The sequence below is a fragment of the Prinia subflava genome, chromosome 2 (assembly GCF_021018805.1).
Source record: "Prinia subflava isolate CZ2003 ecotype Zambia chromosome 2, Cam_Psub_1.2, whole genome shotgun sequence".
In the NCBI taxonomy this organism is placed as follows: Eukaryota; Metazoa; Chordata; class Aves; order Passeriformes; family Cisticolidae; genus Prinia; species Prinia subflava.
The window spans coordinates 20,550,213-20,680,907 of record NC_086248.1 but is presented as its reverse complement, the minus strand read 5'-3'; the positions used below and the strand labels follow the sequence as shown (position 1 = coordinate 20,680,907).

Sequence of the window (130,695 nt, the reverse complement as noted above, 5' to 3'; positions counted from 1 at the left end):
CCTTCCATGGGTAATTTGTTTTAGCTTGGCTTGCACTGTCAAGTCCAATAATGTGTGTGTGCTGCAATTTAAGGTTGTGTATACATGGATGATTACACGGCACGATAATTTGTTAAGCCACACTAATTTAATGATATGCTAATACATTCACTATTAGATTTCCTCTTTTCTTAAGAGCATGTGATTTAGCATGTGTTGATTTAACATCAGGTTGACTTTCCTTTAGCTTCAGATCACATTTTCTTTACTCTGCTTTTTCTCAAAAGAATACTCTGTCACATCTGAGTACAACATTTAGTATAGCATTCACTATAGCAGTTTTTGTTTTTTTCTTCATGGAATTACATCACACTGAATTTAGAAAGCATACCTGTTTTCTTGGGATCACTGTGAATTTTGATCATATCCTCTGCAGAACCTGTAACTATTTCCAGGTCAATGGATAAAATAGTCCCACGTCAACGATGAATTTTTTTAGTAAATCATCAAAGTTTTCAATATAACTGCTGAATAGTACTGAGATCAGGTTAGATTTTTCTCCTTCTCACACTTCAAAAGGCCTACAGATTTCACAAAAGGTCAGACATATATGCATATTTAAAATAATATTTTTAGATGCATCAGTTTTAATTTTAGAAAAATTTCATTTAGAGAATAGTTTCCTAGATTTATATGAAAATGGTACACTGGAACTTAATCAAAAGCCTCAATGAAATGAAGATCTGTCACAGCCTACCCTTTTTACCTAATTCCTTAGGCTATTCATCTTGTTAGAGAGGAAAATTAAATTGGCTGACGTGATATGATGTTGGCAAACAAGCATTGCCTAGTTTTTATCACTATTTTATCCTCCAGGTACTAATAAATCGCTTGTTTAAAAAGTCATGGCAAAATTTGTGCAGGGTTTGTGTTAGGGCTGCAATAGGTTATGTAAGGTACTTGTCTACATTTCAAAATTTTCACACCTCAGCTCTGCTGCTACAGTTAAAACAATAGCAGCCTTCCACAAGCCTACTGTCAGTGTCAGTGCAGTTCAGCTTGAATAAATATGTTAATTCCAGAGCATGTACTCTGTACTCTGATTATGTGGTTCAGCAATTGAAATAAAATATGTCACATCTATGCCCCAGCTTTACTTGACCTTACTAGTTCATCAGCGATGCCTGTCCTCATTTATACGGGTACGCCTATAGCACTGGGGCTGACATTCAACCATCTGTGTAGCTGTTGTGCAAGAAACAGCTTGCTTGCTAGTCCTGAGATCCTTTCCAGACTGCAGGAAGGATCAGCCTATTTTGGGAACTCATGGAGGCTAAGAGAAGCTAAGAGGTTACTGGAATTTCAGCTAGAAGTGATCAAGGCCTTAGTTCTGACATAATAGTACAGAACTGCTGTAAGTGATGCTCCATGTCATAAAATCCAGTTATGAATGAAAATTTTGAGCCTTCCACAACAGATATTAAAAGTGAAAATTCCTTCATGGAAGCAATGAGCCATCAGAGTATTGAATGTTGAATTTTATTGGTCTTACTCTCAAGACCTTTCACAGCATCTTTGTACACCATTTTGTACACCAGCCATTAAATCAGAAGATGGCATCTTCCACCTCCAGGTGGCTCAGGATGCCAAAATTCATCATCTCTGTGTTAAATTTTCAAACAAATGTCTTTCTTGAACTCAATGCCTTCTTGGGAAGACATCCCTGAGGCTATCTTCCACTTCATTATCCTCTTTTTTTCTGATGGCTGCACAACAAATGACAACTGATGTGATGCTGGGATGCTGCTCTTCATTTTAATTAATAGCAGCTCACTTTTTCCCATCCGTTTCTCCCCTGTGTCTGCCTATCTGTTGCTTCTTATCTATTGGTTGGGCTGTAAACTTTTCTTGGTATGTTTACAAATTTTCAGTTTGTAAATGTACAATGTTTGGATATACAAGTGGTCCACAGATAGAGCTCCTAAGCATTACAGTAGTGTATATAATACATGAGCAATAAAAATCTAATGATTCAAGCAACTAGGCACTTTTCTATGCCAAATAATTTTATATTTTTCATATTATTTCTGATAACTCCTTTGTTTAGACTAATCTTTGTTTCATGTCTTCCATGGCTTTTGTCTAATCAAGAAATGTGGCAAAGTATTGATCAGTTTTTCTGCTGAGTTGCTAAAGCCATTCCTAGGAGACTTGTCTGCCCTGAAAGGAGGTGAAAACCATGAAGTAGGCTAAAAGCTCTTTTTGTTATTCTATTGCAAAGAGCAAAAATACACAGAGATGCCTCAAGATTCACTTTGTCAAAACAAATCCATTCACTTACTTCTGCCCACTAACGACTGCTTATAAGTAATTCAGTTTTGGTTATTTTACAAGCAAAAGAGACTAGTGTTCTTTCTGTTAATGATACACAATGTTCTCAATCAAAATCAGTGGATGACATTCTGTACCTATAATATTAATGACTATAAATTAAACCACATCAATGGAATGGCATAGCTTGTTCCCTTACTTGCTATTTTCCATCAGATTTTATACGTGTCTTTGTTTGATTTCAGCTAAAATCCTATCAAAATTATTTTTATGATTTATTTCCTAACACTCCAAAGGCTACACTTCTAAAGTAATAGTTTTATTGTCTACTAATTGCCTAGTTAGGAATTTCAGATTTTAAGTAATGCAAAATTTAAAATAAAATAAAGAGTTTACTCTATTTTTTCTCAAAAAATTTAATTGCAGAATTATTTACAGGAGATGAACATAAACAGTACATAAACCAATTGAAAGAGGCAGCTTCATAAAAGAGCCATGGGGCAAAATAGTGAAGCACATTTTCTTACAATCAGCTGGAGGTGAGTAGAGAACCATGAAAAAAAGAATAACTCAATAATAAAACAATTTTCAAATATGTCTTTAAAGTAACAAATAACATTCTGGTAAAGAAGATATTACTGAGAAGCAATAAATTATTGTAGCAATGAAACAACATACTGTACATTCAATTTAGGTATCCTGCATGCTACTAAATAGAATTTATCAAAAGAACCATAAAAGCATGAGAAAGAATTACATAAAATAGTTTAATTCTAGTGAAGTGTAGCTTTATACAGATGGTGAATATTTGGCACTCAGTTCATCCTCATTGTTGATATGATTTCTTATGTATATATATATTTATATATATTTATATATACTTTTAATGATAACTAAACAGCTAGTTTCCTGGTTCTAACATTCCTTGAAGTTCTATAGGAGGCATTTAATTTAGTCCTTAGGCCACACTTGATTATTTTGGCATGTCCATGGTAAATGAAAGTATGAGTTTTGTCTCTGTACAGAAAATCCTGCACAGTCATAGTGGCTTTTCTTCAGCAAAGAACCATTTTAGAGCAAATAAGCCAGGCTACTTGAAAAGGAATTTTATTTCAGTCAGGAAATTAATGTATAAATTGAACTAAATAACACATACATGCTGAGCCCTTTTAAAATGAGATGGACATTCTATTAAACCTCCAAAGGGTAAATCAAAGCATGGATATGAGCATGTGTATTCCATGGTAATTATAAACAAAGCTGTTTTTCTTTGTGAGGACTCTCTTCAGAGACTCAAACCTACTACTGAGCCCTCTGCATGACTGAGCTGCCTGAAAGTAAAAATAAGCTCCTACAAAGTAATGGTATATTTGCTACCTTGAACACAGAGTCCTTCCTACCTTGGCCTTGCCTACCTCAGACCAGATCAGATATTTCTTTCTGGTTTCAGTTTCTGAGCGTTGATTCTAATACAACTGGGATCAGAACCTAGCCTGGTGCTCTGCAATAATCCATCTCACAAATAAAAAACTTGTATGACAGTGAAGCTTTAAGAATGGGAAATAGTGTGCTGAATGAAAGAGTAGCAAGGTAAGAAGAAAATTTCTCACTAATGGGCTGTGTTTGTGAATAATGACTATATATTCAAATAAGCCTCCCCCTCATTTATGCTTAGGTGAAAATATCCATGGTTTTGTACCTAGAGAAGTAAAAAATCCTGTCCAACAAAACCAATTTAGAAAAATAACAATTTGGCCATAATAAAATATAGAATTAAATTGCCAGCTGATGAAAACTGTTCTGTGTTTGCTCAATTAAAGAGCAAGCCATGTAGACAGACTAATTTACCTTAACTACTATCTGACTTCAAAAGCCCAGTTCTCTTCTGGCAATGAAGTGTAATGGGACAAAAGCTGGGTGTGGAAAGGTGGATCAGTGAACGTGCAGTCTTCTTCTGCCATCATCTTTTATGAAATGTGATATGCTTTTAATGAGAAAAGATCTGGAATTCTGTTTTTAGATACAGAATCATAGAATTCTTTATGTTGGAAAAGACATTCACCAATGAATGCCATGGCCTCTTTCAGCTCTTGGAATTTTATTTCATTAAGAGGAGCTGAATCAGCCCACTTATGTTGGCCAAATCTTCTTTTGGGCAATGTTCCATTTCAATTTTGGTTTTATACTTGCTGTCCTGAACAGCCTATTATGTAGTTAAGCAGCTACAACATTATGCCATAGAGGTTGCTGCATTTCTGAGATAAATTAAGCAATTTCTGTGGATACAGAGGGCTTAATTCCTGACAGGACTCTGTATATGCATATGAGTATGCCATAAAACATCTGTTCCTGGAAGATGGTCCCTGGAGGTGAACATGGTGAATAGCTGCTGATGAGCCATGGGGCTGCAGCAGGCAGTGAACCTGCCACAGCCATCAGTGCTGAGGATGAGCTGAAAGAAGGTGACACAATCTACAGGAATGTGAGTGTTGACTGGGGTTCCTGGGTCTGGTTCTCTGGAACCTTGACAGTGAAAAATCATTATGTGTATATAGATATATGTTTATATCCTCTTTCTGTTCTGTGCAGTATGAAATGGTGGCCTCTCATCTGCTGATCCTGTCCATGCAGAGAGAGGTGTCCCCATTGCTCTGCCATAAAAGAACCCTTAGGGTTAGGGCTGAGTCCCACGAAAGAGCAGCTGCCCAAACCAAAGCACAGTCATCACACCTAAGTCCTGTGCCCCATGTTATCCCTCATGTTAGCTGGGCTGGAGGGCAGACTTGGGGAGAGGACACGGCGCTTGGGGAAGGCTGCTTGTGCAGCAAGTACCCCAGATGGATCTCTCCCGCTAAGAAAGCAGGGGAAAATGCACTTGTGAAGGGGAGACTTGCCAAGATTCCTGACCAAGAGGGCTCAGCTGCCGGTGCCATCAGCTCCTGTGCCCAGCACCAGCCAGGAGTCTCCTCCGGCACCCTCCCACGGAGCTCCCCTACTGCCAGGACATCACTGCTGTTGCCAGGAACAGAAAAGGCAGAGTTTGCTCTGGAAGGTTAATTTGATGCTCATCACTCCCTGCCTACTTCCTGGGGGTTGGTAGGAGCACTGATTGCCTTCATCTCTGCTTTGCTCAGGTCTTCCTCTTGGTTCAGTGAGCCTTTTCTTCTTCAGCACAGGCTCAGAATGTGAAGTCCCAGATGCTGGAAGGGTGCTGTGGAAGGAAACTCCCCAGCAGCATGGGGACAGGTGGGAGAGCCCCCAGCATCCCGCTGTGCTGGGTTACCTGTCCCAGCTGCAGCCCAGCCTGGAGTTTGTGTGCTGGCTAATAAAGTGCTTGGAGATCCTTCTGGATGAAAGGCACTGTGTAAGTGTGGGTGCCAACCTGTCATACATCAGGAAGCACCTCTCTAGACATTAAGGGGTTTGTTGATATTCCTTACCTCGAGCGCAGTTGGCGGCTGGTATCCCTGCATCATAAGTGCTCTAGGAACAGCAATGGGAGTAATGTTTCATGATTCATTTAAGCTCTCTTACACTGAGGCTCTAGTTCCACAGGTTTTCTGTGCACCCAGCGTGACGCCTGGAGCCGCCAAGCCATCCTCAGGCCTGAAATGGGCATGCAGAAACCAGCCCTTGGTGGGTCAGCCTGCAGTGCCCGTGCCACTGGCGCCAACACCGCAGGGCTGGGGAGGACACCCACCTGGGCTGGGCAGGCTCAAGGCTTAGAGTGTAAAAGGCTGAGCTGGGCTGATGTGGAGGCCCACGGCTCTAGGCGAGGAGGGCCTGCATGGAGAGGGCCTGGGACAGAAGGGTGACACTGCCTGAGGTGCCACGGGGCCAGGGAGCTCCCGAGGGCCCTGCCTCCAGAGGCCACGGGGAGGCTGCAGCCCCACTGGGACACGTGTGACGCTCCATCACGTAGCAGTTACTTGCAAAACCACCCAATGACCAAACCTTCCTTGACTATATACTAGATGCAGTGCTGAGGAACTAGAGTACTAATTTACTGATACAGCAGGACGTGGGCTTATTTTAAAACAAATAATTTCTATTATATGAAATATATATCTATCTATATGAAATTCACACATTTTCCTATGCACGCTTTAATTACTTCCTGACTGATCTCAAATCTAGTATAGGGTCAAGGTTTAAGCATGAATTAAAACATCATTTTTTGGTATTAAACTGTACAATGTTGTTCATCTTTGCATCCTGCCAAAGGCCATTCTAATCAAGTGGACATGAAATAATAAAACACTTCATAATGTACTTCACCAAATTACAAAGAATTTCAAATCTAAAAAAATATACAAAGCAAAAATAAGTATGGCAAATATAAACAATTTTACCATTCAAGCCTTTTTCCTTATTTAAGTTTTCTGAGTTTTGTTTAGTATACTTGTGTTTTACAGGTAATGACTAAATGAACAGAGACTTTCTATACTTTTAATGTGTTAAGATACATATTAGCCCAATTAATATTTAATTAGACTATTTTGCTATATTCAGCTGTTCTGAGTGGGTCTATACCATGAACTCTCAAAGGAGAAAGCATTCTAGTTCCTATCTTTCTGTTTATTTATGTCCCTCCTACCTTGGTTTTGTAACAGACTTTTATTTTTGTGATGTGGAGTCAGATTACAATTGATCTGGTTATATGTTTAAGATAGAGTGTTTCTCGTGTTAGAGAACGAAGCAATCTGACTTTGATTTATTCACAACACAAATATCATGAGCATGTTATCTTTCTGAACTAACCAGGTGTACAATATGTAAATTGAAATAGCTTATTTGCCTTGAAAGATATAATATTACCTGTACAACAATTTAATATATTGCACTTCAAAATGTAATGTGCACAGATAACATTATCAGATTTGTTGCTAGGCATCTAGTTTACTTTGATTTTCTCCAAGTTTTTTTTTGTTTGTTTGTTTGTCTGTTTTTTTGTTTGCTTATTTTGTTTTTTTGTTTGTTTGTTTGAACATGGTAGAACAAACAGAAATCACAGATTTATAAATCTTAAACTCAGAATTTTCTTATAACAGCAGGAAATGTAGAACATAGACTTCTCCAAGTCAGCATTATTAGGCCACCTGGGATCTCAGTTTGTCTGTAATCTGTTTGGTTTACAATTTCTCTTCATAAAGTCTGATTACTGGCAGGATCAGGTACAGCTTGTCTTAATCGCATGACCTGTTGCTGCAGGTAGGAAGGTTTAAGGAAATAAAGCAAGTGTGATTCCTCCTGGAAATTTACAGAAAATTAGATCAAATGTATCAGCTGTCATTTGTGTACGTATGTGTGTGTCTCTATTTAAAATTTCTTTAATCTAGGAAAAATAGTGGCTTTGGTTTTGTGTGGATCTTCTAATTAGCAGCTCCATTTTAAGATACCAGTTTTCAGGACTAAAGATGTCAGTCTCTGCATGTACTTCTGTATTTAAAATGGTACAACAAATATAGGAAGTAGCATCAATATTGTACGCTGCCTAGGATTCAGCTCTTTCCTTTATAGAAAATGCCTTGAAAACACAAGAGATGAGAAATATAATGTTTTCATCTATAGAAGAATATTTCAGGGATTTATTATTTTTTATTCCTTTTTTTTCTTTTTTTTTCCTTTTTTTTTTTTTGCATTCTTGAAGGATATACATTCGTCTTGGTTTTTGCTTCAAATATACTTTAAGGCTATTTGGTAAAGTATATACCAGATACCAGGCTCAATTTACAGGGGTGTCTTCTCACAGAAACTCCTCAAAACTTCATCTCTAAAAATTCATACTTTGAAGCCAAGCATGCTTTATCAGCTGTCCAAAGACAGAACTCATGCTTAATACCACACACTGTAGGAAAAAGAGAAGGAAAAAAATCAACCAACCAATCAAAAGAAAACAGATTTGAAGCAATGTCAGATCTGCATAACCTACGGTACTTCATGTTTTCAGTCATCCATCAGGCTGCAGGGTGTGTGGGATTTGGATTTAAAGTGCTCAACAGGTGAAGAACCAAAGTGCTTGAGTACAATTAAAGAGTTGTTCTGCCTATGGCTAAATACATTGCATTTGCTAAAGCAGGTAAACGGGGAATGCGGTGGCTGGGGCTGTCTCTCTCACCGGGTTCTCATTCTTTTCACCTAAACCTGTGTTCAAAAGGATTCAATTCTTGGTATTTGGGGGCTGCATGTTACTCATTTTATTGCGTCTTCACCTGAAGACTTCTAAGTGCTGGATTGCTTGGTTGGCTCTGGAAGGTAGGTGAAGTGGAATAATTCTGTCCTAATTTGTTTTAAATGAAAGCCTCTTGACTGTGGTAGCTACCACTTCTCTCTTCTGACAATATGAGGCTTGAAAATATATTATTTTGCTTATATTCCATGGCTGGAAATCACTTATCTCTTGAGTCAGTTTTTTTTTTATTTTTTTTTTCTATGTCTGAAGCAAGCAAGAACCTTATTCTTGCCATAAATGATACTGCATAGAAAAATAGTTCTAAAAAAAAATACAATTGTAAACCACAGTTCACCTTTACCTTAACATAACCATTTAAACTTATATATACTTACCACTCACATTCATATTTCTTAAACTGTTTACAACATCACAACTGGCATTTTAAACAAGCAAGATTTTTTGTTCTCAAGGATACCCTGGAAACTCAATTGTTATAACAATTTGAGAGTTTGAAATAGTACATGTAGCACAGCTCTTGAAATGAAAGAGAGAAGGTTTTTAAAATAAATATTAACATGTAAAAGAACTGTTAAAAATGCAATGAGTGTTCCAAAGGAGCGAGTTTAACTTTTCTTTACTCATCTTACTACAGAAGATCTAACTTTTTAAGGCTTCCGTTTTCCTTTCACCCATCACTCAAGTCCTCTTGCATTACACTTCTGCTTTTGTTTCAGAGTGTCGTTATACTGCTAACAGCAAACGCTTCTCAGTGGACATTCCCACTATCACCAGACTTGTATGCTTCTTGGTTTCTGATGAACTTTGGAGTTTTAGTGGCTCGATATCCCTGTTCATCTCCAGAAACACGAATGAGATGAGAGGCCTAATGTAATTTTGCAGTAACAAAGATGAGAAGAGTGGCAGAGCACATGGGTAAATATGTTAGCTGGATTCTAGGAAAAGAAACTGGAGGTCAAGGAGATAAATGGGTTCTTTCTTTACTGCTCTTTACATTTGTAGCACCTTCTACTTGGATTAGCTAATGCCTCTAGTGAATGGTGAGATGCACCCATTTATAGTTTGTTATTCTTATCCCTAATTATCACACATTTTATAAAAATATAAATAACAAAAAGTAAGCTGGGTTCCATCTCAAGAGGTGTTTCTTGTTGTCCTCTGAGAATATATTGGATAAGTCAGGTCTTGACAAGCCCTATCCATTGTAGCTGATTGTAAGTCAGACAATAAATACAAAAAGAAGTCGTTCTTGCGGTGAGCTCAGCAAATTCTGAGGAAATCGAAAGCATTCCACTGTGCTTATGGCACAAAGAACACAACATCAAGGGCATATTTAGTGGAGAGAATGAGACAAAAATTACCAGGTAAGTGACAAACTGTACAAGCATTTTGTTTAAAAAAAAGGAACTCTGCAGCATTCTGTCTTTAAAGCCGGGTCTGAGCCTCTGGGATATAGATCTCAATGCTGTCTGCACGCTCTGTGGCTGAATTCTGCCGGAAAGAGGCTGCTCGCTTGGCAGCCATCAGCCGTCTCCTGGCTTCTTGCCGTTGTCTGTCAGGTAGGTCCAGAGATTTTTCTCTTGTGATAGGGAATTTTCCTTTTGGGGGCTTCTTTGGTACAGGAGGAGGAATCTTTCTTTCTTCCTGCAATAGGGCATTAAAACTAAGGGTCAGCTGTGTGCAAAAGGTACTTTTCAGCAGAGCATGCACATCAAAGACATGAAATGCAAAATACTGATTACATACATCAAGCATGCTCGATTTTGCTTGCCCATCAGCTGACTAAGGGATTACATGAACAGCTATCCACACTAGGGACACTGACAAAGCCCTCTTATTTGATAACCATTACGCATTCTGCGGTCCTGTGCCTGAAAAAAGGCTGCGCTTCCTTCCACCATCCTTGCAGGTATTGGCACATGCAATCTGCACACCTCACTTTTGTATGGATTTGTTTAATTTAAGCTGACACATTATTACACTCATTATAAACAGAAACACATACTGTCTCTCCAATAAGAATTCAGCGCATCTGTGTGGTCAGATCAAGAGAAAAGACTCTCGAAGATTAACAGGACAGGATTTTTGATTAAATTAATCATACTGAGTTTAGCCTCAGCTGGATATGAGATAGCAGCTGTGTATACATGTCTATTAGTTTAGTCTCCTCCAGGAATTGCTCTATGGAAACATTCAAGCACCAACCAGAGAGATAACATAGGGCTAATTGTTCTGCTTGCAAGCCTGGGCCATTTTAAAGAAAATTATTCTGAAGAATTATCAAATTATAAAGTGAAAGTCAGTAGATTTTGTTACCAAAGTAGCTGTAAATTTCTCTGCAGGTGTTAAATCAAGAACTGTTTTGACCATTTAGAGACTGTGAAATGTCATATGAGGGCCTATAATCAAGGCATTGTACAGTAATTTAGGTTAGAAAAGGTGGACCTCTGGAGTGATTTCATACAATCCCCATTCAAAGTGCACTTGAAATAAGATGCAACTTTGAAGCTAAATCAGGTGGGTTTTTTTTTCATTTTTAATACTGGACTGCATAGCCCTGAAGATGAAGACTCCATAACTTAATTTGTATAGCTACGGTTATTATGATAGATCTTTTTGCTATATAATTTCTTAAAGTAATGGTAATAGTGCAGAGTATGGGCTGTTCCTTATGGAGAACACAGTTAATTTGATGCACAGCAGGATTCAAATAATACAAAAATTGAACTGATGCACTTATGGTTTACAGACTCCTCATTGGTTTTTTCTGTTTGTGTTTTTTCTGGTTTGTTTGTTTTTTTAAAACTATTTCTGACTCTACAATCTAAATGCAATAGCCAAGACTAAATAACTAAGGTTATTTAAAAACATAGTTCTGCATTAAGCAAGGACAGTACAACAGCCTAAGATGCTATTCTCCGTGATAGCCAGTTCTGCCTGTCTTTTTCTCTATCTCCTGTTTTCATAAAGGCTCTATTCCTGTCATCCCATCTTAATTTTTTTCCACTTTTAGTTATTTCCCTCTCAGGAATATCACTGTTTCTGTCACTATCATAATTTCTTACTTCCAGTTGTCACTAGTAAGCAAGAGTTGCAAACTCACCATCCACCAACCCGTTGGCTGAAAATTAAAATCCAAGAGGAGCATGAAGAAATGAAAAAGTTGTCAAAATGCCTCCTAATTCCTCCCAAACCAAACAAGTATTCACCTGAGGCCGACAGTACTAACTCAAACCAAATTCTGTTTTTATCTGACTGATAAAATAATCAGCAAGGACAGTAGGATAATCAAGGTAAGGGATGAAGTTCTAGAGAAGGGAAAGGCAGTTTCAGAATTACACTGGTTTTATGGGCAATTTGTCACCTTTGGTTTGTAAGCATTATGTGGGGCATCTCCCAAATGGTGGAGTTGCAGGGCAGAGGTGCAGGGAGTTTGCCAGCAGCACTTTGCCCCCAAAAGCATGTTAGCTGAGCTTTAGTATGACCTGTGCTATGTTCACATGCTTTTCTCTCATTCCTGTTCTACTACCATTCAGGCAGTGTTAAACACTGCAGTGTTTGAGCTTCCCCAGATGCAGCAGAATGCTGAATTTACCTTGTTTGAATTCTTGGGCTATTGTCTTCAGAATGAATTAATAAGAACATATTTCTGTTCTAGCCTTTAGAATGTGAATCAAATAATTTGAACAGAAGTTTCATGGAGTAAACTAGCTTAGCAAAATCCGTTTTATTTATCATATAATTCAGCTCAACACTGTTAAAAAAGAAAAGACATTTCACATCTGATGAAAGTTTCCACGTAAAAATTGGGCCATGCCAATTAAATACTTCCCAGGTTTAGAAACCTATTGAGTTTCACTATTATATTTAACACAAGGAGCCTGCAGAACTACAAATGGGGAGTAAATGGTATTATCCATGGTCTGCTTACCTTCCTTTCAGGTGATTCTATTATTTTCCATTCATTGAGTTTCAACTGGTGCAGTTCATCAAACTTCATGCTGACATCTTCAATTGAGAGCTGCAGTAAGTCCCAGAAACCTGCAAGGTCCTGGGAAGTTGGTCTTGGCATGGCACTCGGGTCCTGTAACACCCAAAGGAGAGAATGTGACTACTCCAGGAGGCTTTCAGCAGCGTGCAGAGAGGCAGGAAGGGCATGGTGCCAGATTCCATTGCTGCAGCACTGCTCAGTGCTAAGGCTCTGGGCACTCTGCAGCTGGGAGCTGTGACTGGAAAGCTGTGCCTCCTACACAACCCAAACATGAATGAGCTGGATGTCACATGCCAGCCTTCCTGAATTTGCAGCATGGGAAGCTCCTTAGCACCATATGCTGTGCTGACCTGCATTTCTAAAAAGGAACAAGCTGACAGCCTCTGTCTGCTGATTATTAAAGGCAATGGGAATGTGCTTTGTATTCCAGCCAGCCTGAACTCTTCCTCGTTAAAAATTACATTCATGACTGCTGATTAAGAAAAAAAAAAGCCACAAATTCACCTGATGCTGAATTTGATGTTTACATTGCCTTGCATTTTCAAATGTATACATGAAGTATGAAATCTTGATGGGATGCTTGGATTTTGTTCTCCAGGGAGTTGAATCACACTCAGGAACTGGGAAGACATTATCCCCAGGTACTGCAATTAAGAGGCTCTATGTGCATAAGACTTAATGGAGCAAACATTGGTGGTAACAATTAGCAAGATGACCCTGTATTTGATGATTAACCTGATGCCAGTGCTGGATAAAAATTGTATTATAAGGTAGTATGCAGACTCTTAACTCTACATTCTCTGAGGACTGGTACTAGTTCAAGGAGAGAGTCTTGCACTTTATTGAAATAGGGATTGATGGGTAAACATGTCTGTGAAATTAATGAAGAAATTCCTTTTTCATTCCAGGACAGGTGGAAGCCATTATGATGGTTGAAAGAAAGCTAGGAGAGAGGATGTCAAAACCATGCCAAACAGACTCTGGATCTTTCCCTCCCTGGGCAAAACCTGTAAAGACTAGTTTGCTGTGTTAGCATCACTGCCGTTATGGCAACCTCTGTTCCCCACTTTTTTCAAACCTAGTGGTCAAAGGCATTTTATGTTTAAACACAATCAGCATTGCTATTGAATTCCTCCCTTGAATCACACATTTCTAAGGGTTTTAAACTAAGAATTGCTGCTCAAACTTGGGTTTACAGATGCCACTGTGGGAGATGAGTGCCTGGAACTGAGCATGACAACATGTAGTGTCACCCATATCTAGACCCCTACTGGAATCTGGGCCAAGAACAACTTGCAAGTCTTCGTCACTAGAAGAAAGTTTCCTTTTAATAGGGAGCTTCAGAGGTTTAAGGCAACTGGCCATTTAGATTATAACAGACTTCTGGGAAACATTACAACTCCAGATTAGTATTAACTGAAAACTACTTCATTGGGTGGATCCCAGTTTGTTACAAAACAATTTAAAATATATGTCAGTGGTGTTACTTACTCTACAGAGGTCAATATTTCAGGCTTAGGAACTGATTCCCTGTGTGAAATTCATGAGGACAGTCCCCCAGCAGTCTGTTTTATCTTGCAATCTGTTTTCTCCTGTCTGGTCTCCTCAGATGCTCTCCCCAGTTTCCTCTAAACAGCCAGACAATGATGCCACTCATTGCAAGGGCATTGCCTTCTAAATCAAGGCTAATTGCTGTTCTGTACCTTTGTGCATCCCACTCTGCCCACAGTGTTTGTGGAGACCATGGCCTCCAGCACGACTGCAGCAGAGGGCTGTGCATGTGTGGTCTGGACACAAGAGGGCTGCCTCCTGCTTCTTACACATCCACAGTTCATGAATAAATGCTGGCACAAATGAGTACTATCACAGCCAACTAAGTCTGGAAAAGATTGGCTTAAACCTGCTTCTTCTCAGAAACTGCTTATTTATTTCTATCTTGCTTAGGATTCAGCTTTGCAGCCTTCCTTTTGAAAGAGGTCTAAAGCAAGCAACCAGTACCTAGATGGTGCTCAAGCTGCTCTGTTTTAGCCTGCACTCATGACACACAAGCTGATCTGTGCTGACTAGAGAGCATGGAGGAGAACACTTCAAAGAAAAAAAGGGTGTTACAAAAAGTAATATGAATCATGCAGAAGAGACTAATTATTAATCAGTAATGCCATTTTATCTAAGTAGTTAGTGGGAACAGTATACACGTAGGAGATAGCCAGCCAGATCCATAAAAAAGAAAACTTCATTGAAGCTTATATTTCTGTGAATTTACCCTAACTGAGAATTTTAGATAAGAGCTCCTAACGCAGAGCATAATCAAATGTGCCGTTTGAAGTTCCCACGATCGTTTAGAAAAGTGACCATAAGTGACCTTCGTGGTTAAATTTCAGTTTGAGTAAGTACATTCCTCTGAAACCCTTGTTGCATTTTGAATTGGCAGAAGTAAATGCTGCTGTTCTGTGTCCTACATTTAAGCTTACAAACGCTGAACACTGTCAGAGAAACTGCCGTGTGGCAGTCCTGTAGGTGCTGGACCTTTTAGAGAGAGGGAATGCACAAGCTGCCAGCATTCCCCTGGGGCACTGAGATGCTGCCTTAGGAGCCTATGGAAAGCCTGCTGGAGGTAGGCACCAAGGGACTATTTGGCAACAAGCTTTACCATTAGGTATAGGAAGAAAAGCCTCCAGACACGGATGACCTACAGTCAGTTTTGCAGTTGCTACTTTCTGCAGAGCTCATTTCTGATTTAGTGAAAGTGAAGGATATTCAGAGCCTAAATCTTGAGAACGGGGTAAAGCCCATTGTTATGGAGTTCAGAGGCTTATTATCCAAAAGAGAAAAAGAGAAGCAAAATCAGGCCAGCTTTTTAGCTGTGTTGTCTACAAAGTTGTAGATTCCTCCTTGTGCTCCCATTGCCTTTGCAGTAATGAATTGTTCTCACTCCCCAGAGCTGATGGCTGTGCTGAGCAGGAGCTGCACTTGCTATTACAGTAACGCTCTTGAGCACGACTGCTGGGCCCACTTGAAGATAAATGAAGTGGAGGTTAGGCTCTCCAAATCTTAGTTTGCATAGCTTAATCAATCAGCTAGAGAGCATTTTTAAATTTGTAGAGAGAAACTTTCAGACGATGAAGATTCCCTTCTTTTGGTATGAAACATATTACTAGGTAGGGAACACACATGATGCAATTGATCATACAGATGGGGTCAATTCAGACTTTGTATATATCCTCTGTTATTCTGTAACAGCTTTTAAAAATTCTTGTTTTGACAGAGTTTTTGAAGTGGATAATTGGATTCTTTCCTAATGAGGTTCATGTACCTTAATATTTTCTATCAGAAGGTATGACATTTTTGGCATTATTTTCTCAGTATTATTTCATTTCAGGCATTCTGAATGTTTAACTTTATGGATGGAAAGTAGCAAGTAGGTCTTTGCAGAAGGGATATTCTGCCTTGGAAGTTATGTGACAAATCCCAGTGAGCAAAGAAAAGTATAAGCAGATGTATAGGTCACGTCTGCTGTTATGCACACAACAAAATTCAGTACTTTCAAGATATGAGGTTTAGCGACAGTCAGAAGGAAAAGGTACACTTGATATTTGAGAGAGACAAAGGAAGGTGTTCTACCACCAGCTGTAGCTAGAAGAATTACATTCTTCTATTGATTAGTATCATCTTCCCACAACGTTTGAATCGCTGATGGCTGCTGTCATATTAATGAAGATAACATTTAGAATTGAATTAGTCTCTAATGAACTTCCAGAACAATAGCAGTAACCCTCATAAGTAATATAATGCATCTGTTCCTTTAGCCCCAGGACATCTCATATATAATTGGCAGCACAAATTATCCAACTCAATTTTATGAACACTATAGATATCTCATTTCCATGATCAGTCCTATTTTCAGGTAGGTAGAAAGCTGGATCATGTATTCTACACAATTCTATTTTACTATTTTCCACTCATTGTAATGTGAAAATTTCCCCCCTTCTTAGGTGAAATAGTTACTATATTAGGATATTGCAAAAATAAGCCATAATATTATGTCTCAGAAAACTTGCTTTTTTTCCCTTCTCATTTTCTTTTGTTTAATAAAGACAGCAAAAAGAGAAAAGCAAAACATAATCAGACTGAAATGACTGAAATCACATATTTGCTAAAAAAATCTACTAACATCATACTTAAGGATTAAGTTTTTAAAAAGGGGGAAGTAAATGTGAGACATGAAAATAACATTTCAGAATGCTGCTGCTTGGGTGCACTGTGGACTATTATGGATGAATAAACTTAAACTCTTCAAGAATAGCCAGGCAGAGTGACTTACCAGATTTTGCTGACAAAGCCAATAAAATTGCTGGAATTTCTGAGACATGAGGAGCTGAGCACTTCCAACAGCACTTCGGATCTTACCTAGGACTAAGCATACAGATGGATTATTACCAATAAATGTTTTTGAGAGTAAGTACAATATGCAGCTCAAAAATCTGCAGGTGAAATTCCTGGTTATTTTAAAATGGAAGTAAATATTTGATTTTGTTGCTTGTCATTATAAAAATAAAATACTTTTAAAAAAGACTAAGGTATAGGAAAGCTCAGTGGCACCTTATATTTTGGCAATAATGAATGAACAATAAACGATACAGTAATAAGTCAAAACACCTTAAAGAAGTAGGAAAAAAAAGGGACTATATTCAGCTTCCTGAAGTGGGCATCCATCAATCCATATGATTTTGAAAACACTCTTAAATTTCAAAGTAAATGACACCTCTCCCATTTACATTTGCTCATGTAAATTGAGAGCTGTTGAAATTGTCTTGCCTGAAGAACAGCTGGATGTCTGTTCCTTCTGATGTCGAAGGCACATGTACCGTGGACTATATCTTGTGGCTCTGTGATTGCAAATTACTTCACTCACTATACTTGTGTGGATGATCCCTGGGTGAAATCTGTTTATCTGTTCTGAGGATAAAGTTATTACATTCAACTGTAATATGACGTATTCCTACCATAAGGATTAAATCCTCACAGGAATTACATCTCTGAGACATGTTTTGGTGCACTCACTAGGAATTACAGTTTGTCTGCCCAGGAAAATATACAAAGTCCTCAGCCCGGGAGCTCCAGGTGCTCCAGGAGGCTGCTGAAGCAGGATCAGCCCTTGTGGATGTGTTGGTATTTCCTCACTGTCCATGTACATGCCCTTACAATATGCACTGGGGAAAACAACTAAACTCATTTTACTTGACTTTGTTTCCAAGAGTCACCTGTCTAAATTGAAATTTCTGAATGCATTATAATCATTGATCTGAGTTCAGCAGCTCAGCCATGTTAGGCACTTATTTTTAGATGAGATGAATTTTCTCCTGGAGATGCCTCTGTCTTCCTATCAACAGTACTACCTAAGGGGATTGGCTTATCCCTAAGAAACAAACTCATCCTGACTCCCACGTTTGCTGCGATAAATACCACACTTTGGCAGGTAGAACAATACTTTCCTATGCCTTCCCATGCCTTCCTGCATATCCTTTCCTACACTTCCTTTCCTCTACATCCATCTCTATGATGAAAAAAAAATTAAAAAGCATTATAAACTGCGGTCTCAATGAAAAAATATTTTAGCAAGAGAATTTCCAGATTTTTAAATAATATTAAAGGTATAGAGAGGTGGGGTAAGGGTAGACAAGAATTACTCTGATATATTTTATTTCAGTTTGGAGAAACCAAATTTGATTATTTAAACAGGATGGTGAGTGTGGAATAAAGTTGGTACAGCACAGCTGATCTGCAGCCCCTGATATAGGAAACATTAAACCATGGCAGGGCTTAACATTTTGTTCTTATTTAGAATAAGTATAGAAGGGCATGTGAAAACTGTATTTTGGTAGTAGATTCTACATTTTAATTCTGCTTTCTTTAGACCAGTGAAAGATCTGCTCACCTACAAGCAGTAGCAAGAGATAATTTGAAGGTTTTGGGCTCCAGCTACAATCTCAGTAACTTTCAAGGCATGTATTAATATGTAGAGCTGTGGTTCTCAAACTCTATTCCATTTTCTGTTAGACAGTACAACAGTGCCCCAACACTAAATTAAAAAGAAATATACATAATTCATCAGTCCTGTGTGACATCCATTGTAAAGGGGTTAAGTGGTTCAGGGCTGCATGAGTAATTCACTGAGGTTTGTTTTTGTTCTGTTGGCCAAATGAAATAAAGCATTTTTATCAGTTTGGGGTTTTTGATCACCAAAACCCTCACTTTCCTCTACAGTGTTATTGGCATACAGAAAGGAATATTTGGAGTGCTAAGACCTGAACAAACATGCAAAAACACAAATTAAAAGAGAAATGTTTCATTTGATTGGACACAAATTGCTTTAATTTGGTTTTCAACATTTTTAACAAAGGCAATGACTTTAGTGACAAACAGCCTTGTAGCCTCCTTTTTTTTTCTCTTGGTGATCTGTAGCTTAGGACATTAGACAAACTCCCAGTATGGGGCCAGAGGTCCTCCTTTTCCAGGATGAAGAATTGTGCTGTAGCAGGCCTCTGGCATCACCTATTCCATGCTATGTTCAATGACTCACTGGGCAAAAAAAGACTGAGGATGGTTCCACAGGCTGATGGTTGTATTGGTTGTCTCTAGTGAGTAAAGTTCAGTTTTAGTTTCCTTTGCTGAATTTTACAGTTCATAGTTCAAATACATAGTCTGAGTAAGGGGCATTGATTTTAGCTCTTCTACAGAAATATAGATCCTGACAGAATCTATATATGTCTGATATTTTCTAGTGAATCTCAGTTACCTGAACACTCATATTAAATAAACATAAATTTTATCTTCATTATCATGAAGAATCATGTCAACAAGCATTAGTGATTTCAAGCCAAATCAGACTGGTCAAGGCTTAGGCACTGGCAATGTAGCATTTTGGTGGGATACACATTTGTCAGGGATGTAAGACTGCAATGATTGCATGTGCCACTGAGTCACAGTGCTGAATACACATGTATCATTACAGCATTTACTAAAGATCTAACTCTATTTCCATTTTAATAAGTAAATCAGATGTAATAAAACATAGAGGTTGGAATCTCTCATATTCATGCTACTCTGCCTTGCTGTAATTAAATTAAAGTATTAAAACACTTCAACTCATAATCTTTAGCACAATATTAATAGACATCCAAACCCTTGTTATTAATTTCATGCATTGGGGAATTATTCTGATGAGTGCAGATTGATTATCTCCATGAAAGAATGATGAATGTTAGAGACTGAAGAGATTGAGATGTTTGGTGATGACTAGAAGATTTTTCTTGTAAATAAATGATGACAAAAATCTACCAATACACATAAATAGACATAACCTTCATATAATCCATACACCTCCTTGAATTAAGGTAATTTTGTATTTGCCCAAATGTCAGGAAAGAGTCACACAACCTTAATTCTGCCCCCTGAAGCAAATGAAGCACTCCACTTTTGTTGTATGGTCCTGTATGACTTCAGCTCTGAAGATATATAACCCCCTGACCATGACTTCAGTAAAAGTTGGCTCAGGATTTACACCCTGATTAGGGATTGTGTAAATTGCACAATTAACACAACGGTGTCTTTTCCACTGTATGTGGGGAATTGTTTAAGAAATTCTACAAAACCTTGTAATCAAAAATGATTTGATACCACAAAGGCAGAGAGGGAAAAGTTAGTCCTGTATGGATGAAATCGATTATAATCTGATGCTGTAACTCTGATCTTGACAGGGTAAAAGTTTTGTTCAGTTGTGCCACTGCTGCACAAACAGTGAGAAACTGCTAACACTCAATCTGCTTTTGGCATTCATTACTGTCTATTTAAATGACATGTTTTAATTTAATTTTTCACTCCATTTGATCATTCCATTCTCCCTCCCTCTACTTGTAAATAAATTACTCCACAATCTGAGAAAATATGCTGGGAAAAATATTGAAACTGGCATTTAATTCACCCTCCTAACTCAAAATAGGGCACTATATTTGTCTAATCTCTAAACCTAAATTAGCAATTTTAGAAATATCTTTTTCACTATGAACAGAGCATGTAGACATAAAAATAAATATAAAATGTTCAGATGGCATTTTAGGACAACACAACCCCCAGCTGGCAGTGCTCCAGAGGGTAACGAGACCCCAGTTCACCAACTGGGACTTGCTGCAAATTTGCTTTTTACCTCAACAAAGCCATGCTCAAGAAGAAGAAAATTTCAGCAGGACAATAAAAATGCTGGGAGAATTCTTGAATGCCACACTGTAGGACTTTACAACAGTTTTATTACAGTTAAGACATTCTTTAGTCATTCACAAGACTCCAACTGGAAATTTCAATTGTTCCTGAAGGATAAGTTTGCGAAAAGCATTAGGAAATTATGTCAGTAATTTCTCTTTGGTTAAAGGATAACCTATATTTGGTCAAACACCTAAGAAAGCTTTTATGGATAATTAATTCATGAATATACCAAAATCAATTGGCTGTGAAGGTTTTTTGTTGATTTTTATTCCCCTAAAATTATGGGAGATTTTACTCTGTGTTTTCTATTACTATTCAGCCCTATTAGTAAAGCCTTTGCAGTACTGTGGAAATATCAGCTAGAGGATAAGGAAGGAATGGTCAAGTATCCATGGAATTAAAGGGAATGGGAGGAGAGGTTGGTACTTTGACCTCCTACTCTAATATCTTTATTTTTCCCCATTAGAGATCACTTTACTGCTATGACAGCAGAGCTCCTAACCACGATACAGAAGATACCAGCAAAACAACATTTCTGCTGGCATAGTTTATCCTATAGTTCATTTTTGCAGCTATCTAATTTTTATGTGAGAGTAAACTCTGTGGAGCTGGTCTCCATAACAAAGTACTCTAGTGGCCAAGCATGTGGCACTAAGAAGCCCAGGGTGTTGTCTTCCTTCCCCTGCCACACCCTTCTGCAAGCTGAGGGCAGGGACTGCAGTTCCCTGTCCCTGCTCTGCTCTCTCTGCTCCCATCACTGTGCTCATGGATGCAGGGTCCTGACCCGCTTGGTCTTCAATAGCTTTGAGACCCTTGAAATTGTTTTTCTTGTCATCACCTACACACTAACAGCCAAACACAATTTTCAGGGTGTGAAACTGAAACTCCAGCCAGCACCCATGAGAAACACATATCTTTGCCTGGAGGCACCCTGTGAGCGCAAATGACCAGATGTCTAACCCTGGGAACTGTTACAGACACATATCTATATTTTTTAATATATAAATGAACATGCACACACACATACATATAAATACTAAACAAATAGCTGCATTCACAAACAATATAAGAACTTTTCAGAGACTTAAAATAAAACACACAGCAACTGGCCAAATAAAAAAATGTTTTGAAAAGAAGGCTTATTTGTATTGCAATGATACCTTTTTCTAAGAACTGATGAGTGAAGTTTTTAAGACAACATTTATGGAAGAAAAGCTACAGTGAAAGAAAAAATCAATATTGCAATCAGACAGCTTTGGTGATCTCAGGGCTGCTGTGTTTACACCAAAAGTGAAATTGTTTTCTAAAATGCAGTTCTATTTTAACTATTCCCATGTTTAAAACAAAATAGAAGTGGTATCATAAGGACAGTCTTCTCCTATGAGATGCAAAGCTATATTTGGTCTTCAGGTACAATTAATATATCCAGGCCAAAAAGAAATGGTTCAGCATTAAGAATGACAGTTTGAATGTGCAAACTTTGCTGTGAAGTGTTTTGGGAATAGTAGTCTTGCTGGAAGATGGAAAAACGTATTTATTTGTTTTTGGCTCAGCCACTTCTGTTTATTTTCTTCAAGGAACAAGCAAATTTTTAAATATGTCAAGATACATTTTATGCTGGGATATCATTAAACTTAAGTTCTTGAGGATACACACCTTAAAACCTCTGTATCTCAGACTGGGGATACAAAATGTTCTAAAGATTCAACAGGAAAAAATTATTCACACAGAGTTTTTAGAATTCTGTGAAGTTCATTCCCCTGGTGAATTAATTTTTTGAAAACTTCCCTTTACTTGGTGTGTTATAAGATGAAGGGACACAATTTAAAAATAATGTAATTTAGAAATTATTTCAGGAATATTTCTTGAAATGAGTTACATACAATGAAAAATCAGAACTTTGAGGCTTACTTTTGACAGTCAGCCGAACACAAATTCTGACTTTACAAACATTATATAGACCTATTCTATATCTTCTTTAACCTATTAGGGAGGTGAAAATGTTCCCCCAAGCACAAATAATTAACCCATTTTTGTTAGTCTAAAAAAAGAGATTTCAAGGGTGTTAGTTGTATTTTATCAACTCTGTTATTAGGGAATTGCTCTTTCTTTTTCTTTTCCAAATTTGAGTCCCTCTGCAAACAGGGAAACAAAATCCTAGTACTATGTTTTGTTTTTGACTGAAATATTTGAAGTTTAAAAGGGTGTCACTAACTTCAAATATTAATAAAAATTTCTGAAATCCATATTGCCTTCATGTCCTATGTACAAATTACAGAAAACTACCTTCTTGATTGCCACTTCACCATGCAGCAAGGTGTTCCAAAGTATTTCTGGAGTGCACAAGTGTAGGTTCACATGAGGGGAAGGAGAATGGTTCTGCACCTGATACCAGGTTGTCAGCTAAAGACAGGTCATCCAAGTTTCCTCATGTCCCCGGTTTCCAAAGCAGAGCAGCTCTAGCTGCCTCTCCACATCTCGAGTGAGGGAGGAGCACTGATGTGAGTGTGTTTCCATTGCTCGTTTCACATGGCTGCACATTTGCTGTGCAAAAGGAGGAGCTCACAGAGAGGAGAGGGAGAAGCCCAGCTCTTGCCTGCAGACTCCTTGCTAGGAAAGAGAGGGGCTAACAGCATGTGTGTTTCTCCCCTTTGCTCCCTAATAATCTTACTCTTTCAAAGGAGATCAAAGTCTTGTTCTTTGAGCTTCTGCTTCAGACTGAAAACACTGATGTTCCCACATCAGTACCAGGTGATCTGGGAAGCAGGTGCTTTGGGGTTCTTAATGATGACACTGAAATGTCAGAACTCGGCCCTGCAAAGACTTGAGGAATTGAAAAATAGGACATATGTGAAAAAAAGTACTGAGGAATAACCATTATGAGAGGCTTGGGAAAGCTTCCACAGGCTAATCAAAGCAAAATATGTTATTGTTTAACAGTTCCTGGGAGGGTATTAAAGTCTTCATAGTATCAAAAGAAGGGGAAAATTCTGAGCTCTGCTCTGCCATTATGAAAATAAGGACAAAACCCACAATCCAGAAAGCACCAGAGGCTGAAGGAAGGAAAGCCAGCCTTACTCACTGCCCCACCCTAAATGCTCTGTTGTTTCTTGGCAGACTTGTGCACAATACAGCAGAGAAATATGACTGTAAAATAAAAAAAATGATGATGTAAAAACATAGACATTCTTTGCTTTGAAAAGGTCAGCACAAGAAAGAGAAATTGGCCTTTTAGTCACCACGCTGGCCTGGCTCAAGACCTGAGGGGACATCGTAGCAAGAACTCATTGAGGGAGAAAAAGACGATCAGGAAACAGTACTCAGAGGTCATGGTGAAAATTGTAAGAGTGCAGGGAAAGATGCTAGTAAGGAAACTCAATATGAATTAATTTGTGAACTGAGAAAATCTCAGCTGAGACAATAATTCAGATTGTCAGGGACTGAAATATTTATAAAACTGAGCCTGAAGAACAAGGATAATTGACCTCAAAGGGAATCACAGGGAGCTGGCTACTGAGTCCTAGGACCACTCTGATATATTGCTATCATTAAAGCTGTCTTGGATCTTGTTCCAAAATAGTCTACATTATTTTTCACTTTGTCCCATCACTCCTTTCAAGGTGTCCACATGACATGAGAGAATAATAATGATTCTTGACAAAACTATAATAAGAAAATACAGCAGAATCTTCTAATAATGCATATGGCCTGTCTAATTGCAGAAGTACTTTAACTACTGTTCTTGCCTGCTACTGCTTTCTGTTCTTCCAACAGGCTGAAATGCCTGTAAAGGAATGGAAATCTTTTTAAAATGGCTGCTCACTAAGAGACAAAATCACAGGTTTCAGGAAAAGGGCAAAACAACATTTATGTAAGACCGCCCTGTGTGCTCTGGCAAAGGGTTGAGCAGTGAGGCCATAGAAATGAGTGTGAAGGATGTGTCAGAATATGGAGCTGTGGATGGAGCTATTGCACCATCTGAGCACTATGTAATACCAGACTTTGATCCTGCATTGGACTCCAGAGCTGGCTCTTTAACACTTCTCACAACCTTACTCTGGGAAACACCATCTTGCACAGCCATTTGCAGAACAGTGTTCTTATGCACTGTGGTTCTTTGCCCCTACAGAATGCTGAGGACAAACCACAGCTCACAGCTTTATCCTAACAGATTTCAGATTTTAGTAATCATCTGTAAGAAAATACACTGAAATGTACTTACTTTCTTCAGAAAGATCATTTTCTTCTGCTTCTCTTTCCATTTCTTTGCACCATCCTTCCATTCTCTTAGTTTCAGTGTGCAGTAACTTCATGAACCAAGATCCGTCCCGTCGACAAGGAGACATTCGACCAGTCTCTACTGTCTCGATGGCTGGCTCCAGCCAGGGCTCTGGAGGTGGGAGGTTTGAGGTGTCCACTGGGGTCCTGTAATCTTCTCTGTAACTGAACAGTCCCTGTGTCCGGACAGTTCTCACTGCACTGTACTGGGTGGGTGTGCTGGGCTCCGAGTGCTGCTGGAATGACGAGCCAAATTGAAGTCCCTTATCCTCCATGGTGATGTGTCCTGGAAAACCCTCCAGCTCCAGGTCAGCCTGGACAGCTGCTGTCACACTGTTTGAGCGCTTGAATCGTCCGTGCCTTGGTGAAGAGGGAAGAAAGAAAAGATATTAAGGCATATAAATAACGTATGTGATGGTACAGAGGCACAGAAAAATATTTCAGTGAGAAAGAATGGATTCTGTTCTTCTCATTGGACTTTATGTTAAACTTTTTTTTTGTGTATATCTCACTAAAATTAGATGGTGAGTAGAAACAGAGAGAAAACCCAAAAAGTAGAATGGAATTATTGATCTAAGCAAGGGTAGAAAAGAAAATTATTTCAATTATCTCTGGAAACAATTATTGATTTAGTCTCATAATACAAAATAATGTGTGTCTTTACTAAATAAACTATAAATAAGTAGCAGAACTAGAACTCCCTGATAGAATTCTGTAAAGTAAATATATAAAAAATTTTCAAATGTTCAGAATTTTAAGTAGAATTTAAAAATCTGAAAATCTTCTCAGTTAGGACTTTTGAGACTCCTGTAATAGAAGAAAGAAAAAATCAGCAAGTTTAAGACTGTGGGTTATGTGGTTTTTTTGGTGTAGGGTGCCCATTAAAAGTTGGTTTTCCACTGTTGTATGACACTAAATAATGACATTTTAGAAAATCTCTGTGTTTAAAAGTTACATAGAGAAACAAAGACTATTTGTGAAATCTTTTCACATTGGAGTCTGTTGTCTCAAATTATTTGTAGTCAATGATGACAAACAGCAATTAGCAGCCAGATACTCTCAGGCAGCTGCTGTGAAATGAGATAATGGTCCTGGTCCAGTACTTGACAAACAGTACCTGCCAGGGATAACCCGTGGGTCAGTACACGGGCCAGCAGCTTGACAAAACTAGGGAAGGACTGAAAAAATCAAAAAGATGATTCGAGTTTAGAATAAAGGCACCATCCTAAAAATTGTGTCTCCTTTTGTAGACTAGGAAGGCCTGGATCAGCATGAGGAGCCCTATTGAAGGAAGACTGTTCCAATATGTAGATCTTAGTATTTGTTCTGTCAATAATGAAATTATATTAAGTCACTATTTCAATTTAATTAACTTCCTTCTCTCCAATTAAAAACTGGAAAGTTAGATAAATGTGAAGCAACTGCTAAGTAATCTCCACAAATTTTACCAAATGACAAGCATGCATATAAGAAATTTGGCTTTGGGGGTTATTTAGTGGCAGCACCTGTCAGGTGTTATTATTAAATCTGTTTACAAATGCATGTTGTGTTATGAAAGACTTAAGATTTTTGAATATGCTTGTTACCGTTTTTCATCTTCCACTTGGATTCCAACAGAGTGGTATTCCCGCAGGCCTCTGCTTTCAGTATCTGAATCAGTTGCTGTTTCCACCTAATTCAACACAAAAGATACATCTGCAGAGTGAGCACTGACAACTCAGCACAATTTTACATGCACTCATTCAAAATTAATAATATATTTCATCTCTTACTGCTAAGAAACACCTAGCACAGTAAAATAAACGTAAGAGGTATTCAGCCTGGTATTATTGTTTTGGTGCTGTATCTTATTAAAGTTTGGCACAAGTACTTCTGCTATGTAATTCCCTATTTCAAACCCAAGCAGAAGCAATTACCCTGTTTGGTGGAATCAGGGAGTAAGCTTGGTCTGGAAGGGCTGTTCTAAGAATGAGGAATCCACAGGGCAACCCCTTTTTATATTATTATAAACCAGTCTCATTATAGTCCTTGATTTACAAAATAAAATAAAATCTCAAGTAGCCCCATAAGCTTGCAAGTGATAAAAAGAAATGGAACTATGAAATTTTATCGACAACTGTGTTGACAAATATAAAACCATTAAATGATGTGAGGGATATAGCAGAATGCCCTATCTCACCTTTTTTTTAATAACACAGTTCTGAAAATGCTGTATGAAGCAGGCAATTTATACACTTTTTATAGCATTCCCATCTGAAATACACTTACCAAAATATATTCATAGTAGCTTCTTTCAAGCCTGGGACTTGTGTTTGCAAGTTTCTGTGGGATTTTACATAGAAGTCCCCACCACCACACCGCCCCCAAGTCTTTGACGCAGCCAGAGCAAGTGCTGCAGTATGCAAATTATACTGAATCAAGGGAGAGGGGGGAAAAAAAGAAAAAGAGTAGAACTGATTTTTCATTCTGAATGATATTTTCACTGTTAAAAAAAAAAATCAACCAGTTTTTCAATATGCACATTCCATGTGTGAATTCAAAGAATATATCTGATGAAAAAGAGAAGTTTTACCCCTGGATCAGTCACAGACATCTCTGGAAAGAGCCTGATGGTCTTTGCAGCTGTGTCTCAGCTGCACAATCCCAACCTCCCCTGGTTTCTGAAGGGATGCAGAGACAAGGTGGGTGGAGAGTGGGAAACGAGTGCATATGGGGACTACACTTCTTGAGGAAAGCAGCTGCTGGTAACTTCTCCTTCCATCTTGAAATCATAGCTCAGTGTACATTCACATGGAAGGGAACTCCTGCCAGCAATGAGTACACACTCATATTTACCTGTGTGTGAGTCTTAGAGATATTAATGAGAACAGCTAGGGCAGGAACCCTTTAGAAAATGTTAATGGCACGCTTGAACTGCACAGTATAGCACCAGGCACAGGTGTGCCAAAATCAGTGTGACAACAGTCCAGGAAAGACACATTTCCCAGCAATTCCCTTTATTCTGCATAAGGTCTAGGGGACAGAGCATGCTCTCATCTGTTTCCATCCTGGCAACTGCATGGAAGCTCACTGTATTCATTTTGATGGGCAGTGTATCGAGAGAACTAAATTGTCAGACTTGATAATAGTCTCCAGAACATGGTGTTGTCAGTATAAAAAGAAAGATCCCTCTTGACATTGCCAGTAAAAAAACCCCTCAACCACAGAGGCTGCATCTCAAAGGAAAAAAGCCAGAACAACCAACTGAAATGATGGATAAACTGGTTTCCTAGTTAAGGTGGATCTTGGCTGCAACATGAGTGAGAAGCTTCAGCTGCTTGTGGGGGGTCACAGTCTCTGAAAGAACATTGCCCCATGCAAAGCAGCCATGAGGTCCAGCTGTTAGCACCAACAGATGTCTAGGAAATGCAGACTTAAATATAGCAAAGAAGAGTCCAAAAGAGTCTTAAATAACAAATTCTAGTCTAAGTAAGAGACTAGGCACTCACCTAGTCCTTTCAGTGATTTCAGGAAAGCTGCATATAAAATACATTAATTTCCTGAATTAACTGAGCTGTTGGGGGGAGCAGAGAGCCAAGTTACATGTGCAGCTTTGACTTCTGCAATGAGACCTCAGTCAAACACTCATGGAGAGGTCTTGAAGAGTGAACTCACTCTCAGAGGTAGAGGAGATGATTGAGAGGGGTCCTTATAAATGTCTACAGGTATCTGAAGGGAGGGTATCAAGAGGATATTTCCAGGCTCTTCTCAGTGGTGCCAAGCAATAAGGCAAGAGGCAATGGACAGAAAGTGAATACAAGGAAGAACTTCTTTACAGTATGAATAACCAAGCACTGGAAAAGATTGCCTAGAGAGGCTGGGGAGTCACCCTCCCTGGAGCTATTCAAGATACTCAAGACATCTGGATGCACTCCTGTGCGATGTGCTCTGGGATGACCCTGATTTAGCAGAGAGGTTGGACCAGATGACCCACTGTGATCTCTTCCAACCTCACCCATTCTGTGATTCTGTTGTGAATAAGAGCAGATAACACAAAATGCTTAGACTGTGGCTCCTGGTTGCACCTGTAAAAATGCTAGCAAGAAGATGATGTCCAAGGTGGAAAAACATTTTCTGGAGGATATTGTTTGATGTTCAAATCCGTAACAACAATGGGGAATGATCAGGAAGTCTAAATTGTTGTTAAGAGCTATGATACTGGGGTTCATCCCAAAGCAGCCAGTCAGTATGAATTAAATCACATAATTTAGGAACAGATTGCCCAAAGAAGTTGTAGATACATTATCCTTGGAAGTGTATTTGAGGCCAAATTGGATGGGACCCTGAGCTCCCTGGTCTAGTGAAAGGTGTCCTTGCTCATGGATAGGGGTTGTAACCAGATAATCTCTAAAGTCCATGCCAACTCAAACTATTCCATAATTCAATTCTATTTTATTATTCTATTGGGCTGGGTCCAAAGGAAAAGACCATCATAATTTCATATTACTTCCACTTGTTGATCAAGTTCCTTGAACTTGTTCAACTGAACTGCAACTCCAGACGAAGGTGTCAGTGATGTAGGCACAGGCTCCACAGGGTTACAAGCCTTAAGGTTTGACAAGGGAAAAGAGGGTTGTGGGTGGCCAGACTGAAGAAGCTGAGCAGATGGGAACAAAGGACTTATCAGGGCCTTCTGCTCACTCACATGGCTTGCCATGGAAGGACAGGACATTGTGTGCCAGTTCAGAGCTGAGACAAAGCCAGAGAGATAAAGCCAAGCTGACATCTCTGCACATGGCAGTCTTTGCCTCCAGGCCCTTCTAAAGCACTGCACTTCCTTCAAAGAGTGATATCCTGAGGATGACCATTTTTATTTAATGTGCTCCTTGGTATCTAGGGAGTGAGTACCCAGGGATGAGGCAAAAGACAGAAGAAATAGGGTAAAGAGGGTCAATAGTATCCTAGTTGTGGGGGTAACATACAGCTAGTAACACTCTGGAGGTGAGCAATGGCAAATGGACAGAGAATAGACTTTTGCTTTCCACAGAGATGGCTCAGCAGCTCAGACACAGCGTTGTTGGAAACGTGATGGTCCAAAGACATAAACAAGGAAAGGCCCCTATGGAGAACATCCACCAGTTCATCAATTTTTTCTGGAACAAAGCATACAGACTTGCAACCCGTACCCCTCTTCCTTATTGCATATCAAAAACATACCTGTTTTTATCAGCTACATTGTTCAGTGTAGTAAGAAATAGCAGGTCTTCTTTTAAACTCTGCTTCTGATGTGTGGAGGCAGATTTACCTTTTATATTTGGAAAGAGTTGGTACCTTTCTATTGATGCAACACATTCAGAAAAAAATCTTTTTCATCTATCTGTTTTCAAGTGTTTTCTTACTGGCATTTCAACTGGAGATATAATCCTGAGTAATTTACCCAATATGCAACTGATACCTAGAATTCATAGGCACAAATAAAGTAATATGCTTTATAATTTTATTCAAAAAATCAGAAAAATTATGATCCAGGTATCAAAATAAAAATGATATTATTTATCTCTAAATATAAACTCTTGCCAAATTATCCTTCTTTCCAGCTTGCCAAGACTGACACTAAATAAATGACCTGATGATTGCCTTGATATTTTAATGCTTTCATCTTCTCACTATGCCTTGTAGCAGCAGGAGAATGCCAATTTTGTGTGTGTGTGCAGGCAAAATCTAGCATTGCAAATATTGTAACAACCGACAAAATGTAAAATGGAGGTAAATACCAACACAAGTAAAAGTGGAAAAATAAGACAATAATTTGCAATCATAGAAAAAAACTGAACAAATAAATTACATTGCTATATGACAGATATCAACACTCCTGCTAGAAAACAGCAGGAAACTTTTTATCTGATTGGCCAGGCAAAAAAATCAAATGAGCAGAGGATAAAAAGTAAGACATTTGGTTTGTCTGTGTGACTCTTGAAACTCAAATAAGTTTTACTAAATCTGTTGTTATATTCCTTGATTCATTATTGTTTTAATATTTACATGGGTTCCAAAAGCCTTAATATTTCCAAATTGGCCTACAGTCTCAGTAAAGCAAAAAAAAAGATTTTTTAATATGTTTATGATGGAATCTCACACAAAAGATAAAAGAAAACATAGGTAGTCACACCAAAAGAAGAAGAAAGGAGTAAATCTAATATATTAAGTCATCTTACTCTGTCATTGCAACAAAAAAGCTAAAAGTTCCTGAAAAATTGGCATTTTAGGCCATGAAAAATGCCATATGTGCTTATGTCCACTAGGCTTACAATATTAGTAGCAAATGTAATGGAGCACCTTGAGATTATTCCTATTTTATCAATAATCCTTGTGAACCCCTTCCAATTCAGGATATTCTATGACTCTGTGTCTTACCTCTCACAAAGACATAACCATCCCTTTCACATTCCTTGCTGTCTATACAAGGAGCAGACAATACCGTTAATCCTCAGACTGCCTTGGCAGTAAAGGATCCACAAGTAAATTACACGGACACAAAATTATTTGAATATATGCGAATCACTATTACAAGTGACTTGCTTGCAACAATCATCCCTTAGTATGTTTAGAGGCACTCATTCTAGCAAAGAATGCATGAACTAAATTAATCTTTCAAAGCCTTTTACTATGTGTTTTTAGATAATATTTTAACTGCTCTAAAAACAATCCTTATTTCTGTGTTAAAGTCTTACTCTGCTCTTTAACATGAGCACTGAGACTGCAATAACATTGCAGCATCCTCAAAATTCCACTCTGAGCTTCTGTGCACACTGTCTCAAAGGTAGACTTGAAGTTAATGTATTCAATGCATAAGAAAACAGGTTTTAACCTGTTGACTTTCGCTTCTCTCACATAAATATTAACAGTAAGAGTCCTTCAGGCCACATTATCTCTTCCCATGTGACTTCACTGCCCTCAGTGGACTTTACTGCTGTAACCAATTTATTCTATAATTAGAGTTTAATAAACAATCTCTCTGATGATGTACAGGAAGGGAAATAATTCACCCTTCCTCTCTCACATTCTCAGTGATAACAAGACTAAAATAGAATAGAAAACACTGCTTTTGACACTAGATCAAGTACAAGTAATTGTGAATTCAGATTACCATTCTTAGATATGGGGAGACCTTATTTGTATGCAGTGACTTCAAACTAGGAAACCACTACAAATAAAGCTACAGTACTAACAGCTATTGCTTTCCTTAACTGATGGAATATTTTAACTAGCCAAAAACATACATTCTTTCAAAATATTTTTTAGAAACCTGGCTAAATAAGCCAATACCTCCACGCTTGTGAGATTTTTTGTGTCTCACCATGGAGCTCCATTTTGCCGCTCTGTTACTTCCCAGCTGAACATCTGAACTACTCAAATATGTGGCATGGCACAGTAACTGCTGATTACCAAAAGGAGCAGCTTGAAAACTTCCTCAGATCTTTTAAGAAAGGACTTTTTACTAAAAATACAAGCCAGAGTTTAGAAATGGGATTTATGTCAAGCTTATATGAGATCTTAGCAAGAAAATAATGTACACAGTAGAGGTTATTGATAACTTTTTGGGTGCATTTAATGCTAAGTGGCAAATTCCTCTAAACCAACAAATATTCACTGACTTCTCCAGGCAAAGGACTTCATAAACTCCTCCCACAAAAGCCCAGTCTAACAGTCATTTTAGGAGGAGAATAAACAATACTTACTTCTATAGTTTTGGACCATTTATGATCCTACGACCAGTGTAATCAATGCAAATATTTATTTTGATTACTGCATATACACCGAAGTAGAACACTGACAAAGATAGTATAACCTAAACTGTACAAAGAAAATGTAGGTGCCTATCTAAATACACTTAACATATGGGTACAAAAGGCTTTGTCTCATCTGAGAGGGAAGAATACCATAAACAATGTTTTTGCCATGTGACATGAAAAATTTCATTACATATATATATATATATATATAAATATGTATATATAAAATTAAATGATGCAGAAGATCCCCTTTTGTCACAAAAAAGCTCAGGCAAGCAAGCTATTGCATTAATCTCCCTGGATACCACCTTTAATTTATAAGAAGGATTTTTTCAATGTAGATTCTGGAGATTATTAAAAACGCACTAGGTATTTTGAAGCGTGATCTTCTGATGATAAATGAAGATGACTGAGGCCATTCTCTATGCTACAATTAGTGCTTGTCTCCAAAAATACGACTGTGAATCAGCCTTCACACTTAGAACATTTGTTTCCATCTCATTCGTTTCCTGGGTTTCTGTTCATTTTGAGAAGCCTTGATGTCTTTTAAATAGAGGAGAAACCAAACCTGCATGTTTTGAAGTACTTGAAATAAATAGGAGGAATTTCTTGACATGTTTTCTCATATATTTCACATTCCCAGTGCTTTTAATATGAAATGGTTTATAACTAGAGCAGATTTGAAATGTTAATCATTAGCATATATACCAGGGTGTGCAAAAGAGCAAGGAAAATCCTGGGAAATATCTTAGCAACAACCTTGTTCTGATTTAGTGCTTATTTTACTCTTGACAATCCCTGCTCTCCATTTTAATTCACATACTTTGATTGGTCTTTTGCTGTCATGATAGAAGACAGATATGAAATTTATAGCTACTAAGATTACAAGAGTCTTGTTCTTTTTATATACATATATTCTTTCAATTGCTGACTAAATTTTTAATCTCAAAATCAGTATTTTGAAATTAATTTGAATTTTTAAGTCAGCATTTTTTTCCCAGTGCCTATTGACATGCTTGACAATATTTTTCTCGATTTAAATATGTCAGTGGAAAAAATAAAACAACAACAACAACAACAAAAACAACTCAAAAGCCTCCAGCTATCTTCTGGAAAACTTTTATTTCCAAAGCTTTTAATTTTTGTTCAAAAGGAGCTTTTATTTTTTCTTCCCTAGGAGCTTGGGTTCTCTGTGCATGTGAATACCAACCCTATTGGCACACACCTACCATGCCAGGGCTTTTTAAAAGGACTTCCATTCACCACATGCACACTACACAAGTCATATATCTCAAAGACATGGAAGGTCTAGGGTGGGTCTGATTTATTTCCTTTTGCAGTGGCACTGATGGTCACTGTACCTTTGTTCTCTGCTTCTCTATGAAGCAAATGAATGTTGTCCCGAATGTTTCTCTTGGCAAACATTCTCCCATCAATGTGTTAAAAGAGTGGAACAGTAAAAAATGCACAAATTAACCATCCTGATGGCAAATTAACTAATGCAAATAAATGCAAATTCAATGCATTACCCTGGCATGGCATGCTAATGAGAAAACAAGTCATTTAGTCAATCAAGAAAATATGCAAATAAAAAACATCCTTTTCCAAGGTACTTTGACATAGAAGCCTAAAAGAAATTAAATCCTGCTACTGAACTTTGAATGCTTAAATTACCATTTGTGTAGTTTGCAATAAGAATATTCTGCCTTGTGCTTTTACTCTGTACAAAATTGGCAATAGCACAATCATAAAACACATTTCTTATTAAAAAAAATATTGCAGAAATGTTTTTTTCTCATTAATGTGATGTTTGAAACTTAATGCTGAAAAAAATCCCAGACAACTAAAATGTGCTCAGGATACTGTTGAAAATTCAACCTTACTGAATGTCAAATGGTACAACCAAGAAGTTTGTATTTCTTGAAAGATAATAAACAGCTCACCCTCCTAAGACCTGATGTTGAAAATAACATTTGCCTTTCCCCATGTGTGCATCGGAGGACCTCTGTTACAGTCCAAGTGTCAGATGACAAGTTGCTATGGAAGATCCGCTGCATCCATGGAAATCATGGCACAGGTGTTTTTGTGGATTATAAGCAAGTATTATTAAATACAACATACATAAAGAAGGGTCAGGGCCCAGTGAAAAGTACTGGTCATCACCTGTAGTAATAAACAGGATCAAGCGATGTAATCGAAGTTCCAGAATTAATTGCTGGAATATCAGGACTGACCAAATCAAGACACCAACATTGATAAATACCACTGTGCACAGTTGCTGTAAAGGAGAGATAAGAACAACACTAGATACTATTCCTTTCAGAATAGTAAGGTTCAGGTACCAAAGGTTTCCTTGCTGCTCCTTTGAACTCTTCGGTGTTATCTCCCAAGCTCCTTCTCTGAACAATTTAAGATACACTAATTACTTTGTAAAACACTTGAAAAGCAGCCATTTGAATAATTTGCCATGGTTGTTAAAATGAATTCTACTCTTCTGCATCTGAAGAATCAGAAGCAAATACTTTTATGTCAAGGAAATGGACAAACAGCTTTCTGGCAAAGCTGATTCCTTCCCATTAGTCTAATGCATTATGGAACAGCAAAATTACAGCATGCTAAAATGTTAACCTGTAAAGTTCAATCAGCAGCTGTGACACGCCTAACCCAAACACTTTTCTATGATTATATTATGAAATAAATGGAAATGCAATTACAACTTTTAAAAGAAAATAATATATTTTCTTTTATATTCTTGTATATATCTAAAATACAGTCACTCACTGGGCTTTTTTACACAGATGATTACTGTTGCTGTCTCCACAACACCTGTGTCAAAATAAATTTCAGTTTCTCTATAGCTAACCTAGCAAAAATAAGAACAAAAGTGAACTCGGTGATATAAAATGGAATATTCAGCAGAACAGAAGCCTAATTTTTCCTCTACTCCTGTCTCAAAGGATTTCATATTCTTTGTGAGTTCAACTTTCCAATTTTTATTATTACTTGGTGTTTCCTAAAGATTTGAAAAAAATGACCATTTCTAGCTATCTAGTACTTACCATTTAGCAGAAGGAATAGCAATCAAAATTTGCATTTGGAATTGTCTTATTTCATTTGCCTGAAACAACACAACTTGACTGAGCTTTCCACAATCTAACACACATATTGTCAGGTGAAATAAATATTGTGGGTTTTGATGGACAAATGGGAGAATGCTCAAAGACTGTGTTCATTAATGCTATTTTATTACTTGCCATCTCTAATTATGCTCTATATAGAGCGGAACATTTCTTCCTCTTTTTGGTACCTTCTTCCAAGCACAACTAAAAGGGGAAGGGTCTCTTTTTATGTCGAATACTTGAAAATTGAGTGGCTTTACACAATTTCCAAGGTCAAAAGAGAAATATACTGGAAAAAGTGCAGTAAAGCATTTTAAAGCTGGTGAAATTCTATTAAAAGGACTGTGAATTCATGTAGGGAAGGAGATGAACATGCTGTTCACCTGTAGCTCTGCAGTATAATTTTCATATCAAGTGTTAATGACAGGTAACCTCCCTAGAGATTTATTCATTCATTTTCTCCTAGGTACAGAGTATTAGCCGAAGACTTTTCTGCACAGCCATGATGTGAATTGCAATTAACGCTAAGCAGCCAGGGGTTGTTTGTTAGATTGTTGGAGCAAGTGAAGCTGAATGACTCATTCTGTGCTATTTACAGGGAGAAGACAAGCAATTCATCACGGCCAGATGTTGATGATAGCCTACCTGTATGCCTATAGAGGAGCGCCGGCTCTTGAGGAACTCCTCTGCCTTGCTCACCAGGATGGCCTTGTCGCTGGTGCGGATGGCGGCGCTCTGGCTCTCGGCGGCGTGGCGCTGCGCCGCCGCCGTCTCCAGGGCCAGGTTCATGGCCTTGTTGCTGTCCAGGCTGTCGGTGGAGTTGTACATCCCTCGCCCGTCCTGCGGCCACGGGGATATCCTCTGAGCCCGGCTGTCGTGGTACGCGTCCTGCGTGGACTCCGTGCTGCTCTGCGCCGTGACCGAGATCAGCGGCTTGGAGGTGGTACGAGGCGGGACTGGTGGCGGCGTTTTCTTGTAACTTGTATAAGTTACAGCTACGGAAAGAATTAAAAGGAAAAAAAAATGTACAGAAAGAAAAAAGAAAAGAAAAAAGCAAGAGAGAAACCAAGATTAATCTGATGGAAACTTGACAAAAGAAATCACCTTAAAATTGTGCTACTTAAAAATAATGATGGTGTAACGTAGTGCTCTTCATGAACCTCACTATTATTTGAAAGTGTCACTCAGAGTCAGGTGGCTAGCCACAGAAACATTTTACTTCAACAACAAAGAAGGAAGGGGTAGAAATGGGAGTCCCAAGTTACCATGAAGATGAAAGACATTTAGCGAGCATACATGTGTTAAGACTTGTGCTGTACACACTGAGGCTGCTGAGGTTATGAGATACAGCTCACAAGAGAGAGAAAGGAAGATTTTTTTTTCCCCTTATCATCTGAACTGTGAGCTTTGTACAGATACAGTGTGTTAAGAGAATAGCATCAATATACTGGAAGAAAATATTATTCAACAACTCCTACTTCATGGTATGCCACACTTCAACCTTTTAAAATCCTCCCAGGTACACTGGTTGGAATTAGGCAAGGCTGGCTACTTACTTGTGCAAGAAGCAAATGTTTTAAAAATATCCAAAATACAGTTAATAAAAGGAAATTCAAGGCATGTTAAAAATATTGTAATATATGCAAAGCTATTAAGACTTTGATGAGCAGAGACGTTCTGAGGCTGGTTTAACATAGATTCTGTCTTCCAGCATAAGGCTCAATAAAACATCCAAGAAAACTCTACAGATGCAGAACTGTGCCAATACTGCTTCATTACAAAATTTTAAAAATTTCATAGAGATTAATATTTAATCATTAGTAGCACACAGATGAATTTTCTAGGTGTCTAAGCCCACTATATGCTTTTTCACTTTTTTTGGTACTAATAAGAGTATTTCTGTTGTGGAAGAGTATTTTTCCCAAAACACATATAATCATAATACATAAAATTAGCAACTGATAGAAAAATGCAGTGTGATATATCTTTCTTTATTCCTGTATGAAGAAACCAAGTCCAACTCACTTCTTGTGTAGTTACAGGAGTAAGTTTGCCATTTTTTGTTGTTACTAAATGGATTGACATTGCAACAGTGACTCAGGCAACCTTGGAATTGGGGTTACTTAAGTCCAAAAAGGATTCTGTAAGAGTTCCTCTTCCCATTACACTGGTATGGGCTGATGAGCAACAAAGTCAGCCTCTCCAGTAGTGTTTTTTTTAATATAAGGCTATGCTGCAGCTATCTGGAATGAAGAGATCAGCTTAGGAATTAATGCCTTGGACAGCTAATTCTGTATCACCACGCTAGCCTATGTGAACAGTGAGTCTAGAGAAAGTGACTCTTAAATGTTGACTCTTGATAATCATAAATAAAAGTGTTATCATACACAAAAGAGAAAAAGGCTGAGCTAGGAAAGAAAACCTTCATTTAAAGAATGTTTTGAATTACTATTGATGCTTCTAAATTCTGGTAGAGATTTAGAGCCTTGCTCTGAGCTAAATTGCTCTAACAGAGTGAAACACGTCAAACACGAGACATGCTCTCCAGAATATGAGACTGCTTTTTTTGAAGTACCATTTTGTTGTCCTATCACCAGTCTTATCTCCTGTCAGTTTTGTAACCAGCAATTAAGAAGAAAGAAAAAACTCAATATTTTTCAGATGCTTTAGAGAGTACAGAAAGTTCACAGAGGAAGGGGAAGGCTGTAAAGCTTGGAAATTAAGGCAGTGTCTAATGTACTCAAGGAGTGGGTCTGAGGAATATTTCCACTAAAAGAGTTCCCATAATGCTGCTTCCCTACCTTCTCCCTGCAAATGTAGATGCAAGTGATCAATGTGCTGGGAAACATTAGAAATAGAGAAAATGGGGTGAAATAGGGCGAACAACATCTAGCACAGGAAGCCAATTTTACCTTTAATATAATACAGGTTATCACTGTGATAATAAATTTATTGTTTTTCACATTTGTCTTCATGTAAAAAATAGCAGTGAATAATGAAACACATGGTTAATGTGATAATGAAACATCACAAGCAGGTATATCCCTACTACTTGAGCAGCAGATCACTTCTCTGTCTAATGAATATAAATGTTAAACTGCTGCTGCAAGCCTTCATAGCTGACTTAATCTTCATTTACATTTCTGAAAAAGAAAAATTCTCCCTGTGGCAAAACCATTTTTTTCCTCTTCATTTTTTGTCCTCCTAGGACTGAATATTTTATTCTAAAAATTCTGATTATTTCAGACTTTTAAATCATGTTTTTGATTTAAAACCACCAAGTATTAGAGTAATTGTAGTGTTCTGGCAAGCATTTGATCATGATCACTAAACAGAAATTAAAAATCCCACAGACGTTCAACAAGTAGAAGAAACTTCCAGTAGACTGGAACTTTGTGAGAAACTAGCTACATGTTTACAGTGAAATATGGCAGGAAGAAATTCAATTAATTCTTATACAGTCACAGAGATCAAATATTGAGCAGGGAATAAAAAAAAATCCATCTCTACACTGTTAATGACTTCATATCTGGAATAACAGTTTCAGAGACAGAAATCTGGGACTAATTGAAGACTAACAAAATCAAGTAAGAAGATAGAGACATTCATTTGAGAGTCAAACCTTGCTACCAAATTCTATTTGCTTTAATCACTCAAGTGGTTCTAGTGAGGTAAATGGGATAACTTGGCATGTGTTACTGACTTAAGAGACAACTACACAACAGATTAGGGTCTTGTTAAAGGAGAAAGCACCACAGTAATCCACAGTTCATGCTTGGGTTTAGATCTCTAACAAGTAAGTATTATCTTAAGGTGTGAAGTATGAAATTTTATGTCAGTTGCAAACTGTTTCCATTAATAATGGCATCTGGGAATAGTCCTGTTACCAACAATAAAGCTTTCCTGTCATAACAGTCTAGTTCTTGGTCCTGGCAATCGTAAATACAACACATGATATACGGGAAGAAACATTCTTTCTCCTAATGGAAAATGAACTTTTTATTTATCATCCACTTATGCTGATGGACAGAGGTTCCTGTCACCTTTGTATCATTCTCTACCTAGTAAATTTTATTTGCCTTAGTAGTTATTATTCCAAAGCAAGCATATATAACCTCCTCAGCACTGCTCCATGTCTGCCCCATTTTTAGTCACCATTCTGCAAACTCCAGAGCTGTGGGGGGTTTTGCTGGCCCCACAGAGAGGGTTGGTGTTGGCAACGCAGTCCTGGGGTGCTGAGCACTGACTGAGGACAGTGCCCCATTGCTCCACAGGGCACTGGTGATGAAAATTGAACTGGGAACGAGGATTCTTGTCTTCAGTGCAGACAAGACGCAGCACAAAAGCAGGAGATGAGACCCAGCATGAGGCAGGGTGTGAGAGGCACAGCACCAGGAGAGCAGAGCTGGTGCAGGATGGCTTCAGACACATTTAAGTTGTGGACTTGATGGCAGATGCCAGACACCCACTCCATGTTTAGACACATAAAACATCAACCCAGGATAACCTCCTGTTGTTTCCGGTGCTGACCAAACATTTCTGATTTCTTTAGTTTTCTGATTACTTTAATTTTTTAGCGGTTTTAGTGTGCATATCCTGAACATGCCTGATATTTCTGTCACCAGTCCTGCTGCTGAGCAATGAGAATCAAACTAAGTAAAAGCAACAGGCCCCTATAATGCTGTTAATCAGTTTGCAAAATCTCTAGCTGCTCTGAAATGCAAAGAAAAAGAAAGTAGATGGCAGACGATACAAATGTCTTTTTATGAATAAACTAGAAAAAGAAACTAAAATTTTCTTTCTAGTTGTATTCAAAAGCTATCTTGATATAAAAAGCAGAATTTTTTCCCTAATTTAATAAAGTGGGAAAAATATTTTTTAAGTTCCTAACATACATTTTGTCTCCCTCTATTAGCTTATAATAGTCAATCAAAAATTACAAAAATGGAAAAAACTGTTCTAATTCTCAACCATTCTATACCATATGGGTATTTTAGACTCCTATTTGAATCAAAGTATTAACTGCTCAGGTAATTTCCCCACTTCAACATAAATATGTGCAATTGGCCCCACTGGATTTTCCTTTAAGGAAGGACATTGTTAGAGAAATGGAGAGAAAATAAAATGGTTCTGTGCTGCTTCATAGTGGGTCAGATGAAACAATGATGCAAATCAGGTATCAACTGTTCAGAAGAAATGAGAAGGTAGCAATGCAGAATAACATGTACTAATTCCTCACACAGTCAGGAAAAAGTATAAAATGTCAAATTAGTTTTGCAAGGATTGATATCTTAGGTGCCAGATCCTTCACATAAACAAGATTGCCTATCAGTGCCATATTTTGCCCAGATGTGGCTATGAATGACCTGTTCTGTAAACCACATTAATTTTTTTATGTGCTGTGTGACAGCCAGGCATCATTGGTCACAAACAGAATATCAGGCACTATGGCAAGACTGCAGAGTAGCCAGGAAGACAATTCCAGCACTGGAGAACTGGCAATTTGGTGTTTGGATACAAATACAAGGAAGATTTCCTGATAATTCATAAGCAACAGTTTAACTGATATAGCTGGAAGAAGAATATCCTTCTTAATCTACACTGCATTTGTCTAAACTTTAAAGCTAAACTTTGTCTAAGCTAAAAGTTACTGTTGATACAGCCATAGAAGTCAGTTATTGGGCTCATATTTCAGTGCCAACAAAGTTTATACTAGAAATAAAATTACTAAAATAGGTCAATTTAGATATAACTTCAGGTTAGCCATAGACCTTCACAGACACAAGGCAGTAAGAGAAATGTGATCTATTTGATGAAATAGCAGTGGCTGTGGGTGACATTCAGAACACCTTTCTGATTTATTAAAAGGCAGCCTTTTAATAAATCACCACTTTTGGCCCATTTGCAAGATAGAGTCACCTGAGGGGTTTTTACAAATCAATATAACCATTAAGCACTTAGTCAAAATAACATTATTTAGGCTGAGATCACAAAGTTAGCTAGATGATGAATTTACATGAAAGCACCATCAATTAAAGGAAATGGTTGTGGCAGGAGTAAACTGGATTTTCTGTTTTGTAAGGACGTTTATTCAGAAGGAGGATAATTACTCTGCAGGGAGTTGAGAGCTGCCCTGGAGAGAGAGGTCCCAGGGGCATGTTGCTGAAGGCACACTGGGCTCCTCTGAGGAACCACAGAACCAGGAGAAACACAGCGCAGATGCCCTGGCTGGTGCTAGATCTTCTGCTTTGCATGGGGAAAGTCAAAACCAACCCTGAAATTATTTTAGAAGAAGAAAAAGAGACCTTCTTATAATGAAAGGTGACACTCAAATCTAATCCTGTATCAAGAGTACTCAGTTTTTGGAGTAGTCTTTTGGTGTATGCTCTTCTAGCCAAAGGCTTTGGAAGGCCCAGCTAACATGACTGTCCCTGAAACTCCCTGAAACTTCTTCACTGTTCTCCATCATGGTCTTTAGAAATTCTGAGTTACTCCTAAAATAAAAATGGACATGTATGATTAACAGTTACTTCTCAAAACACAGAATGATAATCATTAAAAGAACATAAAGAAATGAAAGGAGGCTTTTGAGAAAAGAGGAATCTCAGACACTAAAAGTGTTTATTTCTCACTAAAATAATTAATTTGATGATTTTTCTAACAAGGCATGGATGTCAAAAATAAGAATACAACTCCCTATTTAAAAGAGAGGGTGTTGGGAAACATATTTTTATATATGCCTCTTTTCAACTTCCATCTACACCGGTCTCTGATTTCAAATATCATTAAAAGGAGACTGTAGTGTCAAACAGGCCAGTTTAATAGTACAGAATAATCTGCTTTTCGTAGTCAAATTTTGAAATCCTAAGGGGTTTCCTTCTTGGATCAGTTATACCTTTAAAGTTCAGTCATAACAAAAAGACTTAAAATTGCTTAGTTTTAACATGTGTAGCCTCTGCTACTTAATTAAGAAAAATGGATCTGTTAGAATGAAGAGGAAAAAATTGAATCAGACTGTTTGGATCCAAGCTTGCCATTTTCAAAGTGTGCCCTCAGTGACTACCTCAAAACCTACACTGATGATTGGGGTCTCTACTTTCTCCTTTCAGTGCTAGAGCAGTAAGTGATCAGGCTGCACAGAAAAAAAGAGGGACTTGCTCCATTACCTGACCCTGGACAGGGACCTGAATGTAAATCAAGTCCTTCAGAGTGCTCCTCTAACACACCCACTTGTACTTAAATTGAAATACTGTCTGTGTGTGAGTGTAGGGCAGGGGAGGGAAGCACGTCACATACAGTCAGGGTTCCCCAGCCCTTTCCTTGCTGCTCCCTGGAAAGGTCCACACCTTTGCTTGCTGCTCTCGTGGTGAAAGATCCTGTAATTTCTGAGGGCTTTCCATGTTCAAGAGTTTCTCCATTTTCAAGGTGTTGAGAGTCTGTTTTTTTAATTGTAAGGATATTCAAACCTTGCAAAAATAGTCATTAAAACTTATGTCATACTGTGATTGAAATTGAAGATATAATTTAGGTTTTAATTAAGTTAATTTTTAAAATTAAATTCTGAATAAATTTCTCTCTAACATAATCAGAGAGACACTTTAGTTATTAACCTATATTTCTACTTCTTCCCTTTTCTCATTGAGGCCTCCATGATGAATCCTAGCCAGTAAAGAGACCAGAGAGTTTCTCAGTAGAGAAAGAGTCTCAAATTTGGGTATCCGTGAAAAGACCCTGTTTCCTCCTTTTGAGATTAAACACTAAGAAACAGTGAGATATATACATCACTGTGACATATATATATTTGACATAAAAATATCACAGTGATATTTTTATGAGGTTTTTTTTTTTGAAGACTGCTTACCCCTAGATGATTTATATCAGCACAGTTTATATGATGGGCTGCACTTTATTTAAACTATGTATCTGAAAGCGTTGTCTGGGTAGTATGCATCTATAACTTTGTAACCCTTTTTCCTGTTGGATCATTTTGCATGTCTTGTGATTAAGTAAACCCGGATATTTGATACATCCTAATGTCAGATGTTAAATGGTAATCTCATGTTGGCATAGTCTAGGGGCAAAATGTTGCATTTATCCTGTGCCAGCATTTTAAGTAGGGTCTTTTAGTAACAGTGAACTACATCAGACCTTCAAGACAGATTTTGGGAACCATACATGGGAATCGATCTCACCTTACATCAGTCACTTAAAAAAAAGCCAGTAATCCAGCCCTAATCACTTTTAGAATTACTGTGAGAAAAAAAAGTAATTCCAGGGGCAATTCTCGCCCATTTTAGATGCTTATTTTACCAGGAAATGAATCATCCCATGCGTTTCTCTGTCAACCATAAAGATAATCAAGGACAACCAGCTCAAATTAGGACATTATTACTTTTGACAGTTACCATCACTGGAAGCGTTCAAGAAACAAGTGGGTTTGGCACTTGATCTAGTTGACATGGTGGTGTTCAGTCAAAGGTTGGACTCTGTGACCTTGGATGTCTTATCCAACATTAACGGATAAGACTGGAGTTTATCTCATGCCTTTAGGATTTTTATAGCACCAATATCGTGCTATGAAATGCCTAAAGGGATAAGCTCCAGCCTAAAGCTCTGTTCCTGTGACACCCTCTGGTTTGCATTGGGACACAACCCCTCCTGTCTTTTGTTACCACTGTTCATTGGAAAGGTGGGAGCTCCATATCCCCTGCCCCACATCCCCTGTGAGCTGGATGGCAGTGCAAATCTGAATGGAATTTGCCTGCAGTGATGACTGAAACCTAATTTCCTGCACCTTGATCCCTTCTGCTGAAGCTGCTACATAGCAGCCAGCACCAGCTTTGCCCAAGGTATCTTTGTAACTCCAGACAGGAATGAAAAGCAAACCTGCTGCATTCCTGTAATTTTTTAAATGAAATGACCAGTTTGAGGCACTAGATTAGACCATGCTGTTAATCCTCTTGAAAATGTTGATATTGAAGTCAGTGAAATCTGTCCAATTCATACCAGCTCAGGATCTGGACCATTATATTAATATAGTACTGACACAGACAAGAATTGTGCTTCCTATATACAACTTTTTAAAAAGTTTTTCAAAATGAAAACATCATTGAGACACTGCTGCCAAACAAATTACATATAAGAAACCTATTTTTTGAGCAGAATCTGTCACTGACATCTCTCTGATAAACAGAATCTGTTCAGCACTTTTAAAAACTACTGAAATCATTAGTATGACACACAACTGCAATTAAAATTTACTGGGGTAAGGCAAAATTACTGGATGAGGTTTTTTTTTTAAAAAAAGAAGAGAAAATGAATCTGTATGTGCAATAGGTTAGTCTCAATATTCAGGGTAGATCCTTTTAGGTTTCAGTGCTGTATATCTATCTGATTTTGTACAGGAAACTAACAATTAAGTGGAAATGTGACCACTAAATTTGGAAAAAGCTGGAGCCACTACAGTCTCCCTGGAGAAGAAATGTATAAAAGGAATTACTATAATCAAGTAATTCAGTGTGCAAGATGTTACCTCCACACTGGGAAAACTTAGGTCTGTAGGCAGCTCCACATTACATAAATGATAAATCTGTTTTGACAGTGTAATTAATGTTAGTCTCAAAACAGAAGTGCAAACCCCAAAATACATCAAGATCAGAAACTGTAGGACTTTGCTAAAATTAAAAGAGATGTGGGTAACATAAACTTCATGGATTGCTGATGGACTGGTTACAAAGGGTTCTATTTTAGATCAGTTAATTAGCAAGAAATTATAACCTAACCAGTATCCTGTAGATGGCACAGCAAAGTGCTGACAGCTGTAACGCTCTTCTAAACAGTTCCTACGTGCCTCTAAAATACTGAAGTTGCATTAAAAAACACCATCTCAGTTTTAAGTTACAGGAAGGAAAAATGTTCCTATAACTATATTTCATTTTCAAAATGTATGTGCGGCTTTCCAGGAATACAGATTGCATTTGTCACATCATCAACACAGAGAGAGACAGAGAAAAAAGTTCCAAACACTAAGATTCACTCTTCTTGTGCTACTCTTTTCATATTGAAATAAAGCAAAATTGAAAATGTTTTTCAGTTGAATTTCTTCTTGAACTCCCATGCACCCTTCTCACTCGGTTAAATTTATTTCCATCAGCTGTCTAAACCCCTTCATGAATATATTTGTAGGCTTATAATTGTTTTTGTTTTTTCTATTTTCTATTCTCTTTCTTACAGTAACTATGTGTGGCTTGTAATTTTATTTAACTTATAATAAGGAATTTTAAGATAAATAAGATGAGAAAAAATTTGCTTATTTACCCTTAAGGAAATGTTGCATAATTTTATCACTATATTATGACAATTATCTGACATTAATGAACTTAAATGATTACTAAATATTTTAAATAAGTGCATTTTAATACCTTTAAACAATTTAATCCAAAGAGATTACAAGTCTGGACACAAACTCAGAGTTTTGTCAAATCCAATAACCATTTTACCCAAGAAGCAAATGGAGTCAGTATGAGTGTCAAAACCTGTGCTAAGAAAGCTACTTGCAAGCTCCCAGCCCTTTACTTAGGTGTAGAAAATGATGCTGCTGTGTTTTGAACTCTCAGATTTGTAAGTCAGAGCATGGTTCTCTCAGTTATCCTTGTTTTCAGCAGGACCCAAATTTAACCTTTGTTTTCATCCCATAATGCAAATTGAAAAGGTTTAATTTTTGCCTTAGATTAATGAATGTTAGCTAGCTATACAATGCTATCATTGTATAATATTTTAATAGACAACAGACAGAAATAGGTATGCCCAGAGGACCACTTCTTTCATAATGGGTTCAAGTTATAAAGGATATGTATATCCATTGGCTATGATTGAATATTAAGGTGATTGCCTTTGATATCTACATTTTGGATATATGTATCAAGTGAGATGAACTTCTCTAACTGAAATTTGTATAATTTCTTTGACTGGGGAAAGGAGACAAAGTGGAAATATATGTATTTTTCTGGACACGGGAATGCCCCAAAGGTAAAGAAATGCATATAAGGTTCATGACTCATTGATGTGTCCTTGATATGCTGTTGTCATTCTCAGAAAGCCAAGTGACAGGTTACTGACTTCAAACTAAGTATCTTCCATAACCCTGGATGTCCTCTAGTTGCCCTTGAGGAATAGTAGCATGTTGTTGGGATTGCTCTGGTACTTGTGGTTTCCAATGTGTATTTTTAATGGACTATATACTGAAACTTGGCCTTACAGCCAGACTTTGTCAGGAACTATCAAAGGGCTATCCATTGACAATAAAACACCTCAGTGTAGGTTGAGGTTTTTTGATTCTCTGTTGGTGCACTGTAGGATCCATACACTGTATTCAGTCTGAGTCAAACTCACCAAACATATGCACCAAAGCCTTCCTCCCTAAGCAACAGCTTCTGGTCTAGAATGATGCAATTCTCTTCTGGGTCCTGTGTAGATGTCCCAAATGGTACCAGTCAATTGTCTTTGAACAAATCAGAGTTTGTTGTCATGGGAACTTCGACAACTAGATTGCACAGAAGGTGACTTGACCTGGAAGCCAATCCAACACAATTCAACTAACCTGTCTGGTCAAAAGTTAATTCTGTCAGGTTACGCCCTAGGAATGTCACCAATTTTAGTTTCTTTATTTTCTCTGATGCTCTGGGAACAAAAAAATCTTTCTAGTACATTTTAAGTATCAGGTTTATCAATTGTCTTTCTAGGGTACAGCTGAGTCTGAATAGGTTTCCTGATGCAGAAATGGATCAAATGATGTTTGTATAGCTAGCATGGCAAGGAATGTAGTTCTAGGGCATATATCATCATTATGGCTCCTGACATATATACCTTCAACAAAAATCCAGGGCTGAATACATGCAGAGCTTCTGAGAAGACTCCTGAGAGGTTGTTTTCTTTCACAAAGGAATGCAAAAGAAAAAGCATGGGCAGGGTCCTTCTTTTTCACCACAAGGAAACACAATGAACTGGTGCTTCCAGGGTGACCCACCCTCTGTGCTTCCCTCAGATGCACAGACAAAGCCTTCTGGCAACCTCAGGGCAAATAGCCGGGCTGAGATTTACATCTGCTGCTGTCAGCTTCTACCACGTCAGGAAGGGTTCAAATTCAGCAGTGAATCACCCTCCTTGCATGTTATACTTTTCTGATAAAGCCTTCTCTTTTTTTTTTTACCATATAATACCATAAAGAAAACATAGCTAAGAAAACTCTGGGAACAGAACAGCTTTGAAGCCAAATTCTGCCAGGGGAGGCAGCATAGGTGTCCTTTTTAATAAAAAAAGGAATCAGCTGTCTGGCAAATCCAGTGGGTTATGGAGGAATTTGTCAAGCACAGAACAGCAGGAGCAAGAGAGAAACACTCATTACACATTTTTAAACTAACCATAGATGGAAGGCAGTGACTTCATTTTTTATCTTTGACTCTGAAGATAATCTGCACCAAGGAGAATGAAAATTATGAAAAGCTCCTGGCTACTGCTCCAACTGCTTTCATGCCTCATCAGCTTGAAGAGGCCAGGCAGCCCTGATTAGCACAGCCTTACTCCATTTCCAGGAATCCCAGAGTTGTGAACAGCTGTGACAGCCCCTTGGCCATCCTGTCGAACTCCTTGAACCAAAGAGTTTGTGTCACCTTCATCCTAGTGACTTCCTGAGCCATTTTTAGTGTGTAGAACTGCTCTTGAGAAGCAGTGTCAGCATAGCAGCAGAACTTCAATGTGTTCAAAAACATTAAAGACTAATTATGCTCACCAGATATACCCAGAGCAATGAAAATTATATGTGCATATCCAAGTGTAGAATTGAGCTCATCAGTTGTTAGGATAAGATTTATTCTCAGAGTATAAGAGCACAAGTTGGTGCAGCATCAAAGGATTAACTCAGGATGCCCAAATGCTCCCAGAGATAGATGGTGTTTCCTGAAGAGGCTGAAGTGTCAGATAACTCCATAGAGCCCCTACAGTAATTAAGGAAAGTCAACATGATAAATTATGATTGAGAACAGAGCCTTCTATATCTTATTTGAATGCAATGCTTGGTGTTCTTAAACATTGTGGATTCCACTGCTAGCTACTACTTAGCAATGGATACTGTTGCAGCAGCTCTCTCATGAGAGGGTAGAAATGAGCCCAGACACAGACCTCCTGTTTATCATAGCATGAAAAGAGTCCTGGTTTATTCCTCTTTACAGCTCAGCCATCCTGACCCCCAACTATTCACTGGCTCTGGCTGCAGCAAGCTCCTGCTGTAGGTTTCCCTTGCAGCCTCTGACTGCTGGTTATTGCCTGCTAAACTCTGACTGCAGCTTTTACCCAGCTAGACTGGGACTGCAGGTTCTAACAACAGGCTCTAACTGCAGACCCAGACTGACCTCACAGCAGTGATTCTCTCCCCCCAGGATCCTTCTCTTCATGGTTCTCTCTTCCTCAAGATTCCTGTTCATCCTTCCTGATCCCTCTCACCAGCTCACCCACCCCCTTTTATCACACACATCTTTATTGGCTGTAGCTGTGCCTCCTCAGGGGCGAGGCTGTGCTGGGTAATTAACACAGATGGTACTTTATCAGGGGTGAGGTCACCTGTGCTCCCTTCTCCTACAGGATACCAGTAAAATCCTCCCGACCTGAGCATTTATTTCTATAGAGAGAACTGAGAGTGTGGAGATGTTACTTCATGCGTAAGTTTTCCCCCATTTAGCTGTGTTTTCCTAGCCATAGTGCATCAGATTAAGAAGATCCAAACAGCCACCTGGATGAAGTATCTCATACTTGAGGAAATAAAAGAAAATCACATACCTGCTGCTCATAAATATTTTTTTAAGAACTGAAGAGTATTTTTCCTTCAATTTTTATATTCATCCACATTTATAAAATTCCCTCTGAGCTTTCTCTTCCCCAAGCTAAGCAGTCCTGACACTCTCATGTTTTTCTCATGAGAGGGGTGTTGTGTAGTAGCACCATGGCTTTTTCCCACCTTTGCTATCCTTATACATGGCAAAAAAACCCAACAAACCCTCACAAAGCAGCAAAAGCTAAAAACAATAACTAATGTTATTAGTGTCCAGACAAAAACCAGTGAATCAGTCCTTTTAGGGTTTGAAGAGGTAGCCATGCTATGGAACAGTAAAATTTCTCTGTGAAATATCATATTCTCATCCATTTATTTTTATAAGTATATGATTATGCAATCAGTTCATTGACCATGAGAGTTTTGTGGCTAAATATCAAACATGGCCTGTAAAAATTCACCTCACATAGCCTTTTATTTGAAAACAGAAAGCTGAAAACAGCTTGAAGTCAGGAGAAGGGAAACCTGTAATTCTTCAGGCATCCTGAGTAATTGAAGGAGCTCTAATTGAAAACTCCCTTATCCAATGTGACCTTGTTTGAATTAATTGGTTTTGAAATTAGTGCTGAATAGTTCAGTAAATGTGGAATTCTCTGATGTTTACTCATTGCCAAGCAAAGTCCAGCTGACTAAAAAAAGTGAAATGCCCCAAAGACAGTTCCCTACTTTCCATCTTCCTCAGTGAATTCTTTACCAAGCATGAGCTTAGATGAGCTACCTACTACGAATCAGAAAAAAGGAGGTGCATGCACAACTGAGAGAATCATTAGGGTTGGAAAAATATGACAGATTGGATTATGCTACATGTTCTAGAAGAATTAAAAAAAATTATGCAGTATATTGGCAACTTAAGGCTAGTAACTATTTTCCCTAAATCTAGCAATGCTTTGTGCTAAATTTCTATCAAGAGTAGCAGGAAATCCCTGAAGTGGGAGAAATGACTTTGGACTGACATTTAACATAGGACAGAGATTCAGGATGCCTTTATGTACCTTGGCCAAGTCCTCATTGTGCTGAAATCCATAGCTAGGTGAATTTTTAAATCATTAATCCATTCATTTATCATTAATCCAGTTAAAAAATACTGGTCTAACCAAAAGCCCTGGGTTAGAGGAACATGTGGAGTAGTTTTAAGAAACTGAATATGAAACTCTCTTATTCATGAGACTGAAAAACAAAGAACTTAACAGAGGCCGCTTGGTCCGTGCTTGTTGCTGGAGAAGGATTTCATACTTCTGACTGAGTTGCATATTTAGTATTTCTGCCTAGCTTTTTCAATTTGAATATAAAAACAATATATACTGAGAAGATATTCCACCTGATGGGTAAACATCCTGAGCAGTGGTCCAGAGAGGAAGTATTCCTCTCAATAAAGATGAAAGTGTTTCATACAATTTACATAATGCTATCAGGAGATAATATGTGTCCCTCATGTCTGAACAGATGATAAGTTGGTGTCCAAGTTAGCCAGAAGTGCAAATACCAAGTTACTCTCTCTGTCTCAGGGAAGGGATTTTAGCGTGTTCTTCTGCTTCACAAGAGACTGTCCTAACTGCTTCCTCCATTACCATGGCAATTCAGTGTTCCTGCATTCACAGTAAAACCAAACTAAAAATCCTGTGAGAAAACATCCTGAAATAGTCTATAACATATGGAGTGATTAATATAAAGGACTCTCCCTACATACAGATCTTGTAACAAAAATAAGTTGACCTTCTCAGACAAAGGGGAAACAAGGCAGGGAGTGATTAATATCTTCCAGATGTCCTTGTTGGTTATGTTTTCATAGTACTGTCTACTGTTTGACCACAGTATCTGAACTACTTTTCAGTGAGAGAAGCCAGGTGTGGCAGGTGGGATGAGGTGTTACTCCAGCACTGCTCCCGACCTCCAGCAGGACTCTGCAGCCAGGGCTCGCTGCAGGCTCAGCCGGTGGTGACACAGCCCCAGCACCTCCAGCAGCCTGTGCCTCCCACAGCCCTGTGCCACACTCCCTGTGTGTCACCGGGAAGGAGTCTGCTGAGCTGACAGCGGGGTGATGTGCTTAGACAACAGGGAAGTGGGCTGGTACTACCTGGGAAAGTGACCCAGTTTTTAGGAACTCTTTCTGAAAAGTGAAGCATTGCTTGCAGGAGTGCCAGAGCTGTAAGTCAGTAGCACTTAGGATGACTACTGCACTCAGTGACTTCCCATTCAGGAAATTACATGTTGTCTGTGATGGAGGAACGAGGTGGGAGGCAGCAGCAGCTGGAGCTGTATTTTCTCAGCTGTGCATCTGACAGCTGTGACTGGATACGGTTCAGAGATGGAAAGCATATGCTGTCATTCAGGGCTTTTAACATCAAGTATCTTTTACTGGGTTCATTATCTCCTCACAAAATGAACCGTGATGGCTAGAAATGCCCTAACCTCAATGAAACAAGAGTCTCAGCAGAGGTCACACAGAGGCCAGGTCTAGCTTACCAGGGGCCAGCAATGCTGGGTGCCTCCTTTGCACTGTCACTTGCCTCATTCAATTACACCTGGGGCAACAGGGAGTGCCCTAGGCCTAGTCACAATCTCTTTCAGAGGAGGAGAAGACTGTTCCATGGCTAATTAAATGACATGGGTCCCTAGAGGAGTTCTGTGTTGTTCTTTAGCACCAATGTTTCATTGGGCTTTCTCTGTAACGTTAAGAAGAGCCTGATACTCTTAGTATCTTTTTCCATCTATTAGAAAACCCTGTTATCAGAGTCCATTAATGATGTCCCCCAAAACATCCATTATAGCTGCAACCTCCTGAGAGTTGTTAATACATCTAGGAATACTTTAGGATAATGCATGCTGTAAATATATAGTCTATACTTTTGTAATTGAATTCATAGATCAAATACTGCTATTTTATTTTAGGTTTACATTTTTAGTTACAAGAATCAATTTTTAGCTAAGCCTGTGTATTATGAATCAATTGCTTTATGACAATGATAAGGGGCAGTCATGACCCATAAAAATAAAATTGAATGGAATAATTAAATTGAAACGACTGTTAATTTTCTAAAAAATTCCTTTAGTTTCTTTGCCAAGAAGAATTTGTCACATCAGAAGCGAAAAAGAGGTTAATGTAATTTTCCTAAGAATTCATAAGACCAAATTGGAACTAAAAGCTGATGGGAAAGTCTGTCCTTTCTGACATTTGTTTGAATGTCAAATATCTGCCAACACTATTTTCAAATTTCAGGCTACTGCTTTTTTTATAATTTTCAGAAATAGATGAAAAAGTAAGATTTTTGTAAAAATTATAGTAAGGATAGGAAATGCAGCATCTCCCTCCAAAGTGACAAGGGCTGAAGAGAGAAAAATGGAAGCATTACACCTAGGATTTTAAAAACAAGAACTTATTCGGCCACTGGAATTTCCCTTAAAATTGAATCACATAATCCTTACTGTTCTTGTATATCAGATAATTATTTCTCATTTGCATATTTACCTTATATCAAAGATTATATTGAGAACAAACTTACCCAGTGGCACAGAGATGACACTTTAATGACAGAATCACACTCAGAACTGTATACAGTCCATAGGATTGGAAATAATTTTGGATCAGGAAAATAATCTCATTTCTCCAGATTGTGGCAAAAATATCATTTTGCCACAACAAAGAAGAAGAGGAATAACATTGTGGGCAAGAAAATCTATCTGATAAATCATTTCTGAGATGAGGGAGAAATTATGTGTGAAATGAAGGTTAAAATTTTCAAAGCCACAGTATTCAACCAGCACCATACTAATAATTGCAAAACACTTCTCATAAATCCGAAAACACTATGATGAAACATACATATTACCTAATGTTGTATTTTCCCAAAAATAATCTATTGTTCAGCTTTGTCACTCTGTGGAAAATAAAATAAGTTCTTTTCACTGAGAATTTTTGGCTTGTGTACCATATAAACCCAAGACAGCTTAGGTATAAATCAGTCCTCTTGGTAAGGTCCTCAAGGAATTCCAAAAATATTCCAATTCATTACTTGGGAGTCAGACTCCAAAATAAGCATCTATTGGTGTCTTTTGCCATGGAAGGTGTCTTCATAATGATCACACAGTAATATATGATAAAGATGAAAATTAGTCTCTAGGGTAGCAATAAGATCTCCTTTTATATCATGATACCATCTCTATTAATCAAAGAACAGAAACATCCCTAGAGGGGGCACTGTAAGCAGCAATTTCTAGTTTTACACGAAGTTTTATGTAACAATTAAAATACTACGCTTAAGATAAAATAACATTTTATGCCACTTCTGGAATGCAAATGTATGTTATTCAACCACAGCTTCCTTTCCAAGCTCCGATTGTTCTGTTATAAAACAGATGTGTCAAGCAAATAATTTTAAAAGTACTTTTATATGATACATTTTGAACTAATTTTTACCTTTTGTAGATGGGTAGCCTGCACTACAACTTAATAATATGTGGCAAGGGCAATATCATGGTTAGGAACTGGCATTAACATATTTGGAAACACAGAAGTGGATTTGGATCAGTTTACAGAGGATACGCATTTCTTATAGATTTCATTTTAATTATTTAATGTCTCTCTGTGCAATCTTTTCTCTACCAATACATGTTAAAATTCTAAAGTGGATAAAGATACTGGCTTTGCTAAACGACTAATAAGAAAAAAGGAAGTTGCCAGAAGAATGTTAAAAGATCTTAACAGTGAGTGTTATAATGATGAATGCTAATGGCTACTGATGAGTAATAGCAGACGTGTGAAGCTTGCCAAGCATTTACAATTCAGTGCACTGATACAATTGGTTACACCTTCCCTAGAAGTAATTAATTACCTTTTACATTAACTGACATCGAGTATTTAGACCAAATATTTTTAATCTTACTTCTCTTCCTTTTTGTACTTTAACAACCTAAATTAAAATCGGCAGAACTAATCTCATTTAGAAGATCAATTATTTGATAGGTAAACCACGTAAATGTCTAACAATATTGAAATGGTACCATTTGCACTTGCATTTTTATATTTTCACCTAGATAACTGTATATATGTGAAAAAATATATCAAAAGGTCAAAAATCCAGGTCCATTACATTATGCATGCCGGATTCTTCCCAGAAGAGGCTTATTCCAAGATGTAGCCACAGTGATACAGTATTACAAACATAAGAATGCTGGTATCAAACATTCTCTCTACACAGGGAAATGTTTCTAGTGTCCAACATCCTTGTAGAAAACAAGCTGATACGTTTTTACATGCAGAGCAGCGGAAGGGTCAGCGGAGACTTGCTTACCTGTGGTTGACCTGATGGTTGAGGTGATGTTGGAAGATGTCAGCGCAGGTATACATTCATCATCCTGGGAATAGCCTGCCTGAATGGCACGCAAGTAACTGTGGCTTCTTGTTCGGAAACATCCGGGGAGGTCAAGGGCATCCATTGCCTGAGCTTCAACTTCACTAAACACTGATTCACACACCGATTCAAATTGTCCATTAACCTCTGCTTCACTCATCTGAATAAACAACAACAATGCATTTGATTTTTGACTTGCTTTTTTGTGATCATCACGGCCTCAACATCTCAAATGGACACCTGTACATTGATGAAGAACTGTTTTAGCAAATAGTTAAAATGTAGTAATCCCTTCTGATCACATTCACATTGATTAACTTACATCAGCTGTTTACATGTCTGTACTAAATGCACCACACATGCCGTACATTAATGTTACGTTTAATATCTTTTGGCATAGCTGAGAAGGGACCCAAGCCAAACTCACTCCCTGGTTAACTGGATTAGCCATTCATTGCCATGGAAGAACCTTTTCCTCAGCAGCATTCTATAAATATATATGATACTTCTACCAGCAGGTGTGCTGTGGAACCCTGCCTGCCAGGGCAGCCCAGCTGTGCCTCCTGACCCTCTACCAAGCCGTCCCCTCGGGGTGTTTCACAGCCACCTCCAGCTCCCTGCAGCGCCTGGGGAGGACCTGCCAGCCCTGCCCTGCAGCTTGGGCATCATGCAACTGTGCTTTTTTTAGAGGCAATTTTCATGATTAACAGGGCCTAGGCACAGTGGACAGGCTTGGGGAAACTCAGCAGGTAACCATATGTTGCTTTTTTGAAGATTAGTGCCTTAATTCTACCTACAGCGTTTTTCAAAGGTTCACTGAAGGCAGCCCTACCTACCTGTAAATGTACCTAAATAACTCAATATTATGTTTATCCAAAATCAGATAGGAAGTTAACACTGGACAGATAATTGCATGACTTTCTGAAAATATTTTTTTTCTAAAAAGTGAGTGCTAGAAATCAGAATCAATATTAATGATTTTCCAAGTTATATTTGTGGCATCACTAAGTGGCACATCCAGTTGATATTAATTTTCCTATACAGCTGCTAAGTGCTCCTAGTACTTTATTCATTATGGAAATAGAGTTCCATCAAATATTTCAAATGTTTTAGGGTTTTCGTTAAGTAAATGGAAATTTTATAGAGAAGTTCTGAGGATTATGAATAACTGATATTTTAATTTTGTGTAAGGCATTTTGGCTACTAAAAATCTTCAGAAAAGAATTAAAGTACTCTTCATAAAATTTGCTTTTAGTAACATTAAGTAGACTAATGCAATCTCAAAGAGATTAAAAAAGAATCTTACTCTGAACTATTTCACAATATTATTGATCAGGAAATACATGGTAATTTAGTCTATAAACTCTGTGAGTCTTAGCCACTTCTTTCAAACTAAGGTTATTGGCAATAGAAAATTAAAAATTTTCAAACTTAAATTAAAAATATAAACCGTGGAATTCATCATTCCTCTTGATCCTACCTTTTGTCAGATGTGAAAAAGGAAAGAGCTCACAACAAAAAGGCGTAAAAAATACCACAACTTATACAAGCTGCTTTATGTAGATGGAACAAGAGAAGGATGGTGTCATGGAAAAAGAACAGGAAACAGCAAATGTTCAGAACTTGGTATTTTAATACATTTGCTTTGGGTAATATTTATTAAATGTATTTATTAATGATCTGGAAACAGCTGGACTGTGAGGTAGGAAATGTGTGGCTAACACAAAGTTGCATAGGTTAGCAAACACTGAAAAAGCAAGGAGCTATATCCAGCAGGTTTAGTTAATCTGGCCAATTGAGCAATCTACCTGCAAATGAAATCTATTGTGGACCCTTCCAGGTAATGCACACTGAAATGAAGAATTTGAACTGCTACTGAAACCAATTAATCATCATGGACAGCTCAGTGAACATCTCTGTGCACAGACATGGTCAAAGAGGCAGATGTTAGAGTAGTTCTGTGTGAGAACATTGTCAGGTGGCAGCTGACAGCCTTTGATTTGAATGCAGCATTTAATACACATGAAACTTTCTCAAAAGCAGAGTATATAATAAAAAGACAAAATAACCAAATCAGCATAATAAAAACAAAGGCATCAGAATGATGGGAACGGTTTTCACAAGGGAGCTGTGAAAAAAAATAGTGAAAGGTTTAGAAAATGACTGACTGTTTCTAATTCTAATGTGTGAATTGCCTCACATAAATTAAGGAATTTTTCTGAAGGGCATTAGTCAGGTGACAAGCCCCTCCCAGCTCCCAGCAGTCAGTGGAGACTGACGAGCATTTTCAGAGGGTTCTCAGCCCACTCGGGGTGTGCACTGTCCTGGAAGAAAACATTTTGCTCCATTAACTACAGAGGAAGCTTTAGTTGTTGCCTCAGTTAAAAGCATCAAGTTAGATGAGTTGAATCCAGGCTTGAATTGCCAGGCAATACAAATTGAATATGAATGAAGTTGCTTTAAAAAGATTTCTCTTTTAACATAAGCATCATGTATGTATACCCTTAGGTGTCTCACTAAATGGTCAAGGAAATATTAAGTACCACGTCTGAGAAGAGGGCAGGGCCCATCTGTCATGAAACAACACAGGGAAGGAAAGTCAGGACCAATAAACATTAAAAATTTGGGAGTTTTATGTAAAGTCCTCTGCTAAATAGAACATGCATGTAATTCTTATGGCTTATTACACTTCAGATGTGATTCAGACCTCACTTTACCATGAGTTAGTACTAACTAACAGACACAAAACCTAGGGTAGGGAGGAAAACTCTACCTTTTCAAGAGTCCCATATGTAGAATAGTTGATAGGATTTACTCTTTCACCCAAGAAGAGTGAGAGATTTGATTTAGGATGAATCACTGCTCCTTGGGAGCATAATTTTTTTCAGCCAATATCTTAATCTGGCAACCCACATTTACTGAAATCAGAGCAGGTATTTTCAGGTGACAAGTACTGCAGGAGAGTTATAGGAGCTCCTCATACTCAGTCTGAATCTTCTTAATATTTAAATATTTAATATGGACTGAAAATAAAAACACCAGTATTTATATTTTTAATGAAAAAGAAATAGAAAACATAATGTTTGATATTGTCTCTTTGCCTCTAGCATTCAGTATTTTTCTTGAAATTTTGAGTTACATTCCTTAGAACTGAATTACCTCCACAATTCAGATCCTCAGTTTGATATTAATTTAAAAAATGCAAAAAACCCTAAAGCCATCCACTGAATTACATCTCTCACATCTGCAGTTAACCTATAAGAAAAATTATAACAAGAATTTCCCACCTGACTAACACAGCTGGCCTGACTGAGCGTGCTCACTGCTCTCATATAGCTCTGATTCCTTGAGCGAAACTTTGGGGAATTGTAGTTTGCAGAGGGATCCAGGTTGTGACCCCCAGGCACGTCACTTGCAGTTTGAAGGTAGCTCTGACTACAAAGGAAAAAGGAAGAAAAAAAGGAAAGGGTGTAAAACTACAGATGGAATCAATTAGGACACGAAAGACAGTAATTGGCATGAGACACACAAACCCACTCCCCTGGGTCCAAATCTTACTCTTTATAAAGAATCATAGATCTGTTGTAGCCAAACGTCTTAGCACAAGCAGAGAATCTGTCTGTGGGTCTGCCACCTAGATGGTATGAAATTTTAAGTCTTTGCTCTATTTAAACATCATCAATCCTCCTGGCTATTAATGTTGAACTTTACTAAAAGACAATGTCTAGGTCAACAGTAACAAAAAACAGAGCTAAAACACAAAGCAAAGTAACTAAAAATCTTTCCTCATAGATAAAATCTGCTACTTGTAATCTGGTTTTCATCAGGGTTTTAGGGATCAAGAGCCCTTTTATCTTCAAAGAATTGATACAGTTTTACAAAAGACTGAAATATCTCATGTTCAGCTAAAAATATAAATTATTAAGATGCTCAGAGAAACTGCATGAAGCTGTAGAAATTGTTTTATTACAACACATTTCCCATTTTGCAGGACTGGGACCGTAACACCACACTGAGCCCTCTTCAGTATGCTTTCACACCAAGAGTATGCTAGTCTTCACGTTTTGTTTTAAATGTATTAACATTACAGGAAAATAAAGAAACCTCAGAAAAGTGCAATACTTTGCCTTGAATACAAAAAATTAAACTCTGGTACACCAGAGTTCTCAGAACTTCTGTAAATCAGATTTTAGGACTTTCCCCTGCACATCAGTGCAGAAAAGAATTAATGTCCCAGACAATAATTGGTTTCATGCGGTAAAAAGGCAGCTTTTATATTTATTCCTTAAAGGTAGCTTGAACAAAAACAATTTCTGGGAAAGTAGATTCGTGCCAGTTGAATGCCTAATATTGGCCACACGGTTACTTCATGCTGAGCTGGCAGAGTTGGTCAGTCCAGCAGTGCCCAGCAGTGTCTGTGCCATGTGCCTGGGCTGTTGGAAATCCCCCTGGATGAAGGATGAAGTTTCCTCTCTGGAAGAACCAGATCACTCAGTGAGTGAGAAAGCCATAGATTCAACTCCTGCCACAAGATGAAACACAAACCAGGGTTTTGTTTCTCAGACCATATTTATCAAACATTGAGCATGACCAAAGGCTTGTGCATGAGCACAGCTTGAGGAAGAGCTCAGCCTTCCTCATGGGGCAGACACAACCTGAGTTTGGATGTAATTCCTGAGGACCACTCTGGGAGGAACTTTAAACATTTTATCATGGCTTTGCCTAGAAAAGCAGAGGACTGAGATCCATCTCCCTGTGTAGCCATGACCTTTGATGTCTCATGTGTGATGATCCAGTATTCCCTCACACCACCAGCTGCAAGAGCAGATGGGATATAGAGACCCTTATACTTGGGAGGTCTGTTCTCAGGCATTTCCATGTGTCCTCCCATCTCAGGATCTACACAGACATAGCTTTGCTTCCCCAGTGCATCTACCTTCAATTCATAGAATTATTTACTTTGGAAAAGGCCTCTGAGATCATTGAATCCAATTGTTAACTGAACGCTGCCAAGTCCATTGCTAAACCATGTCCCTAAGTACCACATCTACATGTCCTTTAAATACCCCCAGGGATGGTGACTCAGCCATTTCCCTGGGCAGCCAGTTCCAATGCCTTATAGTCGTTTCAATGAAGAAATTTTTCCTAATAAATTTGCTGGAGCATATCCAAAGAAGAGCAATGGAGCTGGCGAAGCAAAAAAAAGGATGAGTTTTGTTTTCTTCTTTGTTCAAGGCAGGTGTTCATTCAAAATCCTAAGAAATTTCTCTGGAGAAAAAACCAATTCATTTCTTCCTGTCTATTGAGTTCCCTCAATGTAATGTCTCTTTAACCTCATGCCAGAGATAAACTATGTAGAAACTATGCTATAACTGCTAAATCCAAAATGAAAATGTATGAGATTATCGCAGGTATGGGCTCAGAGGTTAATTAAGTCATTACAGTCAAAGTGATTCTATGATTAAGATAACAGTCTGATAGTGGGTTTAATTTGGTTTTAGATGAAAAAAACAAGAACATTTTATTTTGGTTCCCATAGGTATGAAGACAAATATAATAGATTAGGTGAAGTGGTGTAAAGCCTCATTATCCACATTTAGTTACTGGATGTAACTAATCTTCCTTTCCTCTACAGATAGGCTGGTGACTGACTGCTCTGTCTCATTCTGACTTTTGCATATGCTTTACTTATGGAACCACAGATGGGCTTGTGTTGGAAGGGACCTTAAAGATCATGTAGTTCCAACCTCCTGCCAAGGGCAAGGACATCTCCCAACAGACCACATTGCTCAAAGCCCTGTCAAACCTGGCCCTGAACTTGTCCAGGGATGGGGCATCCACAGCTTCTCTGGGCAACCTGTGTCAGTGCCTCACCACCCTCACAGTAAAAAATTTCTTCCTAAGATTTAACCTAAATCTCTAAGTTCAAAACAATCACCCCTCGTCCTATCCTACCTGCCCAGGTAAAAAGTCACTCTTCCTCTTCTTTCAAAGCCCTGTTTAGGTACTGGAAGGTTGCAAGGGTGACTTCTCTTCTTCAGGGTGAACATCCCCAGATCTCTCAGCCTGTCTCCACAGGAGACAGCCCTCTGATCATTTTGGCCTCCTGAGGACCTGATCTAAGGGGTCCACATAAATCTTGTGCTGAGGACTCCTGACGTGGACATACTGCTCCAGGTGGGTTCTCATGAGGGCAGAGGCTTTTAATCTGTCTGGTATTGTCAATAATCTCTTTGATGTTGTCACATTAATATTTTTCAAAACAAATAAGTCCCTCCTGGATGTTCTGCTTGTCGTAATCAGGTGGCAAAATTGAGATTCTGAGTTCATATACAATTTATTAAATAGATGTTCGAGATTTCATTAAAACATGGGCCACATAAAGAAAAGATAGAAGGAATAGAATTAATAGAATTAATAGAAACTACTGTATGAAATACTTAAAATTAATTAATTTAAACCTGGATCTAATGAGTGTCTTCTTTGCTAAATAATGCTTAACGACCTAGTATTTAATTAATCACACTCTGATTCCTTCCTAGGTATTGCTGTCATTAAATACCATCAACAATTTTTACAGCAATAATTTCTTATGGAAAGAAGCCCAGCATTCCATAGTACTTCTAGGCAGCTGAGCTTTGATGAATGAGTTTGGATATTACCTGATAGTTAAATAATTTTTCATTTATCAGAGGAGATTAATTGATCCATGGAACTGTAGTAAAGTAAAAATGTTACATATAAAAGCTATAAAAGGCTATAAAAGCAATTTTACACTCATCTGATTAACACTTTGAAATTATCCTGATAAATAGAAGTTACTAGTTTTTATTTCTAAGATATAATCTCAACGTTATCCTCTAGGATAAATGTGTCGGTGCATGGTGAATATTATGACCTTGCTATAAACATGATACAGAAGAGAAATACCAGAGTTACATGGGGAAGCTGCTCTCAAATGTCATGATCTGTTGCTCAAGGAAGTCTCATGCTTGTCAACAATGCTAGAAAACACAATCAGCATCTGGCCATTTAAATGCTGACATTTTAATGACATCCACTCTATCTGTAAGCTTAGGAACAAAATTCTTGACCTTCATTTCCAAAACATCAAAGTTCTTTTGTTTTGGAAACAGAAAATAATTTTCTTTTATGTTCTGTAGCAGCATGGATGATCTTATATCTCAGCTGATCACTGAAGAAGGGCAAGACAAGCATATGCAAATGAGATGTTTTAACAGATCATCTCCAGGACCACTAAACAAATACACACAGTAACACCAAAGAGGTGGCTCTAAAAATCAGTACTAAGGAAAAGGAGGAATAGGGTGAGACTAATAGGAAAAATTAAATTACTATGTCTACTCTCTTCCCACTTGCTTTTCTGAATAGACTAGATTTTAGGAAGAGATGTCTTTTAAAATCTTTTCTGCCCCCAAGGGCTACTTTCCATTTTCCACTGGCTTTGGAAGAAGTTCATTGCAGCCGAGGTCTTAAATTTAATGAGAAATATCTTAGCTGAAAGAAAGGCTCAAAGCCTATAGAAATTTTTTGGGGAGAAGCACTTCCATGTAATGACCTTGCAGCAGCTGAGAACGTCCACTTTAAAAGTAAAGGACTCGCAGTGAAGACAGATAAATTTGCAATAGTGCATTCAGCACTCAGCAGATTGCCTGAGTTCAGGGAGGAAAAATGATGTATTATAACCAAAGTGAGCTCTAGAATGACATGCTTCTGTGGGACAGTATAACTGATAGCTTGCCTGACAGCATAGCTGGGATAGCCTGTCATCCTGGCACAGAGTGAATGGCAGTGATAGGCTGCATATTCCAAGAAAAAATACATTCAAGAATAAGGAAAGAGACAGAAGTCCAAAAGCAGTTCCTAAGAGTCTTGCATTACAGTCTCCATTTTCTTGCATTTCTCTAAACTGCAAAAGCTCAGGCTTCTGTATCCAAACCTCATGTGCCTGATGCTCCTGCTTGAAAGCTGAGCCTTCCTCTGGGCTCAGGACACACCTTTGCGAAAACCCTCACGGACAGCTCTTTTTCATTCTTGACCCACCCAGATCCTAATCCTTACTGCTCCCTCTTGAAGTCCCACCTCACAGTTTCCTGTTCAAGATCTTCTAAAACATCCCCCAGAAGTCAGTATTGGGCCACTTGTCCTTTTGTCCTCTGCAGATTTCAAAAGTACCCCTAACACCTCAGTTTGTCATCAAAGTCCTGCTCAACCTGCTATCTATCCCATCCCCCCACTTAGGAGGCTACCACTAACCTGAAACCTCTTCGACTTCATGTGCAAACTAACTGTTCTTTCCCACACTTCGCCCAGAGTAAAATTTAAGAGCAGAATGGGGGGAAATAACTGCAGGAAAACACCTGTTACTTTAACCATACAACAAGCGACAAGATGTGCTAAAAAAACCCCAAACCCAAAGAAACAAAAAAGATGACTTTTTAAAAATTTTTTGACTCCAAACCCCCAATTTTAAATTTGTGCTTTTCCTTGTCTTGTAGTCATCTTTAACAGGACATATGTAAAAAACGTAGAAAGAAATTTAAGTTTTCATGTATTGCAATCAAAAAGCACTACATAATGTTTGTGAATAGATTTCAGGAGATGGAAAGGATGTCTACATCTCCTTATCTTTTCTTAACTGAGGCATTTCTAACAGAAGACTTGGAAAAACAGAGAGCTGTTTAGAACATGTTTTAATGAAAGGAATAATAATGCAAGCTAATCCAATAGCTGCAATAACACATTAACTAATGATAAGGGAAGGGCACTAAATAATGATAACAGAAAGACTCTCCTCATCTTCAGCAATCTAATATTTAGCCTTCTATTTCCTTTTATATTAATGGTGCATTTATTAAAGGAGTAAGATACTTTATAAATAAGAGAGAGCTAACATTATTTAATTTTTTTTCCTGAATTCTATTGTTTTATATAACTTTTGGAAAGTTTATGGGACCATGGGCAGTGTCTGAAGTAGCACGGTGAGTTCATACATGGCGCTGGGGGATCTGAGGCATTCCCCTGGGATGTGTGCCGCAGCACCTCGCACCACTCTCAGTCAAAATCTGTCCCTTTGTGTAGCACTCAGCCCATCCTTTGTCGTCACTGAGGTCAGGTGCTGATGAACACCCAGGATGGTTTAAGGAATGTTTCCTGAAGTCTCTTGGCACTGTTGTATGATAAGTATTGCCGTGACATAGATTTGCAAGACACAGTACTGCATCAGGACTCATGCAAACATTGCATGTCTTGCAGAAGGTGAATGGTTTCATTTGGTGAAAAAGTATGCATGGTAACAATATTGTTTCACTTTAAGGACAGTTTGAAATGCCAGAATTAGAAAATGGCACGGTTTTACATCTTATAGCTAGTCCAGGGTCAAAACAACACACACACACACACACACAAAAAAAAAAAAAAAAAAAAAAAAAAAAAAAAAAAAAAAAAAAATCACAGAATCAAGTAGGTTGGAAAAAAATCTCTGAGATCATCAAGTTCAACCTATGACCTAACACCACCTTGTCAACTAGACCATGGAACTGAGTGCCATGTCCAGTCATCTTAAACACCTCCACCTCCAGGGACGGTGACTCCACCACCTCCCTGGGCAGCCCATTCCCCTGCCCATTCACTTCTGTGAAGAACTTCTTCCCAATGCCCAATGTAAACCTCCCTGGTGCATTAAGACCGTGTCCTCTTGTCCTGTCACTGATTGCCTACAAGAAGAGGCTGACCCCTGCCTGGTTACACCCTTCTCTCAGGCAGCTGTAGAGAGAGATAAGGTCTTCCCTGAGCCTTCTCTTCTCCAGGCTAAACAACGTCAGCTCTCTCAGCTGCTTCTCACAGGACTCGTGTTACAGACCCTTCACCAGCCTTGCTGCCCTTGTCTGGACACGCTACAGCACCTCAAGGTCTTTCTTGAAATGAGTGGCCCAAAACTGGATACTGGAATTGAAGTGTGACATCACCAGTGCAGATGTTGTGATTTAACCCACTACAGGTGAGTACAGATGCTAAAAGCCCCTTAATTTCTTCCTACAAATTCTAATTCCCGAGCAGCAATACTTGACAGCCAAGACAACCCCAGGGGGATAATGGACTATATAACTCCTGAGAAAGGGATTTCTCAGTCACACCACTTTTCTTTTGTTTTTTTTACTGTCTTCATTTTCTAGTAAGTGACTGACATCACATACTTTCTCATAAACCTAAACCCATTGTTTAAAACAGTATGATTGCAATGCCAGCAATATACTTGCCAAGGTCATTCCTTTATCTACTCCCATTCAAAATAGTGATCACTCCCCAGAGTACCTCCTCTCTGACAAATGTTCAGCCACCAGTGCACCCTGGGTCAAGAAGGCACCAAAAGTGAATTAACATCTTCTGAGGCCTCTAAAAGTTGCAGCAAGAAGGTCACCTTCTGACTCTGAATGGGTTTATCAGATTTATGCAGGGAGCATTCAATATAAAGGAAGTTCATGTTCCATCAAATTAATTTTTGGAATTGCCATTTTCTAAAATCATACCTTTTTATTTTCATGATCATGCCTGCATTTGTGCAAAAATGTAAGGATGAATGGGAACATTAAAGAAAGTGCAATCACTCCTGTTCAAATCAGTATATGCAATTCAGAAGTATCTTTCTGGGACAAAAAGATAAAATTTGTAAAAGAATTCATCTTGGGTGCCTAAAAGGGAGGTGCATTAGAATTATCAAAGTAGCGGCAGTTATCAAAACCCATTTTATTGAGAGATTTGCATTTCAATGGATATTCATTTCTCTATCTGGATCTATCTTAACTATGTCTTTCTAGATACACAAAATAACTCATCGACCAGAATCTAATGATTAGGCTCAGCCAGCAGTGCCATTGTAGAGCAGCTGTGAGTCACACTGTATCTCCATGGAGCCCTGCTGGAGTCAATAGAGCTCTGCAAAGGGGCCCAGATGTGCCTGCATGAAGCCCATTGGAGAACTCAGAGTGCAGATATTAAGTCTGATTCTCCCTTTCGAATAGCACATTTAGTTTGGCTCTTTAGAAAACCAAAAATGCACATAAATCTCATAAATTTATCTGTAGCAAAGAATTTCTTTTCTAATATTTCCAGTCTGAAGCGTCTCTTTGATCACTGGTAGATATGAGAATTTGGGCCAAACAAAATTATTTAGATGCCTACATAGTTTATCATTGACCTATACTTTTTTTAAAAAGTGTGCCTGAAAGATATTGAACATTTGATTTATTACAGGGATATGCCAGGAAAGAAGTGGAGACTGCTGTTTTCATCCTTATGAAATGACTACTAATCACTGGTAGGAGAGAACTCTTACTGTCAGTAAGTGTTCAGGGATTTGGTACAACATGAACCAGAAGAGAATGAGAGGAAATAATCAGAATCGTTACACAGTCTAGTGGTTTGATCACTCGTTGCAAAGATAGAGAGGAAGTAGGCTCAACCAAGCCTGTATTCCTAATCACTCAAAATGTGCATGTAATAAAAAAGTAGGACATGAGAAATCTAAACTCAAAACTTTCTAAAAGGTGACAGATTTACACATATAGCTAATCTATAGATAATCCTAAAAGTCTTGTTCCAATATAATATTTTGAGCTTGTCCTGGCAAGCAGGCAACAAGCTGGTCAGCATCAACAAAATTCAGGCAGGTGCTATGGCAAAAACTTAAAGGGCATTTAAAGCATCGTGTAGCAGTTGAGCAAATGGGTCTATGGATCTAAGCAGAATTCAAATACTGGATATATGTTCCTAAATCCATTTGTGGAACTGAAATATTCATTAATTCCTTCAGGAAGCTATCTCACTTTTTTTCTTTTTGCTTTTGGTGCATATACATGTACACATGCAAGAAGTCCCAATTGGGTAGAACAAGTGTAGACTATAGGCTATCAGGACTCATTAATGCATCTGAACATGAGGTTAATTTGAACACACAGGTAAGTCCATTAAAACCAATAGATCTAAAGAAAATAAGTGACCTTCAAGCTGAAGTTGAAGATACTAATGAGACTATGTAACTTCTGGAGAAGTAATCGAGTAGAATTGGGAAAAATGAATATATATATGTGTGTGTGTGTGTGTGTGTACAAATATAAAAAAATTCTGAGTTTTTAACCAAAAGAATCAATTTTAATTTTCAATTCCTTCCCTGAAGGAGTGTTTCTGTACACATCCTTTATAGTTCTATTTAGTTTTTATTGAAAATGAAACAAATGAGAAAATCCGCTTTTGATCCTTTTCAAATGAAAAGTAAAACTAAAATATTTGTTGGAAGCAGGAATAAATAGGCACCAAAAAACAGAGGCATATTTTCCCTTGGGTATCACTATTTGTACTTGTTATATTGACCTGAATCTTACTGCATTTTCACCACAATCCATCATGTAATTGCATTTTTCTGAGAAAAGCCTGTTTTATTCCTGAAAAGACTCTGGACTTTGTTTAGAGCCTTAGGATCTCCTTCCATCCCTAATCCAGGGTAATACATTTCAGCCCTACAACATAAAGCTGGTATTTACTAAAATAAGGCAGGAGATCTGGGCTCAGTGACTCCCTGTGTTTCACACTGTGCTATTTCTCACAGAACAAGATGCCTAACACTGCCTGAGAGCATTTGTTATTATTCTGCGAAGGAAGAAAAGATGGGGATGTCTTCTGACCCCACAAAACATGTTTCCTAGGTAGCCAGATGACTCTCTGCCCTTCATCAGCATTCCCTCTTAACCCTGCAGCCTAATCTAACCCAGATCTTATTGACTGAAGCAGAGAAGACTATCACCACGCCAGTGGCCCTCTGATTATGTTATTCGTTGATAAGGCTTTGTAATTAGCCCTCAAACTCTCCTCAGTAAATCTCCAATTTCACCCCTCAGAGACTCTGAGTAGATGCTGCTAGACTATAGGGCCTCAGAAAGCTACTAATGAAGTGTGTAATGAGGCTTTTTAGAGTCAGAAGATTGAGGGGAAAAAAACCCCGAAGATAAATAAAAAGCATATAAAAGATGAGAGTTCCTTTTCTAGTGTTTTTCCTCATCTCTTCTATTAAAAATATTTCTCAGGAGTAGCTTCAAAACCATTCCTAATTTAAAATGTAGAAGAGGTAATGGCAAATTGAAGTTTACCTTAAAAATTAAAACAGGCTTGGATCACTGGTGCACAGCAATGGATAATGTTGAAAGAGGACATTAATTTCTCTAGCAAAGAAGGTGTGCTTCAACTCTCAATCTGAGACATTTTTGCAGCACACCCACTCCCCCACATGTGCACACTTATCCACAGGCCTTTTCTGTGTACACCTGCCAAGGGGTGTGTCTTAGGAGAAATACCCACAAATTTGTTTGGCACTAAAGAATAATGGAGTCTGCACTGTCCTGAGCAAAGCTGGATGAAAACCCACAGGGCTGGTCTCATGCATTGCTTCCAAACTTCTCTTTTGACTTTCACGTTCTCGTGTTGTAAGCATGTTATGGTTAGCACAAACGGTTGCAAATGTAATGATTTTTTTTTAAATCAGATTTCCCATATATCTTAGAGGAGCCTGTGCTGTTCCATGATTCCTGCTGAGCCAAGGGCTCTGGCAGCTGAGTGCCATCAGATCTGGTTGAGGTTTAATCCCCTTGCTGTGTGCTTTGGCACCGTTTTTGTTGCCATAATAAAGTCTGCAGAACAGAACACATGGCAATGCCTTGGGTAGCAGTCCAGACAAGCATTAACTTAGTGTGGCCACGGACAGATGCTCTCACTCTGAAAAGAGGCAGAGCAGCGAAAGGTCATTCTTTTGCTCTGCTTTACTCTACAACGATTTCAGGTTTTACACATATCAGCTTACAATACTAAATAAAGCGTTTTGTGTTAAGATACCAGACTGAGTAAGAGTGGCTGAAATCCGGACATGCATCATGTTCTTCAGGTGTGCTATGGGTGTGAACAGCCTACAAAACTAAGATGTTAAACATCTGAGGGAGGCACAGATGCTCTCTCTGTGCTTCATACTTTAAGATACTCATTCAATACAGTGGCCAAAATCTGGCAGAGGATTACGTAAAAAACTTAATCCTGGGTTGTCAAGACAACTTGAAGGATCACTGGTATGGTACTGTGGTAGTTTGCCAAACAATTTGTACTATGGCAGATTCCCTTCCTCACTGACATACTACATTTTTGTACTACCTCTGTGCTCACACATCCTTCTGTCTGCCCACCCATCAGCTTAAGGTGTCTAGGCTACAAGAAACAGAAAATTCTGCCATTAGTTTACAAAACAAAAGTACACATTGCTGTCACTGAATTTATTTTACTGTAGCTTAACCTATTTCATCTTCATAGTTTCCTGTGAGTCACTTCAGAGCATAATGGAAAACTTCAGCACAGCATGACTTTTCATTTGTGTCAGTGATACCAGTATGATCTTCAAACAGAGTGTATTTACTTTGGGGTAAATGCTATTGTTATCACTTTCAGCTAAATGGTGAGATGGTTTTCAGACTCTTTCACAACACTTCAAAGAGGAGATACTGAAAATGGAATTTGCTATTTCTACTGTGTTATTCTCTTCATTTACATAATCAGTATATTAAGTACTTTTTTTCCTGAAAATGAAAAGCATCAAATAACCATATTATCTTCAGTTTTTCAGAATTGCTCTCCCATTCCAGTGTTCAAAATTCTTGTTTTATTTTCAGCTTTGCTTTCCGGATCCCAGTGTCTCTGATGCTTCCATCTTAGCTTTGTTTAGTTTTGTCATAAATACAGAAAAATGACATTTACTAAGTTGGAAGGATACTCTTACAAATCATGTGGGTCAGTCTCTCTTCCAGGATTGCACAAAACTTATTTAAGACAGGGACAGACACTCCCTTTTTTTCAGCTATCCATTCCACAAACTGTTCAGTTGTTTTGATCTTTAATGTAAATGAAAATGCCTAGCAGTATATGACATACCTTCTATGAACTACTGCCCTCCAACACAGTTTAGCTTCATCTTCAGTAGCACCACAGCACAGCAGAAAACAATGGACTGAATAGAAGGGCTTGCATTTCACTTCTAGTATAACAAAACTGACATCTGAACAATTTTGTATAATCAATAGTGAAAAATAATTTTTTAAAAAGATATAAAAATGAACTATTTTTTCCAGGACTACTGGGAGTCAACATAATTTCCACATTCAATAGGGTTTCTGGGACCATTCCAAGAAAACAAAAAGTTGAAAGGAAGCAGACTCAGGTATGTGTCCTGTCTCCACCACAGGAAGTCTGATTACATTACAATTTACTTAAATGCAATTTCCTAATAATGCTAGTAAATTACACTGGCCTTCAACTTGATGTTATTGTACTAAGTAGTGCAACATACTATTTTGCTTTTTTAAACATCAAGAATTGAAATTTATTTATCTTCAGTGAGTAAGCTAAACATTTAGGTGCATTTCATTTTTGAAAAGTCCAGAAAACATGGAGCCCCTTTATGCCATAGCAATACTCAGAAACAAGCTGGGTCCATTACCTGACCCTTTGGCCAAGCTTTCTTTTCCTGCAGTGAGAGTGGCTGCATCCAACAGAGCTGGTCCCTGAAGCATGGCTTGGCACTGTCCAGGGGTGGGACAGGTGGCCTTGGCTGGAGGTGGGCTGGGAAAGCTGCTGGCTGTGCCATGTCTCTGTGGTTGGGTGTTTGACCTGCTCCTGTCAGCTTTAGAAACCAGCCACGGCAGACTATGCACTTCCTTTTTTCCCCTAGCTTGGAGTAAAATATACTCCTTTCCAAAAGCAACTTAAAATATATTATTTTCAGAATTTTAATGCTTCTATGATATCATTTACATTTATCTATTTGTATTTATTTATTCAGATGCAAATATGCATTTTTATTGTTTAGAAACTTTTAGTGTTCAATTTGCTGAATCTTCAAGCAACACAAACCAGTAAAATAGGGCTTACTTTTGTTGAAGCATAAACAGAATTTAAATGAGAATAAAGTCCTTGCAAATATGCCTAATATACTCGGACAAGAAACACACACACATGTAAAACATCTGTTGAAGGTTAAGTGAAGGCTGTTCTAATTTTCATTTTATCACATTCAGGATAGTGATGGAAAACTAGCCTTTTTCTCATTAAATCCATCTACTTCTGTTTTGCAGCCAATAAATGTTTTTATACTGCCAAAAGTATCAATATTCATCTTTTATTAGAAGTGTACTGGTGCTCTGGCAGACCCCAGTTCTGAGCTACCCTGTCACCCCAGCAGAGGACTGAGAGAATTAAATTCCCATATTATTTCTGTGCACTAGCTCCCTCCATCTGGGTAAACAAGCTAAGAAGACAGCTAATGCAGCTGACATCCTGAATTATGTAATTTCTCATAACACACGCCAGAAATGCTATTCAGCCCTGCTAAACATGCAGGAATGCTTTCAAAGGCCTGGCTTTTTGTTCAGCAGCATGATCAGTGGTACCAATGCTGCCCAGCATGCAGTGGGGATAACTGAGCCATGCTGGAGGAGGAAGGAAGGCTCCATAACCATTATCCATTGCTATATCATTCACAGACATCCAACAGAAAAGGCAGCCTCAGTGACAGGGAGACAGATATCCTAGGAGGAGATGGCTTGTGGTGAAAACCCAAGTTTAGGATCAGCGCTTTGCATTTCTGTGCAACAAGAAATTTTCTGTCTGCTTTAGGATTGCAGAAATCTGTAGATTTTTGCAAGAACAGCTTACAAGAACCAGAATAATTGTCACATTTCTGCTTGAAGTTCACTGGAAAAACCTGTGAATGTTGACCTGGCAGATTCAAGGTGCTTCCCTTCAGTTTAAGGAAAAAAACTGAGGATTTAAACTGGCTGCTCAATTATTCTTAGTATGGTGCTAGTGACAAATTTTCAGCAGAACCCCTAATAATATTTTACAGTATTACAGAAAGCTTCCTCCTTTTCTGACTGGTTAGTGGTAACTATGCCATAAAATCCTCTGGGGCCATGAACAAGCACAGCTGTCAAACCCAGTACATGCATCAGAAGTGCACCCGTGCTTTAATCAATTAAATTTTGAGTGGTGTATTTGCAATACATGGAAAACTGACAGAAGACTCAATATTTGGTATTGGTCTACTAATAACCACCTGCCTTCAGGATTTAACAAATCAGGAATACTTGCTTTCTTGAAATATATTCCTTATTTGAATTTGTATGTTTAGTTATGTTTAATTGCTGTCTGGATCTGTTTATAAGCTGTAGTGGTCTAGGGCAGGCACCAAGATCTGTCACTCACTGGAAAGTTTGTGCTGCTACCCAGATTCCCTTGTGGGAGGTCCAACCACTGCTGGAAACAAAGGACAGCATAGAATATGTTTTATTTGGTCTAAGTGCTTGAAAGTTAGAACAGGATCTAAGAAAATATTTCAGTTTGTGGCACAAATAAGATACGATATACCCTCCAAAACTGGGATAACTGCAACCAAACTGTCTCTGGGAATGACCCCTGGCCTACAACAGTGCCCAGCACTCAGCCAGGCAGTGGCTGGGACAGCACAATATGAAGCAATGAATGGAAACTCTTCAATAATAGTGAAAGTTGATGGCTTCCTTGCAGATTGCAAGATAAATAATTCAATTTAATTAAGCCTAAAGGATTTTTGCCTAGAGTTTTTGTTTGATTTTATTTTATGGAAAGGTGAGTCACTGTGGTAAACCATATGGTATTACCTAGAGAGCAATAAACAACACTTGGTCAAAGATTTCACTCTTAATTTCTTTTGTCTATATCCCAGGCAAAAAGATAAATTCCCTAAGCCATGAGAAACATCCAGTCACATTAATAGAATCTGCAGGTTTTAAATCAGGCTACCATTTTCAAACTCTCCTGACAAGAATATTTAGTTTACTTATAATATGATATATTGAAAAGATAAAAAGGTGAGGAAAATAAAGATCTATTGGAAACCATACATAGCTACATATTTCCCTATAGTTTTTAGATTTGCTTTAGTTATAGGCCATATTGTAGGTAATATGAATGGTAGCATGAATGAAAAATAACCCAGTCAAACAAAATCCTCCATAATGTCTTTGAGTATGATATGGTATAGCTGATTCATAAAACATTACACTGATAAAAAAGGTGTAAAATGACTAATATGTGGTACAATTATATATTTAACATTATATCTAGTACAGAATAGTGTATATTTTCTATTTCAGAGAAAGCAATGAAATAACAAAAAAATTACAATATAAACCAATCCTTCTAGAGAAAAAAATCAGAACTTTGAAATTTTGGCATAAATTAGTATATATATATTTCATTCAGTAAACATAACAAGCATAATAGCAGGTTTATTTCATGGATGGAAGAAGATGGCAGGTTTTACCACAAGAAACTGTAACTAATTTAAAAAGAAGCCAAAAAATTACCTATTAAACTATAGATATTTTTTTCCTATGGAAGCTGACCATTGCCCATAAGACACAAAGAAAAGTTATCCAAGTCATGACAACTTCCAGAAAGATGTACTGAAGCTTACTTTTGATGATCTCCAAGTGGTCTTTGCCCAATGGATTTTAGTAATGACTCTGGTCGAACTGTTAATTTTGGCGATGTCTTGGGGCTAGTATCAGAATCTCCACTTTCTTCATCTCCCATGGCCTTAATATAGCTCCCACTTCTCATTCTTCTGCACGGGATCTCTTCGTCTTTCCCACCAGCTGGATATCCTCCCCATTCATCCTGAGGTACCTGACGGAGACCATAAAACACACACACAGAATGTGTTTTATTCTTTTCGTGTGTTTAAATACCTCCTTCCTCTGAAATGTTTTATAAGGACTCATGGTTAAAAGGTAGAATGTGACAGAGTTCATCAGTGGATCAAGGCTCATACCCTTGGCAGCATCAAATCCTTTATCAACATTATGATTCCATCTATATTAAGCAGTTTAATGCCTCTATTTACCAATATACGATAAATCTGAAATCTCAATTAAACACATATTTAATCATTTCTGCAAAGCTATATATCTGTCTAATAAAGATATTCAAGTCAAACATATTTGAAAGCCTCTACAGACAGAGTTCACCATGGAGCTGAAGTGAATGCTCCCATTGCTATCTGCAGTCTTGGAGACTGGGTTTAAATAACTAATATGATCTGCTTGCCATTGTTGTGGCCCTTCCAAGACACAAATTAGCCATGTACACCAGGTGAACAGACCTGGGGCTTTGACTCCTAAAAAGGGATTAAGGGAGAAATGAAGTTTTACAAGGGAGTGAACAAGTAAAAATAGAGATATTAAATTAAAAGCCCAAGCATAAGACAGAAAAAAATAAAAAGGCCAAAGATGAAGTCAGATAAGAAGAGATTAAATAGATTGCACATATCAGAAAAATGTTAAAGATAGCTATCGGAGCAAACAAAAGAGTCACATTCTCATACAAAGTAAAAGGACAGAGCATGAATCTAAGTGAAATACAGGTTAGATTATGCAAAGAAACAAAATTTTCACATTGCTCAGCTTTGGATGGGGTTTGGAAAGGAAGCATCGAAAATCTTCCCAAACTTGAAGCTTATAAGTGTGATACATCATTTCATTTCTTTTCTCGGACCAAATGTGTGTCTCTCGGACCAAAGATTAATATTACAGGAATGTTTTTTATGACTCTATGCGACCTAAAAGATCATTTACATGTAGTCATAGTAGTCATAGCCAGTCACTTATAATACTAAAAATATATATATTTAATTCAGCATTTATATATATAAAAATGTTGAATTAAATAATAAATCAAATTAATATACATTAAATATAAAACTAAATATATATATGTTTAATTCAGCATTTTTAATCTACAGCTGACCAATCTGAATTAGAGAGCTATTTTATTACTTGACATCATAGAAACATATTCTTATTTTTAAATATTCTGTATTAAATGTGTAGCTGAAAACAAAATCCAAAAGCTAAAAAGCAGTTACTGGCATCTACATAGGCCCACTACAAGATATACTGTTCAATTTTCAGTGCTAAAGCTCAATTATCATGTCTTAATATTATTTTCTAAAAAAACCTCAAAACCTCCTAACTTTTTCATAGAAAATTATTTTGGCTTAAACTTCTTTCCTTTATTTCAGTTAAAAGATAATTAAATAGAAAGTTTGAAAGAAATTGCTCAATAACCTTTTACTTACTCAAATGCAGAAAATTATCACTTTCCCAATTTTATTTTGTCTGAAATTCCATGTTCAAATAACTAGATAAGGACTGGATTTAAATGAGTACAACACAGGCTTGTTTGTTGATTGAAGTTGCAATCTTAATTTAAAAGATAGGAATGACTGATTTTGTACATTAAAGTATCTAAAAATTTAAACTTCCTCACTGTGATAAGTGATAAATCTTACAGCTCTGTGCTTTACTGTTTCTGTTGATTGCATTTCTTTTGCTGTCTGTATTCATAAGTTATAATAATTCACATAACAGCTAAAGACCAAAGCTAAAACCCAAACAAGTCCTGCTCTATTTGTGCGTGTGATGTGCTCATGGCACACAAGGCAACAAGAATCCCTTTGTAATCAGACCAACTCATTGGCTATCACAGAAGCATTTATGGTTGCTACAGCATTATTCACAATTAAAATATCTGGGTTTGGTTGGATTCTTTTTTTGTCCAAAGGAGCACAGTACAATGAACACAGTGAAAATGCTTTACTCATGGACTGAGAAAAGAAGTAAAATTTGAGTCCCAGTTCAGCATAGTTCTTCATTTACTTGTGCTGATAGGTTAAATACTTAGAAAAGTCTTTCCAAATCCATCTTGGACCCCAACGCAGATTAAAAGAAAAGTAAAAGCATTATACAACTGCAGGAAAGATTTTTATTTTGAGATATTAATAAAAATATTTTAACATCATGTATGAGGCTCATTAAATGTACATCTTCCAAAATATGGAAAGGGCTTTGCAACTTGCAGAAATTCTATCTTACAATAGTTACCAGCCCCTGAAATTCCCATCTGCAGGGCTTGCAGCTGCTAATTTGGAATAATTACCCTAATTATCGACTTACATACACTGATGAGTGCTGATATTTATAATGTCTAAAAAGGCCTTTCTTCTGTTCTAGATGTTAACATGAATCCCTGTATATGTAGTTTCTATCCACAGAGGAGTTAGACTGCATATTACCATATGAATTTCCTTTTGCAGGAACAACTGGCTGACAAGGTCTGTCTGCTGATCTGGTTACAACTATGACACAGAATGACAAGTCTCCTTCACAAGTATCAGTCACTGCTGCTGTAAGGAGCACCAGGTTCAGAAACTTTAACATCTTTTAACTGTCTATCTACTGGTTCAATTTGAAATCTTACATTAATCACTGGGGTCAATTTTTTATAAAGCATTTGGTACCTAACACTTACTACATGTTATGAAGCTGAACTGACAGTGAATTCCAGAACCTTAGGAAGGATCCTAAATTTGCCATAAGGGCATTTAGGAGAATTAGTTCCTTCAAAGTAGCATACGAAAGGTCCATCTAGTTAGCAATCAAAATGTAAAGTGCAAAGAAAAATCTCAAATAGTTCTTCTTTCTTGGATTTAATGTATCGAACTACAGGCAGCAGAAAGACCTTCTGTTATTTCCCCATCAGATCCTAAAATCATCTTCTGAAGAAAAAACTTTGTTGTTTGGTTTTTTATTTCAAAGAACAGTAGCCTTATTCTTTCCTTCTATGATGAAACAGCTGCAGAAGAGGAAGGCTTTCTTGGTCACCTTCTAATCAATATGTCAACCCATGGTGTGACTCTTGAGCATGGTCCTGTGCAGGGCCAGGAGTTGGACTCGATGATCCTTGTGGATCCTTTCCAGCTCAGGATATTCAGTGATAATTTGACTGTGTCCAACTGGGTTTTGAATATTTCCAAAGATGAAGACCCTACAACCTCTCTAGACAACCTGTTCCCATGTTTGACCACACTCAGGGGGAAAAAGCTTTTCCTTATACCTTATCAGAAATAGGTAACCTAGGGCTCCTAAAACTAATTCTAGGAGTGTGACTATCTAATCTTGTATCTAAGCAATATTGACATCAAAACTGGAAGAAACAATGAAATATTAATTTTTCTGGACTTTGATCACTGTTAATTAGATGCTTTTTTAGCTTATTTCAGTTTAGGGTTTAGCTAAAACAGTCAGAATGGCAAGAGCCACTGACATTTCAAACCAGACCTGCTCCTGTTGTTCCATCCACTTCTACGGTATTTGCTCACAGCTCCCATAATTTTCAAGATGTTCCACTGCTAAACTGCTGATCTGCTCAAAACTGCAGATTACTTTACTATCCAAACCTCTTCTAAATAAAGGGCTTCAGCTGAGGGAGATGATTATCACTTCTTCATATTTCTCATTCCCAAAGGTTAAAGTGAGGATTATCTACCTCATATGAGTTCTGTGAAATTTAATTAGCATGCAGATATAAAATTAACTAAAATATTGATTTTTACCTAAATCTTATTTTAGTAATACAAATTTCATATTTTACTAGAAGCAGAAGCTGACTGTACATGGAATTAGACTATACATGATGTGAAGAAGGATAAGATACGTAATACTGTTGGAGACACATAATTTTTGTAATTTTATGCTTTCTCAAGAAGGTGACACAATCTGAAATGCAGGTAAGAGGTTTTCTCCTAGATCACATCTTCAAGAGCCTCAGAAAAACAGCCTTTGTGCACAGCTGCAAGTAGATAAAAGCAAATGACCACCTTGGAGAGCAATCAGAGATGATTTTTTGCAATGGTAGAAAGCTTTCTTGGTACTAGAGTGGGAGATGGGAGCTGGACCTCCTGTGTTTTCAAAAGTTTCACTCAAGAAGGAACACCAAGCAATTACAAGAATATTTTTCTGAAGTTAATGGCACTAAGGCATTCTCCTGTTTATTGGCTGTGGACTCTAGACCCTGTTGCTCAGGATTTTTGCAGGGGGGAAGAATGCAGTATCTGAAAAGAGGAGTTTGTTTCCATGTCTACAGCTCACCACAATTCTCAGTGCACATCTCTGACTAATTTCTTTCATGTGGCTCTTTTCTTTTTTTTTTTTTTAATGTGCTGATTCATTGTACCAAGAACATGAATTATGCAATGAAGTCATTGAAAAATCTCTACAAAGCAATGCCGGGGACTCCTCCTCACCACTAACAATGTAATTCTTCATAATTAGCTTTAATTTTCACATGTCACCCTCTACTCCTTGAACTTCTTGACAGCTCAGAAGCACAGAGAGTTCTTGAAGTGTTCTAAAGGTATGTTGACACAGTCCACCAGGGCAGGAGCTAATTTGGGAAAACAAGAGTCATCTTTACCTGCCAGCCATTCTCTTCAGGCTTTGCTCTGAACAGCCATAGTATTACAGAAAGAGGAAGGAAATAATGTAGATCCCAAACAATATATGTTTTACATTGGATTAAAAACAACCTGACTTCAAGAATTTGGGATTTGGTAACAATCTGGACACCCATGCAGATCACAGAACACAAACCTACTATTCCAGCTGGGAGATGTTCAAACAGGACAATCATTGTCAGCATTAATTATTGCCTGATTTTATTCTCTCATGTGGAGTTGCAAGCAAACTGTACTAAGCAGTTTCTGAAGGAAAGATTTCTGTCCAGTGTACTAAAATTGCTTCTTTGTTTTCTAAAAGAACTGTGCTCTTTTCACTTAAATGATGTTTTATAACTCATATCTCACAAGTGATGAATTAAAAACAAAACCAAATCAAACCAAACAAATTAAAAAAAAAAAAAAAAAAAAAAAAAAAAAAAAAAAAAAAAAGAAAGAACCAGCACTATGTTTCCCAACTGGTTCTTCAGCAACAATGTGAATTATAATTTGAGGATGGGTAAGTACCTTAATTGGTGTTGTGAGGAATTTGTAGCTTTGTTTATACTATTTGGATGAAAGTGGGCCAAATTCCCTCCGCCATTACCATCTGTGCTCATAGTGATGGCACAGATCCCTGCAGTTCAGCCACCTGCAAAGCCTCTGCTGTGTTGTTGGGTCTCTCTGGGACCCTTGGGACTATGTGCTGGTTTGACATGGTGGAGCAAGGTGCAGTCAGACAGCAGTCCTGGGCTTGTCCACACTGTGCGCGATTTTAGCTGGCTAAACTCACTGAGATCTTGTGCCACAGCTTTGATATAAGGTGAACTTGGACTGAAGGGACAGCTTGGCCTGCACTTACATGAGAACCTGTTTATAATCTCTGAATCTTAGAAACAGCAGAAACAAAACCAGCAGTTTCAATTAAGAAACCTGTGCTTCAGTTGGCTGCATATTTCCTTTGTTATGTGATCAAAGACACTGCTTTGTGGTCAGCTCAAACCACTTTAAAATTATATTACCATTAACTTCAGTGTGGCAGGTTTTCCTTAAGCAATATTCAGCTTTTCAAGCAATGCTAGTAATGGTCAAATGACTTAGAGTGCTACCTGAAAAATTACCCTAACAATAGTAATAAGGATAAGTAAAGGCAAGCATTCAGCTAAGCTGGTGAGTTGCTTCAACTCACCCACTTGCACAAGGAGAGAGAAGGATGCAAATGGTGTGGTGGCTGCCTTAGGGCTGGGCAAACACAGGTCAGCAAAGAGCCACAGCATTCCCTGCAGCACTTCACTCCCCTGCTGTGGAGCAATCTTTACCTCTGAAAAAGTGTGGCTACCTGGAACACACCCTGCCCTGCGCTAAGTACTGAGCCAACCCATGCTCAGGAGGGAGTTCAGGAAAAAAATTGCCTAGCTTGGATGAATAAAGTGCCTGAGACCTGCTGAGCCACATAACAATATTGAGGATCAGAATGCAGTGCTAAGGAAACCATCCTGACACTATGTAATTTGATAGAATAGATGTAGCATAAGGTAGCAATTATTTTACCAATGGAAATTCACAGAAACATCAAGACCAAAACTTGGAACTTTGCATGCGTGCCACAACAAGCAGCTTTTCTGCCAAGAAAGGGTTTGCACCCAGACTTTGTTTTCCTGTGTCTTTGTCCTTTTGGGCCAGCTCATAGTTGCATTTTCCTTTAAATATTTTTCTATAAATTGAACTAAATGCAAATTCTGCTAAAACTAAGCACCAAAAGGCTAAAGACTTAAAGAGGATTGCAGTCTGTCCCTCACTACAGGTGAAAGGGAGCCAGGAATACATCTGCCAGCTGGGCTTCCTGCCTGGCAGGCAGCAGACGAGGCCCAGGGGACCACAACATCAGCAACTGAGGCTGACTACAAGTTTTCCTGAGTCAGACAGGACCCCACAGACCATTCAAGGTTATAGAAGTACAAAGCAAGAGAAAAAAATGCCCCTAAAAAGAAGAAAAGGAGAGGTCCTCCCAACAAACTTACACTGCACAGCACCTCTGAAACCACAGAGACTAAGGAGCGAGGTCTCCAGGGTTGTAGAGCTATTATAAGGCTAGAGAGGGATGAATCTAAAAGGCAGCATGTGCAGGGCTGAATAAGAAATTGAACTGTAATAAACAGCATCTTATTTAATTGAAGCAGGAAATGATATCACTTTTTTTTCCAGTTTGTTACAGGTCTACTACTGAAAAAACAGTACATGTCTTTAAAACATAAATATTTTAAAGGCTATTTAATAGCTATATTTGCCTCTCATCATTTTTTCTGATTTTAACTAATGATTGACATAATGTTTTGAACAGTTAATTCCAGATGACTGCAATTATCTAGCTCCCAGAACAAACTGAGTATTTTTTTTCCTGTTGATCTACTATGCAATGCTTAACTATCTGCATACTTTTCAAAAAGTGTTTCCCTACCAAAGTACCAGGAAACTTGTCTATACCGACAATGAGCTATTTAAATACATTTGCAATTCTACTTTAAAACCCAAGCTTTAAGCACAGCATTGTAAGATGGCCAAACTGAGAAAAAACAAAAACAAAACAACATTTGTGAATACTGCACCATTTTTACAGTCACCTCCTTGCAGGAAAAATGGCACGGACTGCTCAAGAGAGGAGCTGTGTGTGCCCTAGGCAGCAAGCCTGTGGCCTGGGAGAGTGTGCAGTCATTGCAGCCCCAAGTGCTGCAATGTTCCTGACAGCCCTTCACCAGATGTAATAGTAAGATACTCCTGTATGAAAACTTCTTCAGAACCAGTGACACCTTTGAGTAACAGCTGCAAAGGTCAGCCTTCAGCTTCAGTGAAGTGAACATCCAAAAACAATTTGGCAACACACTTCTAAGATCATAAAGGAGGACAACTCCCCCTGATTAAAGGGCAGTGGGATCATGGCCTCCCTTTTCTACTCATAGCTTTGACATTTCCTCAGTAATAGGGACATGTTCTGGCAACTTTAAGAAAATACTAACTCTGAAATCTTTCTACTCTTTTAGAAATTTCAGTAATTCATTTTATCCAATATGAAGATCCTTGTACGTGGGCATGGAAGCAAGATAGCAATGGTTTGAGACAGCTGTTTGGTCAGAGATTTGCTTTACAATATCATTGATTGAATGCATTTACTTATTTATTTTTATTTTTATTTTTTTTCCTTGGGAGGGGTATTTAAGTAGTCAGGGATTTGTGATACACAAACCCATCAGCATTCAGTAAATACAGGGAAGTGTACGCTTTATTATTCCTTTTTATTTAAGGCTCCACAACATATTGTAGCTGACATTAACACCGCAAATGGGCTGTAGGGCAAAAACTGTGCCTTCATTTCCCTTATTGTCTGGGCACTACCTGTTTCTCTTGCATATCTCTGCTGCTGACTGGGAGGGCATAGGGGTGGCTGGGACATCCTTGTGGGACTGTAATGGGCTGTAGAAAGCCAAATGGTACAGCATTTGTCCATGCTGATTTAGGATGCAGACTGCCCTGCTACCCTACTGTCTATACCAGCTTTTCCTGCTGTGGGAACAACCCAGTTAATTCTTGAGTTAGCGGCTGGTCATAAATCATTGTGAACACAGTGTGGGTTGTAGTGATTTGGATGTGAGTATCAAAACTCCGCTAGCCCTGCCTGGTTCCACAGTGAGCACTCTCTGGTAGAGGATTGGATGTAGCTTCTGTAGTTCATGCATGGGTTTTGTGTCAAGCAAACAGATACAATCTAGTTTCACAAAGATGAAGTGCTGAGAAAAGTACACTGAGCTCAAATCCATCAATCCTTGCAAACCAGAGGGAGAGGGCAAAGCAGTTGTGTGCCTCACAAGGGCAGCAGTTTAATTTGTGGGACTCTGTACTGTCACCAGCAGAGTTCCTGGGAAAATGTGGGCTTAAGGCCCATTTATCCATTAGCTTGTCCTCAAAGATTTTCTCCATGTAGCCTTAACTTAAACCAAAGAGCCTTGTTGAAACGACAGCTTTTTTCTTTTTCTTTTTTAAAGAGACCAGCTCTGTGCTTTTCTTTCATTCTGTACAGTACACAAGCTGACATTATTATCCACATGCTTAGCAGTGCCTCTGCTGTAACCGATGACGCTCGTACTTAAATGCACTAGGAAGACAGGAGTGGGTTGAAGCCTTTTTTAGAACAACATGCTATTTCCTTTTTTAGTGCTGACTCATTCACTGTACCTTGTGGAATGTTTACCCCAATTGCTTGCTGCTTTGGAGGCTGTTGAATGGATGAGGAAGGCATATTAATCAGTGACACATCACGCTGCGCTCCAGAGCTACAGTCATGGGGAGTGTGATGCCCTTGCCTATCTTTTGGCTCTATTGTGGGAATTATTATTCTTTAACTAGCACTCAAAGTTATTCCACTTCTGGAAACCATAAGTGACTCTTTTGTGCACATCCTTTCAGCACAATTATCTCGTTCACATCCTTTTTTTTTTTTCCTGTTAAAAATCTTTGCTCCTTGCTAGTACTCATATCACAGTGGAATTAATCAAAGTCATTGCACTGTACACATGTGAAACCTAATTAGCCAAAACAGCTGATGAAGACAGAGGAGATCTCACAGCTCATTTATCTTTTTCTTAAAATATTACATATTAAAATTAAAATGATTTAGAAAACAGTAGCAGCCACTATGGCTAAAACTACACAAATGTGTGCATTACTGCATGCGTGCTCTACTTGGGCTGTTTTGCCTGCTGAGTGTTTGGTGCCCAGAAATGCACTGAAATGCTCATTTTGTCTGCATTCAAAATAGAAATTAAAGGCCCATACTTAATAACTGCAGCTAATCATTCACAAGATTTCGTCTGATAAATGCTGTTAGTCTTCAAATGGTTGCTCTCTGCTCTTGAGGTGGTAGTTGATCAACTGGTTGACATTACAGCCTTCCCAGCTGAGCTTCTCACTCTTCCCCTCTCCCTTATCCCTGTGTGTTCCCACCACCTCCACTGTAGAAGGAGTTACGCAAATCTGATCTGAGTTTTAAATGAGAAAAATAATCATTATTTTATACAGATTTATTTCAACAAATTTAGCTCTCTCAAACCATCCACTTTAGGACTAGATGGCCACCTATGCTTGAAAAAAGCATGTTGATGGAATCACCTCTGACTTAGAGCACCACACACCCAGTCCAAGGACATGCCTTAGCTGCAAAGACTCTGTGTGGAGAAGGGAATGTGAAACCCTAAAAGAGGAGCCAGAAATTAAGCTTGGAGATTTACCAGGTTGAAGAAACACTTGCTTTCAACTCTTTGGCATGACTGAAGCATATAATAAGCAGACACTTTCAAAATCCTTTGTCTCATCTCCTGTTTCTAGGCACCTGTTAATTTGCTAGCAGCTTCCTTCTTAGAAAGAAAATTCCTATATTCACTCTTCAGAGGTTCAGTTTGAAGGAAAATAAGCTCAGTTATTATGGTGGAAGACAATGTGGAAGCCCAGAAACAGATGACAGAAAACAAAATCTCAAGCACGCGCCTAGGACTGCCATGGCCTTTCAGTTTGAGATTCTGCACATCAAAAGTCTCAGCGGAAAACAGAAAATTTTCATGCAGATCCTGAAAAAAAATAATAGGAAAAAGCCCAATAGATAGAAAAGTGAGTTAGCTACTGAGAAACCTCATATAACTAGGTAGTAGAACAAAATCCATATATATATATATATATAAAAAATTGATGATATATAAACATGGAAATTAATTTTTGTTATTCTGAGGTATACTGTATACTTACGTATTTGTGCATTCATTGAAGGACTATAATTTCACAGCCTTATTTTAAAAATAATTAAAAATATATAGCTGACATCAGTCAGGACAAATGTATTTAACACCACTTTAAAAACAGACCCTGTGAAAGGCCTTGGGGTTTTATGCTAATTTGTTCACTTGTGCGCCTCAGGGAAATCTGCTGCTGCACATCAACCTCATAATCCCTTGAATTCTCATTGCCATCTACTTTTGAGCAAGGCAGTAAACTCTCTTGGGTCGGGATTCTGACATGTTTCTCTACCTTTCTTAGTTTCTGAACCTAATGATTATTTTTAACCAATCATTATTCAGTGATGCTGCTTACTTGCCATAAGATAAGTAAAATATCCTTCCTCAGTTTTGCAGACAGAGCAGTTGAAGTGTGCAGCGATTAACAAATTACATTTCCCGGGTCAGAGAGAAAGTTCCTGGCAGAGTTAATAGTGGAACATATTTCTGATCTTCGTGATTACATCATGACAGTCCAACATCCTTCAAAGTTGAAGTTTCAAACCCAATCATTTAGTTATGACATTGACAGCATGGAGTCCTCTCAGTTTGTTTGTTGACCTTGGGCTAGTGAATAAGCCAGCCACTCAGTCTGAACGACATCTATGCTCTGAATGGCATATTCTGATAGGATGAAACATATGTTTTATTTTAATATTTTAGAATGAGAATGTTTCTGTTATAGAATTCCTTGTATTATTGCTTTGGACAGAAATATAGATTCCTTGTGGTAGTAACCAAGCACTTGAGTCTTAACACATTTGCATTATAGGATCCCTGTGAATTGGGAATGGGTACTATCCCATTTTAAAGGGTCTTATAAACAAAGATGTCAAAGTCACTGTGCAGCAAAAATTTGAATTCACATCTCCTAGATTTTAAACTGGATAAACTTTCCTAATTACTGAATGAAAATTCCTTTCTGCAGTAATCCTAATTCACAAAATGCATTAAAAAATGACTCTAAAGAGGAGTGCTTTTCCGCCCCCTAGGCTTGTCACTGGGCTTGATCAAAAGCTTAGCAATAGCCAAGTTAGTTTGTGAGCTCAGTCTTTCACATTCACCTGAGGATGCTGTTAAAAGTTGGGAGTAAGAAGACAAATGAGATGTAGGGGTGGGGGGAGGGGGAAGAGGAAACAAGAAAACCTGATTGAGAAGGAAACCACTAAACTCAAAAGATGTATAGAAGAACCAGAGTTGTCAGGATAGAAGTATGTAATGGCAAGGAATAAACTAGTAATATCTAAATTTCTCTGTAATGTCACAGCTGTATGCATGGTTTCTGAACACAGACACTTCACACTGAGTGGAAGTCTGCACATGACGCACTTCCAGTTCTGGCTCCTTGAGTTAGATCAAAAACTTCCAGGGAAGTGCAGTCTATTTTACATATATGAGAATGTACTTGGATATGATAAAATACCACAGCTGTCAGTCTAAATTGGAATCAATTTGCATGGCAATGCTCTGAGGGCTGCAATTTATTTTCCTTTCTCTGCAATCAGAACCTTCCCCTGCTTCAGTAGGAAAGATTGATCCTGGATGTCTGCATACGCATTTGAAAAGATCTGGCTCTTCACGTGTGACTCATTGCTCTTGGACACCTATACATCTGAGAGGAGAGAGTTCTGCACAGAATACAGTAATTTCTGCAGGTCCCAGAGAAACTGAAAATCTCCAAATACATAGATCTGGACTAGAGATTTTCTCATGTTCACGTGAGAATTGGTGACGTTTTGGAGAAAGAGGAGTTCCTTAAAAAGAAATAGAAGAGAATGTACTCAAAACAGTCTGGGCTTTGCAGGCCATACTTTGTATAAATTACTAAAGGAATATTTGTATAATACATTTTTTCCAGTGACAAAGCTAGTTGAAGAAGTAGTCCTCTGAGGTACTCTCTCCTTTCTGCTCTGCACACACTAGAATACCCTGAATCATCTGATGTGCTTATGTCACTTGTGATGGGACGGTGCTGGACATAGGCCAGCAAATATCTAAAAGTAGTATTTTGGAAAGTATTTTTCAAACCCATGTCACTTTATGATCCAGATAATTTTCCAGCATGATAAATAGTTACATTTGTGTGATTTTGGGGTGGCAAATGACATCAAGCAGAAGGTATTAAAATTTAAATGTAGGAGAAAGTGGGAGCTTCTTTGTTGCTGCAAGAGAAAACGTGCAGAACACCATCAAAACCAGTCTGAGTTTCAGGCCCGAAATATTTTTCTCCCTGAGATGCTCCTGTACCTTTTAACACCGATGTTATAGTATGGTTTCAAAAGAGGCTCAATTCAATATGATCCTGGGTGATCCAATCATTAAAAAGAAATACGCAGGTGATCATTACCACAACAAAGCAATTTGGTACAGCACTAAATCCATTCTTCTGTTACTTGCAAAAACATGGAGAAAAGGAATAAAAGAACACAAAGATAGGATTCCCCACAGCCTGTTTTTAAAATCACTCATTCATAGATGTACTTGAAACACTTTTTCTAGCTCTCAGACTGCTGAGAGAACTGCTTCTTTTTTGGTGTGATATATATATTTCATCAAGGTGTTCAGTGTGAATTCCAAAGATGAAAACACATCTACTGACCTGAAACTAATTTATATCACACCTGTTCATAGTTTATAATCTGTGGTCTATAAACAAAAGCCAGAGATTTCTCACTTTAATGGAATATCTGATATCTGCATTAGGAGAGCCATACAGAAATTCTTTGAAAGGTACCTTTGGATATTTTTTAGGATGACTATGGCATATACTGTGATGCTCTTTTCATTAAAAATCTCAAGAAAATCTTCCTCTTACCTGAAGGTAATGGCACGGCCTCAAGGAAGGTTTGATTTCCTGATGAACCAGAGGCTTGTCTAAGTTCAGTGATGACTTGCGATAAGCTTCTTTAGCCTGACTTACTGTGAGCGTGGACCAAGAACTCCTTTTCATATATTTACTGTCAGGGGTCATTGGTAGCCCTTCACAAGCCGAACACTTCACATCATTGTTACTTTTGGAAGTCTTCAATGAGAGATCCCCAAAATGCCCCTGGAGTGCCTCAGGATAGCAATGGGATATATGATCTGCATGGTGCCTATTTACCACACTAGGGGTTCGGTAAGTGCTATCGCTGTCCAAATTATCATCAGAGCTCCACCAGCTACTCATTCCAGATTTATGCTTGCCTTCTGGTTTTCGCTCCTTACTTTTACTCCTTTTGCTATGCTTGGAATGGTGTCCATGGTGATGATCGTCCCCTCGACTGTCTCCCTTTGTTCCATTAACATTGCCCTTGGATGATCCTTCCAGAGAATGAGACTTAGTAAAAAGTTTCTGGACGGAATGAACGAGATGGCGTATCCTTCCCGGGCTCTCGCTGCGTTGTTCCGCAGCTGTTGAGGTCCGCTGGTACTGTAAGGTGTGAAACCCATCCCGGTGAAGGGGAAGCTGTTTCTCAAACTGGTCCAAAAGGTTTGCAGGAATACGGTTAATCTTAGGGTTTCCGTGAGACATGGCGCAGTCGTCTCTCGAGTCGTAATGTGAGCTGTAGTGCATTCTGGGGAAAGTGCTACTCGACATGTGATCGCCCATTACCATGGGCATCATCATGCACTCGGAATGAATGGAGCTGCGTGGGGAGCAACGGTGGTGGTCCAGCGGGCAACTCTCCGTGGGGCTGAGAAGGTACGACGGCCTCGGCTCCTGCCCATGGTGGATATGGTCGTGGGTATGGTCACAATCTTCAGGGGATGCTAAGCCACAAGTATGAGCTGAACATAACTGTGGTTGATTGCGACTACCAGATAATCCTTTCATATTCCTCGGAGCGGGAGAATATCTTTCTTCATTGAAGTGCGGAGAAGGCGACCATGAGTACTGCTGGTCTGTCATGGGAACACATAAAACCTGTGTTATGTGTCTGCTTAAAAGATTAACTTGAAAATTCCATGTATATTGAAAAACTAAACATTTTTTCTCTATGACCTTGGTGGAAAGTCTCACCATTCATGAAATTTCTTCCACCATTTTAAAACTGATTAAAATTTTTCAGTGTGAGTAAATTATAGGGTGAATACAGCCTCCTTTCTCTTTGCAAAATTGTCTGCTAGCAATTCTAGATGTTATAAAGCTATTCATTGTGTAAATTTACTCAAATGTAATGGATACATTCAAGTATTCAGTTTATTATTTAATATTTAAAGCTCATATGTCAAGCTTTGTGGTTAATCATTTAAGTTACATGGGTTTAGTTTCTATTTTGGTGGCTTCACAGTCGGATATATTAAATGTATCCTTTCTCCATGGAGACATTTTTGTACCACAAATTGAACTTCATTTTCTTCAATGAATCTCAGCTTCATGATCTTAAGTTCACTCTTCATAAGCATAAATAATAAACAGCAAGAAGAAAAAAATATGAATGTTCTGAAATGAAGCTAAATTTTTATCAATAAGCATTTCAGACTATTTGAACATGTGTTATCCTTGGTCCAGAAGGATTATTGCTATTACCATACATGTAGAGTATTCTCTGTTAGGCAGTTTCCCCCTCTTTATGACCACACTACAAAATATTTACTTAATGACTCTAAGTTACTCCTGAAAAAAACCAAACATATTTAGGTACAAGCTATGCGGTTTTATATACTTGATTACTTGTTGCTATGAATCATGTGCTCCAAGTTGTGGTTATTATGCAAGCATGATTGCTATAAAAGAGTAGCTTGTAAGCAAAGATTTTGATACTTAAGCCTTTGTTTTTTTTTCTCTCATGCAATTTCTTGCAGCTGTCAAATGTTACAAACAGAAAATTAAAAACAACCCCAGAAATACTTCAATTTCATTTTCTCATTCACTTTCCCTTTTCAATTTCAGCTTATTTAAGAAACATTTCAATAGCAGACAAAGAGATAAGATGCAAGATAATCCTTTAGACAATAAGACAGATGTGTAAGTGTTTGTACAACCCACTTAGCACAGCCTTTCTGCAAATTTGCTCTAAGAATCTGAATAATCTTGCACAGGTGGTTGATACAAGGAAGTTGCAGGTCTCAACCAGAATGGAAGCCAGAGAATATCTATTAACTGCACACTTGAAACCAAGCTGTAGAGATAAACACAGTAACTGACAGCACTTTGAAGGGTTTCTAACCATATGACAAAACTCTCCTAACCTGTATTTCCACTGCTGGGGAAAACTCAGTGCCTGGATATGGTCATGAAACAGATCAATACACATTGATACTCTAATTTTATTCAACTAATATGTGTTACATCATGATTATCTTCAGTACATAAGGGAATTGGTTTCAAGTCTAGCATAAGTTATCTCATAACCTAAATGCTATATATTTCCTATTGTGGGAGATGCTTTGATAATTTTAATACACCCTAATTTCAACAGAGTTGTACACAAAATTTTAAAATGAATGCAGCATTAAACTAATAAACAGTGAAATATTCTTCAGCCTAGGCACAATGATGCCAGACTGAAGTCAAAGATGGATTTAAGGGTACAAATGCAACCTTCATACTTTATCATGGCATCAAACTGGGTGTGTGCATGTATCCTTTTCTGCTTCTATTTTGTTTTCCTGTCTGTTTCTTTTACTTAATTCTTGGCTGTTATCACATTAAAATAAAATCTTATTACTGCTGATTACTCAGTCTGTTGTCCTATTTAGGTTATAATACCTTGTATAAATGTAGTTACAGGAAGGAAATATAACTGTTTCTCTGAAATGACATAATTCTGATTATATGCAGACATGGCAGTAAATTATAACAGTGCTTTGGAATTCAGCCACATAAGTAGTCCTGTAATTGGTGGTACTTTACTCAGGACATTACCAAACATTATCAGGGGAATAATAACGGACCATGTGCTGAATTTACTTAGTCTGTACTTCCCATAAAGGGTTCCCAAAGCACCTGACAGAGATTAGTACTGCAGTTATGACAAACCCATGAGGATAGATAGACTGAAGACCTTTTTTTTTTTTACCATGAGGGTGGTAAAACACTGGACGAGGCTGATCTAGTTGAAGATGTCCCTGCTTATTACAGGGAGGTTGGATTAGATGACCTTTCAAGGTGCCTTCCAACCCAAACTATTCTATGATTCTATGTGGAAGGTACTGTTCTCCTTTTAAAGAAGTAGGAAGTTGCATTATAGGAAACATTTTCCAAAGTGCTTATGGATTTTCTGATATTAATGTTTACAGAGGTGTGAGCCAGAGGGAGGTGGAAGGAAGCTCTTCTGTCACTCTAACAGCATGATGAGAGTCAACCCCAAGCCTTTTCATCACAATCTTGCATATCTATGAATGAATCTACTTGTACTATGCCTCACCAATGTATTTAGACCCAAAAAAAAAAAAAAAAAAAAAAAAAAAAAAAAAAAAAAAAAAAAAAGAAAAGTGAGGGCATGGCAGAGATCCAGAATGAAAGAAAGACAATAAGAAAGTAATTTTAAATGAGTTCTCAAGCACAGAATTGCTAGTCCCTGGTGATTTCTTTAGGCCTCATGCAACATCAAACATAGCCCAAAGGCTTCAAATATTTTCATTCTGTTCCATCTCTAGGAATATGAGACATGATGCTTTGACTGCACTGCAGTGGATAATCTAACAACATCTTTTCTGTCCCCCAAGGCTCCTGGTGATTCTAGCTCAATGCAACTATAGAAAAATACAATGTTCTGTATGTTGCTTTCACATAGTATGCTTTCATATAGCATTTTATGTGCTCCATGGAATGTCTGAATTATTTTTGTTTGAAACACAGTAGCTAGAATCTGCTATAGGCATTTATTAAGTGTAATCAAAATAATTAAAACATGAATTAAGAAGTAGATGTTTTCTAGAAGTAATTGCACCCTCTTAACTATATCATAGATAGTAACTAAAACTAGATAAACTCCCAAATTACTTACATGTGCATCATTTAAATTTATCACTCCAATTATGTTTGTCTATCTAGGACATCAAACTTGTTCTTTATCCTAGACACAACTACTTCTTCATACAAACCTTTTGAAAAATCTTCGGAATTTTGAAATACAATATATAAATTTATCAAGTAATTTGTCCTTTGTATTAGTAAGTCAAATTTCTTCAGGAGACTGAAGTGCTTGAAGAAACAGTTGAGCTGCAGCTGAATGAAATACTGTGTGGTACCAGAGAAGTGTAATTGCCCATGTGCTAGCTCTTAGCCTGCCAGGAAAAATGTGCTAGCTTAAAATTCAATTAGGCTGACATGGTTTTCCAGCATTTGCAAGGGGCTAAAAGTATGTCTGTGGTCAATGACCACAGCTCAGCTAATTCATAAAAATTCATAAAGACACAGCAATTTTTTTCCTTAATCCTTTCAAAAGAAATTTAACACTTTGGTATAATTAAATAGTTTCATATTTGATAGATCAAATAATGACAGATAATTTGACTGAAGTTTTAGTCTATATCTTGAAGTTTGTTTTTTTTACAGCAGCTCTTATGTTTCTCTGGGCAATCATTCTAAAAACATAAAATACCACCATCAGAACTAAAGAGCTAAAGGAAGACAGAAGAAGAAATAAACATAACCCAAAGCAGACAAAGCCATAAAAGAATAGGAGAGAAAAATATATTATGTGAGAGCATAGGAATGGCTTTTTTTAGATTTCATCAGAGTAAAACGGAATCTTCCAATTGACTTCAGTGGATAGTCAGATAATACTTAAAGACTGGGCTTGGGGGTGGACCTAGAACAAGACACAGGCTGCTGTTTCAGAGAATCCAGTAATTCCGAAACCCTGAAAATCCCTTAAAGCTCTTTTTCAGAGACTACTGTACAGATATGTCAACCTTTACCCTCGGCAGATGGAAGGATTTCTGCATCCCTTCCTATCTCTTTCAACTCTTTCCCTGTTATGCCATCTTGTGCCCTGCTTCTTTTTCTTCCTGTTTTCAGTTCTGGACTTTCTGAGAGTCATTCTCCTGCTCCAAGCAGACATTGGTTTTCCTGTGTTTGGGGTCTGGCTACAATCTTTAGATTATCCACAATTTTTCCTTGTTCTAGTCAGTATCAAGGAAAGAAAGATAAGTTCAAGGACCAAGAATAATGTTTGAAATGATCAGTTAGAATTATTATTAATGTTCTAAGTCAGAAGGCTAAAACCCTCTAAGTAACGAAACATAAGAACTTAAGAACTATGCATTTCTAGAGTTCCTGGAACACTGCTGTTGGCTAAAGAGCATCAATATAAAAACAGAAGCTTCTCTGACATTCAAAAGAAGTGCATGTCTCCACAAATCCTTGTGTGTTTTGTACATTAGAAGCAAGCTTTCAGGGCATGATAATACTCTCTGGAACTACTAAATGATGCCTGATTATTTTCTTACATTTCTTTCTATTGAGAAATTAATTTGAATTGCTTTAACCTTATAAGCCCATCAGTAAACTGCTTTCCCATCTGAAACATCTGTGCTGTTTTCATTGGAGAAGGAACAGTTGTTCTGCCTAGTGTAACCAGGAAAATGCACTGCTCAAAAGAGATACCTAATCTAGCTTTCAAAAAGAGGTGCTGGACAAAACCAGACTGCTGCATGTTGCTGTTTCACACAGTTGAATCAGTGTTGAAATGCATTATGAAAAATATATACTCAAAGTTTAACCTATAACTGATAAAAAATTAAATATTGGAAAAAATTGGAAAAAATATTAATTAAACAAGTAGACATTAAACATGAAAATGGATAATTAAAATGTTTTAGCTGGGAAAATGTCTGTCCAAGGTCTGCATTAAGTAGTATTATATGAGCACTGTTTCCTCATTGACTTGTTATAATATTTTTCTCTTTTCTATGAGAAAAGCCTTGAAAATGAATATTTACAGGGATCGAGAGGATTGGCTAATTGGCCAAATGCAAGGAAGAAGTTCTGGCAAAGCAAATGCCTTAAGCTTCTGCTATGGTCTCATGAGATTCCAACCTATTTTTGTAGCACGTCTGGTACAAAATTTATATAAAATTGCAAAGAGTGAGTGACCATCTTCCAGTTTTAGAAGATGACTCGTATTTTGGGTGATGTGTGTCCTCCTCATGCAGTGCATTGACCTTTCTGTGAATTCCTACATAACTGCTCAGTCTGCTTATTTGAAATACTGAACGTTGAGTGGCGTCCCCCCAAAGACAAGTTATACTGGTTCTCATAGCGCTGTTGTGCTATGAGAGGTACTTTTTGCACCCAGTCTCTCTGCACAGTCAAAGGAAAGAAGTAGGTGGTTCTGAGAACCTAAAGCCAACACCAAAATGCCCAAAGCTGTCAAACAGCACACGGGCTGCAAGTGGAGGCTTGGTTTGTTCTGACACATGAACGTGAAAAACAAGTACTTCCCTATTCAGCATGCTGGGCACTGTGTGGCAGGCAGGTATGGCTGTTTCCAGTAGCAGGGTAAACAGAGCTAGAGGATGTGTCCAGCCCATACAGTTAAACCGCTGCCATCACAGTTTCATACTATTTAAATAGGAACTGATACACAGGTATGATTTCAAGAACAACACCACCCGAAGACTGTTACAAATATGCAGTCTGGATGTGGTTTTATTTTTGACTGAGAAACTGGCATGATTCTTCTGAAGCCTGAACTATGTGCCCAAAAAGGACAAATCAATACTATCCTTCATGTACATATTTGGTTTTGCTGACTATGCCAAAAAACTGTGTCTGACAAACTCCAATGCAGCAACCTACATCCCAAATGCGTAAGTTGAGGTGATCTGAGGCACATGGATACTGCTAAACCATGGAAAATATTTTAACAGCCCAAGTTAATTCAGTGGAACCACATGACAAAAAAAATTACCAAGAGTAAAATGTTTTTTATAACTCCCATGTTGGATAAAAATGGACATTCAAATTGTATTCTTAGAACAGCACCAGCGTCCAGAAAATATCAAATTGGAGCAAGGTCAGAAAATCCAAAGGGAGAATTAAGACCCATGTGGAATGCTGCAATTTATTCAGTACAGTTTTGAGCACTGTTATGCAGGTGTCTGCATGTGGAACAAATATTTGATGGCACCAAATCCTATTGTTCAGCCCAACAGTTTTCAATGTCTATCCATCTTTCAAATAAAGATTAGTAGACTGACAGTCCAACATCTCAAGGGATTTATTTCTGAGATAAATAAGCATGATAAGAGAAAAGGGTATGATGCAGCAGGACTAGAATAACCTAAAATATAACACGTAAGCTTATTTTCTGGAAAAATCCAGCTGTATGGAGTTAGCTGGGGCTTCACCATGTGGATACCATTGAACAATGGGTTATAACACTTCCAAACACAGAGCAGAAATGCTAGCCCAATACCATTAAACTTCTTTCATTCCTTATTGTGCTTGGCTTTATGGATTTCCTTTCCTAAAGGATAAAATTCTGCTGCTTGCAGTTATTAGGTCATGAAACAATCCATTTCCCTCAGGGTCATAAAACTGCCACTACTTTCTCAGCAATTAAAGGAAGTCAAAGTAATTGCACAGTACAAGTCAAATGTATACACAGAAATCTATGCACAACTCTGGAAGTACAAGGGAAATCCTTGTCGTGTTGATAGCAGTAACAAATTTCTCATTAACTACATGGGGCCAGGATTAGTTGTAAACATTTGCTGAGAAAAGTTCTTGGTCATTTTACCTATGACACCTGTGTTACTTGAGGTAGATCATCTCTAATCAGGGCTGTGTTTTGCAGAATGCACAAGTTGTGCTGGACTGGAATAAATGTGTTAGAAACCTGCAAGAGTTCCCAGTTAGAAAAATGATGGCATGGAAGGATGGAACTGGTTCTTCTGAGATACTGCGATACCAAAATTGCCAAAATTTAATCCCAAGGATACAAACCACTTGGACCAACTATTCAGCTGAATAGTTGGCACCACCAAATCTCGAGGGTTTCTTTTCTACTAAGAAATACTTATCATTGATTCTTAAATAAAAATTAAACAAAAGAAATAATGCTGACATTTATGATCTCCTTCCCTGATTTTTTTTCTCCGTGTTTCTGGAATTCTTCTGAATTTGTCTAGTTTTTATGATGATATATCACAGAGGAAGTCTTCCACTCCATCCAATACTAAGGGGACTGCAAGAACTAATGCTCATGTATTCAGGCAAAAATATTTATTGTACGTTCCCTCTAAATTGCCTTTTATTATTTCTTTAAAACACGGATATATTTTAAGGATTCCACTTATTTTACAGAGTGCCTTTCTGGGAAAGAAATAATGTAATAATTAGTTACTGAAAGCATTGATTATTGCCAGGGAACAATGACAGCTCAATTTAAAATACCATCCTATTTCAAAAATTACCTTTATATTTCCTTTTTTTTAAACATTAATTCAGTTTTTAAATTATCAGAACTGAAGAAAATGATTTGGTTTTCTGTTTGCTTCAGCATCAGTTCCTTGTAGACTTTTGATTCACCAAAATTTTAGTTTGAGCCACGGTCTGACTCCCCAAAATTATTTTACTTTCTGGAGTTCATCATTATCTGCTCAGGTGTACAGCCTTGGCGCTGCCTCTTGCTGCTTTGCCATTGTATGGTGAAATTTTCTGTTCAATTCAACCCACTGAGATGGAGGAGGACTCATCCTGATTTTCCTATGGGGTACAGGAAGAAATAGCAGCCTGGTGACAAGATCCCTTTTAAACCTGTTGCCATAGTAACAGGCAGACAATCTTCCTCTTTACATAACCTCCAGATTGGGAATTTTTCAAATCAGGGTGCTGTCTCTTTTCTGCCTGGCTGAGCTCTGTGGTGCATCTGTGACAAACACTGCAGACATTAATTGCCTTTGCCCACAGTCATGAGCACCCAGATTTTCCATGTGGCAGTGAAGGGCCAAACAGTGACTCCTGCTCCTGGGACAAGGTGGTGGTTTCAGTACCCTCACTCTGGATGAGCTTGAGACAAGGTATCTCAGTATGCTGCTGTCTGCTCTCTCATGAAGAGAAATGACATTATAAATAGATGGAAAAACAAGTGAAGTTGCACAGTGAAAGGTGACAACTGAACTCAGCAGTGAAGCTGGGATTGTGTTAGCAATCTCTGCTGATGTTTATGCTGCTGCACTGCCTCTGCCAGTGCCAATTGGCTTGGGAAGACCGTGGCCTATGTGCCCAGCACTCTGACAGGAAACTGTGGTCATTTTCCTTCACACTGGAAGCATCTCCACCACCATGGTTCTGCCAAACTTGTCCCACTCCCAACAGAACTCAAGCAGGCAATGATGAATATGGAGGTAGAGCATGGTAACTTTTTTCTGAGGAACTTACGAGGACATAATTTAAGCTGCTTATTACAGGAATACATTTAAAAGGCATCACAATTTATTCTTTTGAAAAGGAAGAATCCAGTGAAGACACTCATTGAGGAAGGAAGGTGTGGCTAAGCAGTCTCCATCATCTCATCATCTCATCTCATCTCATCTCATCTCATCTCATCTCATCTCATCTCATCTCATCTCATCTCATCTCATCTCATCATATCATCATCATCATCATCCCCTCATCTGTTGCAGCTGTCACACTCTTCATGGGAAGGTAAATGTTGTCAGGTACACACCCAGGTTTTACAGAGGTCAGCAGGCCACGAGAGAGAGAAAAACGTTCCTTCTTTACTAACATCCCACATGTGACATAATTTAGAACAGAAATATTTGTTTATGAATGCATAATCCCTTTGTATTCTGTAGTAGAAATGGGTGAATAATTCATTACAAATATCCTCTTTGATTATTCTTACATCCTTACAAATATCTTCGCCTGTTTGTGAATTGACCTTGGGCCCAATGGGATTTTTGCAGTTATTTGAAATCATTATGAGGTATTTAATTTTTAGAACTAGCTCCTGATCTGAAGTTTGTTAGTAAGCACTTGTTGCCAACAGTTTCTAATTAAAATGCTGGACTGTTAGCATGTTTTTATATGATCAGGCCATATGATATGATTTTGTTCTATGATGGAAAGCAATTTACAGAATAAGTTCTCAAGCATAACTAAAAGGAATTTAAAGTTCAAAATTTATTTTCTGAAAAACATTTCCTATTATTTCATTAACATTTTCTACAGTCTTGATTTTCATATGAATAAGCTTCTACACTAAAGTTTTGGATACAGAAAAATGAAGGATATGAAGTGGAATTATTTCAAGATATCATGGAATACGACAAATAAGAAAGGTTATTTATTTTTCAGTATCTGTTCATCTAGTCACAATAAGCAAATTATAATGTGACACTGAATCATATTGGGGCAGATCATATTTAAAATCTCTTTAAAATTTGAAAGGCTTTTATATTGCCCTACCAAACCACCTGGCTACATATTTTTTATTACATGACAGAAAGATAGCCCAGTGGTTAGAGGATTAACTTGAGAAATCTGCAGTCAAGTTTTCCATCAGCCATGAATTATTTGTATGGTTTGTATTTGTATGGTTCAGGCCACGGCCAGGGCAGGGGTGTCAGTTGCTATGGGGAGGCCTGACCTAACTCACGAGGTTGCAGTGATCCTTTGTGCACATCTCTTGTAGACTCCCTACCTCGATTCCTCATAGGACTAGAATAAATCTGTACCTCTTAGTGCTAGTGCCACAAACCAGGGAAACATTCAGTCTGTGGCCTATTTAGGAATTTAAACCAGAGTGTCAGTGCCTGCTGATTACTGGGGTGAGTGTCACTGTTGTGGTTACTCTGTGTGCCCAAGCCATGTGCCTGACTGAAGTCCCATCAGTTCCGGTCAGTCTACAGAAGTTTAACTGCCCCTGGATGCTCTGGTAGAAGGTGCAACAAGCCATGAATGTGGCACACACGAGAGTTAAGAGCTCACTGACAACCCCTCCTCTGTCCTTGGGAAAAATTCCTGTAGTTACTGGTGCATGGAGCTAAAACCCTTGAGAAGTGTTCAGACATGGACTGCACTGAGTAAGGAGGGATAATACGATAGAAGGACAGACAGACTGAAAAGTCAGGACTTTATTCATGTTTTCATTTCAAGAACAGCCATGTCCTTTCTTCCTTCCAACATGTAAGGTCATAAAGCCATGATCGTGCAATCAACAGTGATTAAATAACCATGAGTTACTGTCTGACACTTTAACCTTACCAATTAATCAAAAACATCAACTGTAAATGAAAATGCATTTTTGCAACCTGCCCTTAAACTCCCTTGCAGTTTACTTTGCAACTGGGGCATGTTAAGAGCATTATTAGTAACTAAAACCTGTTTTACATGTTTCAACCTTTTCCTTAACATCAACTCAATACTCATTCCTGAAGAAATACCAGCATTTTAATGTAGTAAAAAGCCTTTAGTGAAAATTCTTTCTTTGCTTGACGTTAGATGCTAACTATAAAACTTGTATAAAGTAAATGTTTTCCTTACCTGTAAAAGTTGTTTAAATAATTTTTCAGTGATCTATTCTTCCCTCTTTACTCTGTGCATGTACTACCTATTAAAATATATGTTTCAAGAGAAGTTCATCCCATCTTCCTTGTTCACATTTCTTTAACTATTTGAATGCCTTTCAAACATGGCATTTTTCTATGTCTCTTGTTAAGACTGCACTACTTGCTTTTGACACCTAAAGCAAAATATTGCCTTACCCTTTGCATGCCTAAAGTAAACAAGATTGAGATATTTTCAGATAGCATAGAAAAGAGTAGTGTCATTAATTTTTTTTTTCTAATACAGTAACATTGTTTAGATAATATAAACACCAGCTGGAAGAAATCTTGGAAAGAATTTCAGGTTCTGTGAGACTTACAGTGAGCTGCTTGAGATCACACGTCAGATCTCTTGCTCTGATCATCATGCCCTGCTACTTTTATTTTCCTTTTTGGTTAACCAGGTTTCTTATTTAATATATTCCTAGTGAAAAGAATAGGAATTTTTGGTGTGAGTGTGAATCTTGTAACAATAATACTTATCACCCTGAACTCTGGCAACAAATAAATGTTAAACGGAAAAGCTATGAAGTATTGTCTTCAAAAAATTACTGTTAATGCTTGGATAAGCTTTTTTTTGAAGGAATACATTGTACTTCTGCCTGTTTTAACTAATAAGGTCTCTTGCAGAATCAATAGTGGCAAAAAGTTCAGATCAGTCCTATCCCTTGACATCTTTTTCCAATTAAGGCAGTGGATCATTTTATTTAAAATACTATTTCATGACTATTCAGCATTTTCACTCTGGTGAGATACTGTGCAAACATTAATTAAACCCCACCAAAGACTCAAACCACACTAGGAAATTCTAAACCCATTTTACAAACAAGGACCTGGAGCCAGAGACCTTTCAGTACCATAGAGATCATAACTTAAAGCTCCTCAGGACAATAAGAGTCTAGAATAATGAATGGCCCTGCAGTTAAAGCTACCTCAAAGAACATCCTCCTGTCTTGACTTTGAGCAATTTATTTTACTTCTCAAGGAAAGACCTTTCTGTGTGTTCTTCAGGGATGAAGGTCTCTAGCAATCTGTCAGATTGAGGCTGCTCATACAAAATTATGACCTAGCCATTGGGTTAGGCATATACAGAAAAGAATCGAGCCCATTTCCATAGTCCAGGGATTAGAGTATCTGCCAAGAATCATATTTCTCTCTGATGAATAATTAACTTTATACATGTGCAACAGCAAGAAAAAGTGAAGATTGAGAAAGATCTGATTGCAGTTTTTTCGCTTATCATGCTGGTTTTGCACGGAAATGCAAATACAGTTTATTGATTTGAGCACAAATCTGGAAGTGACAGAACACAACACTGGGGCAAATCCATCTGTAGAGGTGTAGCACATTAGCACAGCTGTAACTGCAGAGCTTGTCTACACAGAATTTAACTAACTATTCCACAAGTTTTCTAAAAGTCTTTCCACTTTCAGTGATTTTCTTTAGGGAAGAAGGGGATATAATATGTTTTTACATTACTGATGATATCCAGCCCACTTACTTTGGCCACGTCCAGTTGGTAATTAGGTCCTGTCAGGAGGACAGGATTTTCTACCAAAAATATTAAAGCCATCTTCCCATGTATTATCTGACAATCTTTGGTACTTTCAGAGGACTCTAATAAGTCAAAATTTAGGAGGAAGAACTTTTTTTTCCTTGCTTTTGGAATTTTTTTTTTCAGTCATTTGACCATAAATAGTTGAAATGTTTGAAAGCAGCTTAATTTCTTTGTAGTCCAGTTGTTATTTGTTGTTTATTGCTATTTTATTTTCCTGTTTCTCATTTCTGTCTAATCCCTCATCTTCCTCCTAGTCAGGGTTCTGGATGATTGGTCAGTTAGAATATATATTTGTGTTAATCTTTGATTACCTTTGATTCCCTTTTGTAAGATGGTGCTTGCTCCAACAGACACCTGACATTTAATATTATTGACTTGTATATTATTTACTCTGCCTCCAGAAATCCTGCAGTTCTTCCTAAAACAAATGGGAAGGAGAACAGTTTTGACATACTTCTAAAGCATGACTTATCTCACTCTTCATTAAGCTTCTAAAATAGGCCAAACCCGCTATGTCCTAGAAAAGTCTATCACTCTTCATTGACTCTAAAAGAAGTCCTGAGTTCTACAGTTTAGACATCCACATCTAAAATACTCTCCAACTCTCAGATGAGATGAATTTTAACCCAGGGCATCTGAACTCCTCCCTGTGTGCTATGAAATGGGACAGCAGGGTAAAAACTCCAAATGTCCAAGAAAGCTGAGAGACTTGTTCGTTTCATGACTCCTCCACTGAATCCACTTGTGAGATTCCTAGGAAGCCTCTTGCTTAATGATATCTTCCCTTTTACACCACTTTGATTAAGGCAGAAACTGCCTGAGGCTTCTTCAGTGTCTTCCTTAAGCACATTATTCTGTCTAATCTTTGGAATATATCCTATAGCTTTTTTTTTCCACTTGTTTTGTAATGTTAATATTCAGTAAAATATCCAGTACAGATATTTTTACATAGCACATTTATAACACTCCTTGATTTGAGTGTAACTGAGTGGCAACACTACTTGTTTGAGAAAATCCTCTTCTAAGAGATTAAGCTAAACATAAGGACGCAACCGGTTTGAATTCATGCTCCTTGTTCTAACTGCTTGGGTAGTTTTCCTTAACACAGCAACTATAATTTATCTTCCTAGCAAAGGGTAATAATACGGTCAGGGCAAGAGTTTATAATATTCTTGTCAACTACAACAATATCTTAATTAAAAAAAATAAGCTGTTGCAATATATTAACATAAGCGTATGCACAAAAAGAAGAATTACTTTACACTGACTTCTAACATGTAAGTAAGCTCATGTTGAATAAAAGGTGCTTTAAGTAGCAAACACATAGAAACCACTTCCCATATTGCTTTTCTAAAAATAACCACATGAAGTAATTGCATATAAATCAAAATTTTGACGGATTTCCCATAAACAATCTGAGTATGAAATTCCAGGAACAGAAACTCATTTTTTCACAATCTAAAAGTATAAAGCTGAAGTCAGCGGGACATTTTAGTACTAGCTTTGTAAGACAGAAGTATCAAGCTTTCACTCATGGGCTTTAGGAGTTTCTGATTTCTTCTTGCTTCTGCTATTTTTACAAATTGAAAAGGTAACATTGAAAACTCTGTCTGCATTTAGGATGCTTTTTAAAGAGTGAGACAAGGAGGAAAAGACAAAAGAAGGAAGGTTGGCAATTTCCTGGAACACCTTCTTTTGAATTCTCGGTTGCCTGAGTGTTACTCAAATCTGATTATTTTCCTTTGCATTCTCTACCCTTATAGAGCAGGTGTGTAGCCCTGATTCCATGCCTGGGATGTTTTAGTTTGTGAAATTTCTTTCCCAGGCGTTTTGCTGTAAAAAAGAAGAGATGTTTTCTTAACTATATCTTTGTATGCATTCCTTTCCAGAGGAGGGACTTCTTGATGGCCCTCTGGTTTAACCAAATTGGTTGAAGAGGTGTTAACGTTGCCATGCAATCATATTGGTGTCTGTAAATAGTACATAAAGCATTGTATTTTGAATAATGGCTCTATAGCCTTCTGGTGATTCATGGAGTCAGCGTGATTCATTGCGTGTCCTGTAGCAATGACACAGGTGAGACACGCCCGAGGCTGTGGCTGAGATTTTGGCCCCTGCCAGTGGCACCGGGCGGTGCCCGCTGCGGGCCGGGAGAGGGGCCAGGCTGTGCCCGCCTCGGGGGCACCAGCAGTACCAGGAATCTGAGAGATGCATCTGTACCTAGCTCCTCCTCTGGCGTCCCTGGAAAACTGAAGCTCGACTTGAGCAGATCGCCACCCTCTTCTTCTGAAAAGACAGAAACAAAGTAGCTATTTAATAACTCTGATATTTTTCTACATCCAGACATCACTCTCCACTTAGCTTTAGTTTTTAAATCCACTCAGGGATACCTATTACCATTCAGGACCTCTGTTAATGTGAAGCTGCTGAGTTGCTTTTATCCACAGTATCTATCCCTTTGCCAGTTTTTCAAGTGTTCTTCTATTAGTAATATTATTAATTATTATTATTTGAATTTTGCTAGACATTTTCAAATCACTAGTGTCATAATATTCATAAATAACTTTTTTGTAACATCTTTTACGTTGTTCTTTCCAAATTTTCTTAGTCCCATTAAGTTGCCCATTGCCTTCTAGCCTTTATGTAATTATTCCAGAAGAGTACTTATTGTTGGTCCTCCAGGTGCACCTCTAGCACTTCCCACACATGATTCTTAGGGCACTTTTATTACCTTTTATACACAAACATTTCAATTCTGCCATTGTGAACTATGATATTGCTGTGATGATGACTTTTTCCTATCAATAACGTTTACTTTTTTTCCAGAGATAACTTTTGTAATTCTGGAAGAGTATTTAAATTGGATGATATGTGTATGCTGTATGAATGCAGAAAACACCTGAATGGCCCAAGTGCAGCTCTGAGCTACCCTGCTTTTTACCTTTCAGAGCTGCAGTTTATTGCCTCTGCATTGCCCTTCTGTCATGTTGGAATATAAACTAATTTTGGACCAGGCACCTAATCTAGACATTTCTGTAATGGAGCTGTAAACTGGGTCAGTAACAATTCCATGAGATGCAAGATTTGCTCCAGAATACATACATTGTGATACAAAATACGTCACCAATACGTGCCATGTATTTACTCAATATTATATTTTTAATTTTCTTGATTTTTTCCCTTTTCTCTATGTTTGCTGATGTCTCAAGTGGGTGGGAATTGTTGAGTATACACAGCCTTCCACTGTCCTCTTCCTTATCATCTGTGTATGTTACAAGACATCCCAGAAGAACTGGGAAATAATTAAGTATTTCATAGCCTCTCACTATACATTCAATCAGCAGCTCTCGAAAGAAGGATAAAATAAGGTATTGCAGACCATTTTTTTCTGGTGCACAACCAAGGACTGGTGATTTCCAAAAAGCTGACATCAGTTCATGTTATCATACCCTCAGGCAGACATTTCTGTAAAGTCAAACCACCTCAGATTTTCTTAAGAGTACCTCAATGAGACCAGCTGGTTTTCTTGGTGCAGCCTACAATAGACACACAGTTTTGCCTGTCTCAATGCTCCATTTATCAAACACATGCATTTTGCAAATTTCTTGGTCTCAGTTACACTTTTATTTGTACTCCTATTTTTTCCCAATTATCTCACAGCAAGCAGAATGAGTGAGTATACTCATGTGGATCTCTCAAGCAATTGTTTTGAGGTTTTGACAATTTCTGAGTTAAGAATATCTAATGGATAACAATGAGTTGTATAGCACAGATACTGCATAGAAAATTAGTTCCAAGGATGTTAATAGTGTTGGATAAGCTGAGCTGTCAAACAAACATCCTGTTTATAAACTCAATTGTTAAATAAACTCAGTCTGCTAAAATACAGCCTAAAAGAGATCTCAGTAAGTGATGGATGAAAAGTCATACACAATTTAAAAAATGACTGGCATATGAATTTAAATTAAACTTCATTTGGAGAGGTAATGGACAACTCTAATTAAATAAAAGCACAAATTAGGCAGTTTCCATGGAGACTTTGCTCACATGATCTGCCTATATTTTATAACTCATATGCTTGTCCTCTAATGTGGCTGCACAGGAATCAGTTATAAGTAATGAAAGCTATAACAAAAATATTCAGAAGGATCCTTTATGTTCCTACAAGTAAGTAGGAGATCATACTGCTAACTTCAAGATAAAGAAGATAGTTTTATATTTTTGAAAAAGTTATTAATTGATTCTAAAGGTCTATAATGCACATATATTCAGAAACACTTACAGAATGAATGTGTAACATTATTTTCCCTTGCAAGAAATCAGCATCATAAAACAAATCTGCCCAGAACTAGACTAAGATGCTAGGAGTAGGCTAATCAAGACTAAACATTTGTGGGTGTGAAGTGTCTGAGGGAAAAAAAATTATTTTTCAGAATTAAAGGGAAAGGTCATGCAATGAGATCCATAAGTCAGATTCTGACTTTGCTGTAAGCATTCCTGTGCAAATTTGGACAATCCACTTAATCTCTTTCTGTCTCAATTTCCCATTAGAATTAGGATTAAAATTAATTTCTTTCTTGTAGCTGTACTACATTTGTTAATGTCAGTGAGCCTGTTGTCTAGAAAAGCCTATAGAGAGCACAAAGAGATAAAATGGCCTTTCTGCAGAAAAGCCATATTCTGTTATAAATAGGGTCAACTGCAGATATTTCAAAGGAACTTGGAATTCCTTTGTCATTCTCTTAGGTTTATCAATCTGTATGAGGGGTATAAGTAGGTCTTAGTGATTAGTTTACTTCCTAATTATGAGGATTTCTTATTTCTTTATATTTTACAACTATATGTATTCACATCATTATTTTATTATTTCTATTGTCTTTTCAAAAGTCTTTTGTCATTTCAGCCCTTGAAGAGATTCAATTTTTGTGTTCTGCAGTTATGAAGCACAAACTAATCTAGAGTCTTGGTGACTCTTGCAGTATGACAAAGATAATCTTTGTGAGATTAAACTGTACACCAAACTCATACCTTCAGCAATAGCCATACACGACCTTTTTTTCTTCAGTTTTAATTTTTCCTAGAAATTGCCATTTTTTAGTATGGACCATAAAAATGAAAAGCACGGCTTCCATGCATGAAGACACAGCATTCATGAACATTTCATCTCTCATAGGAATGGAGTCAGGCAGATTATCTCTGCATTCTGGCTCATGCTGAAATGCAAGGGTCAGAGAATGAGCGCATTCATCTCATGCCATTCACCTTCTCTATCTCATAGATACAGAGGCCCTCAGCTTGCCCTTTGCTACCTACTGCTGGAACATTCTACATGAGTGGACATAGAAGAAAGTGATTTTCTTAGCATGGAATGCTTCAACAGGCAATGAATTGCAAGCAAAGAGATTATGAAAACAGGAGGATTTACAACATAAGTTTTTTAACAATGTATTGAACACAGTTCACACACAAAGGACACTTATTCATATACAAACTACTGTATCACAGGCAGGTCTAAATAGAAACCAAGACTCTTGCTCTGAACCTGAAACTAAAACACAGCAGGAAAAGTCTTGACTCTCAACAGGACTCAAAACATTGACAAAAAATGAAAGGTTCTAAAAGTGCAGAGAAATCTGCTTCTGTGAAAGCTGAATGTATAGTAAAATGATGCTATGAACTGCATAAGTAGGAGAGCACAAAGTATCACTTACATGTAGTATCTCATTTTCCTTTTTAAATATGTGATGTATCTGTCATTCATTCCAGTGCAACACTGCACAGATGACATTCAAAACTGTGATAGGAACTTGTCACAGCTGAAGTTCTCCAGACTTAAACTTGGAAATGTCAGGAGATATTGCTGAGTTGTAACCAGCTTGACACATCCAGACGGCTCATTCAACCCTGAAGCTACTGCATGAACACTGGGAAGCGACACAGTCCAGTGCCCAAGATCAAGCTGGCATGGCACAGCTTTTGTCCCCAGTACAGGCTGGATGTCTGTCAGGAGTGTTGCCTGGCTTGTGCTGTTCCATACCCTTCTCTACGGAAGTACTGCTTGGCATGGGCCAAATCTGGTCAAGGGTATGTGCTGTGGCAGGGATGAATAATCACTTTGTTCATCCTTCAAATTCTGTCAGCTCAGCTTCAACCTCTGTCTACCCTCTGAACCTGATCTATCAGTTTAAATTCCCTTTCTTCATCTGCAAAGCCTTGCTTCTTTGTTGGCCCTCATTTTTCATGTGTTCATTCTACCCTTAATAACCAGTTATGCTGTTTCCATCTCCTAACTGTACCTCTTTTGTAACCTATCCATCCACAAAATAGGCCCAGTACCAGTGGACTTGTTGCTGACATAGTTTAAAAGGTTCACATCATCAAGACTTATAATCAATTAACTGCCTTCTCCAGCACAATATCAGAGTAAGACTGAACTAGAACTGATATTGAGCTTCTTAGTTCACAGGATTTTGATTTCTTTATTATTGGCCTGCTCTGGACCTTGCATCAACTTTTTTTCACTGTGTGCTTTTGTCTCAGCCTGCAAGCTCCCTATGGCAGCTGGGTTTTTTTTAGTTTTTATATAGTATATGGTATCATAAGTTTGGCAACAAATGAGCCAAAACACAACCCTACAAATGTCTGAATTAAATTGCAGCTGGAATTTCATTCAATCACATAATGACAAAATACGTCCAAAGAATGAATATGGGACACTCACCACATCACTCCATAATCTGAGAAAACAAAATCACCTCTCCCAGACTAGAAAACATGAAGATCTAGAAGAGGAGTCTTCTGTACCTCAAGTCCTGCTATGCAAAGTACTTCTGCTACTTTGCAGGTAGCCTTTCACCCTGGCCAATGACATCCCCAGAGTGCTCAGTGTATGTCATGAGAACAGAGAACTGAGAACTGGTCCTGACCTCAAGAAACAAATCAAATGTCTGCATGCCTGGGAGATGTTATGGACTCCTCATTCCTCCTGACAGCTTATTGGATTGATTTGGACCTTCCCCAAGAGGCTTAAATTACTTCTAGAAATCCTTTTCCTTTCTTCACCCAATCCTCAAGAGGTTACATCCAGTCTTAATCACATCTGTAAAGCAAACTAGGCATGGTGAAGGCTCCTCCTCCAGCCAGGAGGCCAACAGGTATGCTCTAGCCATATCTTCAAGAACAGCTTGGATCCATCAAACTGTGATGGGGAATGATCCCTTGTCCATGCTAATTCCCTAGTAAAGCCTGGGAATTATTTGGGACAGAGCAAATTAGTAGGCCAAGTGTAAAACTAAGACAGGAACCTGTCTGAGCAGCATTACAAACAATCAAATTCTTATTTGTTGGGCATTGTCCTGGCACTGTTTAATTTACTACAGATGTAGCCCAGGTGGCAGTATTGTCAAATACAATATTCTCATGCCTTGTTCTCATAGCATGTTGATATGCAACAAATACACAGAAGGACAGCAGGGCTGGGAAAACTCTGATTGAAATGAAAATTAAAGCTGATAGATAGTAGATTTAGTAGATTTAGTGCTGTTGAGGTTTTCCTTTGCAAGAGGCCTGTGTGAAAAGGATTAACAGTAAGAGGAAGTCATTGTTTAATTAAGTTGCTTTTGCTTTCTAACCACAGCCTCCTTTAGTCTTGTTCTTATTTCTCTCTCTCTCACACACACACAGAAAAATGTTCCTGATTAAACGAAGATCTTTTCATTCCAGTAAGCTGGCTCGAGAACTGGCCCAAAAAGATACTGCTGGAAACAGGGCAAATACATAGATTGCCTAAAATACCTTTCCAACTTCCTGCAACCAGCACTTAAGGGACTTCCTGAGACAGAAGTTTAATCCAGACCATCATTTTTAATAGCCACCAATGGATCTATCCTCTATGGATTTATCTAATCTTCTCTGAGCCCATTTATACTGATAGCCGCTACTGCATCCTGTGCCAATGCACCTCACAATTTAATTATGCTTTATTTGAAAAAGAATTTCCTTTTTGTTTGTTTATCAGGATGCCTGATAATTAAATTAGGCCTCTAGTTCTTTGGTTGTGAAAAATAATGGATCATTGAGCCCTACTCACTCTGTCTATATAATTTATAATTGTGTAGACCATATCCCTCCCTTAGTCCTCCCTTTTCCAAACCAAAGAATCAATCTGTTTAGTATTTTATGATGGTAAAGCTATTCTAAATCTTTCATTATCTTTTTCACTCTTTGTACATTTTTGTTGCTCTACCACACCACTTTCAGACACAGCAGCTAGAAATTGAAATGGCTTTACAGGGTTTTTTTTCTTTTTTACTATGGTATGGTGTGGTTCTCTGTTTTTTTTTCCTTCTGTTTTATTTTTTAATATTTTCATCTGCCCTTTTCTTAATTTAGACAATTCATTAGTCATATTAAGTTGTGTCAAAGAAAGACAATTTGTTTGGCTTTCCAAACACAAACATACTTCTCTTATATAGTATACTAACAAATATTGAAGAATCCCAGCCTTTTACTTAGCTCAGATCACTATCAAAATTCTTAAAAAACCACACCCTTCACATCACCTGAAAATCAAGACTGAGGAATTCCTGTTCTCTTGCTTTCATCCAGCCTTTCCACTTCTATACAGTATAGTTCCACACAGCAGGACTATGACATCAGGCATCAGTTTTCAGAGAGAATAGCCAGGCACACAGCCCAATAAATCAGGGTGAGCAAGCTGGCTATGTCCCTGAGATCCTATCTTGGAAAAAGAATAAAATAAAATATATGGCAGGAGACCACAGAAGCTGTCAGGGATCATCTTGGTCTTGGCACACTAACTCCTACCTCCCAGCTTTTGGCAGCTGAAAATCACCCACAAAACACAGGTTGCCTTAGCAATATTGTGGTGATTACCCTGAAATGCTTTGGTTCCCCACAGCAGCCTCTCCTGAGTCAGCCAGGGTCATTTTGCTGCTTGGAAGGATTTCTGAGCTGCCTTATCTCTTTTACCCCAGAGATCTGCAAGTTCCTCTTCCCTTCCTCACTTAAAGCAATAAATGCAAAAACATGTTGGATGATGCTGTGAAGTGTTAGAGTTACTTTTCAGTCATTCTAACACTTAAATGAATAATTCAGTTAAAGAACTCTATCTTTTCATATCAAAATTAACAAGTGACTGCGAGCAAAAAAAGAGTAAGTCAGTGATAAGACATTGTGTTCAAACTTGGCTCTGTGTGATGTGCTTCAAACACTCTATGAAATTCCTAAAAGTTCTTTCTTCCTGGATTTTTCACAGCTGAATGATTATGTCAAGCCCTGAACAAGCTATTTACCCTTTACTGCTTTTCAGGATCTGTGAGAGGAAGCCCAAATATTCTATAATAAAAAGTGGGAATATTAAAAAATATTGTATCCCGTTATTGTGAATTATAATCCACATCCTGTGAACCCAGTAGTTCTGGATACCCCAGAAAAAAATCTTTAGTTCTCCCTACAGCTCTTCAGAATCCATTCTATTTCTTTATGCAGGTAAACTGCAACAATTGCCTTTGGTACACTTTCATCTTCCAGCACTGTGGCAGCTCTGGAAGGACTCAAGCTACCTCCCAGCAGAGTTGAGGAGGTCCAAGAAGTCTGTCTTGGACTTTGGCAGAGAGGAAGAAGAAAATGCATGTCAGCAACATAGAGGGATTTTGCACAGCTCTGAAGGCTTAACTAACCTGTCAGAAAAGTAAAATGCTCACCAAGTCTATTAAAATACCTGTGGAAATCACATGGAAACATCTTTAAGAGAGTCAAAAGTGAGGAGGAATGCCAGCACAAAGTGTAGGGCAAAGTCCAATAGTGAGAGAGGAGTAAACAATTCAGAAAACTTGACTTACACCTCTCCTAAAAATACTTTAAAATTGTCCCTGAGTTGCACTGATTTGTGAAGAGGAAACAGAATATTTCTCTTACTGGATGAGTGTAGTTATTTAGTGATCTTTCTATCTTCTGCATATGCATGGAAATGAAAAGTCATTTAGAAAAAAATAAACTGTAGATGAAATTAGCCTTTTCAATATATTTCAAAATCACTTTTAGAAAAGACATTTCTTTAAGACTTTCCTTAAAAATGACTGAAATCTCTAATACTAAACTATGTTTGACAGCACATGGGCTTCTTAACATTTCCATTGTCAGGTTAAAAGTAGATATTCTCACACTATATTTTGCTTTACTCTTTGGTAAAAACCACAATGAGATATACAACAATTATTACCAGTAGGTCATGGCATTCTGATTTTACAGGTTCATTTTATGGTCGGGCAAAAGGTCTGAGCAATATCCCTGTCTTTCAAATGTTCAATAAAAAAGACATTTTAATGTTAGAGAACAACTGCATTTGTTACACTGATCTACCATGGTAGGAGACATTTAGCATGGAAAACCTTTGACCCCAGTGGGATGTGAGGGCAAAGTCAGCAGTTCCACTGAAAACTGAAATTAGCTATTAGTATCTGCAGCTGTGAAACCCCTCAATGAGGCCTTTGACATTAGATGATGAAACTCTCTATAACTGGAGACAGGATGTGCATGTGTTTTTCTTCACGTGCAAGGTTAAAAGACAGCACAGGGACGGCTCAAATATATTCATTCCTACACAAGATAATTTTGGTGAGGACTTCTGTGAACACTTAAATGCTGGGTTGGTAAGACTGACAGCTGGTAGGGTTTTTTATTTAGCAAATATGATTACATAATATATAATGCAGCTTCCTGTTCACAATTTAAGTGGATACAAAATGCAGTACCTATAAATGAGCCCTTTTTCTCTCTCAAACATAGCAATAACCAGGACAACTTTTATTCCTAGAAAGAATCATGGGTCTGGAGCAGCTGTAGCAGGCAAAGACTGATGGATCAGGATGCCTTATTTCTTTGCCCTATGTTTTCATCATCCTGTAGATGCTGCTGAGGTTATGCTCAGTGGCTCAGATTAAATGCATTTTCTCGCAATTGCTTATTACTTCTCCCCCCACCATCCCTATGCAACTGCAATGTGAGACTTGCTCTCTCATCTGTTTCCTTCCATCTCTCTCACCTTTCCCTTGTCCCATATCCCTCTCTTTTCCATCTCCTTCATAGACATGCTTTATTTTTTCTTCTTCTTCCTTTTAATTCTCCCCCACTAGTCTTTCTTTTCTTTTTTTTTTTTTTTTAATCTTCTTCTGCCATCCACAGTCCTAATACTACTGAGGTACAAGTAAAATGGAAAGGTTGAAGGTCACCTGAAGATTCTGTGCATGATGCATGTACAGTCCCAACTATGTGCTTTACTGAGTTATTTGTACCACCAGGTCTTTACTGGAATACTGCAAATATTTATAAAAAACCAGAGATTTTCCTTGTTCCGATAGCAATTTTCAGCTACAAATTATAAAATCACAGCTTAGAAATAACTTAAAATTAATAAAATTAAGTGATAATCTAAAATGAAATAAACATCTATATAAAAATTAATCTATATTTGCTATATATTAATCTATATTTAAATTAATTTTATACAGTTTTCTCCTTTTTCAAAAATTAAAAGAGATGTCAGGCAGCGCATGTTCAAGGTAGAAAAATGAGACTTCTAAAAATGTCAAAATAGAGTGTTTCAACAATTGAAAATCTCTTTCTTTCCCCTGCATTTTTATTTTAAGAAAGAATTTGTTTGGAACAGACTCATAAACAGTTTCACTTTCAGGAAGGTTGTACTTAACAAAGAAATGGGTTTTGCCAACTACCTCACCACAGAGAGCTTTCTCACTAATGCATTTGTTTAACACTCTGCACAGCAGGTGCAACCCTCCTTGGGCGCTCTTAGTTGCTCTAGAAATTGTGTAATATATAGCAGAAATTTCTGTGATTGCTTAGGATACACAGACACACTGACTCATTACATTTTAAAACCAATTACAATGGGGCTGAGGTGAACCTTTCTGTTGTTGGTTGTGACATTCAATTACAACCTGTGCAGCTGCTGGGTTATTTGGCTTTTCCCTATGACATAAACAGAAATGAAGTTGAAGGAGAATCAATTCTCTGTGTGAAAATGGAAAGCAAAATGATAAGCTGTGTGTCATGGGATGGGCAGAATCAATATTTAGGATTTTGCAAAAAGTGTACAGATGCTTGGCCAGTTCCTAATCTTAAAGTTCACTGCACTGATCTCATCAAATGAGACTAATTTTTCATCTAATTTCTCAAGGATAGGCTTTTCACTGAAGCACCAGGGGAGCCTGGGCACCCTTGTCTTCCTCCCCTGGGTGGGGAGGAGTGGGCAGCTCCAGACCGAGCTCTGTTCAGTCCATTTCTCCAGGGACTAAGGAAAGTGCTGGGTTGCCAGGCTCATCACCTCCAGTCCTCAAATGAGGGCCTAAAGCAAAATGACATTAAGCCAGACTGTCATGATTACTTTAAAAGGAACTGAAAAACAGAAAACAAATATTTGCTCTCAGCAAAGGTGCTATTTGTTCAGGTCACCTCACTAGCTGCGGTTATGTTTGTAGCTGCTGCGCTGACAGAGGTACAACCTAAAATTCTCCCACATTTAAGTGCTGCTAATCCTACTTGAGTCACAAAGTAAAATACTTTCCATACCTTGCTCACTACAAGAATTTGTCTTTGAGGTCTGTGTGTGGGCAAATACCCATGCAGAGCCAAGGTCACTGACGTGCACATGGACTCTTTGTACTCGTGTATCTGCAAGGCATAAAGGTACTTTGCACAGATGTTCATGTGGCCTTTTCCTGCCCTGGCAGCTATACATGGCCAGGAATACATCCAACTTGCTCTTTGGAAGAACTCACACAACTGAAAATTTTAACAACAAAAACAACAAGTTTTAATAATATTAGCTTAGCTACTTGATCAGATTTGGTTGGTTTAATGTGCTTAAGAATATCAGCTCTGCTGAAGTAACCATCCATCTCCCTGTAAGGTAAGGCAGATCAGTTAAACCATAGCCTGTAAGGTAAAAGTACCTGGAATTAGATCATAGCTGCCAATAGTACAGTGTAAAGAAGTTCAGTTACCAAAGGTCAGCAGACATATGGTGATTAATAAACTCCTGCAACACACTAGAGTGGCAGGGCCCTCACTTTAATCTGTCACAGACACAAAATGTACAGGAAACTAACACATCATTCCATTTACAGTTACATTTGGGCAGTTGCATTATCTTGAACACAGTATCTTTTAATTGCAATCCATTTTTACCACAATCTTACGCTAAGCTGTTCAGGAAACCCATAAACATTTGCTAGGATGTTACATACAGTCAAGCAGTATTTCAGCCATGGCTGCATTTTCAAGGGAAGAAGGAGAATGGCTTCTATAAGGGTCTTCCAGTTCACATTACAAATGGAAACCAAATGATTACTGTTAAGCTCATTTGCTTCTACATATCTTTGTTTATTCAAGGCCATAAATAAGAGCACCAGAAAGGCTAGAAGCCTAAAATAGAATATTGAGACTTTAATTTCTGATGCAATGCTCAAATCAAGCCCAGGCTGGTAGTGACAAACTCTTTGGCTGAAAATGAATTCGTGAATTCTGTGAATTCCCACAAGCAAGGCATGCCATCATGAGAAAACTTTTATCTCTTTGTTGTCTCAGAATGAAAGGTCAAGAGGACTAAAATAACCTGTCAGCTTCTTACTCCATCAGAGGCAAGTCAAATCAGCAAGACAGTATTTGCAATCTTGTTTCCATTGACACTTTAAGTTTTAGCTTTCTGTGCTACCTAGGTGTGCAGTTCTGAGACTCATATTAAGTGCCAGTAAGCTCTGTCCACAGAGTAGGTAGACAAATCCTTTTCCTCTGAAGACCAAGGACAACTTTCAGGCCCAAAAGCATAAACAACAGTGGACTGAGGGGAGGAACAAGAAGGATGGGACTTCACAACCTGAAGATGTAATTGGACAATTAAACCCCAAAATGCAAATGAACCAAAACTTATAAAAGTGTAACATCTCGTAACTGGTTAGCCATTTTGTGACCATTCTAAGTCCACCTTCGGTGTAGCCCTGGTCACTCTTGTCCTGCCCAAGGTGCACCCTAAAGGCCTTTCAATAAATATCTACTTTATTCTCTAGCTCTGTCCAGTCAGTTTCAGGGCAGCCTCCCCAAGGCATCACCATGTTTTTCACCCATTAGTCACCCATGCAACTGGATGTTGTTCCTATGCTGTCATTCTGGTAGCTCTTACGGACACTTGTGAGATTTAGGAATGCAAAGATAGTTTTGTTCTATTGAAATCCATGAGTAAGGCCTCCACAATTTTAGCAATTTCGTCTCTCAGTAATGGGATTTAAAATGAGTTAAATCAGTGTTTAATTTCTACTCTTTCAGGACAATGGCAGTGATTAGTAGTAATGTTTAACTTCCACTTCCATTTTCTTAATGCAGCTGTAATACTGTCTACATTTGGCTGCTGCTTTAATGATTACTAATGACTTTATTTTGAAAGTAATATTACTTTTGTATTCGTTCTCCGGCCTCTGAGCAAAAAGCTAATTTGAGTCAAATTATGCAGTCTCTTCATACAAGACCTTCCATTGGTTTATTTTGAGTCAGTCCAAAGGAAAATGACAAAGGCACTGAAAGCACACCATGTATTTACAGGTGGCAGAAAGAATATGACTATGTGAAAGTGGCAGCTAAATTAAATAAGCAAAAAGACGCCATACTGACAGGAAACACATATTAATGACTTTCTAGCCATCAGTTCCAGCACTGAAAATATTTAATGGGTTAAATTTCACTGTTGCATTCTCAGTTCTTATATGCAGAATCATCTCCCATCACATCTGTGCAGACAATCACCTATGGCATCACTGATGGCTGTGCTCTGTGCAGTCCCTTAATTAAAGTGTAACCTCTGAGCATGCCTTATTTATACATCTCTTCCTTCTGGATTTCCTGAGGAATTTTTCTTGACTTACTCCTCGATGAATAAGCAAAATTTTTTGGGAGAGTGTTGTTAGGAGTTTTGCTGCTGTTTTTCTTTCTTTCTTTTTTTTCACTTATTATTCCCATTCTTAGAAAATATCAACTCCTTGAGACCTAAAATTCTTTGCAGAAATGTACCAATTTTGATGAAGGTTTCCTCTTCCAGTTCAAGAGGGAAGGAAATCTGCCTTGGAAGAACTTGCTAATTTGGACATTGTTTCAGCATAGAAGCAGCAGCTGTCAGCTGTTACACTATCTGGGTCAGATTTGGTGTTAGAAAACAAGTGCCTCACTTCGATCAAGCACTCAAAGTATCTTGGTGTTCTGGACTTGATATTTTCTAGGGTGGTTTTTTTGTTTGTTTGTTTCTGGACCTATTTAAACTAATTAAAATGCTTAAATGTTTCTTAAGGTAGAGGGAGGTTGATTCACCATGCCAAAAGCCAAGCAATGTGAAGTAGACTAGAAAAAGCAAAAACACATGCTTGGGTTCTCATATTGCCACTAGTGGTCATATACCACTTCAGCCACTCAAACAAAACAAAACAAAACAAAACAAAACAAAACAAAACAAAACAAAACAAAACAAAACAAAACAAAACAAAACAAAACAAAACAAAACAAAACAAAACAAAACAAAACAAAACAAAACAAAACAAAACCAAAAACAACAACAACAAAACAACAAACAAACAAACAAACAAACAAACAAACAAAACACCAACCCCACCAAAAACGGAAAAAGAGCAAATATAAGGTTTCAGGGTTTTTTTTCAGTTTTTTGGGTCTGTGGGTCTGTCTGGGATGAAGCTTGCTTTCTTTATTTTTTATTTTATTCAACCCAATAAAGGAAAAAGAGGAAGGATGTTCGAGATTATGGCAATAACTACAATATGTGGTTATGGATTTGTTCTCCCAATCATCACTATGGTTGCTGAGTCCCTTGTTTCCAAGGAATGGCTACACACTTACCTGCTGACAGGAAGTAGTAAATTAATTCCTCTGTTTGGTTCCCTGTACAGCTCTTACTTTCTTTATTAATTGTCATTATCTTGGTCCAGGGGTCTTTTCACCTTCCTTCTCTTTTTTCCCCATCCCATGGCAGAAGGAATAACGAAAGAGTTGTGTGGGCATTTGACTATTGGCTGGGGTCAGCCCACAACCCAGTTTTGCTGCAGTCCTGAAAACTTGCAATCCTGACACATCCTGTGATAGTGACAAACTCTTTTCTGTTCAAGTGTTTAATTCTCCAAATAAGACCAGTACCTATTTGAATATCCTCCACACTTAATTTGAAATTACTAACATTTGCACCACCCAAATGGTTGACTTAGAGGACAGTTGGACTTCATGATCTTAGAAGCCTTTTCAAACCTTAATTATTCTATTTTGCAGCTCATTCCATAAAAGGAGGGGTTTTCTGTGGGTTTTTCTCGCCACAGAACTTCTTTTAAAGTTTTTGGATTTATGGACAAAAGGAGAATTATAAGTGACTAAAACTTACCGCCTTTGAAAGATATAGAACAAGATATATTTTGTATTTACACAAAATCCCATGATGTTATGCTCAAATACCCTCTCCCCCACCCTGAATTTTACTACATCACTGAGGCAGTGAGAGCAGGGCCTCCTGTGCTCACTCCAGTAGCTTTCCATCTCCTGCATGCTGATGTGTGCTTATCCATCTTCAGCCCTCTGTTCTCACACACATAAACACCCTTGCCCGAGATCATACACCTTCTTATTAAGAATCATTACAGGACACGGAACTTTAATCTGGCTAGAAACCACCAGTTGCTAAGCAATAGCAACTCAGGCCTTCGCCACTACGAATAGACACTGGGTCCTGGTAAAAAACTTCCCTGAAGCCTGAGCAACAGCAGCCTTGTTGCCATCAGCACTGGAGCTAAACACATCAGCTAACCTGCTGAATTAATTAACAGAAATCACACTTGATGGCAAGATAAATATGTCCATGGATAATGCTGTTCAGGACAGCATGACAGGGTTTCCTTCACAGTTCATTAAGTTATACTCCTTGTGTTCTGGACACGTGGACTGGGTGGTCACCCAGCCCTGGGCAGACACAGGGGACTCTGAAATATCCCCACCTGTTCTCTTACGTTTAGTTTCTCAATTAGCAGTAGCTTTCTTCTTCTCAAAACTCAAATCAAAAGTTGTAAATAACAAGAAAAACTCTATTAAAAGAACTCCCAGACAGAGAAATAGCATGATCTCTGTAAATCTCTGCTCAATCTGTCATAGTAATTTCTCCTCTTATCTGTTCATCATGAAATTAAAGATTATAAATACTATTCTCCTAAATTTACAAAAGCTTATTGCTGCATTGCTCAGCTCATGTTTTCCTAATGTTACAATGCTAGACTTAACATGAAAGTAATGAAATAAGTAATTAATACTAGATTATTATGGTTATTCATAGTAATATGACAGTATTAGTATTTCTAATACTTAGAAGAATTGTTTTACTGGAAACAATTTACAAAAAAAGCCCACAACCTGGGACAGCAAAGCCCTCAAATGGAATTTAGGATTCCTGGAAACGCTGCAGCCATGGAATTTTTCTTCCTAATATTTTATTTTTTAAAGAGCACTAATGGCTTCAAGGATAAAAAATAATATTAGAAAAGTTAATAAAAGCAACAAAGAAACAAATGTTTGGGTGCCCTACGTAGGCAGATACAGATGTCTTTTGCATAGGTCATGATTCATGTAACTGGCAAATAAATACTGTGACAATATACACATAAGACTTCTGGAAACAGACTCTCTAGTTTACCACTACTTTTATTTAGTAAATAAATAATAGTAATAATAGTAAATAAATGGATATGCAAATGGAGTGACAACTTAGGGCTGCACTGTCTGTAAATATTGAATTTAAAAACCACCATTAATTGGCATATATATCTATTTTCATTTATAGGAGTCAGATTTCCCCTGCAGATGCATCAAAGCCTATGCAGAACATATGAAAATATGAGTAAAAGTAATTTCAATGTTTCCCTCTATACTTTATAAAAATTCTGGTGGTTTCTTTGTTGTTGTTGGGTTGTTTTTGTTTTTGTTTGGTTTTTTTTTCTGTTTTCATTATGTCATGTGTTATAAAATCTGTGAAAGTTTTAAAGGTAGACACTGATGCTTCCTTTGGTTATTTCTATTCTTCTTTCTTTTTTCTATCCATTTGATAATTAGGAGGAATATGGTACATCTATAGAAAGGACAACACCAGGCTGATAAATAAAACTTCCTTATATCATGATTCATCAGATAATCAGACATAAAATTTATAGATATAGTGGTAGAAACCTACTGCCTGCTTGCCAAGTGCAAACTGGAAAAATCTTTACCCAGCATACCAAGCAGGAGCTTATAAGGGATTACTAGAATCCTTCCTGTCTGAAATGTTTAAGACATCACACTGTAGGTGATATTTGACTCCCTGATCCTAACAGTCTTTCTCACAATTAATAACATTTTTTTCTGTCTTTCCCACTACAAGTCCAAACATTTTTAGCCGACAATATATTTCTTCTATTGTTTGTAAATCCTATTAATAAATGATATCTTTTGTTCAATCTTTTCCTTTTTCCATGAACATAAAGTCAAAAAGCAGAGACAGAAGATAATTGTAGAAATCCTTCAGGATCGTAACTACATGTCCAGCCTACTTTTATTGCTGGGATTTCACTTCATGCACCATCTCCTTAATTTCCTTCTTTGATAATTTTTTAACATCAGGTTTTTTTCTTATGGCTCCAGATTATTCTTGGTGCTTTCTTTATGAAGTTGATTTTTTTCAATGTCTTCCCAAAACTCACCACTACATGAAATAATAGGCCCTACAGTAGCCTTGTATGTCTCTTCACTTTTATTAGTTATATTATTTATTTCAAAGCTGTCCATTTCTGTTGAGAAAAGCAACAGACATTCTTTGTACTTGTGCTGTTCCTTAATTAATTTTCTTATTAAATTGCCAGTAACTAACATTCTCTGGCATTTAAAGTGCATTTTTTATATCAGAGATTATTTATTTAAACATGTTCAAGATTTTCTCATTCGCTATCAATGTTACATTTTTTTTCCATTAACCTTACAGATATTTATTTCATCATTTTTAGTCTCCTATAACAAGATGTATCAACATCCCCTAAAATTCACAATGTCTATTACCACAGCTGCTTATGCATATAACACAAGTGAGAAAAATGTTAATACTTCTGACTTGTTGAAGTGGATGAAGGCCAACATTTGTTTGAAAAGTCTGTAACAAATATAACATAGGAGGTAAAAGACAGTTCATGAGCAGATGAGAAAGAAATAATTCATACCAATCAAGCACTTTCAAAAAGACAAGCCTTTGTGGGAAAGCCAAAAGTAATCTTGTTGACATAAATGCTGCTCAGAAAATATTCAGCATTTTCTGGCTCCTGTTCTCTGGAGCCAAGACATTTTATGAAGATATTTTGATAGCAACAAAGCTTCACCATAGCTCAGCAAAAGAAATAAATTCATTCTCCCTTTGAACCCTTCCTCTATTCTCTAGGATCATGGCTGCAGCCCAGAGACCTGGCTGAGCAGCATTTTTAGCTCTGAGAAAGGCTTGTAAGAAGTGCCCAATATGGTAGCATTTTTCTAGCTGAAGAATTCAAAATTTAGAGGGTTTTATATTGAACTAGAATTTAAAATAATTACAGTATCCTTAATGAAGTAAACTTTTATTCCTAGGTGCAGTTACAACTTTCACATCTCCAAAAAAAATGTATTCTGTTGGAAAAAAGGGGAAGAAAAAGCACCCCCTGAGAAACAAACAAACAAACCAACCAACCAGATTTTGTCAGGAAGGAAAGGAAGGAAAGGAAGGAAAGGAAGGAAAGGAAGGAAAGGAAGGAAAGGAAGGAAAGGAAGGAAGGAAAGGAAGGAAAGGAAGGAAGGAAAGGAAGGAAAGGAAGGAAAGGAAGGAAAGGAAGGAAAGGAAGGAAAGGAAGGAAAGGAAGGAAGGAAGGAAGGAAGGAAGGAAGGAAGGAAGGAAGGAAGGAAGGAAAGAAAAGAAAAGAAAAGAAAAGAAAAGAAAAGAAAAGAAAAGAAAAGAAAAGAAAAGAAAAGAAAAGAAAAGAAAAGAAAAGAAAAGAAAAGAAAAGAAAAGAAAAGAAAAGAAAAGAAAAGAAAAGAAAAGAAAAGAAAAGAAAAGAAAAATAAGTAAAAGTAGAAAAAGAAATTAGGGAATAATGCTGAATACAAGTGAGGATGTGTTTTAAAAGGAACTAATACAAGTCTAGCTAATTCCTGGGCTGTTAATCCAATCTGATGACTGGTAATTCAGTGTTTGCATGAGACATCAGTTTACCTTTTCACTCTAAATATTTTTTTTTCTCCATTATTTTTAAGTTTCAGGTATCTTTCAGCATCACTATTGTAACTGATATATAAAACCTCACTTTTGGTCAAAATAAACCTGTCATTTTTTTAATTGCCAACAGCTTTTTCTTGTTGAATTAATGTGAATTTTGATGAGTCTGTGTGGGTTCCAAAGTGCTAACACTTACTTTTTGTTTTTATTCTTTTAATAATTAGCAATAAAAATAGAATTTAGTTTACTACATGGCTGGAGTCCTGAGGCTTCTATCTTCAAATGCCAAATGTCTTGCTTTGTCTAGGCAAAGACAACCTTGTGAGAAAAACAAAACAAAACAAAGCCTGGGAGACAGCTTTTCAAAATGTAAAAATTTGCTTAAATTGTTTTCCAAGTAGGAAATCCTGGGAAAAACATATTTTGGAGATATCCTGCATTAGAAATTACTGACCAGACAAATAATAGGTCTTTGCTCCTATTGCATTCTTAGATTTCAGAGTAGTTTTCAGAGTATCCCTAAATCTGAATAACTATTTTCTTGGAGCTTGTTTCTGCTATAACAAAATGCTTACATCCAACATTTTGTCACTGTGCATCAAAATTAAAATCTAAATTAGGTTAAATATGTTCAGTTTGCTTCATTATTCATTTCTCTTTTTTTTTTTTTTCACTACTAGTCTGGCATTTTTATTGATAACTCTTCATGATTCATACAGACTACACTTTTCTAAAAACCCAGAACTCATCTTTTGCTTTTCTGACCATCTTTTGACCATCTCCTTTTTTGCTTTTCTTAAGGTGGTATGTTTGCAGTACATACCATCTCCATTCTGTGCAAAAATGACCAGATGCCAGATTTGGGGTGTTAGCTCTCTACGGATAACAGTAACACAAGCAAGTCAAACTACAAAGTCTTAGAGGAAAAATAATAATAATGAAAAAACCCCTCATGACAAAAAATGTCTTCATTCCTAACGAATAGTTCCTTCATTCCTGAAAAAAAAAAAAAGAGTTGATGACAATGACCAAAACGCATGGAAAGGATGGACAGGAGTGAAACACAACAAAGACTGAGCCTGAAACACAGAAAATGTTAAGGCTCAAGTTATGCTGAGGAATCAGAAAGCTGCAAAATATGCTTTCCAGTTTTTTTTCCAGCCCATGGGCTGCAATATATATTAAATATATATTCCTATGTATATATATATATCCCTATAGATTGGGCATCTGAAAGTTGCAGAAAAGGTTTTAATTTTTATCAGGCAGAAATGAGGGGAGATTCACACTTTTTTCAAAGGAAACCATCTGTTTACAATTAATCAGAGTGGAAAAAGCTCCACAATTCCCTTTTCAAAGATTTTACTTTCACAGAACAGAACGCTTTTGAGCATGCAGAAAGAGCACATCTGAAGTGCGGAAGAATAAATGAAAGGAAAAACAATACATAGAAAATGTGAAGGATTGCTCTTATAGGTGAATGTCAAGGAGATAAAGGGTTGAGCAGCAACAGGATGCTCTTTGCTGAATTAAATGAAAAGTCTGCATGTCGAGGTTAAGAATAAAGTGATATTTTTACCTTAGCTTTTCTCTGAAGATTTGGGCTGTCCTCTCTGCTGCTAGACCATAATGGAAAATTTGACCTTTCAAATCCTTTTCCCTAAATTTCTTGTGATAAATATTTCATTTAATACACAAAGCGGAATTCAATATCCTATTTTCAATTTTCAAGAGACAGGTTAGCACCACTGGCCATGATTTTCAGTGCATGTTGAGGATCTCACGCCCTGGCCTTTCAAGCAACCTTTCAAAGATGAATTAAAATTCACAACTACAGTTAACTTTCTGAAAAAAAAAAATTATAAAGGAATGGTGAAGTGGCGTCATCTGGGCAAATGGGAGAAAGCTGTGAATAATTAACTTGTGGGTCCTAATTATTGGTTTTGCTTCTGATTTGATTTGAAACCTTGGGCAAGAGGCAGTCCTTCTGCCTCAGCTATTCAATCTCCATAATGCAAAATACAGCTGTGCTCTTCAAAGCCAGCTCCTGAGTTTCTGTTCCTGAGTTTATTCAGGTCTTCCTTGCCAGAGTGGCTGCAATGGGCCCACTGAAAGCAGTGCTGAGATGGAGTGGCCAATGCCTGTGGAAAGGCTGTGTGTCTGTCCAGCTGTTCCCCACAGCTGCCTGTTGCCTGCATGGGACCATGGCATCGGCTGCTCCCTCAAACTGACATTTCATTTTCCTTACCCATCCCCTGCTCTCTGTTTGCCCCTCTCCAGCTTGCAGTCTCATAAATATAATGATTAAAAATATGATGGTTATAAAATGTAATACCAAGCAACTACTAGTTCCAAACTGGTTTAATTTTTATGTCCCAGCTCCTAAAGCACACATTCTAGGCATCCCAGCATACTGTGACAGCTCATTCAAAACAAGTAGGGACAGAAACATAAACCCTGTTAAATTGCTTCTGATACAGAATTTTATTTCACCATTATGTTGCTATTTATAGATCTGAATAGCTGGATGGATAATTTCAAAGTAGAAAGAGATAATAGACATTGCACAATGTAAAGACTAGATTCAGCACACAGATGCCAAAATCTGGTGGTAGGTGCAACACTTCAGAAATACTTGAAAAAAAAAGGTGATGTGCAAGGCAAGAAAAATTGTAATAAGGAAAACAATCTGCTTTTAATTTAAACTGAAATAATTTGAAGAAAATGTTTAAGACGAGTATTAAAGAAAAACATTGCTATTTGCCTAATCTGTATTTTACTGCAAAAGCTAGAGAGGTTTTCCTTGGACTAGAATATCTGCATAAAACCATTTGAGTTTTCTTTTTTCTTTTATCCATTCTCATAATTTAAGTTCACACTGAAGTCAATAATGAGAGAGATTTTCAACACACTTAGACCTACCTGTATTGTTTGTACAGTAAAAACAATGAAAAGAAATGTGATTGTGAATGCTTTCAAATACAGAACAAAACCACATCTGTTACCTCTAAAAGTCAGTAGGCATGGCACTATCAAATTAAAATCTTATATATCATTGTCCTGTGAGATAGATTCTTTTTGGGGGGTGGAAAATAGCCAAACATAAATTTATTGAGTTACCTTCTATTTACATGTAAGATTCACTCACATTTAGACCATTTTTAACATAATAATTGCACATCCTTTTGTTAGTCCTACACTACATTACCATCCTGCTCAAAGCAGTATTTAAAATCAGTTTCCATGGCACCATTAACCTTCCTATGCCACTTGTTCTGTGTGCATTACTAGAAAATCCCAATAAATGTTGCATTGCTGTACCAATAACTGAGTTATCAAAAACTGTGGAAGGAAGGTGTAAACAAAGCAATGTTACCTTATTTCTTGATTTCTTGGATTGGTGTTTGTGGATTATTTTCTTTCATCTGTAACCAAACTGCTGTATTTTATTTACAGCACTGTAACACTCTTTCAGTCCAGCTGGATCGTGCTGAATTCAAAGGAAAAGCCTACAAGTTATATAGATGAGAAGCACTACTTACAAGGTATGAGAAAACTAATAAATTAAACAATGCCCAGGAGTGTCCCCAGGCTCTGGTGCGTAGACAGATGTAGATAAATTGTTAGATTGGTCTGCTGCATTTTTCTCACTCATGCCACCCAGCATAAAACCCCATATCCCAAAGAGGTTTCAGCAGTGGTGTGAGATCAGAATGTTGCAGGAAGATGAAGAGACCCCTGCCATTTCCAACAGACACTTTCCATGCTCACACCCATGTGCACCGGCATGTTTGGAGGCTGACAGATTTACTACCAAAAGGTAGTTCAGACCATGCCACAGGGTTTCATTGCCTGGCACTGTTCCAGGGCGTTTCTACATGGATGTACATACATCTACCCCATGCAGGAATGTTAATGGCAGAACAGCTTTTACAGCCAGCTCATCCTGTTGTACCAAGGCCAACAAATTCTAAATGTCGGGCTATAATTTGTTATGCTTTTATTAAGATATTATAGGTGAGATTTAATTCACCCATAATAGTACATATTAATGAAGGTGTCTACTTATGTGCTAAGCACCTGAGATGCCACATACCAAAAGATTTATTAAATACAGTCACTGGACCCTGTGTGGTGAGCTGAGGCCCCACTGATGAGATCTTGAATGACTGTCACGGGAACTTAGATATCTAGCTATCTTTGTCTGTAGGTACATATATTTGACACTTTTTAATTCTGCACTGAGTTCTGTTCTAATGATTGCCAGCATTACCTAAGATTATTCAAAGCATAAGGACATGAGAAAAACAGAGTAATTTTCTTGATTTCAAAATTGTAAGTGAAGCTAAAGAACCGAATGATAAATGAAGAAACTACGGTTTTAATTTGTACATGAAATCTTGTTCCTTTTCTGTTCCAGCATCTTGGCTAACTATAGGGCCTGGCAGCTTGGGGTGCATAGGTCAGCTGAGCTGTGTCTCTCCTTTAACGCTGGGACTGGAGCATATTCCAAGTCCTATTGATGTCCAGCAAAAAGAGCTTGGGAAGGCAGATCCTTCTAGCATGCAGATAGATGGAGCATCCCCAGAGAGCTGGGAAGCACCTGAAGTACTGGTGTGTACCTTCTATGTTTCACATTCTCCTCTCTCCCTTTTGCTGAGAATGGAAACTCTGGTTTCTCTTTTTCAGCCCTTTCATCCCAAATTCCTTCCTGGTCACCAGGAAGGTAACTTGAGTAACACAGAACTCATTCACTGACAACTGGCCAAGAAGAACTTGGAGTTCTTCCATTTCCTCCTTTCTCTTTCCACTTACCCCCTTTCCATCCTATCCACATTTTCTCAAGACTTCCCATTTGGGAAATTTTTATTTCTGACCCATCATTTTGTTTCATACATGAAAACTATATCATGGTTTTCGTAAACAACCCAAAAATGGGGAGAAGTTAGACTGGCTGACTGTATTTTAACCCTTATAGCTAGGAACTATTTCTGTTGAAGATATCAAAACTCAATTTATTAATAGCATACAAGTGCTGTTTTTAAAATACCAATTATTTTCATAATAAATAATATTTTAAATTAAATGTGTGAGAACTAGCTATTTGTACTATTAAACTGCTAAAAAGAACTTAGCCAGTGTTTCTTTGATGACTGTAACGAGAAACATTCAAAAATATTTCTATATGAGAAGCATGTATTTCATCAGTAAAACCAGCCGACTTCATATTTTTAACAAAGGCCCAACTTACATCCACTGATTTTCATTTTCCCTGAATTACTAGTTAATTTATTGCTCAAGTAATTTTGTAATTTCTAAAATGATATTATTACAAGTGTCTGACTGCAAGTGGGCACATAGTGGCATGCTGACCTATTTATAATGCTTTTAAAATATATTGTAATGTGTAATCTCTATACGCTATGTAGCAATAAAAATGACAAAAAGAATAAAACATCCTCAGTGCACACTCTTCCACTTACTCTACCAGTAAAGGGTCTAGAGGGTTAGCATATTCACAAATACATATATTTTCTGCAATTTAGTGACAGGAGAGCAAAATTATCATATTGACAGTTTTCCTCATAATATATCTGCCTTCAGCAATTTATGCTTTCTATAATGAGAAATCTGGCCATTTTATTACATTTGGCACAAAGCACTTAGATAATAGTCAGAGCCTGGAGAACAACATAAGATAAATTACCATTAATGGTGTAGCTTTTCCCCACTACACTTAGAAGAACTCAGCTGTGCTACAGCTGTTGCCAACTATTGCTCAAGAAATGAAGCCATTTTCTCTCTCTCCTCCCAACCTTAATTTATGGGATTTTCTTTTTACTTTTCAGCAAAAAAATGTGTTGACTTGTCAAAATCATTAACATAGACATGAAGGCAATCTGTACTACATCACATAATGTTCAAAAATGCATCCTCCAATTCTTTCTTCTGGTTTTCCTTCTTGCCTTTTCTATTCTGTAATTGAAATGTAAGATTGAGAGCTCCTATAATGAAAAGGGTCTCAGAAACTTTCTGTGTGACAATCTCCTTTTCTGTGGCCATTCATTACTATCTGCTACATCTCTGTGCACAACCATACCTACACTTGTGTGGCTCTCATGAAGGTCACATGTTTGCTCATAATTGAATATGTTCTGAAAAGAAATAGGGTTCAAATCCTTGTTCTGGAACTAGTACAGATGTGACTGATGTGACATATTGGGAATTAAGCAATCCTTTTGACAAATAATTCTCATTTCAGACTTACAGAACTCATTTTCAGGGTTCCCTACAAAAGGATCTAGATTCTCAAATCTGCTCTGAATACACACAAATCTGATATAAATATCATCTATCTGTCTAAGCCGGAATCTAACCATATTTCTACCTAAGTAAGAATCCAAAGGTTTAGATCTCAGTTCTGCACGATGTTACTAAAACTAATTTTCCCTCAGAATCTAACATTTTTCACTAATTTTGTTCATCTGAAACATACTGTCCTACATAGGTAGTAGAAAGCACCTTAATTCCATCAGGAAATGCAAAGTAGGATTTTTTTCACATATCTAATCTATTCCCTTAAACTTAATTTTTGATTTTCTACACTGAGCAGCCCTCTCAAGATATCTATAAACTTCACTGTATTAATATTTAAATGTACTAAATATTACCCCTCAATTATTGTTCAGTTAACCAAGAAGCAAACAATTATTATAATACCTCTCTCTAATATGTACTTCTCCTCATCAGTATATCTCAGATTTTTTGAAGGAAGAGTTGATAGTTGGTGTCACTACTCATAATTTACAAATTGGGAAACAATGAAATAAGCTTTGGTTGCTAGAAGTCATGTCACAGGCTATGAGTAGATCTCCTGAATCCCTGGTTAATGCACAATTCAGATAAGCTACGAACACAAAAGAACCATTAAAGACAGAAGCAATGAGTCAGTTGGTCTTCATAGACTGATAAACAGTCTCTAATTATTCCTCTGTTCCCAAAGACAAATCACACAAAAGGATTTACTCTTGCTCTTTTATGCCAAGTGGAAACCTGAGATTTGGGATGCTTTCCACTGAGATGAAAAAGAAACAGAGGAAAACTCAGCTAATGTAATTTGGTATTCCTTTCACATACCATCTGAGACACACAGTATTCAGGCTTTTAGAGGAAAACCAGAATAAACAGTTGGGCTCAAGGACTGTCTGTGTCTCACTTTTATTTTCACCAGACAATTTGGCTTATTCAATGTCTGAATAGCTATTTACAAGAAGACATGTGTTCACTTGTCCATTCTGCATAGCTCATGTTTGTAAGCTATGAAAAGCAATTAAAATGGTGATGAGTCTGAGCCAATAAGCTCTGGTGAGGGAGGGTGTATTAGCTTAGGTTCAGCACCCTGGTAGCCATATCCAAGTAGCTTTCATTTGCCCTGGAGCAGGACAGAACAATCTTGTATCTATCCAGAACCAACAGCTGACTCCCTCAGCTTTGCACAAGGTTTCTAATATTATTGCAGTCAGCAACATGGAGGAGCAACTCCTCCAAGTTGATGTTTCCAGATGTTTTGCTGCAAAACACTGAGCACAGGGTACAAATAAACAAGTGTGCTGAGTAAGCCACACACAGCTGTAGTGTACATTGCCTGGTCTGTAACCAGTACTTACAAAACTACTTTAAAGGTAGCTTAGGATGTGTATGTGATTTGCAGAGATATTAGATTGCTATAGACATACAAAGGAAGTCTCTTTTTGAACACTTATTATCTGGATACAGTACCCAAATGGCTACTTTAATATGGCACTTCAAATTTCAATATGATGACCATCCTTGGCTGAATACTTCAAAGAGTAATTGGGCTTTGAAGTGATTTTGAGCTTTTGCACACATCTCTGTAAAACAGCCATTAGAGTCATTTCCAGGAACATGTAAGGACAACACACATAAACTATATCTTGAAGGCTCAAATCGACCTTTGGGCATAAAAATACAGCTTTTTCTGAAGTCACTGAATTTCATCTCATCCTCATACTAATAAAAGCAAAATTTTCCACACCTTGAGCCTGCTATTACATGCATTTCAAAAGTTCCACCCTAATTATGTGTTATCTATTTTCTGTCCTCCTCAAGAAATTATGTTAGAAAAACTTTCAAGAATTATGTTATAGCACAGAGTCATCACAGTTAGCCTGTAAAATGTACAGCCTAACTAAGTCTAAAATGGCACAGCTTTCTAAAATGTCTGCATTAGGGATGAAATATGTACTTGATTACATGTACAAAAGTACTATACAACTATGACCTGAAACAAGGAAAATACTTGTTTGAATAGCTCTCATTGGTAATGGGAATACACTCAAATGCTGCCTTCAGCTGTTTCCTCTGCTTTTCCAGGCAGGCTGCCACTTTACCTGAGTCTGCAGGAGTCCAACAAAGAAAGAAACCTTGACTGACTCTAAGTGCAGCAGATCATCTGCAGAGAGCATCTCCCACACAAGGCATGGCAGAAGAGCAATGGTGTTCGGTATTTGCCAATAGGAAATGGTTCACAGAGGATTTGCAGCTATGAGGATCTTCCTTTAAATTGGAAAAAAGAAAAATTCCAAAGCAGCTGCTGGGCAATGGCATCAGTAAAGTGATATTTCTCATTACTCTCTTCATTACATCTTTTTTTCCCTTTTGACCTCCCATTGTCCCAATGATACATACACATGTTTATATTCCGTTAACAAATTCAATTGACTAAATCCACCAAATTTTGCTTATTCAGTAGGACAAAAAACCCCTAAAATTGTTTCTGAAAATTAATCCGGATGTCTAGTTAGTCAGCCTCCTTTTCTCCATAAATAAAATGAGGGTTGGTCTTAATCTTCAGTGGGGCAAAAATCAAATTAAAAAACTGTCATGAGGAAGTTGACACGTAAACACTGCTATTGGAGATGTAAGCACTGCTACTGAAGAGCAGCCAAAGGATAAATGGTCCTGTGTGATGCCACTGCTTGCCTTGATGTAGGGACTTGACTCTACATCTCTCAATGACAGCTAAGTACCCTTACCACAAGGCTAATGTTATTTTTTCTCCCATTTTAGCTGTTCCATCTTGTTTAAATAATTAAGCACTCAGTGACCCCTGAAGAGTGTGTTTCTCTAATCCAGTGACTAGGACATTTGCTTGGCAAATTGACCTGTTAATCTAAGAAAGTATTCTGCAAAGACATTTATAGTCAATTTATTCCTATCAAAAAGGAGAGATTTGGGGTTTTTACTCATCTCTGCATTAATTCTCTCAATAGTCACGTATCCCTTGATTCAGCACTGGTTGCCATTTTTCACAGTGCTGGTAAGTGAGCCATTCTCTAAGCAGTACATTTGCAAAGTGTGACAAAATGCTTGTACAATATAAAATGGGCTTAATATATATAATATAAAATGGATTTATAGCAATTACTTCTGAAAATGTTGTTATTAGGTTTGGAAAATGGCTAAAGTAGAGTGCGTATACATAGATAGATGCAAAATATACACTTGATATATTTATGTATACTTGCTTGGTGTACACTTACAAAGTCTGAATATAGGATTTTCATCTCTTATGGTACCAAGTACCAAAAACTTAATTTTGAGGAGTATGTAGACTGCTGTAGCAGAGAATCCCATTAGATATGGAGTGCCTCCATAGAGTAGAGGGTCATGAACTTTGTTCTTTGAGCCTGCATTAGGCACAACTGTATTTAATTCCATTATGAACTTCATTAAGCAGGAAGAATATCAGAAAAACTGTAAGAATCCCATCTCTGCAGCAACACAAGAAGTTTGCAAGATGACTGCCAATCTCTTCCTGGCCAAATCAGTGTGTTGAATGCAAAGCACGTCTGGCCCTTCCAGCAGTTCACTCTGCCCATCTCCACTTGATTGTCTCTGCTCAAAG

At 37.8% G+C, this 130,695-nt stretch overlaps 1 protein-coding gene across 1 annotated transcript; it reads right to left on the bottom strand.

Annotated features, from left to right (window-relative positions):
* Positions 1 to 9,025: 9,025 nt before the first annotated feature.
* Positions 9,026 to 88,262, bottom strand: DLGAP2 (DLG associated protein 2). Its single transcript, XM_063389326.1, has 13 exons — positions 87,203 to 88,262; positions 73,742 to 73,926; positions 68,591 to 68,599; positions 59,960 to 60,016; positions 58,458 to 58,587; positions 55,104 to 55,312; positions 37,748 to 37,770; positions 36,568 to 36,917; positions 26,618 to 26,703; positions 24,976 to 25,391; positions 16,816 to 16,907; positions 12,435 to 12,587; positions 9,026 to 10,147 (listed from the first exon to the last, which is right to left on the bottom strand). Exons 1-13 carry the CDS (start codon positions 88,202 to 88,204, stop codon positions 9,929 to 9,931), a joined length of 2,931 nt encoding a protein of 976 aa, XP_063245396.1. The 5' UTR covers positions 88,205 to 88,262; the 3' UTR covers positions 9,026 to 9,928.
* Positions 88,263 to 130,695: the final 42,433 nt, after the last annotated feature.

Excerpts from the sequence above, each read along its gene's own strand:
- DLGAP2 (XM_063389326.1), bottom strand. The coding sequence starts at position 88,204 with ATGAAAGGATTATCTGGTAGTCGCAATCAACCACAGTTATGTTCAGCT. Across the intron at positions 55,313-58,457 it reads CAGTGAGCACGCTCAGTCAG|ATGAGTGAAGCAGAGGTTAA; the intron begins GCCAGCTGTGTT and ends TTGTTTATTCAG. Across the intron at positions 16,908-24,975 it reads AAATGATCTTTCTGAAGAAA|TCCTAGGTAAGATCCGAAGT; the intron begins GTAAGTACATTT and ends CTGTATGCTTAG.